Here is a 144,179-nt window from a genome sequence, read left to right on the forward strand (position 1 = left end):
TAGCAGAATATGGAATCGGTGGTTTCAGGAGGGTAATGCGGAACGCCGTGGTGGATCCCAACGGCCTTGAATCAGTAGCAGTCGAGATGACAGGATTCTTATCCGCATGGCTGTAACGGATCGTGGAGCCACGTCTCGATCCCTGAGTCAACAGATGGGGACGTTTGCGAGACAACAACCATCTGCACGAACAGTTCGAAGACGTTAGCAGCAGCATGGCCTATCAGTTCGGAGACCGTGACTGCGGTTACCCTCGACGCTGCATCACAGACAGGAACGCCTGCGATGGTGTACTCAACGACGAACCTGGGTGCACGAATGGCAAAACGTCATTCTTTCGGATGAATCCAGGTTCTGTTTACAGCATCATGATGGTCGTATCCGTGTTTGGAGACATCGCGGTGAACGCACATTCGAAGCGTGCATTCGTCATCGCCATACTGACGTATCACCCAGTGTGATGTTATGGGGTGCCATTATTTACGCGTCTCGGTCACCTCTTGTTCGCATTGTCGGCACTTGGAACAGTGGACGTTACATTTCAGATGTGTTACGACCCGTGGCTCTACCCTTCATTCGATCCCTGCGAAACCCTACATTTCAGCATGGTAATGCACGACCGCATGTTTCAGGTCCTGTACGAGCCTTTCTGGATACAGAAAATGTTCGACTGCTGCCCTGCCAGCACAATTTCCAGAACTCTCACCAATTGAAAACGTCTGGTCAATGGTGGCCGAGCAACTGGCTCGTGACAATACGCCAGTCACTACTCTTGATGAACTTGTAACGCCGGAAATGCATATCCTCCTATTTCCATCTATTGTACTATTATTTTTTTCCTTGTTTTGTTACCGCAAGACATGACATTTCTGTCTCTTTATATATTGTAATTGCTTTACTGTTTGGATATATATATATATTTATGCACTTATGTCGATGTATAATTGGTTTGTTTCGTAAATATTATTTGTATTTTTACGCTGGGTCTTGCCTAGGGAAAACTGCTATCGAACGATTACGTCGATAGGTCGTGTGAAGAATCAAAGTGTGTAGGATCTTTGGTAGTGTTAACTCTGCCGCGTGGAGCGGGGGCAGTGAGAGTCTGGCGGGAGTAGCGAGTGGAGCAGGTGTTGTGTGACGCTCCCGCGAGTTGCCGCGCTTTCGGGGTTTGGCAGCATGTAATTGCGCTCGACTCGCGATGATAGTTTCTGGCATGGTGTCGCGGACGGGAAGCATTAGCTGGCGCACATCAAGAGCCCGTTTCGCCTGGTGACCGTGTCGAGAAGAAGGCGCGCCAACATCCAGCTTCTGCAACAGCGACGGCCGACAATGAGTGACTGTCGCCACCTCCTCGACCGACGGCTTCAAACCTTCAATCAACCGACAAGGAAGACTGGACGCACGTAAAGTTTTAGAACTGTATGGCAGACCTCAGCTTTTAATCTTGTTCCATTTGCCTCGCAAAATTACAGCAACTTAGCATCAACCTTTGTTGCTCATTGTCCCAATTGCATTACCAAGCAGGGTCCCTTCCTTTTCCGAAATGAACCCGAGTGTCGTTGAAATTCAAACGCCAGCATTAAAGTAATATAGCTAACTCGTTTTCACTGCTTTAATTTCAAAGTTCAATTATGGCATTAATAGCTGGCTACAATATTCAGATTACACAAGCACGAATTAAGAGTGCGAGCTTTGTTACCGTATTTTAGCTTACCTGTGACTGCAGCTCAGCTTGGTACGTACTAAATTTTACTATTGTTAATTGTTCAGAATCATTTAATTCAAGTTCAAAGTTAAATCTCTTATTTCTAAATTGCGTAGATTCAAGTAGTTTTTGAAATGATTGTTGAGGTAGTCCAAGACTAACCGTATTTTACTGAATTTCGATGTGCTTCAGAAAGAAAGCTCACTATTAACTTCAGTCACTAAATTAACTTTCGATTTTCCGGTTATTAATTCTTTTGCTAAATTAAGTCAGGGTGTAGCGAAATTTATTACTTCTGACAAACTTTCAGTTTTCACACTACACGTGTCAACCTTCAGTTGCCACGCTTCTAGTGCTAATTATATGTGTAATAACCTTTCTTTTTCAGTTACTGTAGTAATTGTCCTTAGGACTGGCGACCGTGATTTCCCCCAAATCTCAAATACCTAATTACCGCTACTTAATTGTTAACGTAACGGCTGCACATTTACCTTCTTTATTAACTTTACCCCTTTTCAAAATTAATTTCCACCAGTTTCATTAACACATTTCCTTTCATTTAGATGTAACCCTTTCCTCCCTCTTTACCGACAGGTTAACTTCGGTGACGATTGCTTTTCCAAAACTCCCATTAGGTACACGCGGTTTCATTTTTCACTGTCATTAAGGTCGGTAAGTGAGGGGGAGGTTACACGTGGCGACCTGGTGACAGGACAATCTTCAAATTTGAGGTTGTTCTGGACACGAATTTTGCATTGTGCAAATCTCGTAACAAAGTACTGGTTACGTACAGGCCGTTACGTCAGCGAGAATAAGTAGTGGGAGTAATCCTAATTACATTTGAGATTTGTCATTTATATTGAAAATTATTAAAATGAGTGAAGGCAACAATTACCAAAATTTGGTAGACTTGGATACGGAACAATCGGTCGAACAGTGGGAAACGCGCACGGCGGTTCCCATTGTTCAGGGGCAGGCGGCTAGCATGAAAGACGCGACCGCCGAAACGCAACAAAGAGCAGAAATGGAATTCCAAACTTTAGAAAATGTTTCGGAATCGGAAGCGAAAATCAAATCTGTACCCCTTGATGATGAATACGGGGGAACATATATAGAGGAACCAGCTACGGAAGTAAAACCGGTAGTCTCTGGGAATTTAACTGATTTATTGAATGTTTTGATTAATGAAATCAAGAGTCAATCGGCAGAAATTATAGCTCTGTCTGCCAAGCAAGAAGCTCAGTCTGAAAAAATTGAACGAAAGCTAGACAATCAGAACAAAGCTATTAATGTTGTTAACAACAATGTTGGAGTTGTTAATACAAAAGTTGATAAAATCAAAGAAGATATTGTTGTAATTAATACCGAAATCGGTAATCTTAAACAGGAAATGATAGGCGTTCAGGCGGAAATTGCGAGCATAAATACTCGTTTTGATTCCGAAATTAGCAGAATCGAGAAAAGTGTAGGAGAAGCAGTTGCTCCGATCATTGAGAATAAGGTGACGGAACAAATTCAATTAGTGAAAAAAGAGGATCAACAGAAGGTGGAAACTTTAAAGGCTTTAGTGTCCGAAGTAGACACTAAAGTGAGGGAGCAGGCTAATACCTGCGAAGAGAAAAAGAGGGAAGTGGAAACGCTTGCGACAACCACTTGCCAAGTAATTACGAGAGTGTCGGAATTAGAAAAGAAACTTGACGAAAAACAGAGCTATGTGCCAATCTGTGCACATAGTTCGGAATTGTTGAAGAAAGAGGAGCGGTTCGACCCCTTGAAAAAAGGCGGTATACACCCGACGGATTTCATTAAAAATTGTGAAAGAGTTTTACCCAGATCATGGACTAATAAGAGAAAAATTAATGCGGTTATTGATGTGTTGGCTGGTGATGCCAAGCGTTGGGGCTTAAACCTCGACATTACGAACCTGACTTTTGACGAGTTTAAAAATTTGTTTCTGGCTGAATACTGGTCAGAGCAAAAACAGCAAAGTGTCTGGCGCGAATTTGTCGTATCGAGGCCTTTCGATGCGAATTCGCGCGGTTCGATGAAGGAGTTTTGTGAGGGCTGGATCCGCAAGTTGGAATATTTGCGTGACCGCCGCTCGGAATCCGAAATAGTCTGGGAACTCTACAAGAAGCTTCCAGATGATACAAAACGATACGTAGGAAGCAATTACAGGACAATCAATGATTTCCTGGAAAGAGTGGAGGACGAGGACAATTGGCGCAATAATCGCGACAGTGGCAGAGGCCGTGGTAACAACAACGGGTACCACAGCAACCACAACAACGATAACCACGGGAATAATGCATACCGCATCCATGGCAGCAATAACAATAATGGTTCGGACCGTAATAACAATCGGTACAATGCAAATAATAACAGGAATGACGGAAACCAGTATCATACTAACGTGATACGGGCTTCACAGAATAGTAATAACGCCAGAGGGTGTGATCAGCCGCCTCAGCAGCATCCGGGGACTGTATCTGCTGGGACGAGACAGGGAAACCATTAGCCGCGCCGGTGAGGGGCCGACCGGGCGTGGAGAAATTTTGGCGGCCCAATAACAGTAGAAAACTCAGGTGTCGTCGTTATGAAAATTCCGTATGGAATAATCAACGGCGGGAGAGTGTGCCAGTGTTAAGAGAAAGGAGTGCGCCCACAAGTAGTAGATCAGCTGTATACACGGCAGTAGAAGGTACATTCACTGTCTGTGAGAACAATTTAAGCAGTGTTCCGGAAATCGATCATAAAGTGGCAGCTGTAATACCCACAGCGGAACTGGAGATTGAGTTTAAGAATGATTCGCAATTGTTGAGAGAAGATCAGATGTCGGATAAAACGTCCGTCATTGAGCGAGGGGATGCAGAGAGGGATGAGGTCTGGTTAAGGCAGTTCGGTCGCTTATACGACGAACTAAGAGATTATAGGGGTCTGTATGGGAGAAGTGTTTATGGGGAGCGCGTGCAGTATTTGCCGCGTCTCGTCCCACAGGAAGATAGTATTTGTGAAATGATAGAAAGTTCTGGCCCTAACCGGCAGACTTTACCAGAAACAGTTGATGTTAATGGGGAGCACGATCAAGATGCGTCGTGTTTCGTCCCGCAGGAGTTGAATGTTGAAGTAGTAACGGAAAGTTCTGGCCCTAACCGGCAGACTTTACCGAAAGTTGTAGTGGTAGAAGTAGCCGACCCATCCGACGCGAACATCCAGTTTAAACATTGCGAGAGTATTAAGGAGAAAGATTATGAAAATTTTAGTGGTAGCCGGACACGATTGGTAGAGAAGCACGTAGATTACAGCGTGTATGAGGTTAGAGCTGACGTTATACGGTCAGACGGTAGCAGTGTGGGTTGCGCAGATCCAGAGGAAGTAATTTCAGATGCTACTGGGCACATTCTTCCAGGTAGATTGGCAGATGAGATCAATCTGACCAAAGAGGAATCAACGAAGGTGACAATTAGTGAAGTGATAGCAAAGCAGCACTCACTAGTTGACGAGTTACAGGAAAAGGTTTCGATATTGGAGGCGAAGCTACAGACTAAGCCTCAGGACAGACGTGTTGAAATTAAAACTGTATGTGAACAGAGGCTGAAAAAGCCGTCAGATAAACCGGATTTAGGATCAAAGCCGGATGGTTTTTTCTGGAATGACCTGGATATAGACGAGGATTTACTGTGGGAAAATAAAGAAACAGTCGAGGACAAGTGTAGACAGATAGTAGTGTCTGTTAATATGCACGACCTACAACTAAACGTGTTGATTGACACCGGTGCAGAATTGAGTGCTGTATCTGGGAAAATATTTGAGTTACTGAAAGACAGACCTGGCATCGTAGTTATGCCAGTAACAGGAGTGAAAATTATCGGTGCTACTGGGAAGGCCAGTAAACCGGTCATAAAACAGATTTTTGTCAACTTCGAGATATGTGGGGCACGATTTGAACAAGAGTTTGTCGTCGTGCCAGACTTAACTACGGAAGTAATTATCGGGTTAGATTGGCTATTAAAGTACCGTGCAGTGATTAACTGCGAAAGCAAAACGTTGACATGTACGTCCCAAGATAAAACAATAGTAGTTAGTTTTGACGAGGCAGGAGACGGTGTGCATAGGCAATACCAGCCTATACACATTGTTAACTGGCCGGATGGTATTGACGTAGGTATGAATCTGAACTACTGTAATGTGAAGAATCTCGGCATTGACAATAATGTAGAAAGTGAATTGAAAAGTATTGTAGAAGGTGTGTCAAACGTAACACACGAACAAAGACGAGGCCGACTTTCCCGTACCTACTGCCATCACAACCATAGGGCATAGGGCAAATATGAAGCAGAATTTAAGAGAATTATGAACACCTTGAGACATGAATCTACGGGATTTTCTCCAGAGGAAATCCTGTTGGATGACAGAAGTAAAAGTTTAGTGGAAGTGATAATCAAATTCCCTCCACGGATTGACATTAGTATTGGTGTGAAAAAAGATCGTTTGCGAGAAGTAACGAAGCTAAAAGCTGATGCTCGCATACGTCGTCATGACGCTAAAACGCGTTTTGCTAAGTTTGCAATCGGAGACTTAGTACTTGTAAAAGCTCATGAGAAATCGAGCGAGATAGACCATGAAATCTCTAAATTTAAGTTTGTTTATAATGGACCATATAAAGTCATTGGTATACCTCACACAAATGCTTACGGAATATTGTAGACTTGAAATTGTACCAACCAAGGATTGATTAGTACCACAGATAGGGTAATTTGCACAGTATGTAGATATAGAGTGTAAGATTTAAGGATGTGCCATGTGGCGATGCTTTTGCCTGACCTAGAGGTCATTAAAGAAGTTGTAATTAATAAGTAATTTATGTTGATTAAATGATTTAAGAGTTACTGAATATTAATCAATTTAAAAATCCAAGCTGCTAGTTTAAGTTTTCAGCTGAGTCACAGTAGATTAAGCAATGTAAATATGATTTTGTAACTAGCTGTAAGATTTCATGAATATGTGTTTTACTAGTCATTGCCGATGTACTTAGACGCTGTTTTAAGTTTCAGGCTAGTACATGCGTGTGATGATGGACAGTGTTGAGTTATCCACTGTGATAGTGTTAATGGACTCCTTGAGATTACTCGGGAGTGAGTTTTTCCCAAAGAATTCAGTGAAGCGGACGTTCTGGAAACGCCGTCACAAGGGCGAGTGAGATCAAGCGTGCCGCACACGCGGGCGCAACAATACTGGCGAGGCGAGCCGCTGTCGGCTCTTGTGCCGCTGTTGGCTCTTGGGCCGCTGTCGGCATTCTTTGTACTTGCGAGTACGGAAGGCGGAATTGTTTTTCTTCCTGGACAGCTGAAAGACTTCTACTGTCAATATTTGTTTTTTTCGATCTGATGTGTGTTATTTTCTTGTTTAGCGTTTAATGGACTCCCATGACGAGAATATTAATTATGAAAGGGTTGTGTAAAAATGTGTATTCTATGTAATTAATTATGAATTTGCGTATTTTGATCTACCTGTTTTTATGACCATGTACTCTGATTAATTTTGTAAATAGTATTCCATTTCTTGATACTGTTGGGAATTTTGACAATTTTAGAATAGCTAAACCATTTTCTATGTTTTCTATGAATTTTAATATGTTGTCAACCTGTTTTATTTTGTGCAAGATGACAGAGTGGAATAAGATTAGGAGTGTCTCCACTCAATTATTATGGTCTAAAAATTGATTTATGCTTAATTAGACGAATGCTAAAGTTTGTTGATGTTTTGAGCATATGCATTTCCGCTGTTTCTTTTTTGGGACATTTTCTGAGTCTCTTTACGTTACACGAACATCCTCAGACAATGTGGGGCACGTGTAACGCCGGAAATGCATATCCTCCTATTTCCATCTATTGTACTATTATTTTTTTCCTTGTTTTGTTACCGCAAGACATGACATTTCTGTCTCTTTATATATTGTAATTGCTTTACTGTTTGGATATATATATATATTTATGCACTTATGTCGATGTATAATTGGTTTGTTTCGTAAATATTATTTGTATTTTTACGCTGGGTCTTGCCTAGGGAAAACTGCTATCGAACGATTACGTCGATAGGTCGTGTGAAGAATCAAAGTGTGTAGGATCTTTGGTAGTGTTAACTCTGCCGCGTGGAGCGGGGGCAGTGAGAGTCTGGCGGGAGTAGCGAGTGGAGCAGGTGTTGTGTGACGCTCCCGCGAGTTGCCGCGCTTTCGGGGTTTGGCAGCATGTAATTGCGCTCGACTCGCGATGATAGTTTCTGGCATGGTGTCGCGGACGGGAAGCATTAGCTGGCGCACATCAAGAGCCCGTTTCGCCTGGTGACCGTGTCGAGAAGAAGGCGCGCCAACATCCAGCTTCTGCAACAGCGACGGCCGACAATGAGTGACTGTCGCCACCTCCTCGACCGACGGCTTCAAACCTTCAATCAACCGACAAGGAAGACTGGACGCACGTAAAGTTTTAGAACTGTATGGCAGACCTCAGCTTTTAATCTTGTTCCATTTGCCTCGCAAAATTACAGCAACTTAGCATCAACCTTTGTTGCTCATTGTCCCAATTGCATTACCAAGCAGGGTCCCTTCCTTTTCCGAAATGAACCCGAGTGTCGTTGAAATTCAAACGCCAGCATTAAAGTAATATAGCTAACTCGTTTTCACTGCTTTAATTTCAAAGTTCAATTATGGCATTAATAGCTGGCTACAATATTCAGATTACACAAGCACGAATTAAGAGTGCGAGCTTTGTTACCGTATTTTAGCTTACCTGTGACTGCAGCTCAGCTTGGTACGTACTAAATTTTACTATTGTTAATTGTTCAGAATCATTTAATTCAAGTTCAAAGTTAAATCTCTTATTTCTAAATTGCGTAGATTCAAGTAGTTTTTGAAATGATTGTTGAGGTAGTCCAAGACTAACCGTATTTTACTGAATTTCGATGTGCTTCAGAAAGAAAGCTCACTATTAACTTCAGTCACTAAATTAACTTTCGATTTTCCGGTTATTAATTCTTTTGCTAAATTAAGTCAGGGTGTAGCGAAATTTATTACTTCTGACAAACTTTCAGTTTTCACACTACACGTGTCAACCTTCAGTTGCCACGCTTCTAGTGCTAATTATATGTGTAATAACCTTTCTTTTTCAGTTACTGTAGTAATTGTCCTTAGGACTGGCGACCGTGATTTCCCCCAAATCTCAAATACCTAATTACCGCTACTTAATTGTTAACGTAACGGCTGCACATTTACCTTCTTTATTAACTTTACCCCTTTTCAAAATTAATTTCCACCAGTTTCATTAACACATTTCCTTTCATTTAGATGTAACCCTTTCCTCCCTCTTTACCGACAGGTTAACTTCGGTGACGATTGCTTTTCCAAAACTCCCATTAGGTACACGCGGTTTCATTTTTCACTGTCATTAAGGTCGGTAAGTGAGGGGGAGGTTACAAACTGTGGTATCGTGTTGAAGCTGCATGGGCAGGTGTACCAGCACATGCCATCCAAGTTCTGTTTTACTCAATGGCCAGGCGTATCAAGGCCGTTATTACGGCCAGAGGTGGTTGTTCTGGGTACTTATTTCTCAGGATCTATGCACCCAAACTGGGTGAAAATGTTATCACTTGTTGTCAGTTCTAGTATAATATATTTGTCCAATGAATACCCGTTTATCATCTGTATTTCTTCGTGGTGTAGCAATTTTAATTGCGAGTAGTGTATGTTTCAGGAACATTCTTGCTTGCAACATAAGATAGATCCTATTGAGTACGTATGGGACACCATCGAGTGTAGCCGCTCTGAAGTAAGACTCCGTGAACTGAGAGTGGCTGTTGTGCGATTGAATAACGGGGTCGCTCACTAAGGGACAGTTCTAACTTGAGAGCGGCAGTGCGGTATCCGGCAGCGACGTTCGTTCAGCGTGGTGACGTGGCGGCTCGCAGAATTAGCGTTCCCACCTGGAAGCGACAGATGATAGCGGTAGTCAATGATGTACCGCCAGCTACTGAAGCGCTCCGAGCAACTGATTAACTGTACCATGAATCTATACGAAAGAAAGACGAATTTGAGTGGAGATATACCAATATTTTATTTTATTTACGAAATATTCTTCAACATATTTCATTATTCTTGTTTAATTATTTCAGTTTCGATGAATTACCGTTCATATTTTTTCCGTATCCCATTACGTAGTCGATAAAATTTAGAAAATGCCCCAGAACAAAAACTTGCTGTGACTCTCATAACAGCTGTTAGTATAGCAATTTGCAGTACCTGAATGCAGTTCCCTAGAATAATAGTACATTACCTTTTAAGTTGTATGCGTTTATTTATAACTGAAGATGTATGACAGTTGATCCTCAGTATTTTCTATGTTCCGATCACGTATTTTAACAACTCTGTGTCAGTCAATTAAACTGTCACTGAAGCAGTATCACAATACCTTCATCTCTAAACTGCCATTAACACAGTCATAGTCAAGACTAGACATGAAGCTAACACACACACAACAGCGGTACAAGCTATCATGCCTACCAATACCACAGATACTGAACAGTTTGAAGGAGTGTACAATAAGAGAAAAGAAATTATTCAGTCAATTACGGGAGACAAAAATTTAAAATGTGGTGAGGGACAGGATTTCGGTAGCAGGGATAAGATGAGAAAATTGTAAGAGATCATGGTCTCAGGGGAAGGAATGGAAGATGAAGCCACATAATAGAATTTTGCACAGAGCATAATTTAATCATCGCTAACACTCAGCTAAATCTCAGTGACTCGAAGATCAGCCCTTAAGAATACGACTCCTTTTGTTCAACATTGCATATGTGAAAAAGAGTTCTCGAAACCATATTTTAAGCTGTAAGTCATTTCCAGCTGCAGAGGGACGGTGACAATTATTTATTGGTTACGAAATGCAGATTACAACTAAACAGATAGCAAAAGATAGCAACATAAGTAGATGAAACCTGATTAAGTTAAGACCCATAATTTGTCGATAATCTCAGAGGGATCATTAGGCAACGACTGACTGACACAGAGGAAAGAGTCCATTACAAGACGAATGGGCACCTTTGAGAGAAGAAGTTGCGAAGCTAGCAAAGGATGAAAATGGGGAAAAGGTAGAGTAGAGATTCTTGGATGACACACGATATACCAAATTCAATTGACGACATGGGAAAATATGAAAATTCATGAAAATCAAGCAGGCAATGGCGAACGCAGATGTCTAAAAAATGACGTTGACAGAAAGTCCTAAATCCAGAATGCCTGCGAGGACTATTCTAGGCTGTTTCAGTAGCTTTGAATTTTCCTAGAAGCCATTTTTGCTTTGCGATTTAGCACTTGGAAAAGATAGAGAGGCAACATATAGTTAAATTAAATTAAAAAATACTTTGGAGCAAAATGAAGCAACTATGCGAATATCGAGAGCTTAGATGGCAATCCAGAAATAAGCAAAGACGAGAAAGCTGGAAGGTGGATGGAATATGTTGAACGGCGATGGAGGAGGGGTGGGGGCAAGGCTATACAAACTAACTTGGGCACCACGTTAGATTCCTGTGAAAAATCTGAACACACGAAGCAGTACCGATCCTACCACTCATATTAGCAGATAGACTGAAGAAAGATTAACTTGTTTCTACAGCATCCGTTGCGTTAGATAAAGCGTTTCACAGTCTTGGCTGCAAAACAGTCTTTGAAGCTCTGGTAGTGTCAGGGATAAAGCACAGGGACACAAGATTACCTACAACATATACAGAAACCAGAATGCAGTTATAAGACTTCAAAGAGGTTATAAATTGTAGACTGGCAATAGCAAGAAAAATTTTACCGAAAAAGAAAAAATTATTGAGATCACACATACATTTAAATTCTGGTAAGTATTTTGTGAAGGTATTTGTGTGGACCGTAGCGTTGTATGTAAGTGAAACGTGGATGATAAACAATTCTGTCATGAAAACAATGAATGCTTACGAAATGTAGAGCTAAGGAAGAACGCTGAAAATTAGATATGTAGATCGTTTAACTAATGAAACGGTACTCCACCATACTGAGAGTAAAAGGAAATTATGACACAAGTTGTCCAAAAGAATGGATTGGTTGAAGGGACATATTCTGAGGCATCAAGGAATTGTCGGCTTGGTAATGGAGGCAAAATTTTAGAGGGAGACCAAAACTTACCAACGGCAATGAGATTCGAATAGATGTAGGATGCAGTAGTTACGTACAGATGAAGAGGCTTACTCAGGATAGGCCAGTGTGGAGAACTGTATCAGCCTAGTCGTCTGGCTGAAGACCACAAGAACAAATAGTGAACGGAAGTGTATTTCTTGTTACTGCAACCCAGCAGCGATTACCAACTCCTGTGATGGGCTAGATCACTTGCACATTTATTGCCAGATTATTTGTTTAATAAAATTTATAGTACATATCACTTGTGATATATTTGTCGATACATCTCTATTAATGACTGCAAATAGCCTTACAGTAGGAAACAGTTACAACTCCTAATGCAGTTTTCTTAAGGTGGCTGTCAGCAACTGGTAATGCTGAAATAGTATGTTGACCATTTTGCAATATACGGCATTTTCCATAAGACATCAATATCTTCATTCACCAACAACCAATGACTGGTTACATATTATCCATGACTTTCGAAGGCAGGGGCAGCTCTCAAACTTTGTGGGAGCCATCGATTGCAGATATATAGTAATACAGTTTTGCAACTGCTGCCGAACGTATTTGGAGCAGGTGAGACATTGCCGCCGACTTCACATATCATACTGAGATTTTCAGGCCTGTTAAAAGATGCGCTAACGACGTGTCAAATAATTTTTAGTCATCGCTTGCCACGGGGAAGCAGGTGAATCAAAAAAGAAAGGCACCCTTTTAACAATCAGATATCGTATCGGCCGTTTCATCATAATAGTTAAGGTAGTAACTGTGAAGCTAATTATTATGACTGGTCCTACGTAACTATTTACAAGACGGGGCTCAGTAAGAATGGACATCTACCACGATGTACTGTGCTTCAGAGTTTGTGGATACTGAAGAAAAAGCACTGAATAATGTACTAGTATTTTGTGTTTTATGCCGAGGTGTTTCGCAAGAATGTGACCAGGAATGTACAGTGTTTCGGTAGAAGAAATTGACTTTTCAGAGGCTATTTCTCCTGCCTGTGAAAACTATTCTAGCGATTCTGGAAAGAATGAATGATAAGGTGGTATTATTACATGTAGTCATAAGGTATTCTAAACGTTTCAAATAAACCATATGTCTTAAATCAAAATAAAATAATAAATGTTTGTAGTTGGCGATTACATCTTATGACAAACCAGCAAACTGGTTTCAGTTTAAGCTCTGTATGTCTATATATACAGGGTGACACTTACTGAAGTATATGGAAAAAAACCTAAATTAGTTACAAACTACGGCGTGCACACACTTTATTCAACGTGTAAACGTCACTACAGATATTCGGATTTATGATATGTTCGATATGCCTGCCATCAGTGGCGATGATGTGGCGCAGACGAATAGCGAAATTCTGCATGACCTGTTGAAGTATCGGGAAATCGATGCTCTCGATGGCTGCCTTCAACTCAGCAGTGGATTTGTTGCTGTAAACCTTGTATTTAGTATAGCCCCAGAAAAAGGAGTCGCATGTATCAAATCATGTTCCAAAACCTTCACGTAAACGTTCGGTAGTCACCGTGCCATCAATGAACATCGCACCGATTATTCCGTGACTTGAAATTGCACACCACACTGAGGTGAAGAGACTTCTCAATCGCGAAATGCGGATTCTCAGTCACACAAATGCACCAAGTTTGCTTACTGACGAACTCATTCAAATTGAAAGTGGGCCTCGTGGCACGTGTGCATACTGATTCCCATCATGTACCACGGCCAGCCGTGCAGTTTGAACGTCCTAACCCAAACTATTCAGAAGTTCTGACGATTTTATTTCATATAATTCAATAATTGTCATCCTTTAATATTTTGAATAAGATGTATTCCGTGCCACAGTGCTTCTCATCTGACGCGCTGTTAAACGCCGTCCAAAAAAAGTACCTCGAGCCATAAAAGCTGTACTTACTTCCATATCTCCATAGATAAAAAGGTTCACGTAATTATCATGTGGCTAAATACTTGACTATTTGTGACCGATCGTCTGTAAAAAATCACATTTCGATATCTTGAACCACTTACGAAATTTGACGACTGTGACGACCACATGATTGGCGACGAGCGGGAAGGAACTGGTCCCCTCACGAGTGATGCAAGCAGTCCCATCCACCGACATATAATTCAATATCTCGAGAACGGCAACAGAAAAGTTAGTCCTTTATAGCGAAGATATCTGTGTATAAGATGCAAAAAAATCATTTGTTTTCACGAAACAGTTTTCTTAAAATCGGGTAATCAGTATTTCACAGCAGCCGTCACTTCCGCGCCAGCATTCTATAGCTAACGCCACACTTAGCCCGTTCCTTAACTGGCGACGCAGACGTGCTACACGCTGCGTAGCAGCGGCAGCAGTTTGACAGGTACAAACGACGGCGCTCAGCCCGGTAGGCCACGACACTGAGGGCGTGTCCATGGCAACCAGTTTCTACCATGGGCTTTTGCCGTGCGGCAGTCCCTGATGAGAAAAGGGTCTAATGCTGTAAACGTTTCGTGCAGCCTATGCCACAATGCGTTGCCGCCACCATCGCCACGTCTGTCTCTAAATCTATGCTCCTTTCCGCAGCTTGATTAAGGTGTGTGGTGGTGGATACTTCGAGTATCGGTATTATATGCCTCCATCCTGTTCCAATCACAAACAGCACTCGGGAAGAACGACTGTCGGCAAAACCCCGTAAGACATTTAATTTCTCTGATTTTCTCATCTTGGCCATCAGCGTGTCGTACGTGGGAGGATTGGTTCAAATGGCTCTGAGCACTATGGGACTTAACATCTGTGGTCATCAGTCCCCTAGAACTTAGAACTACTTAAACCAAACTAACCTAAGGACATCACACACACCCATGCCCGAGGCAGGATTAGAACCTGCGACCGTAGCAGTACGTGGGAGGAAGGAACATCCTGCATGACTCTTCTTAAATGTCACTCTCAAAAATTCAACAGTAAACGTCTTCGTGATCCGCAAATCCTCTCTTATGGCGTCTACCTCAAGGAGCCTCCAACATCATATAGACCATATACATAAATTGTAAACATTCGTGACCCTACAAAACATTAAAAGTGAATTTATCTTGAATCCAAAGTAAAATTCTACGAGGGCGTGCTGAAAAGTAATGCCTCCAAGCTTTTTTATGTGAAAAGTCTTACAGATTTTTCATAAGACTAAAGTTGCTAACGTCCTACATCTATATTATTCATCATATTTGCAGCCCTCTCCCACTAGGGGGTTCCGAAATGTAACGTGAAACAGGGTGGCGTGTAACGTAGCAGTGTCCGCGCGTGAGGGAAATCATGCTGTAATCGAATTCCGAATATGAAGATTTCGTCCACTGAAGGAGCACCGTCTTCTTCAGTATGCGACGTCTGCCTTAATCCGATGCCTTTAGTTACTGTCGTCAATCACGCCTCCATACAGTCTCGACTTGCTCCCATCCAGTTTTCATCTATTTACAAAATTTCAAAAACACCTCTGAGGTCTTCACTTTGGTAGTGATGAAGCGGTGCAAGCAGAGTTGTGGTTGTGTCCCCGTCAACAAAGTGAAACTTTCCACAGCGACGGTATCGAGAAACTGATCTCTCGTTGTGAGAAATGTGTTCGTAACCAGGGTGACAAATTTGAGAAACAAATATGTGGATATGAAGAATAAAGATGAAGAATTTAATAACTTTTGTTTTATTTAAAAAGCCGTAAAAGTTGTCACATAAAATATTTGGAGTCATTATACTTCAGCACGCCTTCGTGATTTCAAAAGTCTGAGCAGTGTGAGGTCACTGTCCTGTGATGATGAATAATATGCAGTATTTTCAAATATTATGATAAATAATTTGAAAGGCGATTACAGAATGATGAATAACAGATGGAAAGGTTGTAAGGTGAACTTACTGCTTATTGGTTACCTTGAGTATAGCAGAAGTGATGAAGGAAGTGATATCACGGGAATACGGATAAATGTGCATAGTGAACAAGTACCATTGCAGTGGTTCACAGATACAATTGTGCTTTTGACCGAAAGCTAAAAATATTACGTACCCTTATAAACAAAGTATAATTGTAAGGCTGACTAATTTAAACGATTGTGCAGTGCCTGTGTTGTTTAGTATTACGATCCAATGTTCCTTCGGACATGCATGCATGGCAGAAGGAACAGTGCGTCGTAATTCTGAACAACATAGACACTGCAACATCGTACTACTCGCCGACACTGGGCAAGCGACATTCAATTAAAATGTCTATACTGTACGGAAATATACGTAATGGATGTACGAGTGCGATTTGCGGACACATAGTTGACGACTATTGGAAGTTTGGGTTTGGCCGTGAAGCGTGCTCGGGTAGCCTAAGCAAGTAAGGCATGGAGCACCTTGCGGGAAAGTTATTAGTTTATCCCCTCAACGCAATGTAGCGTGCACCTGGACAGGTTTTCCTTAGTCCTGTTTGTGTCATCGTGTGTGTCGCATCGTTGTTCAATCCATAGAGTTAGTTGTGTGTGTCCGTTAGCAGCGGAGCATTCCGCTCATAGTGTCCGCTATTGGTTCCAAGTATGTTCAAAGGAAGGGTACAGTCAGCTTTACTTTCGACAAATCCGCGCGTTCCGTGTCGCTCGGATACTTGGATATTCATGATTGGTTCGCTGATAAAATTCATGTAACATCAGATCAGGTTTATACTGTCTATTTTCATTCTTTTATCTATGCATTTATCGTAAAGTTTTTGGTTCCACTGCAAGTAGATAGCATGCTTTTGCGTCAGGTTTTCCAAGTTCCCTTTAAGCATCATGATGGTTCTGCAAATAATGTGCACCTTGCTAAATGGATTATATCAATTTCCGAGTGTTCAATCCCCCGCCGGAAGTTAACGACAGTTCACTTAAGAAGATGTTGGTCCGTTATGGTGATGTGAGGGGGATACGACGCGAACGCTGGGCTACTCAACACCTGTTGCAGTGTTGTAGTGGAACCCGTTCCCTGGAGATGGTAGCTATGCATAACATTTCCTTCCATCTATAGATGTGTGGTGATCGCGTTCGTACCACGTATAGTGGGCCAGTGGGGACATGCTTTCTTAGCTGTGAATGTGTCCACCTTAGATACAATTGCTCGAGGCTGGTATTTGTATCGAAGTTCCCATTTGAATAACGTACAAAACTGATATTATCTGATCTCGTTTGTACTGCCCACAAGGTTGGTGCCACGTCATCCCCCGGTGCAGTGGAACAACAGAGGAATACGCAGTTTCTGCTTCCGACTTTCCGCTTTACCGTCGCAGCACCGTCCTGAAATTTTTGTTGCCAAGCCAGCAGTGTCCGCAATGCAGCATGAAAGAAATCTTACGCAGGATGGTGTGGAGTCTGATACGTCTACCCCTCATTCATCCCTTCCTGAAATAACTTCGTCGGTTGATGTATCTTGCAGAGCTGAGTCCAGCATACCTGATGTGGTCGATAGTGGGATAAACTAAGGTCTCTAATGTTTCTCCTAGTATTCTTTCCTTAGTTGAGGTAACTCTTTCGGAAATACGTAAGGATGAGGAAATTGTTGAGCCATCTCATGTTCCAATAATTCAACAGCAGCAAATTTAGGCGTCCCTAAAATTGACTGTTCCCTTAGTGTCATCCATTCGGGTGACGTCTGAACGATCAACTGTTGCTACTCCAGTGGAGACGATTGGTAGCCATGAAATACTACGTGTCGACCCAGATGTTGTGATGCCTGATCCCGTCTTGTGTGTCAATCTTAATTGCAAAGACCCCATTCTACGGAGTGGTCCTCTGCGGTTCCTTGTCTGTCACTTACTTTGGTAAATGATCAAAAATCGCCTACGTTCCCGACTGCAGATGTTTTATCGCCTGGTAGTCGTTGTTAATAACGCGTACAACTTGAGCAGGCAGTGGCTCGTAAAAGAAGAAACACAAAGATTCCAGAAGCGGGGGTGGCAGCCCACCACCCTGTTGTTCGTCACTGGACTCGACAAGGGATCTTGACACTAATTGTGACGCAGTTACGTTGATCAGCACCTCGAATTTCGTCTTTTGTTGTTAAAGTATACAGGCTTAAACGTTTCTTTCTTTGAATGTTAACGCTTCGTTGCTTCAGTTTATTTCCGGTTCCCGTGCTGATGTTGTATTCCTACAAGAAGTGCAATTTACTCTTTTCTTTCCTTGGTTTTTGCACAGTGTTTAATGTGCCTCCCGAATGTTCTACGGGGATTGCCTAGTGTTTGAGAGAGGGCAATCCCATTGGAGGGTTTGAAGTTTCTGGTCTTGGTAGAAGAATAGGATGTACTATTCTTCATCTGTCCTTCGTTCTCCTTTACCCACCGTCCGGTACCGGGAACACTTCAGATCGTTCACGATTTTATGTGGTAGAGGTGGTTTATTTTTTACGGCGAAATCTGCCGAATATTTTCATAGGCGGTGATTTTAACTGTTTGTAGCGTCTCGTAGGTCAGTGTCCAACTTTTAATTACTGCCGGGAATAACAAGATTTAGTTCGCTCCTTGAAACCGCAAGATGTTCAGATCTGTAAATATCCGACTCTCGTCGAATATACCTATTTTGCTGCTACTTCTATCAGTAGGCTTGATATATTTTATTTGTCTGATAGGATGTGTGTTAGGAGTTTGGCTGTCGATGTCATCCCCGCCAACTTCACTGAATGTTGTATAACGACGTCACACGCGACAGTCGTTTAAATCATTTCGATATCCCTGAATGCTGGATGTGGCGCACTTGGTGGAACCCTCTCTCTATGAGGTAACCCTGGAAGTGTGGGACCGTTGTCTCTGTTCAACTGCGCAATACGCCTCCATTTTGGAATGAAGGGTTCAACTGGCAAATCCGAGGCTCAGCGAAACGTTGATGATATTCGGCGCGGATAGAGTGCAGGTATTTCAGAAACGCAAGAATCTCTCTTACGTGACCTTTCAGCACAGTGCGCATCAGGCTACGCTGCGGATCGCAGACGTCAGGCGTGTAAAGGCGGCATTGTTACGGTTGAAGGAGCGTCAAATAGAATGTTTAAGGATACGATCCAAACCACGTTCCGTGATAGCGGAAGAACTGTTTTATATGGTCATTCCACTTAGGTCGCTCTGGATAGTTACACCTAGATATTTTACGGCAGACGCTGTTCCAGCTGTTTGTCATCAATAGTGTAGCTGTACAGTGGTGGATTTCTTTTCCTATGTATGCGCAAAATGTTACATTTAATTACGTTCAGGATCAACTACCAGAGTCTGCAGTATTCACCAATTATCTGCAGGTCTGCAAATTCTTACTATCTTCTGGCGTTGCTACTTTGGTATAGACAACTGCATCATCTGCGAATAGCCTTAAAGAGCATCCGACATTTTCTACTAGATCATTTATATATATTGTAAACTGCAACAGTCCTATCACACTTCCCTGTGGTACTCAGGATAGTACCTTTACATCTGTCGATTTTGTTCCGTTAAGAGCTACGTGTTGAGTTCTGTCTGGAGGAAAGCCTTGAATCCAACCGCAGGTCTGCTCCCATACTCTGTAAGCTCGTATTTTTTTCATTAAACGGCAGTGCGGGACGGTGTCATATGCCTTATGAATTCAAGGAACACAGCATCAACCTGAGCGCCGTTGTCCACTGCGCTATGGATCTCATGGAGGAACAGAGCGAGATGAGTTTCTCAGAATCTCTGTTCGCGCAATCCACGTTGATTTTTGTAGAGGAGATTTTCATTTTCGCAGAAAGTCATAATTCTTTAGCATAAAACATGTTCCATAATTCTGCAATAGATTGACATCAACGATATAGGTCTATAATTGTGCGGATCTTTCTTACGGCCTTTCTTAAAAACGTTAATGACCTGCACGTTTTTCCAGTCGTTAGGTACCTTTCGTTGTTCAAGCGATCTCCGGTAAATTACTGCTGGAAAGGGAGCAAGTTCTTTCGCATAATCTTTATAGAATCTTATACGTATCTCATCTGCTCCTGAAACCTTTCCACAACCAAGCGAATGTAGCTGCTTTTCAGTTCCGCGATCTGTTATCTAAGTATCTACCATTTGGGCGTTCGTACGACCGCCTAAAGTTGGGGCAGTGTTACTATCTTCCGCGGTGAAACAACTTCGGAAGACTGAATTCAGCATTTAGTTGTCACTGTTTGTTCTATCACTTTAGTCCCTTCATCGAAGAATAGTTGCTCAGTTACAAGGATGGACAATCCTGGGCGAGACCATTTCAATGCGCGTATATGCGGATGACGTAATGTTGTTACTCCGATCTCCTGCTGAGTTTCCATTGTTCAAGGCTACGTTGGATATATTTAACTTATATCTGGTGCCCGCATTAACGAAGGCAAATGTCGATCGACGAAATTACAGGGTTTTGAAATGCTATTATTTCGTGGGCATCGTTTGTAGATAGACATAAATCTTTGGGAGTCATAAATGACTATCGACCACTCCAAATAGCTACACTTAATCCGACGTTGGTTACAGAGACGATTCAAGAAGCAATTCTGGAGCATGAATGGCGTTCCAGACCGAGCGAGGTAGCGCAATGGTTAGACACTGGACTCGCATTCGGGAGGACGACGGTTCAATCCCGCGTCCGGCCATCCTGATTTAGGTTTTCCGTGATTTCCCTAAATCGCTCCAGGCAGATTCCGGGATGGTTTCTTTCAAAGGGCACGGCCGACTTCCTTCCCCGTCCTTCCCTAATCCGATGAGACCGATGACCTCGCTGTCTGGTATCCTTCCCCAAAAAAACAACAACAACAACATGAATGGCGTTCCCTTAACCTGCTTCAGAAAGTTCTGATTCTGGAAACCTACGGTTTGTGCAAAGCATATTATATCACCCAGATCTTTCCCCTTCCCTTGGTGATGGATAGGAAATTAAAGCATTCGTCTTGTCGTTTTTTACGTAAGTACCACATTTTTCAGCCGGCCGCTGTGGCCGAGTGGTTCTAGGCACTTCAATCCGGAACCACACGGCTGCTATGGTCGCAGGTTCGCATTCTCCCTCGGGCATGGATGTGTGTGATGTACTTAGGTTGGTTAGGTTTAACTAGTTCAAAGTGCAGGGACTGATGACCTCAGATGTTAAGTCCCATAGTGCTCAAAGCCATTTGAACCATTCTGAACCGAGAGCAAAGTCAAATACCACTGCATGGTTGTTAGGTCGCTGTGTTCATTAAATGGTAGATGGAGGGGTCGATAGGGACCCACTCGCCTTCCACCAGTGTATGGCCACTCCATATTGGAAGTATTTTCGCCTGCTACGGAATTGCGACTTACTCGCCAATATGTTGGACCATGTATTTCATCGTCAAGTATCGGTTACGTTAACCTGTCCTTGTGGTATACTCATCATGATCCTGTTCAGGGGTATTGTTACAAAGTTTATTTCATTTTTGTGGTCCTGTTAGTCTTGTTTTTCTTCTCTAATTAATAAAAAATACAAACAAAAAATTGTTGCAGTCAACGACTGGAAAAAGATTCTTTTTTCCTTTTTAAGGGGCATAAGCCATGTGGGGTGAACTCCGATTCTGTTTTATTCTTTTCGTAGCAAGTTGTAAGGATTAAAAAATAAAATTATAGAAAAATGAACAATAAGACCAATACCATTTGAGTGACCAGAGCACTGTAATAGGAGGGGAGGGGGGGGGGGGAGGAGGGAGAGTAGAGGAGGCACCGTACCCAGGCCTCGGGAAATTGAAAATTTGTGATGAGGTCTTATCTGACCAAACTACTTAGGTCATCGGTCCCTAAGTTTACACACTACTTAATCTAACTTGAACTAACTTACGCTATGGACAACACACACACCCATGCCCGAGGGAAGACTCGAACCCCCGCCGGGAGGGGGGGACGCCTGTGCCCATCTTGTCTCCATCCATACTGGAGGTGAGTGTTGCATAAAATGAAGAAAAAACTGTTGTTAAGGCGACCGCTCGAGTAAAAGGAAAATGGTAAGTTCGGTGACAACTTGCGATAAGCAGGAAATCCTTTTTCGAGTTCCGGTTAGGAACAAATTTTAATTGTCGTCATACCATTACGCAGCTGATTGGTGTCCTTACTCGTAACTACGAATACATTTCATATAACTAATTTATAATTTAAATTAAGAGCAAACAAAACAAAGACGAAAGTGATGGGTACTAGTAGAAAAAAATCAGCCACATAATCTACAGGGTGTTTCAAAAGCACAGACAACCTTGGTGTACTTTTTACAATTACGTTTACGGTCAAAGTTTTCATTTTCCTTTCTCAAATGTTCTGTATGTCATGCACTGGACCTACGACAACCTTCCAAACGATAGTCTCAATCGTTGTATACTTTTACGAAGATGTTCAGAGTTAATACATTTACTGCTTTTGTAAGAAGAGTCACCGTTTACCCAAAGCTGTTGAAAGAGGAGACATATAGACGGAGTCCATCACATATACCCACAACAAATAACTGTATAAATAAAAATCTTTTTAATGTAACACGTTTTTGTTTAGAAGGGTTATTTTTAAAATGTGCTGACATGATTTTAAGGTTAAAATTTTTGCACATTTCAACAAGTCTTTGGCCGTTTTTGTTTGTACATTTATAACCAAGATTCACCAGCGGTTTTCTTTCGTCTTTACCTAATCGGGCGTTAAAATCACCCATTAAAATTTTGACATAGTTTGATGGAAATTTCGAGATGATGCTTTCTATTGTTTCCCAAGCTTAATTAACTTATTCAGGTTTTTCTTAGGCTTATCCTCCTTTACTGCCATTTACCTTTAATTAAAATGCATGCTTTTTTGTGCATTTAAGAGAAATTGTCATTAGTTTGTTATTAATGGATATTACCTCCTTTATTGAACTTCAAATATTTTTGGAGATTGCAAAAGCCACTCCCAGATGTGGTGTATTATTGAGTATTCTTTCATCAGTTTTACTTTTAGAAGACGACAGTTACCGAAAACCATGGTGTTATTGTCCGTCATTCGCGGTTCTTGATGTGCCAAAATTTGAATCTTAGGTTCTTTTAATCTATCTCCCAATGTATGACGTTTACTTCGTTGCAAAAGTGTTTGTATGTTAAGTGTTGTAAAAAAAGTGCTCTGGTTTTAAGTTGGCCAGAGGACTCCGACCTCCTCTGTTGAATCACATTGCATTTTAACCTGGTCGCCTCAGAATCCGGATGATCAGTTGCGGCGGTAATACTGGCGGTGGATTGACCATTTGGTGTAATATTGTGATTATAAAAATGTTCCATTATGATTGTACCTGGAACCAGATGGGATTGAGTAGACTCACTGAGTGGACTCAAGAGTGATAAGACTGGAAGGTTTATTTCCAGAATATAAACTTCAGCCTCACCACTGATGAACAGACGCTGACCACTTTGCCGCTTGCTACAACACAGATGAAAAGTGGATTTCTAGACAAAATACTTGGCAGCCACCAAATACGTTTACTGGGGAATTTCAGATCGACATGTAACAATTTCGTACATTAACTACAAAGAAATTTTCGATTTCCAACCTAGGAAAGGGACTCAAAAACTCCTCTAAACAAAAATTTTATCCCCAAATTTGACACTTCTAAAAGAACCCCATCTCTAACAAGCGAAGTTGACAAAAAAAATTCGAAAATTGTCAAAGCCTAAAAGAAAAGTTCATCAAAACAGCACAAAATTTAATTCCGCTTCGAAAGAAACAAAAACTTTCTTGGGGAACGCGGATTGTGAAACAGCAGCTGAGTCTATGCATGAGGTATTCAAAAACTGGAATAGTAACACAACTGAAAATATCTTTCTAAGTGCAAGAAAAGAAACGTCTAAATATCCGACAGACTAAAAGAAACTACGAAAATGCCTAGCATTTAGAAATCGAAAAAGACTTCCAAAAGAACAATACAACAAACATTCATAAAACATTCAGAACAAAACTAAGCGTTTATCAACCTCAAAGTCTTTGCTTCAAAAATGAAAATGGCAATTTTGCTCTTAACAACCAGGAAAATTGTAAGGCACTTGCTAATTGTTTTGAAAAACTATTAAACTGTCCAGAACCAGCGAATAAATTGCAACCACAGCAAACTAATAATACCAACCCTAACTCTAAAGGACCTTGACGAAATCGAAATAACTAAAAGCAATAAAACATCCGGAGAAGACGGTATAATTGCAGAACTACTAAAATCAGATGGCCGTAACACTATAAAGGAGATCACTCAACTAATAAGACATATCTGCCAAACTGAGAAAATACCTGAGGATTGGAAAGCTGCCGTATTTCACCAATTGCATAAAAAAGGGGATAGAACCGATGTTAATAATTACCGAGGAACCTCTCTTCTCGCGGTCACGTACAAAATTCTCTCGCAGTGTTTAGTTGCTCTAGCCCACGAACAGTTAGAACCTAAAACTGGTGAATACCAAACAGTCTTTAGACTAAACAGAAGCTGTCAGGAATAAATTTTTATTTTAAAACTAATCCTTAGGCACCGAAGGATTTCTTGTGACAATATTGTATGTACATATGTAGATTTTAAAAAGGCATACGACTCAGTTGATCGTGAATCTCTTTTCCAAATTTTTAAGGCACAGGGGCTACATGTAGAGCTCTAACACTGATTAAGGAAACGTTAATCGACACAAGCTTTATTAGTTACATTAATGGGAGAGATTCCTGAATCATTTGATATGAAGACTGGTGTTAGACATCGAGATGGGGTCTCCCCATTACTGTTTGACTGTGTTTTGGAAAAAGGTAATTACAGAATGGCGAGAGCAAAAGTCGAGTCAAAATGTAGATCAATCAAGTTAGGTAAAGTAATATTAGAGTAGACTGCCTTTCCTCTGCAGATGATCTGGCAATTTTAACTAGGAAGGTTACCACTGCTCAAAAGCAAATTCAAATTCTTAAAATGTTGCAGAAAAAGTAGGACTACAAATATGATCCGAAAAAACGGCATAAATGACATGCAATAAACAAGCACCAAAGTTTTTAAACACGAATTATGGAAAAATAAAAAGGGTTTCTCAGTTTAAATACTTTGGGAAAATCACACAAGAAAACGGTCTGGAAAAAACTGTAAACGAATTTCACTGAAAAAATGGCATCTGCATCCAGATTAACACAAAATATTTATAACAAAAATAACTTTGTGAATTCAGTAAACTTCGGCAATACAGCACTGTAGTCAAACCTAAATGCTTTTGTGGAGCCCACCTTTAATTTTAAATAGAAAAAGGGATACTGAAGAAATTTAAACGAAAGATTATTAGGAACACACAAGGCTCCAAAATTACTGATGGAGAAATGTATAAGCTGAAAAGTAATAAGCAAATGAAATAATACACAGACATACATGATGACATGAGAAAACAAAGAGTTAAATTTTATGGGCACATTAAAAGATAGGCATCCTCTAGGTTGACAAAACAAGTAGTTGAATTCAACTACCTCACAGAAGTAAGGCCAAAATTTAGCCAATTAAATGGATCGCTGCGATTAAGGAGGATCTTAAAGTAGCTCGTACAACTCAGGCGGAAGTTACAGATGGGAAAACATTCAGACGGATGATACTTGATTTTAAAGTTGGTCAGACGGAAATTAGAAAACGGACTGGAACACCGTGGTCTGATGAAAGAAAGAAACTTCATTCTGGAAGGATGAAACAAATATGGACACAAAAAAAGACCAACCTCGCGTGGTCCTATTTCACATATACGTGAATAATAATAATACTTTTGAACTCGGATTAAGATGTTTAAAATAATTTCTCCTAATCTTATATAGATTCCTAATCCCATACAGATAGTGCTGCAAATCTGTGGTTGTAAATTCTTAATAGCTGTGAAAACACTTTTAAAATTTAAAACGAGAGACATGGGCTTCATGCAATGAATGCGTGAATGGTTCACCAAAGTCACTAACTCTTTCACTGCACTGCAAATGAAAAGACTGATTTATTGATTTTTCCCAACGATAGCTACTCTCTACACACCTTACTTTTATGTACTGCATGCGCCCCACATTTTTCGTTTTAAATTTTACAGGTATTGTCGTAACTGCTAAAAATTCAGGAGCATAAATTTATCAGGACCATTTGTGTGGAGTTATTAATTTGTATGGGCCTGGTAGAAATCATTTTGTACTTCTTAGACCATTTTAACAACGTGTTATATTAAATAGTTTTTTCATTTAAACAGTTATTCTCTTCTTTTTATGGTTAGTATGTGTGAAATTTTTCAATCGATTTGAGACATTTTGATGAGATTACAACAGGAATATGTGTGGTAAATTTCAGGTTTATTTCATTTTCTCTTCAACTGGATCAACTAATTTATTGCTTTCATTTAGATATACCTCCCAAAATGGCCTTGAAGGTAAAAGTTAGAGATTTCGAGAGATTTGAGCTCACACGGAGCCTTACTAGCAGTCGTCCTTAACGTGAAACATTCGCGATCGGAACAGGAAATTTAGGAAATACGAGTGGTACACGAAGTACCCTCCACCACACACCAAACACGAAAGTGTATTGATATTGTACTGTCATCAAGTTCTGAGTCATTGTGAAAATTTCAAGTCTCTAGCTCATCTAGCTTTGATATCAAATGCAAAATTAGTACTGAACAGACAGACAGAAGAACTAAGTACCCTGCGCCACACACCAAACAAAGCAGCGAGTTAATATTGCATCGCCATCCAGTTCTGGGCTATGTTGAAAGTATAAAGTTTCCACTTCATCGGAAAGATAGTTTTAAGTCAGATCCAGAATTTGTACCGAACAAACAAACAGATGAGAAAGCGACGTAACAAAAGCACGTAAAAATCACAGACCGTGAGATCAGATAGCGTTGCAGGCTGATGCTGAAATGCGAGATTCGTACTCTTGCGGATGAACCATGACTGAGGCAGATTACTGTTAAGAATTCTTCTTACCTGCGGGAGCCAGCACGGTGCAGCTACATCCTGTTTCGAAACGAAATTTTCGGCGTGTTCTTGCAGCTGTGGAAAAATTCAAACCTCCATCATATCCAAAAAACCAGCTGCAGCAAAGAGATTGCTCATAACAACAGCATGAACTACCAACTTGACAAATGACTCCGAAGTAAACTTTTAGTTTGGTTACGCAAGTTAAAATGAAACACAAGAGGCCATCTTCATTTATGGAGAAAGCAGTCTTGCGAACCAGTTGAATCTTTCGGAAACATCCTGTATATTGGATGCTGCAAGTCACATCGCTGTATTTAAAACTGGACTGTTATACCGCGTGAGAAGTTTCTGTGGCGAATGTTCAGCTGGCTAGTTCTCACGCCCAATACCACTTTTTAAAAAAGTAGCACTACAGATTTCTCTCCTAGAATAAACTTTCACCTGAATTCGACACACGCAATGACAATGGAAAAAAGATAAATAAAAATTGCAGTTGAAGAGGGACGTACAAAGGTTCAAATGCGGGAAAAGGTGCAGTGAAGCTCGTATGTTTTTGAATGAAGATTGTTTCTTTATACTCCACGTGTACTGAGTACAGCGAAATCGACAATTTTTAACTGCGGATAAAAGTATGCCAGTTATTAGTGGGTTAGAGTGACGATACGTGAACTTAGTTAAAAATAATCACAAATTAATCAAGCAAAGAGTTGTGTAATGTGGTGCTTTCCGTTCCTTAGTTGTAGGCCATTAGTTCGCAAGTGTTTCTCATGCGTTTGTTTTGCGCAGAGCACATAACTAAGGCAACAGGCGAGAGAAAGAGCAAATAGGGAGACGCTAATTAGCTAGCAGGATGCCGGCTCGCCGTCTGTACCGATTAACCTTTCTCCCAGCAAGGCCGGTCGGAGCAGAGCCGGCAGCTGTGACGTAACGCCAGGTAGTAGCACACAAGATGTTCACCCGGTAGCTGAGGCAGCGCACTCATAAACCTTATAGTTTTCTTCTGCGCCGTTTAGCTCTAATGATAAATGTTTTCTTCAGCTTACTGAATAAGAAACCATGTGTTGTCCAACAATGATCGTAAGTTAAACAACAGACAGTTTCTGGTTGCGCTCTTGTGGTTAGGAGCTTTTTCTTGCTCCTAATCTTTTCGATTCGACAGGAAACAGAACATTATGTTCATTCAATAAAAAATAAAAATAAAAAGTAAAAAATAAAAAATAAAAATAAATATTCCGAAGAGGTGAACCATGGATGACTGATTCCTTAAAATAGGCATGTGTGTTTCCTGAGCCGTCCAATCACCTAAATTCATTTTAAAATCACGAGTGCTATCAGTTGACAAGTTTAGAGTTCTTATGCAATAACGAGCAAATAATGTTACACATGTTTCAAAGTCTTACACCGATAAGAGACAAATCATATACGCCCTGCATTGCAAGAACAAAATAAATAAATTTAGAATATAGTTGTAACTCGTAGGGTTACAAAATCTCTTTATTTTCTTAACGCATTAAAATACTGTGATGAAGTGTAACGTTAGTATTTAGATCTGTGCTTGCTACAATTCATAACGATGTTAATTTGAAAAACTGATGCTAGCTAAACAGTTTCCAGGACACGAGGCACTGGCGGAATTGAAGCTGTGAGGACGAGTCGTGAGTCGTGCTTGGATAGCTCAGATGGCAGAGCACTTGCGTGCGAAAGGCAAAGGTCCCGCATTCGAGTTTCGGTCCGGCAAACGGTTTTAATATGGCAGGAAGTTTCACCTAAGCAATTGTTAATGTCTGCTGCCTCTAAATTAAATTTCCTAGACATCTTACCTAAGATTTTTAGAAAAGTTTTGAGGGAGCCCACTTTATAGGTATCTAAAGATATTTGCAGTACTCACTAGCCCAACGTGGCAATCAATGCTGCACTGTGCGTTGCAGGCACGTGACGCTCTAAGAAAAGTACATAATCGCAGCAGATAAAAGTGAGGAAACATTCTAGCGACGGTGTTGTTGTTATTCTGGTTTTCGATCCGAAGACTATTTTGATATAGTTCTCCACGTTAGTCTACCTTAGGCCACTCTCTTCTTCTCCGGATTAATACTGCAACCTACATTCATTTGAACCTGCTTACAGCGTTCATCCCTTGGTCCCCTTCTATAATTTTTAACCCCACACTTCCTTCGATCACACAAACTGATGATCCTTTCATGCTTCATAGTGTGCCGTAACAAGCTGCACTGTTACACATAAACTGCCTGGCACAGCTCTCGGAACCCAAGGCAGCGTAAATGAAAAGAAACTTGTCCCAGTTTGAGGGTGAGGTAAATATTATTAGGTTGCCAGGATTCAGGCTTATTTCAGGTTCAGTACCAGACCATCGAAGGCATCGAATAAGTCCATACTCTATGGCGCTCTTTCATTTATAGTGATAGTGGGGAAGGTGGTAAGAAACAAGGTATATAAAAAAGAGTAAGAATCACAGCACTAACAATAAAAAGATTTAAAAATATAAAGCTGAAATGTATTCTGAAATTACAAAAGGACAAAATATTATGAAACCGAGGGCAGCCTACACTGACATTTGCGCAATCAAAAAACAACATAAAGGATAGGTATTTAACCACACATAACTCAGGACCCACCAAACAGAGAATGCGGAACCACGAGGACTAGATTTAGATAACAAAAGCTGGGGAATATTTCGATGAATCTTACCACATGGCTGGCACTACTGCTAGGCCGTTTTATCACGAAAAAATGCGACTGCCGAGTGAACGAATCGGTGACAGAAATCAATGAACAGTTAAAGTTTACCACAGAATGACAGTCAATGCCTTAAGAAAGACGCGGTCACGGGCAGCATAGTCTGCAGTTGTTAATCGTTTTAATAAGTTTTCACAGAATAGGAAAGAATAGGTGGCGGCCAAACCTTTCAAAGACCGACTACCGCCACACACCAATGTGCCTACAGTTTCAAAAAATAGGGCTGGTGCCAACCTATTGGGAGGGCAAGCGGCTAGTTATGGCCATCTGGGCCACATAAACTACCCACTTACATTTGACCCAGAGGTTTCTTGTCCTGGTGCCGTGCCAACCGTCACAGTGGCGGGCATTTCTGTATTCCTGAGCGTCTCACGCCCAAGAAGGCGCCCCAGTTAAACTAGAAGCATTTTACTGCTTGCCATCATACTGAATAAGTTACCAAATACTCTGCAAATGATGAAAGCTGAAATCTGTTTTAGATTTAGGTCCCTCTGTAAGTCGGGAATTATTATTATAAGGTTTCCTTCCTTTTTTAAATATCTTTAATGATTTAATTCACATACGAATTTTAAGGTATTTCAAAGTAAAGTTGATACGTAAAGTAGGAATATAGCAATACGTTGCTCATCATTAAAGAGCCCAAAGTTTTCATGGAACGTCCCCTTTGAACAATTATACAAGACTGTGCTTAAACTGACACACAATATTTTTTTTTAGCGCAATGCAATCTGACTTTCAATAATCCCTACAAAAGAATGGCCCTGACTAACATTAACCTATACCTTTCACAAATCACTTACCTCACACAAATCTTCGTTACTCGAACTACTGCAATACAGCGAGCGCCACTACTGCCAGCTAAATAAAAGATTCAAACTACGGAAGGCACTAACTACTGATAGGCATAGTTAGCAAATGAAAGATTTTAATAGAGAACAAACAATGTATTTACCTTAATAGTCATAATATATATAGCAGTTCATGACATCCAGTCTTACAAATTTCAAAACTCCGCCATCTCTCTCTCCCCACATTCACCACTGCTGGCGGCTCACCTCCACCTGCGCAACGCTACGCGCTGTTAATGTCCAGCTGCCGCTGCCCCACACTACAACGGCAGACAACAATGCAAGCTAGCCACAGACTGCACACAGCACAGCCAGTGACTTTCATACAGAGCGCTACGTACCGTTGCCAATAAGAAAACATAAACAGCCTACTTACAAAGAGCCCAAATTTTTCATCTCATTTATTACTTGTTCATTTCTAAACTATTCATGTTTTGTTTCCGGTCTTGTACGGCTGCCCACAAGCACGTCACGGCACGTGGCATTCTCGGAAGGGTTGTAACCCGTTGTGTTACAACCGAACCCCACTTTTTGTCAAGTTCTGCCATAGATTTCTTCTTTTCCGAATCCTGTTCGGTACCTCCTCATTAGTTACTCTATCTACCCATCTAATCTTCAGCACTGTTCTGTAGCACCTTATTTAACAAGGTTATATTCTCTCCATATCTAAACTGCTTGTCATTCGCGTTTCACCTCCCCACAAAGCTACAATCAAGACAAATACTCTTAGAAATGACCTCTTAATACTTAATTTTTATGTTAAAGAATTCGTCCTATCCAAAATTACTTTTCCTGCTGTAGCCAGTCTGCATTTTATATCCTCTCTACTCCACACAACGTCAGTTATCTTGCAGTGTCAAACACTGTGGGAGGCGTCTACGGCAGGGCCCCCTGTTCAACAATGTGCTCTGAACAGCTTGCTCCAAAACACCGGTACCTGTGTAACTTCCCCGCAGGAAATTTTGAATGATAAACAAGAAAATGGAGCCAAGTGTAACCTCTCCGCAATAATTTAATAAATGTTAATTTGAAATGGGGCCAAGTGTAACCTCTCAACAAAAATAATGTTTAATAATAATGCAAAATGGACCAAGCTTAAACTCCAGACAAAAATTAAGGAATGAAAATTGACCATAAACCAACAATAATGTTAATTAAATAATGAACGATGAACTAAATGTAACTTCCTAACAGAAATAATAATATCTGGTAAATTTTATAAGGACAGCAGCGCTGACCTTCGGCCCTGTATTCTGAATAAAAAAGAAAAAATTCTTACCTCAATAAAAACTGTATCTATATCTGCTCTTATTTATCGACACAGCTTCGTGCAATGCTGGCGTATATTTTTTTTGATTCTTGGAAGGAATGCATAGAAAATATTCTTTAAATTGAAATGAATGCTTTTTCTTCAAAAGAGTGGAAAAATTCTTTAAATTGAAATGAATACTTTTCTTTAAAAGAGTTACTTTATAAAAAAATTATTATTGGGGCATTTTTTCTGAACAAATTACAATTAACATACATTATTAAATATGCGCAATGCTGCTTCTTTACCTTCTACAACAATACTCATCCTCCAGAGTCCTGACCAGAGTCGCGACCAGAGCACACAGCCGACGCATGCCGACTCCCTACTACCGTATCCGACTGACTACTACTGCAGACTGCCTTCTACTGTCGACTCGCGGAGACTAGCGCAGACTGACTTCTACTGTCGACTCGTGCAGACTCGTGACAAGCAACAACTAACAATAAACTACTCTCTGGTCAGAGATTCTGTCATGCCTCGCCCATCGCCGGCGAAGCATACACCTTACATAACCCTCCACTGGGGGGTGGCAAAAATTTGGCAGCGATGGTGAGTCAATTGGACTTGCCATGAGCAACAAATTTTTCATAATTAATTAACTTTACAATCACAGAATATTTACAGATATTTAAGTGCAGAACATGAAATAAAATATAGTGCACACGCACTGAGTACAGACATATCAAGCAATGGCGAAATGTATACACAATGAGTACAAAACATATTAACACATGGCAAAAGTGCACACGCACTGTAGTAGTGAACATATCAGGAAATCACAAATGTATAGGCAACGAGTACAAATCGTATTGAGAAATGACAAAAGTGCACACGCACTGTAGTTCAGAACATATGTGGGAATCACAAAATATATACGTAATGAGTACAAATGATATTAACAAATGACATAAGTGCACACGCACTGTAGTTGAGAATATATCAGCAAATCACAAAATTTATAAGCAATGAATACAAATCATGTTAACAAAATGACGAAAGTGCGCACGCACTGTAATACAGAACGTATCTGGGAATCACAAAAAAAATGTATACGTAATGAGTACAAATGGCATAAAGTGCACACGCACTGTAAAACTCTCTAATATTTTTTTACAACAAATAAACATAATGAGTACAAATGACAAAAGTGCACACGCACTGAAGTTCAGAACATATCAGCAAATTACAAAATGTAGAAGCAATGAATACAAATCATGTTAACAAAATGACGAAAGTGCACACGCACTGAAGTTCAGAACATATCTGGGAATCACAAAATGTATACACAATGAGTACAAATCATATTAACAAATGGCAACAATGCACACGCACTGTAAAACTCTCTAATATTTTAAAACAAATAAACATATCAAGGAGTGAAATAAAGTGCACATGCACTATAGAAGTCTTTAGTATTTTTAGGACAACTGGTCTTGTTAACAAATGAAATGAAGTGCACACGCACTGTATATGTCTTTATCATTTTACAAGAATTAGGAAAGGACTGGGAAGGATTGCGTCATGGTTGTACTACTTTAGGTTGCACGCAGCTGCACTGAAAGTCCATATCTTTCTACAGAAGCACAACACCAAGTGAGACAATCTGAAGCTCTTTTCCTTGAAGTATTAATCAGTGTAGCCAAGACACTGAAATGTCGTAATAATATTCCATGCTATCATTTTGGTAGTACACTAGGTACACCAAACAGTGGGACCGTAATAACATCTCCATCGCTCAAGGTGGTGGACAGCATGTCGTGTCAACACCATGTTCTTGTAAAGTAGACCAACGTAGAATTAGTGCAAAAACTAAATATAGTGCTCCATGATCATGAGGATAGACAGGACAAATGGATATTGCAGTAATTTCTGCTAATTAGGTCAGAAGGTGAAGGACATTAAGTCACATAGTAGACTTCATTGAGAATTACACTAGACTAACAACTGATTTGAGTAACTGGTGGCACTCATCGCCCAGTTACTGAACATTTCTGTACCATGTATGTAGTATTACAGAATCATGTTCATAAATTATCTAAATATAATAATTATTGGCACTCATTGCCCAGTTACAAGCCATCAGAAGTCATCATTCAAAACAGAAGCTAATGAATGGCATAGTATTAACATAATTCACTTAATTATAGTAATCATTGGCGTCATAGGTAATCTTATTACAATAAACAGTGGCATTCATTGGCCAGCTACAAAGCATTTTTTTTATTATTCAGAAGTCATTACTCAAAACGAGTTAATTATTGGCATAGCATTTATACATAATTAGTCTAATTATAGCCATCATTGGCATCATGGGTAATCTCATTACAATAAACAGTGGCATTCATTGGCCAGTTACAAAGCTTTTTTTTGTATTATTCAGAAGTCATTATTGAAGTGACATATTATTCAGAGCTGATCAGTATTATTCAGAACTCTCTTAAACTAGTAGCATTATTTGGGACTGGTAATTATTTTCTTTGCTTTTGAGTTATTGCTGCAAATGAAGATGTGTAACGTCATTCGTCATGAGTCAGCTGTAGCAATGTTATGAAACAAAGGCAGTATATGTGATCACATTTATAAATGATAGACACAACTGGGTAAAAAAAATGCAAGTACTAGAACAGGTTTAATAAGTAACAGGTTTAGTAAGTATCATGAAAAGCTTCTCCTGGAAAAAAATACAAAATGGATTATTGAGCTGAAAGAAGAAACGCATATTATGCTGAAAAGTAATGAACTTCGAATTAACAGGTAGTGAAATGTGTATAAAAAATATATGTTCTCTAGCTGTTCTTTTCAAAACCATCAGTCATCATACCATACGATAAAAAACATACTGTCTAAACGAACTGCAACAAATACTTAAATAACTACATAGCATCTCTTAACTAACAGCAAATATATATACTTCATCATTATTTTCATCTGCAAAGAAAAACTTCATTATCCATATTACAATAACTCCATTATTATCATCACCTGTAAAGAAAAACTTCATTATCCATAGTAGCATATTCTTCATCATTATTCATCACCATTCATTATCATCTGCAAAAAAGTCACTTCATTATTCATTATACAATTATTCCTTATTTATAGCATATTTCATCACTAAAACTAAGATGTGTAGTTCTGTCTGACAGCCTGCATAAATCGCCTCGTATTCTGAAAGAAAAAATTAGTTAAGACTGCTATCTCAAGCTGTCCTTTCCAAAACCTTCAGTCATCATACCATACGATATAAGACATACTGTCAAAACGAACTGCAACAAATATTTAAATGACTACATAGCATCTCTTAACTAACAGTAAATATATAAACTTCATCATTATTTTCATCTGCAAAGAAAAAACTTCATTATCCATATCACCATAACTCCATTATTATCATCACCTGTAAAGAAAAACTTCATTATCCATAGTAGCATATTCTTCATCATTATTCATCACCATTCATTATCACCTGCAAAAGAGTCACTTCATTATTCATTATACAACTATTCCTTATTTCTATCATATTTCATCACTAAAACTAAGATGTGTAGTTCTGTCTGACAGCCTGCATCAATCGCCTCGTATTCTGAAAGAAAAAATTAGTTAAGACTGCCATTCTACGATGTGTATAGTATATTCTTGTTAATGCTTGTTAATTCTGATCCATTTACTCTTCATCACGAGGTATTGCATCCTCTTTCGTTCATTCCGAAGGTGAAATTCCATTTCTGTTTAATTTATTTCGTTTACACGTTATTTCTTTCTGAAAATGATGAACAAAGATTAATGTCTTGCATTTAATTCATATACCCATTAGATAAAAACTGGTTTATAGTAACATAATTGAGCATACAGCATAGCATGACAGAAAACGTAATATGTCAAAAACATCGACAGTGTTCAGAAGCAAAAGTGTACACAGTGTATCACAATGTAGCAGCAAAAAAAAAGTAAAGTAGTCACGATGTTTAGCTATCATAAGGCAAAATGTTAAAGTCAACTGGTGTTTGTTATATCTTAAATATTTCATAGTACATACAAACAAAACAGGAAAACAATAATACGTACATAAAAAATGGAAAATATGCACGGTCTACGGTGTATAACGACAAGAAATGTGATCTTCTCTGTGTACAGCTTGTATGTTGTGTAGTTAATAGAGGCAAGAATTGAAGACTTTAATGGAGAGAAAATTTGATAAAATTAATATATCACTAGATAGAATTGCATAATTATTCTTAAGATACGTAATTTTATCTGGAAAATGTGCACTGTCTAATGTGTAACGACAAGAAAAGCGACCTGCTAACCTTACCTTGCCGGGCACTTGCCAAGAAAAAATGCGATAATCATCAGTAAGTGTTCATGTGAATATAATTGCATAAGTGGTCATAAAAATTAGGAAATGGCATTACAGCGTGATAAATCATAAAGTATTTTCATTCAATAAAAGGTTTGATGTTGGATATGTGGTGGTTCCCTTTGGGTTTTGTGGTTCTCAAAGTTTCGACGTGTACTACATTGGGGTGAGGAATGCTGCGAATCCGATATGGACCTGCGTATAGAAGCTCAAATTTACTGCATCTACTCTTTCCTTTGTTGGATAGATAGTGTGTACGTACTAATATCTTCTGTCCAATGTGAAATTCACGGCGTGTACAAACCTGTTTTTGCTGTCTTCTCCGGCGCTCTGCGGCACGTTTGATGTTGTTCAGCACAATTTCAATTATTTCATGGTGTCGTAGTCGACGAGATGTAGGAAATGTTACTAATTCTTTAATTTGGTTAGGTGGTTCAACATTTTTCAGTATAACAGACGGAGATAGCATAGTGGATTCATTTGGTATGGAATTAATTACATTTTGGAATGAGAGTATGTGTGTGTCCCAATCAATATGTTTTTTTATGGCAGTAAATTCTACACAGTTTACCAATTTCTTTCATTAATCGTTCACAAGGGTTCGAAGAAGCGTGATACTTGGATATATACATCGGAGAAATGTTTCTAGCTCGTAACATTCGTGTCCATATAGCATATCTAAACTGTGATCCATTGTCGGAAATTACTTTCAATACATGCCCCACATGAAATAAAAAATGTTTTACAAATGCTTTCGAAACAGTTTTAGCAGTAGCTTTGCGTAACGGAGTGAAGGTAACAAATTTTGAAGTGAGTTCAACAGCGACAAAGATGTAGCAAAAACCTCTATTAGTTCTGGGAATCGGACCAAAAATGTCTACAGCGGCCATATGTCTTAATTTAACAGGTACAATGGGATGTAATGGAGGAATATGTGAAGTCGTATCTGATTTAGCTTTCTGGCAGATTTTACATGACGCTAAAACTCGTCGTATACGGTTCTCCATGTTGGTAAAATAACAGTTGTGTCTCAGTATAAGAAAACATTTTCTAGCTCCGTAATGTGCATAACTTAAATGAGTATACCAGATTAATTTGTTAACAAGTTCGTCAGGAATGCATAATAACCAATTGTTGCTGTCAGGATGAGAGCGGCGAAACAGAATGTCATTGCGTACAGTGTAATGGTTTCTAATAGTAACATTATTCCTATCTTGCCAAAGGTGTTTAATCTCTTTCCATACTTTGTCTTTATTCTGCTTTTGTGCTATGTCTTGTAATGACGACGAAATGAAATTTTCAAATGCAACTTGTTGAATGTACATGACGCTGAAATTTGCTTTGCAGAAGTTGGTTGCGATGTCTTGCTGATTGTTGCTGAGAGAACGGGATAGTGCATCTGCTACAATATTTTGTGTGCCGGGAATGTGAACAATTGTAAAATTAAATTCCTGTAGATAAAGTTTCCATCTACTTAATCTGTCGTGTGTAAATTTAGCGGAAAGTAAAAACAACATCGCTCTGCGATCTGTGTAAACCGTAGTGTGTCTTCCATAAAGAAAATGCCGAAATCTGGTAAAAGCCCATACAACACATAATGTTTCAAGTTCAGTAACAGAATAATTACGTTCAGCAGGTGACAGAATACTACACGCAAAGGCTATGTTTTTAATTACTGTACAACCATTCTCTTCAATTTCCTGAAAAATGTGTACGCCTAAAGCGGTGTTAGAACTGTCGGTGGCAATCGAAAAATTTCTGGTAAGATCTGGGTGCGAAAAAAGTGGTGCATTCAACAAAGCATGTTTCAAATAGCATTCTCATGAACAAGATTCAGCGTATCAAAAGTATTGCTTGCGTTACTGGAAGATGCAACCTGTACTGTATCTAGTCAAATTCCATCTGACGTGTCATTATTTTCAGGAGGATGCTGTGGCATTTCGACTATTTGTACAGTGATAAGATAGACTGTTATTAAATGTACGCTGAAAATTGTGCTCATTATTTTTACGTCTGTCGTGATAGTCATTTCTATACGGCGCATTGCGATAGGAATTGAAATACTGTATTTTCTTTACGTACTGATTCCCTTGTTGCTGTGCGTTACTATTTGTTGGAGCTGAGACTATACGTGTACGCGGCGAAACATTAAAGCTTGGTTGACCTTGTAGACTGCATTGTTGGTTAGGTATCCTAACTGGCTGGTTTTGTTGCTATTGCGGTGAAAAACCTCTATTGTTACCAAACTGTGTTCGCTATTGCTGATAATTTTACACATACTGATGATTAAAATTTTATCTGTTATTAAAGTTCTCGTGGTTATCATTTCTTGAGCGTCTAATAAAAAATTGTCACTTTCGGTAAAATTTGTCATATCGGGTTTTCTTTACACTTTTCTTAATCCTACGTAGAGCAATAGTCAAAGAGCTGTTTTGATAGATATAAAGGATAGTAGAAGAGAAGGCAGCAGTGCGGAAAACTAAAGATGAAACAGCACTACTACGGCTCGGGGCCCTGTGCACGCTACGGCACATATTCATTAAAGCGTAATGAATCCCCTGAGGTCTATTACGCGCTGCAAATAAATTTTAGCTTTTGCATTACAGGCAACGCGGGTGAAAATTCAAAAGCAAATCGCTGTATCGAGTCCAAAGCTAATTTCTGCATCACACGCAATGGCGGTGAAAGTACAAAAATAAATCGACGTATCCAGTTCAAAGCGTATACCTGTGCTCTGTCATTTTTAAATTCCTTAGATTTTCTTACGAATAAAAATTGCTCGTAATCAACGTTATCGTCTCGGAATGTGTGAACAGGTTCACGATTACATAAGAATCTGTTTGTCTGTATCTTTTCGGATTTTAAGTCGCGTAGCTCTTCGGATTTTAAGTCGCGTACTCTCTGTAAATTATCCAAATTACACTGGCTGTGTGAGTGTCACAAATGCTCGGAACGTGTCGTATGCTGTGACGTATTAGTGACTGACATATTTTTCATTTCTCTCACTTTAATACGTTCGTCAATTTGCTTGTTCTGTTGTTCACATTTCTTATCAACTTCCGTATCCACAATGTGTGAAAATTCTGGTGACTTTAAATTAAACTCGTCGTATAACTGTGTCGCATTTTCAGAACATTGTTCAGCGACTGCATTAATTTCATCTCTAACTGATTCTGTTGTCGCTAAGGCCAAAACATTTTTCATTTCTGTTACTTTAATACGTTCGTCAATGTGGCTGATCTGTTGTTCAAATTTCTTATCGACTTCCGTATTCAGAGTGCGTGAAACTTCTGGTAACTTTAAAGTAAACTCGTCGCAATAATTTAATAAATGCTAATTTGAAATGGTGCCAAGTGTAACCTCTCAACAAAAATAATGTTTAATAATAATGCAAAATGGACCAAGCTTAAACTCCTGACAAAAATTAAGGAATTAAAATTGACCATAAACCAACAATAATATTAATTAAATAATGAACGATGAACGAAATGTAACCACTTAACAGAAATGATAATGAAACTTCCAGGCAGATTAAAACTGTGTGCCCGACCGAGACTCGAAATCGGGACCTTTGCCTTTCGCGGGCAAGTGCTCTACCATCTGAGCTACCGAAGCACGACTCACGACCGGTCCTCACAGCTTTGCTTCTGCCGGTACCTCGTCTCCTACCTTCCAAACTTTACAGAAGCTCTCCTGTGAGGACCGGTCGTGAGTCGTGCTTCGGTAGCTCAGATGGTAGAGCACTTGCCCGCGAAAGGCAAAGGTACCGAGTTCGAGTCTCGGTCGGGCACACAGTTTTAATCTGCCAGGACGTTTCATATCAGCGCACACTCCGCTGCAGAGTGAATATCTCATTCTGGAAACATCCCCCAGGCTGTGGCTAAGCCATGTCTCCGCAGTATCCTTTCTTTCAGGAGTGCTAGTTCTGCATGGTTCGCAGGAGAGCTTCTGTAAAGTTTGGAAGGTAGGAGACGAGGTACTGGCAGAAGCAAAGCTGTGAGGACCGGTCGTGAGTCGTGCTTCGGTAGCTCAGATGGTAGAGCACTTGCCCGCGGAAGGCAAAGGTCCCGAGTTCGAGTCTCGGTCGGGCACACAGTTTTAATCTGCCAGGACGTTTCATATCAGCGCACACTCCGCTGCAGAGTGAAAATCTCATTCTGGAAATATCCCCCAGGCTGTGGCTAAGCCATGTCTCCGCAGTATCCTTTCTTTCAGGAGTGCTAGTTCTGCATGGTTCGCAGGAGAGCTTCTGTAAAGTTTGGAAGGTAGGATACGAGGGACTGGCAGAAATAAAGCTGTGAGGACCGGTCGTGAGTCGTGCTTCGGTAGCTCAGATGGTAGAGCACTTGCCCGCGAAAGGCAAAGGTCCCGAGTTCGAGTCTCGGTCGGGCACACAGTTTTAATCTGCCAGGACGTTTCATATCAGCGCACACTCCGCTGCAGAGCGAAAATCTCATTCTGGAAACATCCCCCAGGCTGTGGCTAAGCCATGTCTCCGCAGTATCCTTTCTTTCAGGAGTGCTAGTTCTGCATGGTTCGCAGGAGAGCTTCTGTAAAGTTTGGAAGGTAGGAGAAGAGGTACTGGCAGAAGCAAAGCTGTGAGGACTGGTCGTGAGTCGTGCTTCGGTAGCTCAGATGGTAGAGCACTTGCCCGCGTAAGGCAAAGGTCCCGAGTTCGAGTCTCGGTCGGGCACACAGTTTTAATCTGCCAGGACGTTTCATATCAGCGCACACTCCGCTGCAGAGTGAAAATCTCATTCTGGAAACATCCCCCAGGCTGTGGCTAAGCCATGTCTCCGCAGTATCCTTTCTTTCAGGAGTGCTAGTTCTGCATGGTTCGCAGGAGAGCTTCTGTAAAGTTTGGAAGGTAGGAGACGAGGTACTGGCAGAAGTTAAGCTGTGAGGACCGGTTGTGAGTCGTGCTTCGCTAGCTCAGTTGGTAGAGCACTTGCCCGCGAAAGGCGAAGGTCCCGAGTTCGAGTTTCGGTAGGGCACACAGTTTTAATCTGCCAGGAAGTTTCATATCAGCGCACACTCCGCTGCAGAGTGAAAATCTCATTGTAGAAATAATAATATCTGGTAAATTTTATAAGGACAGCAGCGCTGACCTTCGGCCCTGTATTCTGAATGAAAAAGCAAAAATTCTTACCTCAATAAAAACTGTACCTATATCTGCTCTTATTTATCGACACAGCTTCGTGCAATGCTGGCGTATATTTTTTTTTTTTTTTTTTTATTCGTGGAAGGAATGCATAGGAAATATTCTTTAAATTGAAATGAATGCTTTTTCTTCAAAAGAGTGGAAGAATTCTTTAAATTGAAATGAGTACGTTTCTTTAAAAGAGTTACTTTATAAAAAAATTATTATTGGGGCATTCTTTCTGAACAAATTACAATTAACATACATTATTAAATATGCGCAATGCTGCTTCTTTACCTTCTACAACAATACTAATCCTCCAGAGTCCTGACCAGAGTCGCGACCAGAGCACACAGCCGATGCTTTCCGACTCCCTACTACCGTATCCGACTGACTACTACTGCAGACTGACTTCTACTGTCGACTCGCGCAGACTCGCGACAAGCAACAACTAACAATAAACTACTCTCTGGTCAGAGATTCTGTCATGCCTCGCCCATCGCCGGCGAAACATACACCTTACACCTGCATCAGCACTGTACTGTGTCGTCAGCTCTGATACAGCTGCATGCGGCGCTGCGGGCCACGAATGGGGATGTCTACTGACATAAGCGACTTTCACAATGGGACGATTGTTGCACCTTATCATCTGAGAAACATAATCTCGGAAACGGTGAAGATGGTAGGCAGTTCCGTGCTACTCTGTCGTCAGCAACTGTTGATAGTGGATGAAGGATGGTGAAAACATGAGGCGATAGGATGTTGGACGTGGAAGTCGATGGTTTCCCTCTTTGAAGTACAAGACAGATGGGTATCTGTGACAGACCTGACGACACAGCACAATGCTGGTGCAAGCAGAAGTGCCTCGGAGCACACCGTTCAGCGCACATTGTTGAACACGGGGTTCCGCAGCAGACGAGATCTACGTGTTCCTATGTTGACCCAACGGCGTCGTCATTTACGACTGCAGTGTGTACTGGATCATCAGAATTCGATCAAGGATCAATAGAAATGTCTAACCTGATCGGATGAATCACGTTTCTTGTTACGTCAGGTCTATGGTTGCTTCCGGATACGCCGTTATCCCGGTGTGGCGTTATTGTGTTATGGGCGACATTTACTGACTTCTCGGACGGATGTGTGGTAATAATCGAAGGCACCATGACAGCAGTGGGCTACGTGAACATCATTGCGGGCTACTTGCATCGCTTCATGCTTGATGTCTTAGCAGACGGCGATAGCATCTTCCAGCTGGACAACTGTCCATGTCAGAATGCTACAACTGTACTGCAATAATTTCAGGAGCATGAAAGTGAACACGACTTTATATGCCTGTCACTAGATACACATGATCTGAACTCCACGGAACACATTTGAGACGTTATCACGTGTCAGCTCCGCGCCAACAAACCACCGATCCGTAATTTAGGAGAACTGCGTGATCTGTGTGTAGACGTCTAGGGCCACAAACCTCCGGAAACCTACCAAGGACTTGTCGAACCTATACCAGCAGCATCTCTGCTGTATTTCGTTTCTCGGATGATCCAGCATACTGTTAAGCAGGTGGTCATAATGTTTTAGCTCATCAGAATAATTCCTCAGCTAAGCAAGTTATGTTACTGCTATTTTCAAGCTGAAGCCATAATTCGGTAATCGTGTAGTTGTCGGTGAGACACTTTACTGTCTTTGGTGACTTCATGTGGCAGTGGACCATTTTGTTGTATTAAGGTCTCAAAGTCTAATGGTTTTACTGATGTCAGTCGAATGTTTCTGCTGCGAATAAAATATTGTAAGATACCATATTCAAGCTGTTTAATCTCAGTGTGATGGAATATACTAAATGAAGTTGCATCTTTTCATAGGACAAAATTTGTGTACGCTTTTTCCGGAGAAAAGGTTCGAAATTATTCTGCCACCACATATGTATAAGAACGTCACTGAGTATTTGCAAAACCTTATAGAAAGCTCTCTTCAGACCAGTGTGCTACACTGACACTGAAACAGATTGCCACAAATTTTTTTATAGTGATCCTCTGTCAAATCCTGGAGTGGACACCATGCTTAATTGCAACAATGCATCGAGATACAGATGTGTTCAAATGATATATTCCACAGCCTTTTCTCAGTTCAGTGTAGTGATATATTAATCGCATAAAGATGATGTCCCGGACCCATATTGAGTCTCAACTTTTTCTACCATAATGACGTAGGCCGAAGCAAGGCGAGACTCAGTATGTCTCAGGAACATCAACTGTTTATGACTAGTATATCACCTACACCTGAGGTACAGGCAGGATTAACCACATTTCGCTCATTGCTATGGTGCTATTCCAATACTGGAGAGTCTCGTCAGTAGCGATGCGAGTTTAGAGGGGAATAGCAATAGGCTGAGTCACGAGCTGGAATTTGTATCAGGAAGGGAGACGTACAGGGTATTCCTTGCAGCTGCTGAAGCCGCAGTGCCAGTATGGCGTAACGGCTCGTGCATTGCCTAGTAAGCAGGAGACCCGGGTTCGAATCCCGACGCTTGTACAAATTCAGATTCATTGCTTCGACCTATATCATCAGTGTAGTCAGTTCGGATGATATCACATTAAATTATAAAACTGAAGTTGTTACTTATCATGCTCCCAGGGACTTCTTAAGGAAACGCCCTATCTGTCCTGCAGGAGACGGAGGAAACCGAACGCTACTGAATCTACTTCTGAATCTGTGTTCTAAATCGCCTTGTGGATAAACTTGAAGCCAGAACTTTTTGCCACTCTATATTTGCTTCTTTCGCACAAGTTTACGGACCAAAATGTAAATAATCAATCATCCTACGCTTTCCAGGTTCCTCTTTTCTACCCGGTTCTTGTTCATTTGTGAGTTAGTTTTCACAAAATATTGTGCGGATTACTTTTTGTGAGTGTGTGTGTGTGTGTGTGTGTGTGTGTCCTTCGAATGTGTATGCCCTATGGCTGCCTTCCCGCTGAAACAGCTTCTTGTGCAGAACTCGAGAAATCCCGTAAATAAATACGATTTCGTGCGTACATGTGCAATGGTGTGGTGACAGATGTAGCGATTGTCCTAGAAAACGAGTGTCATTATTGGCTTAACCGTTGCTGTTAATGCCAACGAAGGAGCGCTTTCATTTTAGCGCCATACAAGTTTTATTATTTTACGAAATCTGCCTTCAGTTAAATCCTCTCCGGCTTCTTCGTGACACCACGCGAGAGAACAGCACCGCGGAAAATGAGAAACAGTCGCTGCAGGCAATTTGGTATGGAAGAAGCGCCAGCTGGAATTTGTAGCCCCCTGCTCACTTCAAAAGAACCGTACTTCCGCTGCGCCGTCTCTTTATACTCGGCACCGTCCTTTACGAGCGCCTTCTCTCTGCTCAAGTTCGCAGAATGCTCCTGCAACAACATACGGCATTCCCGAGAGAAGCGGCGTGCCTTCCTCTGAGCAGTGTGCTCTTCACGTGGCGTGGGTTGCGAAAACACAATTCTCTCTCGCAGGCGTTTGATCTCAATGTTATCACTAGCTGAAGGTAAATGTGTGTGATATTAACAGACTAGCCATATGTTACAAATAAATGTCATACGAGATATCCCTCGGGTTAGTGCCTTGGCATTCAAGATATTTAGGCTGAAACAGGTGTTAGAATTCTAGGTGTTCGTTTTGCTTGCAAGAAAAAGCAAATAATGAGCTATCGGTATTTACAGGGAGAGGCATCACTGAAGAGTTATGCGTAAACGGAGTCCAATGAGAACCTCTCCTAGCGACGAGGCATCTCAAGCTGGAGGGCGACAAGATTAATCTGAGAATACCTGTCACAATCTAGATTGCTAAAATACAACATATTCTGAGTTGGAATTTTCTACAGACCAAGAAGCTCATGTCCACGAATTAGCACGGTTTAAGAAAGCATCAGACGTGTGAATCTTTGCTTGCCCTTTTCTCACTTAATACACGGCGAACCATGGATGAAGAGCAAAAGGCAGATTCCATATTTCTAGATTTCTGAAATCCATTTGATACGGTATTCAAACTGCACACTGTTAACGAAGGTAGGAGCATACGGAATAGATTCTCAGATACATGAAACGAAGACTTGTTATCTAATAGGACCAAATACTTTGTCCTCGACGGCGGGTGTTCATCAGAGACAAGTGTATCATCAGGAGTGTCCCAGGGAAGTGTGACAGAACAGCTATATACACACACACATAAATGATCTGGCGGACGGGATGGTCAGCAATTGGCGGTTGTTTACTGATGATGCTGTAGCGTATGGGGAGGTGTCGAAGATTAGTGACTGTAGGATGTTACAAGAGGACTTGGACAATATTTCTATTTAGTGTGACGAATGACAAGTTGGTGTGAAGAATGGCAGCTGACTGCAAGTGTTGAAGAAAGTAAATTAATGTCGATGAATAGGAAAAATAAACCCGTAATGTTAGAACACAACATTATTAGTGACCTGTTTGGCACACTCACGTAATTTAAATATCTCTGCGTAACACAGGAAAGCGGTATGAAATGCAACGAGCATGAGGTGATTATGGTAGGGAAGGCGAAGGTCGACTTCTGTTTGTTGGGAGAATTTTAGGAAAGTATGGTTAATCTGTAAAGAAGACCATACATACGACGCTTGTGCGACCTGTTCTTGAGTAATGCTCAAATGTTTGTGATCCGCACCAGGTCAGAATAAAGGAAGACGTGAAAGCATTTCAGAGGCGGGCTGCTATATTTGTTCCCGGTACGTTCGAACAACATGCAAGTGTTACGGAACTGCTGTGGGAATACAAATGAGAATCCATAGAGGAAAGGCGACGTTCTTTTCAAGGAACACTATTGAGAAAATTTAGAGAACCGGCATTTGAAGCTGACTGCAGAACGATCCTACTGCTGCTAACATACATTTCGCGTAGGGACCACGAGGATAAGGTACGAGAATTACGGCTCATACGCATGCATATAGATAGGCATTTTTCCCTCGCTCTGTCTGTAAGTGGAACACGAAAGGAAACGACTAGTAGTGACAAAGGGTACCCTCCGCAGTGCACCGTACGATGGCTTGCGGAACATGTATGGGGGAACATGTATGTAGATGTAGATCTAAATGTAGATGTAGATGATCTAGAATGATTAACAACACTAATCCCTTTCAGTGATGATGGGGCACTCTTGTATTGATAGCCTTCGTACCTGCTTGCTAATAACAACGGAGTATACATTCATTCACCATTCTAAGAATGACACACTGACATTCCTGTTGTTCCGTAACGAGCCGACGCAAGTGCCACACACATCATTAGGTATAATTACATTTATAGGTAAAGGAAGCGGTCAAGGATAGCATGCCTCGAAGCTCAGCCCTCAGTGACACGACCCCTTTTGTTTACCACCATTAACATCTATTTAACAATATTTACACAGGTAAAATAAATCAGGTTTCAAAATATCAGAAGCACAAATATTTTCAGAAGAAGTGTTGGACAGTACTTTTGATCAAATATTTGAGCGGAACGTAAACAACTCTCTCTAGAAATTATACAACAGATTTAGGTCCGAATTTTCATACCCAAAAGAAGAGTGAGAAACAGATAAATGAGATGTCAAGTTCACCATGATGACATCGACTTCCACAAAGAAACAAACATCAGTTGCTTGAAAGTAAACAGGGTAATTAAGACAAACTTCATTAGTGATTTGAGGAAAAATGTCAGTACTTCACAAACAGCTGGTGCTAACTGCGCAAATGAAGCTTCAAAAGTTTCATTTCTTCAAGGCGTAGATATTTTTCGCATTAAAAGTTACATGTGTACGATAATTTTATGGTTCTTGCGCAAAACTTGAAGATAAAAAAAGATAAGAAGGTCAAATTTTTTGTGTAATGACATATCTAAAAGAAAGAAACAACATGCATTGCAGATAAAATCGACACACTTTTGGATAAGCTCGAGGTCACTCAACTGCTAACACGTTTTGCCGCTTGAATCCTCACAGTAATAATATCTCAAAGCCCTACAACAACAAACTGCACGGTTTACACAATCCACCACACAAATATCCTCTATCAATCTTTACATTTTTTCGGTGGCCGCCTCTTACACTGTACACGATTTCGAGCATCATTCTAAGGCTCGTCAGAAGTTTCTCTAATCTATTTTGTTTCTTACTTTTAGATGACTCATTTCTAAAACCATTTGACCCTTCTTTTCAGTTTTTTTATCATGCAGGTGTAACGGGTGTGAGTGCAGATATCTATAATAGCCACAACAAATCCTTCATTTTTAGGTTTAGTAGTACCTCCAAGTGCATGTGGAAAGAGCAAGGCGTTAATACTTATTTTCCCCTGGGCAGGAAGTCCGGTGTTGAAGTGTAGACCTGTGAGTGCAAAAGGGTCTGTCTATACTAACAGATGTTGAACACTTTGTGGTACAGTACGACAGAGCATAAAACATCAGTTTGTAAAGTTTGTGATCTGTTTATGGGAAGGTTGTTCGACGCACGGAAAAAGCAACCAATGCACAGATGTGTGTACATATTAAGGCACAACATATAAAAATATCTGTACTTGTACTCGCTATACTCTGTCTGTGCTTTCACAACAAAACCACTAATAAATCACGTATTCTTCACGTTTCGTGTTACTCTGTGAGCTAGTTAACATTATTACTTATACAGAGTCCAACATCACATGTCTAACACATACAGTTTGGGTTGTTAGCTGTTGGCATTTGGAGCAAAGAAAATCTGTTTAAGACATAATAAGCGAGTAGTAGACCAAGAAGCCTTTCCACACATGCATGAAGATTTCTTACAATGTATTTTTCTCTATTTCACGGGAATTTATTAGCTAAATGTAAAATGATCGATTTTTCTGTGTTGCACATAAATTAGTTTGATATGTAAGATGTTCTGCAAGTTCAGGAGTAAAATGGCGCTCTGAAAGTTCTGGTGGAATACTTAGATCTTTGGAATCATCAGGTCCTGTCTACACCAAAAATTTTTTAATTGTGTTGTGTCCGAGCTGTTGAACGGAGACGAATTAATTTTCATTGTTTGCCAATAGCAGTATTTCCTCCGCATCATCTTCGGCTGCAGTATCCTCTGAAATACTAGGTACTGCAGCCACATTTTTAAGTATAGTGACTTCCGTATTCTCAGTCTGACTTTCATTGTAGGTGTAGGAGATTACTGACGAACGATTACTTGGTAATTCACCCATTAAGTACAATAACATGTCACTGATTAGGTCAGAAAATTCTACTATTCCTTGACTGAGAAGAGCAAATGACATGATCCTTGTCAGCCAATGGTTACAGATTGAAAGTACACATGTTAGTCTTGTTAGAATGTAATCTGACACTTCGTAAAGACTTGCTAAATACAGTATGTATTAGTAATTCTGAAAACACATCAACACTTACCTTTCAGAAAAATCAAGTTCACTGAACTGTATGATCACAAACCATACATAACTTACCGACAGCGGAACACCTGCGAAAAATGAGCCACAGCCATAATCTCAAAGCTACTGAACACCTAGTACTTTAGAGGGCGCCTAGACGTCAGTAACGACCAGTAGACATCATTGTTCAGTTATCACTCCACTCGTAAGCTGAATAGTCTCTCTAAAACAGGTGGTTTTTCAGAGTAACCGCTGATAAAGAAAGCGTTAAGGACAGTCCTGCTCCAACTACGTGGAGCAGCTTGCACCCTCTGCAGTTTTGGAATCCCACTGTATTGCTGACTCCCAAACGATAATCGGTCCAAAAAAGTAATGAGCATGTGAGTGAAGTACAATATTATTTAGAGCCAGGAGCTTCACACTCACTCATACACACACACACACACACACACACACACACATGTACTGACATGATAAGAACATAATAAGTACAATATGATTTTGACCCAGGAGCTTCACACTCACACACACACACACACACACACACACACACACACACACATGTACTGATATAATAAGAACATTATCCTACAAATACGCTCATTCTCATAGTTTTGTAATAATGCAATGGTTCTTTGTACCTCTTTATTTCTACTGGTGAATTGAACTATAAATACTTCTTGCGAGGACCGTAGGTAGGTTAATTTTCCCATATTAAAGGTTTCATTCGTTTCACAAATGTACATCTGTATACCCTGTAGCTAGTAAAAGGGAAGTTACTCATTTTATACTCATTCGGCATTATTCTGTATTCGTTTTTAATGGACGTCTGAACGAACTCACAGAATTTTCACATTTAACTGCCGGACACATTCTGCAGGGCGAGAATCATCTTACCAGAAAACTCCTCATAATTAAACGACAAACTAAAATCTACTGTGCAAGACGCAAGCGAGGTGGAAACTCAGTGACCTTAACACCAATGTACACTACAAAGTATGACACTACTCTGGAAATACTATCTTAACGAATTTCATGCTGGATAAACTACTGTATATTAGCGTACTGGTGGAGCGGTCGCTGACTCAACAACCAATTCCTCTCATAATAGGCCAATTCAGACTCTTTTCGCAAAATGCTGCGCAGTCAGGCCTTGTAAATGTTTAATTCTCTGCAGATAACGTATTGTATGGCCTAAAGCCCACAAGTTTCTCTCTGTCTGACATCACCTCTGACTACGATTTTCACGGGAACTGTCTACCGCACGATGAGACCATATCTAACGGCTACCGCTGAGTGTAGCTGCTCTTCCAAACAGCACTCCATACTAGCAACCCAGATGCGTCTTTACCTGCGGTTACTCTTATTTTAGGTACTGGGGCTATGCACAGCACTGTACCTTGTAACTTACAGGCTCGAGCCAATCACGTCTCCTTTCATGCCACGCAGCAAATTCGTAGCAAATGATAACCTGTAACTTTGATCACGCAATCAAATGGTCTATGCATTGACTAGAATTGCCAGTTAATAAAATATTTAGAAATATGAAATAAAAGATAAATAAATAATTTAATAAAAAGGGTTCTTTTCTAAGATCTGCAATTGATGCACATAGCACATTCAGACATTTCGAAATATAAAGACCCCTCATAGGCTAAAATATGGTAACGGCCGTTCACTATCCAGATTAAATCACCTCTATGACCGAATCATGCACATTACCACAGGCAGGTCTGCCTTCTTCAAGAACTCGACATTAATGCCTGCAATCGCTCTCTTGAGCTCTTCACTCAAAAGGTCCCAGTCTCCATTTGACTCCTATACTGTTCCGCTACTATCTGCTTTTCCATCGGCTGAAGGCCATCCCCACCGAAATTACATCGTCCTTAAGCTCTACAGACATGGCATGATTCAAGTTGACCACTTCCCAGACTAAACTAATATATTACAACAAAATTTAAAAAAATGTTATAAGCGTTTTATCACATTCAGATAATTTACAGTTACTATCAGTAAAAACCGACTGTCATTATATACCATTCAAACAATAATATATACCTTCTTGACAGAGACGTCTTTTGGTTCTCTTTTCAATCGTGGTGTCCGCTAACACATGCGATTGATCACATTTAAACAGACTTTTGTTCTTAGGAGCACGCTGTGCAAAATATGTCTCTTAATAACATGATTATTACGAGTATAAACCACACTGCTCTTTAAACGACTTTGATTTTATAAATGATTCACGATGAACCTGTTTCGGCATACTGCCAACATCAGGTGACCTGTAAATACACAACTGACCGTTCGTCTCAATATAATGCACTGTAACTATGATCAGAAATGTTATAATACATCGTTAGATGCTTTTACCTCAGATGTAATATCGTTGCTGCCATATCCTATTTTTTTCTTTTTTTTTAGAATTACTGTTTTCTCCTTAGATGTACACTGGAAATGGTTATCCGATTTTAGTTGGCTTTTATGTACGTTATTTTTCTTGACAGCTTGGATGACAGTGAATCAGCGATATTACATGTTCTCATAGTTAACATTATAAATAAGTGATGTGTGAAAATTCGGTTTTTTATTATTTTTGTAGATTTCGTTCTCATGAATACTCTCTGCTGCGTAAAATGGAGGATTTCTAGTGCTTCGTTTATAGGTTTTGCTTCATGTATTTCTGTTTGCAGATGTTGAAAATATGTGGGTGCGTTCTTTCACTTCCTCTGGTATGCTCTCTGTATCTAATTTTGTAGTTTGTACCGGCTGCCACATGTAGAGTTTGTGGCATGTGTTATACGAAATTTTGTAAATACCGGGGCTGTTGTATATAGCAACTTTCGAGCTGTCAAGTAAAATATCGCACATAAAAACCAACTAAAGTCAGATACACATCTTCAGTTTACATCTAAGAAGCAAATAACAATTCTAAAGAAGGCATGTAATGGCAGCAACGATGTTAAATGAAATTTTAAAAAAACCTAACTACGTGTTATAACTTTTCTGATCATAGTTACAAACCATTATGTTAAAACCATCGCTTACTTACGCATTTACAGAGCATCTGATGACGGCGGTATGCCGAAATGGGCTCATCGAGAATAGTTCATAAAATAAAAACCATTTATAGAGCAGTGCAGCTGGCTGACATTCGTAATAATCATGTCATTAAAAGACATATAAATTACCGCAGTTTTTTTACGTCAGTGCAATCAACATTTAAATAACGTTACTGGAAGAGTAGTACACTGTTCGTTAAATAAAATAACAAGTATTGCAAAAGTGAGGTGTTAATGCTGTGTTTATTTCCTGTGTAAATGTGGAGAGTACTACGTTCTCACAAACATTTGTGTAGTAAAATAAATATAAAGGACTTAATAAGTCAAGAAATAAAACAGATACAAATACGTAGATTTCAAAGGTTATAGCAGTAGTGCAGTGCTGTCACGTGAGATGTCGTGTGTTGGAATCGCACGAAGCGGTTAACAGTTGTTAATTCAGAGGTTCATTGTATAAATGTTTTTTCCCTGTGAAATATTAATTTTTGTAGTTTTAAAAATATTGAAATACTGTTGTGTCATTGCATGCGCTTCATTTCTCTGGGCTCGTCTGTGTATTCTGATTTGCTTTAATACTTGATTGTAATTTATTATAGACCGTCAAAGAGCTGTAAACCTCGATCTTCCATCTTATCTTAGAGTCCGCCATTCACGGTCATTCCACATTCTGCTAAGCGGACAACAATTGGCCAGCTCCGCTCTGTTGGCATTTACCCACATCTGATCTTCGTTCAGGGCTGGCCTGGAGCGGAAGCGGTGGTCCGCCCTGAACCCTGGGCCTGGTAGCGTTCAGATGTACATTAGATACCGTGTAGCAACCTGGGCGGCCGATTAGCTCCCCTGAATATGGGCAATGTTACATATTAACTCATTAACGTAAGTATAATTAGCACCAAATTTGATATATTTACATAATACATACATAACATAATAAATGGAATACCTTACTTGCGTGTCAGAACCATAGCGTAAATAACTTCGTGGTGGTATATGAAACAGCATGTTCCTTTTAGGATATAATGTAACACAAATTATAAAAATTATTGCATATAATTAATGCCAAATTAAACAAAAAACATTAATTTCAATAAACTTTCGATTCAACTAGATCTCGTCCACACATTTTAGCGCTGTAGTGTTCACTTTATAGCACTTTTTGCTTTCAGCAGTTCTACGCAATCCTTCACCAACACAGACACAGCACATGATCGGTATTCTGACGTTGAAGTGTAGATTGTTCACAGTTCAGCCGCCTCTGCTGAAATTCAGGATCCCTGTGGCCACGTACTGCGCTGAAAAGTCACCGTCAGTGCTGAAGGACGATAGCTGTCGAAATAGGACTGTGATTTAGTTGCCATTCATCATATGACATCCCCAATCCCCATAAATCAGACACTGAACACCCTCCAAAGGTGAAATCGAAACAATCACAAACACGATAGTAAGAAAAAAGATCTATGGCATATGCAAAGTACTTGATTCAACTCGACATTTCAGACACACTGTCCATGATGCCACTAGAAAACACGTCTCTTGTATAATGAAATTTTTTCGACACCAGAAATCTGCTAACATTTTATGATTTCTCTGCAGTTACGCTGCGTATAATTACAGAGTTTAGAACTAATACATCCTTCGCAGAAATCGCCCATGTAACTTTCATTTTTACCTCAGCATATAAATCATTCATAAATTGAGCAAATGTTTTATTTGCACTAAAATACGATTTAGCCCCAGACATTATCTTTATAAACATATTACGAATTTATTTGCACAGTTTCACGTTCACAAATCTATTCAGAACCTTTCCAAAACAAAATACATTACACAATTAACCTGTGTTATGTACTCCCAGAAATTTAGCTAATACTCCCACAAGCGAATAAAATTTTAATGACGCGTGTGACCCCTACACACCAAGTTTTGTGCGAACAATAATTACAATTACACTGCACACATTATACAGGAGACACATACAAAATGCTAGAAGTAACACACTTAAATAACCTCTTGAAATTACCCCTCTAATCTTGAGTACAGTAGAATTTGTTTCTCTCTTTCGCAAATAAGGAAATAATTATGTTTTGTAGATCTCCTGGCGTCAAGAGTCATGTGGTCAAATGTCGACAGTCTTTTTGGACTAAGACATGCCTCTGTACAACATACATACATCTTAAATTCACCTATTCAATCCTTGCATAAACCAAAAATAGCCCCCTCCCCTCAAATTCTTAAAAACTACACATAAAATACACACACACACACACACACACACACACATATATATATATATATATATATATATATATATATATATACACATTTGTACATACCCCATTCTGCATCCAAAGGTGCATTTATGACACAGTTGTCTCTTATAGCATTTCCCTCGCCAGTGTGAGTATGTTCTGAATCTCACATTTGTCCGCTGTTTCATCTACTAAAATTCGAGTCCTTTTTCCTGGTTCACCAACGGAGTCTTACGTTCACATGCAGTATTTGTGGCAACCGCTGAAACACCACACTTATTTCGATATATGCACACTTACTTTCTTTCATCATTATCATCGATCAGATCACATACAGGCTGCACATTTTTAATTGCATCCCTCTCTATACACTGTGCCCTCAAAAGATCATTTCCAACGGCCTTTCCTTTCCTTCCACATTTATGGTACACGTTATAGTTTCAGGAGAACCCTTACTTTCATTGCACATTACTAGATTGTCCTGATCTGCCTCCAATTCATCTGTAGGATTTAAATTACCCTCAAAACCCGTCGTTTCATCATACTCGTAAGCATCAGATATACCGTTTGCTTTCCCTGAATTAATGATATCAGGAGCTGTAACATTCTCACAATTAACTATGGAACTTAAAACTTTGCCCCTTAAACAAATTCTCGCATACTTCTGTCAAATTACTACAGACTTTATCCCAATTAACTCCATGAACATCCACGCATAATTTATAAATTATGTAAGGTTTCCATTCAGTCCCTTGTTCATCAGTCTGATGTGGCAGCTGAAGATAGCAAAGCGAAAGCAGAATCTTTCAATTTCACATTCAGTCAGGAGAATCGTACAAACATACCGTCATTTGGCCATCTTACAGACACTGTGAAAAGTTTCGATGGAGTAGACAGACAACTGAAAGATTTGAAAGCATATAAATCTCCAGGTCCAGGTGGAGTCCCAATTCGGTTTTATAAAGAGTACTCCACCCCATCATGAGGGAAGTGTGACAGAACAGCTATTATCTTCTATACACATAAATGATCTGGCTGCCACATTGGGCAGCAATGGGCGGTTGTTTGTTGATGATGCTGTAGTGTATGGGAAGGTGTCCAAGATGACTGACAATAGGATGATACAAGATGATTTAGACAAAATTTCTATTTAGTGTGATGAATGACAATTGATGTGATGAATGGCAGCTGACTGTAAATATTGAAGAATGTAAATGAATGTGGGTGAATATGAAAAACAAATGTTTTTTTGCTGCGAAATATCAACTTCTGTAGGATAAAAGAAATTGAAATATTGTTGTGTCATTGCATGTGCTTCATTCCTCTGTTATCGCCAGTGTATTCTGATTTGCTTTAATACTTGATTGTAATTTAGTACAGAGCGTCAAAGAGACGTAAGACGCCATCTTTCGTCTTGTCTCAGAGCCCGCCATTGCTGCTCATTTCACATTCTGCTAAGCGAGCGACCAATGGCCAGCTCCACTCTGTTGGGATTTACCCACGTCCGGTCTTCATCCTGGGGTAGTCTGGAGCGGCCGCGGCGCTCCGCCCTGAGCCTTTGGCCCCGTAGTGTTCAGCCGCACATCAAATACACCTTACCTTGTAGCAATTGTGGGTGGTCGATTAGCTAGCAGCAGACTCTCCAGCCAATATTCATATTTTTGACTACTTGTCTAATTTTACTGACTTCCAGCCATAACACGATAACGATCTTGAGGTTAGCCTTGTGTCCTTAGCAGTAAACATCACTAGTTTGCGTAACCACTTATCCTTCTCTCAAAAGAACATACAGCTATGAATACAATATCTCTACTCACCTTATGATTGCATTGGGCGACTCCACCCATCCGTGTGTCATAAGCTAAAGGCACATTTCTATCGCTATGGCCACTCGAACATTTCTGCATGTCACGTGCCTCACATGTCGTTAGATCTTGAAATGCCCGCCGTTGCTGCAGGCCAGTGCATAAAGAAATAGATATGTGTCACCACCCTTGATCACATTCATGTCCTATACATTCATGACCTATGCACGGGTCACTAGATTTTCGATGCCGTGCAAAAAATGGCTTCTCCACATGCCACTGTCTTATCTTGATTATCTTGAGTGCCTCGAGTCGGATAAAATCGTCATAGTCAGAGACAACAGCAGTGGCAAACCATTTTTTAACGACAGCAGTAGCCGTAAACTATCCAAGATTGCATGAGGTTCAAATGGTTCAAATGGCTCTGAGCACCATGGGACTTAACATCTATGGTCATCAGTCCCCTAGAACTTAGAACTACTTAAACCTAACTAACCTAATGACGTCACACAACACCCAGTCATCACGAGGCAGAGAAAATTCCTGACCCCGCCGGGAATCGAACCCGGGAACCCGGGCGTGGGAAGCGAGAATGCGACCGCACGACCACGAGATGCGGACGATTGCATGAGGATGTACTGGGTTGCATTGCAGCAAACCAGTTGCCAATTAAATTCTTGAACACAACACAGCCATCGAGCATGTAATCCGACAAGAACAACCTGCTCGCTACTGAGCAGAGAATAGCCACGCACATACCTCTGTTCATCGCTCAGCGATCAGCTTAGATACAAGCGCGGTGCTATTAGACCAGGACATCAGAGCGAATCTAAACTATCTTCATATTCACTGTGGCATTACAGATCAGTTACTTAAATCTGCAAATCAGCGCGAATTGAGTAATGGGAGCTTTTTCCTTTTCCTATTCAGTTACATAACGAAATCCTGATCTTTTCCCCGAGATGACTGTCACTCTGTCTGCAGACACATAAACTAATAACTTCCATTACACGCCTGAAGTGGACATAAACGATCAGCAGCAGCTACTAAGCATTCTTTTGTTAAATAACAATACGTAAACGGGTCGCGAGGACTAAAAGTAGTTCAGTTAGGTTGCTCATCTGAACGGGAAACTCATCTGATTTCTCTTCCTCTTGAGAGAGAATCCGCTTAAGTTTTAAAACCTCTTGCACACGCTCAGGTCCTTCACACTCCCGTTTCCGTAACCTTTGACGTGGTAAGACATGTCATATCTGTGTAAATTGAACTTACTGCAAATATTTAGCGTCTCCGACATCCCAAACATTTTTCGAACCAAATTTTTCGTGCAGAGTAATATTTCCCGCTCAGTGGATTAGACTGCAAAGACATTGTCAATGTTAAACAAGGGTGACTCGCTATTGCTTCTACTAGATGGCACCGCTGTCAAGACTGACGTTCCCCTGTTTCATAGTATCCCGTGTCCCGTTTTGTCGCGACCACATATTGCGCGCATTACTCGCACCTCCGCCCCCCCCCCTCCTCCCATTATCTCTCAAAAGCTCTGCTCGCAAGGAAAAGTATGAGCAGAAGTGCATGCTCTGGCTCAAAATCAGCGAGTTGTTAGATCTGTGTCAGATACTGAAAGCAAATCGCCTCGGCTGAAGTGCAGGGTCAGTTAACGAATATGAATATATGATACATCGAGACAGTGTATAATTGAAGAGCTAAGAGGAAAGAGCAGACAACACAAATGATCTCAGAGGGAAGAAATCTTAGTATAAAAGTTATATAGAAAAACTGTAGAAATAAAATGAACAGGAGGAAACTGCTAAGGCATAAATATCACAATGAAATATAGGAAGCTCAGATTAAAGGTAGGGAAAACGATCTTCATAGAAGTCAAGTAGGATAAGCACATCTACATTGCTCAAATAAACTAGGGAAACAAGAAAAAAATTTGGAGATTTGTGGTAAGATCTTATGGGACCAATCTGCTGAAGCCATCGGTCCCTAAGCTTACACACCACTTAATTTAACTTAAACTAACTTACGCTAAGGACATCACACACAACCATGCCCGAGTGACGACTCGAACCTCGGACGGAGGGGAGCCGTGCGAACCGTGGCAGGACGCCTGAGACCATGCGGCTACCCTGTGCGAAAAAAATGGTTCAAATGGCTCTGAGCACTATGGGACTTAACTTCTAAGGTCATCAGTCCCCTAGAACTTAGAACTACTTAAACCTAACTAACCTAAGGACATCACACACATCCATGCCCGAGGCAGGATTCGAACCTGCTACCGCTACCCTGTGCGGCTTGGGAAACGAGACTTAGGACGTCTGCAAACTCCAATGAGCAATAATTGAGGACTGGATATATTAGCAAATTATACGTTTATCTTCCACCAATTAAGTACACAAAGAACATCTCTACACCCTCGTTCATTTACATAATAATAACTGAAATGTCCAACAGGAATCGAAAACTAAGTGTTACCACAGCCTAACACCTACGTGGCATACTTCGTTTATGTCTACGGTGGTCTCCCTGTGGCACCCGTTCCCGTTCTTCAATGAGAGCCCTTGAGAATTCTCGGAGTCTCTGGTGGAACAGGACGACCGCGAAAAGGTCTGTCAACCATGACCCAAAGACGGCCGATGGGGTTTGGGCCGGGACTCACAGCTGGCCATTCCACTGCTTCAATGTCCAGGCTTCGAAAGACGTCTCTGATGACGCAACACCACATGGGCCCCGGCATTATCGTGGATTAATAGGAAATCAGGGCCACCACCCTATGCGTCAGCCACCACATGGTACAACAGAATTTGTTCGATATACTGCCTGGCGGTGAGACGAGCACGGACAACGACAGGATCCGTGTGGCTGTCAACATTGCCGCCTCCACGCATCATAACAGAACATTCGTCGAATCTGTCGATTTCCTAGACGAAGTTTGGCAGGTAACACTCACCAAGGCGTCTGCACACACGAAAACAGCTATCACATTCTGTCAGAGGAAATCTGGACTTGTTTGTGAATAACACGTTTCGCCAGTGACTAAGCTGCCAGTTGACATGGGAACGGCAGAACTGAAGGCCAACTGCGAGATTTTGTGTCTAGGATGTGATGTCTGGGTCGTAAGATGCTTTCTCGTAACCTGCTCGATGCAGTCTGATAGGACAGAGGCCCCAGTGGCCTTTCTGAGACCGTCTTGCGGTGCTCTGGCGGTAACCGTATGACGTCGAAATGCAAAGATCGCCAAGTATTGCTCTTCACTTGCGTTGCAATGCGTCGGCGACCATGTGCACTTCGCCTTGTGTTCGGACCTGTCTCCCTTCAGTTTGCTCACAACCTATGCATGACAGGTGCAGAGACGTTGGCATCTGCAGCAACACGACGTAAAGTCTATTCTTCATAGATCAAACAGACTGCACTTGCAACTTGCACTATATTATTGCGCATTGCGAGGGCTGGGTTCAATACAACGTTCACAAATACTGTTGTCTGAGTACCCAGCTAGACAACACTGGGACACCGGTACTTAGCTCCTTCTGAGGGTTCACTTATTACTATAAAGCATAACAGAGCTGAGAGATGACGAATAACTTTAGTTCTTGCGTACATTAACGTTGTAGATCTCATGCTAGGCAATAAGAGCTCACGTCCCGCCTGTATCAAAACAGATACGACATACAGGACGTTGATAAACGCAACCCTCAAAATTTTTTGAGTAGCATATGTTCTAATGGAATGGCAAGGAGAGTCATCCTTATGACGCGGTAGCCTTCACTGGAAGGGCCTCTGGCGGCTCCCTTCTCTAATAAACTGAAACTGAATAAGGGTTGCAACTAAAGGTCTAAGTTCAAAGTTTTTTACGGTTAAACTCGGGTTGCCCACCGCTATTAGCGGTCTAGAATAAGAATCCTCTGGAAATATTAATCGTACAACATAATATCTCGTAATCAAATATAAAATTAAAAAATTATAAGAACTTCCCATAAAATTTTTTAGAATTTTCAAATAATTTCTATATATTGTCTCAACTGCATTTAAAATTAAAATCTTTTTTACCAAATGATGACCGATTTTGGTAGCTTAACTACGACTTCAGATCACATGTAGTATTATAAATGCACCAGCGGAATACAACATCGTTGCATCGACCATAACATAGTATTGCTGTAACTATGAGTGCGTGGGGTCTGTCACCCAGTGTACATGTATCTATACTGTTTGGACAAGTTACCCAGTATCACGATGTTGGAGATGTATTTTATGTTTTACATTTAACTTCATGTGCAGCTTAAGAAACAAGCCTCTGTTGACGGTTACTGACTTTAACGAAAATAATTACATGGACGTTTCAATGTATAAATTATTTACAACGCTGTACAGACTTTTTGCTTAAATTGCTGTCACAGGCAGCGTGGATGTACATAGCATATTTACCTGAAGAATGTTATGGACCATCAACTGTGTTGTTCACTGCTAGTGCATTTATAAAACTACATGTGACCTGAAGATGGTAGTTAAGCTTCGTAACGGGTCATCGGTTTGTAAAAAATTTTTAATGTGAAATGTGATTGAGAAATACATTGAAAATTTTGAAGTTTTATAAAATTTTTTATAATTTTACATTAGATACTCTGCTTACGATTTCTTTCATCTATTTTAACAATGTCACAGATATTCAACAAAAATCATGAAATGGACCATAGAATATATATCTGACTATGATAATAATGTTCCGCCACCACGAGATAGGCTGAACTCTAAAGAATACTTACTGATAAAACTAAGAATAACCAACTGTCTCGATTCTAAGCAGCAGCTAATAAAAAATGCAGCTAAATGAAAATAAAATAACCTGACTTTCACGTCGTGTAATTTGTAAAGACCTACGAAGGAAGATTAGTGTTTAATATCTGGTTGACAACGAGGTCATTAGAGACGGCACACAACCTCGGACTTTTTTTCCGTTTTTTCTTTTACTCCAGAATGCGAATACAGTGTGCTAACCACTGCGCCACCTCAGTCGGTATGAACTACTCGGAACACTAAATAACACTTCTTCTATGCTGGGCCCGTAGCATATATGCGGTCATAAGATGACATTTTTATACACTCCTGGAAATGGAAAAAAGAACACATTGACACCGGTGTGTCAGACCCACCATACTTGCTCCGGACACTTCGAGAGGGCTGTACAAGCAATGATCACACGCACGGCACAGCGGACACACCAGGAACCGCGGTGTTGGCCGTCGAATGGCGCTAGCTGCGCAGCATTTGTGCACCGCCGCCGTCAGTGTCAGCCAGTTTGCCGTGGCATACGGAGCTCCACCGCAGTCTTTAACACTGGTAGCATGCCGCGACAGCGTGGACGTGAACCGTATGTGCAGTTGACGGACTTTGAGCGAGGGCGTAGAGTGGGCATGCGGGAGGCCGGGTGGACGTACCGCCGAATTGCTCAACACGTGGGGCGTGAGGTCTCCACAGTACATCGATGTTGTCGCCAGTGGTCGGCGGAAGGTGCACGTGCCCGTCGACCTGGGACCGGACCGCAGCGACGCACGGATGCACGCCGAGACCGTAGGATCCTACGCAGTGGCTTAGGGGACCGCACCGCCACTTCCCAGCAAATTAGGGACACTGTTGCTCCTGGGGTATCGGCGAGGACCATTCGCAACCGTCTCCATGAAGCTGGGCTACGGTCCCGCACACCGTTAGGCCGTCTTCCGCTCACGCCCCAACATCGTGCAGCCCGCCCCCAGTGGTGTCGCGACAGGCGTGAATGGAGGGACGAATGGAGACGTGTCGTCTTCAGCGATGAGAGTCGCTTCTGCCTTGGTGCCAATGATGGTCGTATGCGTGTTTGGCGCCGTGCAGGTGAGCGCCACAATCAGGACTGCATACGACTGAGGCACACAGGGCCAACACCCGGCATCATGGTGTGGGGAGCGATCTCCTACACTGGCCGTACACCACTGGTGATCGTCGAGGGGACACTGAATAGTGCACGGTACATCCAAACCGTCATCAAACCCATCGTTCTACCATTCCTAGACCGGCAAGGGAACTTGCTGTTCCAACAAGACAATGCACGTCCGCATGTATCCCGTGCCACCCAACGTGCTCTAGAAGGTGTAAGTCAACTACCCTGGCCAGCAAGATCTCCGGATCTGTCCCCCATTGAGCATGTTTGGGACTGGATGAAGCGTCGTCTCACGCGGTCTGCACGTCCAGCACGAACGCTGGTCCAACTGAGGCGCCAGATGGAAATGGCATGGCAAGCCGTTCCACAGGACTACATCCAGCATCTCTACGATCGTCTCCATGGGAGAATAGCAGCCTGCATTGCTGCGAAAGGTGGATATACACTGTACTAGTGCCGACATTGTGCATGCTCTGTTGCCTGTGTCTATGTGCCTGTGGTTCTGTCAGTGTGATCATATGATGTATCTGACCCCAGGAATGTGTCAATAAAGTTTCCCCTTCCTGGGACAATGAATTCACGGTGTTCTTATTTCAATTTCCAGGAGTGTATAATTTGATTCCCGGTTAGCAGCAGAGTATTTTATTTAGGCTGTGTTGGCCGTATTTCTTCGCTACAAGCTCGTTTCAGCTAGCCTACTATGCACATGTGAAGTGTACCAGTTGATGTTAGAACAAACAGAGCTTACTTAGATCTGTGTCTTTTTTTTGTATAAAGTTGTTTTGGAATTATTTTAATTACTTCTAGCCGGAGTGACGTTCGTAATGCATCTTGGAACGAATGGTTGTCTGTTGACAAGTTTTATGAATCACGTAATTTCTTCTGTACAGATAATTATTTTTGACACAAAATGACAGGTCTCGCTCCTATGATTTAATGTTTACCGGTTAAAAGTCAGAGATAGTGGCTGTGTTTAATAGATATTAAAATTTGTTGTTAACTGAAGTAAAAGTTTGTATATTGTTTTTGGGTGTCATATGGCTTCGTTTTCTTTTTATAAAATTTCAGAAAAGTTTTCTCAATGATTTTTATGTTTACAAGCAGTTTGTTCGTTAAGAATGGTTGGGTTGTTTGGGGAAGGAGACCAGACAGCGAGGTCATCGGTCTCATCGGATTGGGGAAGAACCGGAAAGGAAGTCGGCCGTGCCCTTTCAAAGGAATCATCCCGGCATTTGCCTGGATCGATTTAGGGAAATCACGGAAAACCTAAGTCAGGATGGCCGGACGCGAGATTGAACCGTCGTCCTCCCGTTGAGAGTGTTGTAGGGATATTTATTCCTATGTGTGTAAATTTACAGTTCCTCCACAATGTTTAGAGTAGGTCCTTCAGGTATTATATGTAGAATTTTAAAATGATTTTAGACCTGTGGTACTGCCATATACATTCTTCGCACAGTCGAGCGTATACGACACCAGACATTCCACTGAATCATCTTGTAGAAACGCTAATATTTCATCTGCTACTTCTTTCTCACACTGCGAAGTTCATTAGGTTCCTTTCTGACGAAACATCAACTTTGGCAACTGTTGTTGTAGAATTAGTGCCATGTTTGCTTGGTTTATCGTTGCCACTGCTCTGCTTTGCATCAACACCACTAGCAGCACTAGCTCTGTAGCACTGTTGTGAGTTACTCGTTGACTAAACAGTTCAACTACGCCCTGTAGCCTCATGCTGTGCTCACCACTGCATACCTCCTCCTGTTGCCATTCGCAGCCAATAATGTGGTTGCTTGATATACAATATGTGTCTACCATGGCACCACATTAATGCCATAAACATCATTGGCCTTTTGGGACGTCGCTCTGAAGGGATTCCTTGTCGTGCAGTCGTTACATGAAATTTTGTAGGCGCCTGGGTTTCTGATCTTAGTTTTGTTCTTAAATTAAAAAGCGACGTTGCGTTTAACGGCCTGTCCATTGCTCTTAAATTATTGTCAGTTCAAAATGCTAGTTTTATTTCGTTGTCTTTAACATATCGAACGAAGTAAACAAACTGTTGAAGAAGAGAACGGACATAAAGCTAGCATTTCACATAAACAGTAATCGAAGAACAAAACTAAGGTCAGGAAAGAGAAACACCCACATGTACTCCAACCCAGGTGCCGACAAGGTTTCATATAATGACTGCACTAAGTTTTATATTGGGCAAATGGCAAGAAGCTTTTCATTTCGATTTAGAGAAAATAAAAATAAACTACATATACCTTAAGGACAATTACAGACACTTCATCTCGTGGTAATAACTTTTAACGCTTCTACATCAATGTTAATAATATAATTACTAGCTCTTGCCTGGCACAACCATAAATACTCCAGTCCGCAACGTATACAAAACTGTCTGTTAAGCGACTGTTCTTATTTGGGCAGTGCAGCAGCAAGGTGGCGTCAGCTTGCTGTTTGGTCCATCGTTACGTTCCTCCTCCACAAGTTCATCAGTCTCCCGGAACTCAAAGCTTGGAGCCGAGTCGGATGTTCTTGGTCGACAACTTGAAACAAATTTTTTTCCAAAAACATTAATAAAAAGATTTTTCCTCAGTTAATGTTCTCATCTCATCACTGAGCAACAACTTCAGATTAATCCTTTATATTTGAAATTAATAGTGATATGGCTGTGCCCTCTTGTAATGTTTCGTGGTTCCTGGCTGAATGAGGAGAGATGGTATGCTAGGTGGGTGGCCGGTTTCCTTTCTCTACAACACCAAATGCACACGTGGTTAAGATACTCTTAATTACAGTAACCAACTGAGTGTCTAACTACAATGGTATCAGATCTGAAGTTCTGTGATTAGCAGTCATCGCTAACATGTACTAATTGTTGAATCTTGTCCGTGTCCATACCGCAACTCTATACAATAACGAACGTTCGCTAACAGCTAGCTAACGTGCGAGGCGACGACTATCACTGGGGAAGACTAGAGCACAGTGCTACGTAGTGAGATGCAATGCGAATTGAGTTGCGATGAGACGTACTGAGGTACTGAGAGAGATTGTAAAACAGATCGATTAAGACAGTTCGGTCGGTGGTGGCGACCAATACGCAGCTGCCCTGGGGATGTTATCGTCGCGTAGACATTGGGCGTGTCTTGGTCTTCTTTTGTCATAGCCGCACTTAGTTGAGCTCCTGCTATACGATGTTCCCTAGTGCCAACTGGTGTGCTGACGAAGGTGTACGCCAGCACAAATAGTTTACTAGGGAATAAAAGTCGGTGTATAACTGCACAGTAATTGGATTCTAGATGGACGCTTTGCTGAGCGACCTAACACAACCCACATCGTAATTTACTGGGAAGTCACGCAACACTTCGCTTGAGCGCAGCGCCTAGCAATAACCGCCAGAGAGAGCTGCTAGACGCCTGCCCCCATGCAGCTCTGACCACAGCCACAGTTCCTGCACGTCCGAGAATATTCACGAACTCCCAGTGTCAAGCACTGAAGTACACCAGTGACAGTCCGTCTCGAAATACTCCTTTTATCTCACAGCAATAACTAAGCCCTAGGTATCGGAAGGGCTGCAGCGCCCATGTATCATTGTAATCGACATTGTTTTTGGCAGTTCACATAAATTCCTTGACTTCTTCATGAAGCCACTATGTCGTGTGACTGCCGACTATTAAATACAGTATCAGTTATGATAGTCAGATTTTGACGATGACGACGGAGAAAATCGTGCATCACTTCATGGCTCACTGAAACCTAATGCGGTTAGAAAACTGAGACAACATCGCTTAGGGCTTTCTAAAACTTTTATGAGAGTCATAAATGAACGTCTGTTTGTGTGTCGAGACACTACATTAGGTCTGCCAGTGTACCAAATAGTTTCATGCAATGGAGACCGAAACCCACATCTCTCAGTAAGAGATGTGGCTTGGCAGTTACCGGATTTCTTTTTTGACACAATATCTATAGTAAAAAGGATCTGGTGGCTGAATTATTTTCGCTTGACTGTCAGTAACACAGCGTTACACACCATCAGTCCAAAAAGTTCAAAGCCTGATTTTATACCTTACGTACAAGTGATGTTGGAGCATTAACTACAGTTGCAGCTTTACCTAACAACTGTGAACAACAAATGTGTATTCGACGAGTCTGTTGTAAGCAGGCAGTGTTAAGTGGTGAACGAGCGGCCGTAATGGATCAGCATTCTGCTGTTACAAATGAAAAATACATAAATAACAACGTATGGACACCTGTGGCGTGATTTGAGTTCCTGAAATTAAGTGTACGTGTACTGCTATCAATACTGAATGTGCAGCACCCTCAACAGTGTGAACGCTGCGGCGTGTTTTGAGGTCGTGAAGTTAAATGTATGTGTGCCAGTAGCAGGCTGGTTGCTTCTGTAATGCAAAAATACCACCACGCAGTCATACTTATTGTGGAACCTAATCTGTTAGGAGTTGGTCTGAGCAATTCCTCTTCACGTCAGTGTGGTTGGTATAGATGGGTATAGTGTGTATATGAAACCTTAGCCTGTAGAGCTAAGGGTGATGGTGTGGGTAAGCACAATCGTTTATCATGTGACAGTGACACACAGTCACTGCTCTTTGACTATTTAAGTGTGGCTTCCCTCCTGAATGGTTCACAGGAATGTAAGTGTAGATATTTATGTGTTATGTATAATTTTTTTAAAAAACTACTGCAGAGAACACATACAAAATGCTTTTTTAGCTGATCTGAATTCTCTTATTTGGGGTTTTGCTGCAGAATGATGCCTTCGAATTTTTCGTTTTGTTCACAATATCGGTTGAGGTATTAACATCATGCATATTAACCATTAGACTTTCCCACTTTTCTGATGCAAGTTGCCACCCTCTGTCACTAGGGGGTTCCTAATTCTAGCGTTTAACATGGCAATGTGTAACAAAACAATGTCTGTACATGAGAGAATCTTCAGAAACTGAAAGCACGAATTTGAAGAGTTCGTCCACATACGGAACACCCTCTCCTCTAACATGATCATGGTAGACCACAGCCAGCCCTGCGACATCTGCAACAGTCCGACACCTTGGGTTCACTGTCACCGATCGCCCTCCATACAATGCCAACTTGGCTCCATCAATTTTTCATCTGTTTCCAAAACTTAAAGAACACCTCTGAGGACTTCACTTTCATAGTGGGAAAGCGGTGCAAGCAGGGATGAGTTTGTGTCTCTGTCAACAAAGGAACTCTATAGTGACAGTATCAACATACTGTACTTTAATTGGGAAAAAATTGTTCATTTTACAGGGACTACGTTGAGAAATAAATTTGTAAACATGAAGGATAAAGATGGAGAATACTGATAAATTCTCATTCATTTAAAAAGCTCTACGAGTTTTCACATAAAAAATCCTGAGGCATTACTTTTCAGCATGCCTTCGTATACATGTGGGAACAGTGCAGTAGCAGAGCATCACTAAATCTTAACGATGAAGTTATGACTTTCCTAATGCGTGATTTCCAGGACAGTGAATCTAAGTATTTACAGCGTGCCAATTATTGAACTATATGAGATAAACTTCTGAAAAGTTTGCGTTAGGACGTTCAAATTGCACTATTGGCCGCGGGGCATGATGAGAATTAGTATCCGCATGCGCACGCGTCTTGTTGTTGTCGTCCATTTGCACGTGGAAATGTCACGGTACAGTGTTCCCGATCATATAGTGATGAGGAAGGAATACTATTCAAGCAATAACAGCCCAACTACAGCTCAAAGGAAGTTAGCGACCGAATTCAAGCGCAGAAAAAACGTCCAAATGTGCTAAAAATAAAGAATTTGATCCGCAACTTGAGAGAACGGGTAATGTTCGTGATGACAGTGTTGGCAATGTGGGTCCTCCAAAAATGGTGAAAACGTCTGAAAACGTCGAAAAGACACGCACTGTGTTTCAAACCACCCACAGGTAATAGATCATGCGAGCTGCACAACAAGTGGGAATCAACTGCGAGACACTGCAACAAATTGTTGTTGAAGAACTGAATCTCCTCCGATACAAAATTCAAACCCATCAGTCATTCAGCCCGAGGACTACGGAACAGCGGTTGTGTTTCGCCAACACTAATGTCTACAGAATTGACGAACAGGACTTTGATGTAAATATGGTTTGGTTTAGCGACTAAGCCCACTTTCATTTGGATGTGTTCTTCAATAAGCAAAATTAGTGCATTTGGGGAACTGAGAATCCGCATTTCGCGACGGAGAAGTCTTTTCACCCTCAACGGGTCACTGTGTAGTGTGTAATGTCCAGTCATGGAAGAGGCGGCGCGATATTCCTTGATTGCACAGTGACTACCGAAAGGTATGTGAAGGTTTTGGAAGATCATTTCATCCCCATTATCCAAAGTAACTCTGATTTCGACAAGATGGAGTTCATGCAAGACGGAGATGGACACCATCGAAGAAGGAGAGTGTTTGATGTCCTGGACGAGCACATTGGGGACTGTATTCTGGCTCTGGGGTACACAGAGGCCACCGGCATGGGTCTCGATTGACCGCCATATTCTCCTGATCTGAACACATATTACTCCTTCTTGTGGGGCTATATTAAAGACAAGGTGTACAGAAAAAACCCTAAAGCCACTACTCAGCTGAAAACAGACATTCAGGACGTAATCGGCATCATCGATATTCCGACACTATAGCGGGTCATACAGAATTTCGCTATTCGTCTGCACTACATTATCGCCAATGATGGCAGGCATATCGAACGTGTCATAACCTAAATCCGGATATCTGTAGTGATGTTTATATGCTGAATAAAGTGTAGTTTGTAGCTAATTTATGTTTTTTTCGTATAGTTCAATAATTGTCACCCTGTATATTGATGTGTGTGTGTCTTGGCTTCCTTTCACGCTACCGTGCAGTGCAGTGCTTGGGACTTACCACACTCCAAGAGGCAGAACCATAATTATTTAATTCAGTTTACAGACTGGATGTAGAAAATAAAAAAAGGAAGCCAGGAGATGTGAAGCATGAACTAGTTGAAGAATTTTTAACATCGTCCAGCCGCATCAACAAGTGTGATAATTAAACATATAACACGTCAGCCTCAGTTGCAAATAGAAACCAATGCAGTCGTATGTGTGGATTGCGTTTGTGTGAGTGTGTGTGCATAAGCATATGTGTCTACTGTTCACAAAGGCCTTCATGGCCGAAATCTATAATTGTGAGAGTATTTTTGTTGTGTCTATCTGAGGCTCAGCATCTCCGCTATACGGTGAGTAGCAACTTTACTTCTCATAATATTGATATCATGATTTCTATTTGAAATTAAGGCTGACGTGGTATATGTTTAAACTACTTCAACCCCCACTTTTACAAAGTAGACCATCATCATCCCAAACACCTAGACGTAATGCTGTTCTCTGAGAGTGCGAAGCACCACTATGCCTGGATCATGAACATGGCGTGCCTCCTATCCTCTCAGCTAAGTAAACATGGGTACAACCGGAATTTTTTCCACAGGTGCCTCAACTCTTTTGGCTCAACTCTTTTACTAAGCACAGTTCCTTAGAAAGATACCTACCTGGTTATTCGAGCCAGGAACTGGCACATGTGGAAATGCCAACTGAGAATAAAAAGTTCTTGAAGTGTAAGAACACTCACCAGCAGGAACGCTGTTCCTTCGTTATATACACTGACTCCGAGTGCTTACTAGTCTCTGTGGCGCATTGTGATTGTGATTCCACAGCCTTACACACCCATTTCACATAACAGCACTCTGGATACCACCTCCTACTACACCAATGTTAAAAAGGACACATCAGTATCGAACTGTTGATGAACATTGATACGCTGCTTTCTTCCTGTCATGGGAGTCGTGGGGGAGTTTGCCAGTGTGTGTACAGGTACCGCAAGGACAACAACCAGCAAATGAGTAAAGAGGAGTGCAGGCCATCTGATAGTTTGAGTTACTTCCTTTAATTGGGTGGAAACAATCTCTAAGGACATGCCATATAACAATCCCTGCCATTTGGGGAGTTCTGACGGCTGTCCATGGATCATATCGTCAGACTAACAGATGAAATCCAAGCTGTGGCAACAGATGTTGATGTTGGATATTTTCTGAAGTCAGACCTGGAATATCAAACTAATTTACGTGACACACACAGTGACTCGCCGTTGTGTCTTAAGCGCCTAATACTGTGATATGGTTCTGTCCCCAAGCCGATGACAAAGCTGGGCAATAAGTGGTGATACATTTTGCAATACAGAAACCCCGAGCAATGTCTGAGGTTGGGGATGCGACTTCTTAGAAGCACCTGTGGCAGTACACTGATGTTAACACCAAAAAGACGGATCCAGCAACGTGTGGTTATTGAAAAAGAGTTTTACAGTTTTATGAATAATTAAGTTTTCGACAAAACCGTGACGAATATTACAAACCAACTTGAAATTCATTTACTTTACTATTGTTATGGGCATAATGGCACTAGAGAGTGTATCGCCAGATCAAATGTTAAGTGGACCTCTATCTTCACTGAAGGACTGTCCACAGCGGAGATGGCTAACGTATCGGTGGAGTTTACGAATCCTGTCTATGTTGGTATAAGTATTCTTGATGTCTCCAAACGTCACATCTACCGAATCCACCAGTAATTTGGAAAAACAAAATTTCATTATCCCAAGTTACTTTATGTGGGCACAAACAGTTTTCACGACTGGGTAAAAGGCTGTAATTCAAATGAATTAATAGTAATTAGATTGGCACTCATGCTGTGGAATTTGTATGGCTCAGATCAAAATTTAAGCATAGTGTATGGATGCAAGTGACACCCAAAGACGGCCTAGACATATCCATTGTGCGGTCTGACTGACTCGTACAATAGAAGACTACAAGCAGTGCGTGCACAGTGGCGATGAATCTCCACAAATGATGCACCAAGCAATCCTTTGGTCACGAGGCCATGAGGTGCATACTACCATATTGCACTGCAACTGAAGGTCGGTCTGTTGCACCTTGATGACAAATTCTTCATCTGTCCAGATGGGTTTGGAAACCTCCCATTCTCACACTACTTACCCGAATGACTGAATGTGTATGTGTATGTTTGTGTGTTTGTATGTGGAATATATAGATGAAACGTTTGTCATATTTATGTATGTGTGTTTCAATGAGTGACTGCACATTACGTGTTCCTGCAAGTTGCATATTTTATCGTTTTGTTTACTATGACACATTTTTCCACACTATGTGTCCTTGTATATATGTGTGTGACTGCATCTGTGTTGTAGTTCTTTCATCTTCACTTTTGGTTGCTAGTTCTTTAATCCACAGTAGCAGTGTTAGTGTGATGTTTCCCAGCAGGCATCTACTATTACTCACGTTAAAATTGTACAAATCAATTAATTATATTATTGTGATGTATCTGTGTTCATAAGAAATCAGACACTGCTAGTTATGTATAATACAATAACCTGTATTAGTGTGTATTTTTTAAAAGATATTGTAACTAATTTAGAAAAATGAATTGTTATTGGTAATAAACCGTAAGTCAATTTGTTGTATCAGAGTTGTTACTTATAAAAGAACCTAATCCTTTCAATATGAAAGTTATTGTAGGGTTGAAACCAACAAGAGTTTTTATTGTAGACTATTTTTTAATTACACACAAACATGTATATAGAAAAGTACTATATATATATATATATATATATCCACTATGATCTGAATCGTATTCAGACTGTTAGGTGCAATTACATACATGGGCACTCATTTGGTAACTTCAACCTCCACAGATTTTATGCTTTTATGGTTTTCAGATGCGCATTTTGGTGTTGCATGAACGCAGGCATTTATACACCGCTCTAATTTATTTGTATTTACGTTTCAGAGATGCAAATAGTAAAGTCACAGTATGACGTAGCTCTAATACAAGGAGGCCAGCAGCTCAATCTCTCTTCTTCAATCATTACAGTGTTGGACAGGTTGTTTAATCTCACCACAGTTCAGTGTTTCATGTACATGACAGCCTCTTCACAGATACCGACAACTGCCACATACCCTTTCATATGGTTCTGTTAATAGATGAATGCGGTTGGATGTATTTAGCCATTGTCTTTCTCTCTATGTACTCTATCACAATACACATGTAGTTCCGTTCACATCATGTATGCTGCACTCTAGTAGCAAGACATCACCACATCAAACTCACTGCAGGGGGCTACACCTACATTCAGAATGTTAGAGTTACTTGCACTGAAATTGTACATAATGCCCAATAGCAGTATTCTGCTAGTACACAGCTGAGACTTAAGTTCCGGTATGTCCTGTTGCTGTGCTACAGCACAGTCGAACGTCACCAGGTCCGAAAGGTCAGGAAGACACCCTGTGGTCAGTGAGCAAGTAGCTGCTGCTATGGTGGTGTTTCAGGCAATACCACATCACAGAACATCTGAGTGTTCTCACCAGCATCGAATCTTACTTCGCAACAACAAAACCTAAGTGTAGCGAAACACACACATAATAATGATGATTAGAGATGGATGGATGGACAAACGGTACTTACTAATAATTTTCGTCTTCCCAGCTAATCGCTGCTGCTTCTGCTGATGGCGATTGTTACTTGAAAAATTACAGACAGCTCACGCAATCGAACTATAAAAATTAAAATTATTCAAGGGTTTGGGGGGTGGGGCCAGGGACTCTCACGAGTGCGTGGTATGGAGGAGGGCAGGTAGTGGATGTGGGGTGTGGGATTCTTTCAAATGGTCGTGATAAGAAGATTTCATGGCCTTGGTGAAATTGTCCGGTTGCGATGATGCGAGACTTACAAGAATGTTGAAGATGATGTCATCGATTCCGAGAATACTAATGCTGATTCCAGAATGAGATTTTCACTCTGCAGCGGAGTTTCACTAATGCTGATGTCAGCACCTTTTGGACCCAGTCCTCAGTGACCCTCTGTCACATTTATGTGCGCGGTTCTTATAAAACTTTCATACAGAAATAATAATCACCGATTCTACTACACGCATCAGCCCACATGTGAATATATTAATGTCCGTGGAACGTTTTCAGACACAACACTGTAAAAATTATCCGGTTTTCTTACCAACTGTAATTAAGTTAAAGTTCTTGAAAATTGTCAGTCGACTACAAATTGTTTTGCACGCTACAACTTCTTGTTCTACGAACTAACGGGGAGCACGAGATGTAACCACATCATCATTATTCGTTGCTGATGCTTTCCGCTTCATTTAATCGACTTTAATACGTTAGACTGTATTTGCATTCGTCAGCAATCGTTCCCGTTTTAACAGCGTTCAGACGATATTTTCAGTGCTTTGTCAGTAGTATGAAGGTATACAACATAACTACGGTACAGTACATTGACGAGACACTATACTGATAAACCTCCTAAAACCAAAAGTGCTCTTTCAGTGAGTGTGAAAGTATGCAGAGCTTTCACGCCTCGCCTTTGATCCACCACACGTTTTACGCTTTGGTGTAGTTTGTTGTTAATGAACATGGTGACATCAGTGAAATACTTAAATCAGATGTAGCGTTCCTACATTAAATTGTATATAAAATTCTGAATACGTGATCAGCAAAAATTAATAGGATGAGAATACAACAGGTGAAAGTAGACATTATATATGCCGAGCATAGGAAAACGAAGTCTGAGAGCGAATTGTTCTCTCGGCATCTAGCGGGAACCAGAGCACGGGCATCACAATGGTCGATCTCCTTTAAAAATTTCAGAACGTCCTGCGCGAACTCGTCAGACACAGATATCCTCTCGATACTGTACCAATATGAATTTAACTAAACGTTTTTCCATTACGGAAACTTGATTCCTCATTGGTTTTCGCAACATGATATTGCCTTTAGCAAGTGGCACAGTGAATACAAAACCGGTTGCACAAATTGTGTCATGCAGAGAAGTCGAAAATCTGAGGTAGCCTTTGCCATAGTTAGAGCATTTTTTTTTTCTTTTTACGCTGAGTTCAAAACGGCATGAACATATCTGAAGATTCTTTGAAGATTCGTCTGCAACATAAATTGTGAGATTTCGTAAAGGACCAGCCAGACAGTAAGCTAAAAAAAGATGCAAAATATGAATACCTCCTTCGCTTGCATTTTTCTCACACACACATACTGCAAATTTTCTGAAAATGACAGAGTAGCTACGCAACTCTTAAAATGTAGACATAGACAATTAACTTTGCTGCAAGTTCCCGTCACTTCGTACTGGCATTTCATTCACTAATAATTTCGACGATGACTTTCACACAATATACCTTTCTTAACGCAGACTGAGAATCAGCCTCAAGAATCAAACTTCCCGTAAAAGTAAAGTGGGTTACGTCAGTGAAATTATGTTAATTTCAAAGACGCAGTTCTATAGTAAAAATTAAGCTTCACAACCTTAATTTAGCTATAGACGTACAGAACATAGCCCCATAAGCGTATTTTTTACATTGATATGTGATCTCCTGTTCGTAACAAGCAACTACATTTCTGCTCTTTGTGTTATCAATTCTTTCCAGTTTCACTTGTCTAAGTAGCTGAGGTCAATAGCGGAAAGTATCAGAAAACAATTTGATGCTAATGATGATGTATCCCCCCCCCCCCCCCCAATTAACCATGGACCTTGCCATTGGTGTGAAGGCTTGCGTGCCTCTTGAAAGGCTAGACAAACGTGAGGTTCCTGAAGAGCGGCAGCAGTCTTTTCAGTAGCTGCAGGGGCAACTGTGTGGATAATTAACTGATCTGGCCTTGTAACACTAACCAAAACGGCTTTGCTGTGCTGGTACTGCGAACGACTGAAAGTAAAGGGAAACTACAGCCGTAATTTTTCCCGAGGGCATCCAGCTTTACTGTATGGTTAAATGATGATGGCGTCCTCTTGGGTAAAATATTCCGGAGGTAAAATAGTCCCCCATTCGGATCTCCGGGCGGTGACTATCTAGGAGGACGTTGTTATCAGGAGAAAGAAAACTGGCGTTCTACGGGTCCGAGCGTGGAATGTCAGATCCCTTAATCGGGCCGGTAGGTTAGAAAATTTAAAAATGGAAATGGATAGGTTAAAGTTAGATATAGTGGGAATTAGTGAAGTTAGGTGGCAGGAGGAACAAGGCTTTTGGTCAGGTGACTACAGGGTAATAAATACAAAATAAAATAGAGGTAATGAAGTAGTCGGTTTAATAATGAATAGAAAAATAGGCGTGCGGGTAAGCTACTACAAACAGCATAGTGAACGCATTATTGTGACCAAGATAGACAGGAAGCCCCCGCCTGCTCTGCAGATGATGAAGAAATTAATGAAATGTATGATGAGATAAAAGAAATTATTCAGGTAGTGAAGGGAGACGAAAATTTAATAGTCATGGATGACTGGAATTCGAGAGTAGGAAAAGGAAGAGAAGGAAACATAGTAGGTGAGTATGGAATGGGATTAAGGAATGAAAGAGGAACACGCCTGGTAGAATTTTGCACAGAGCATAAATTAATCATAGCTAACACTTGGTTCAAGCATCATGAAAGAAGGTTGTACTCATGGAAGCACCCTGGAGATACTAAAAGGTATCAGATAGATAATATAATGGTAAGACAGAGATTTAGGAACCAGGTTTTTAATTGTAAGACATTTCCAGGGGCAGATGTGGACTCTGACCACAATCTATTGGTTATGAACTGTAGATTAGAACTGAAGAAACTGCAAAAAGGTGGGAATTTAAGGAGATGAGACCTTGATAAACTGACTAAACCAGAGGTTGTACAGATTTTCAGGGAGTGAATAAGGGAACAATTGACAGGAATGGGGAAAAGAAATACAGTAGAAGACGAATGGGTAGCTCTGAGGGATGAAATAGTGAAGGCAAGAGACGATCAAGTAGGTAAAAAGACGAGGGCTGGTAGAAATCCTTGGGTAACAGCAGAAATATTGAATTTTATAGATGAAAGGAGAAAATATAAAAATGCCGTAAATGGAGCAGCCAAAAAGGAATACAAACGTCTCAAAAATGAGATCGACAGGAAGTGCAAAACTGCTAAGCAGGAATGGCTAGAGGACAAATGTAAGGATGTAGAGGCTTATCTCACTAGGGGCAAGATAGATACTGCCTACACGAAAATTAAAGAGATCTTTGGAGAAAAGAGAACCATACGTATGAATATCAAGAGCTCAAATGGGAACCCAGTTCTAAGCAAAGAAGGGAAAGCAGAAAGGTGGAAGGTGTATGTAGAGGGTCTATACAAGTGCGATGTACTTGAGGACAATATTATGGAAATGGAAGAGGAAATAGATGAAGATGAAGTGGGAGATACGATACTGCGTGAAGAGTTTGACAGAGCACTGAAAGACCTGAGTCGAAACAAGGCCCCAGGAGTAGACAACAATCCAATAGAACTACTGACGGCCTTGGGAGAGCCTGTCCTGATAAAACTCTACCATCTGGTGAGTAAGATGTATGATATAGGCGAAATACCCTAAGACTTCAAGAAGAATATAATAATTCCAATCCCAAAGAAAGCAGGTGTTGACAGATTTGAAAATTATCGAACTATCAGTTTAATAAGTCACAGCTGCAACATACTAACGCGAATACAGAGGAATGGAAAAACTGGTAGAAGTCGACCTCGGGGAAGATCAGTTTGGATTCCGTAGAAATGTTGGAACACGTAAGGCAATACTGACCTTACGCCTTACCTTAGAAGAAAGATTAAGGAAAGGCAAACCTACGTTTCCTGCATCTGTAGACTTTGGAAAAGCTTTTGACAATGGTGACTGGAATACTCCCTTGCAAATTCTAAACGTGTAGGGGTAAAATACAGGGAGCGAAAGGCTATTTACAATTTGTACAGAAACCAGATGGCAGTTATAAGCGTCGAGGGGCATGAAAGAGAAGCAGTGGTTGGGGAGGGAGTGAGAAAGGGTTGTAGCCGGTTCCCGATGTTATTCAATCTGTATATTGAGCAAGCAGTAAAGGAAACATAAGAAATATTCGGAGTAGGTATTAAAATTCATGGAGAAGAAATAAAAACTTTTTGGTTCGCCGATGACATTGTAATTCTGTCAGAGACAGCAAAGGACTTGTAAGAGCAGTTGAACAGAATGGACAGTGTCTTGAAAGGAGGATATAAGATGAACATCAACAAAAGCAAAACGAGGATAATGGAATGTAGTCGAATTATGTCGGGCGATGCTGAGGGAATTAGATTAGGAAATGAGACACTTAAAGTGGTAAAGGAGTTTTGCTATTTGGGGAGCAAAATAAATGATGATGGTCGCAGTAGAGAGGATAGAAAATTTAGACTGGCAATGGCAAGGAAAGATTTTCTGAAGAAGAGGAATTTGTTAACATCGAGTATAGATTTAAGTGTCAGGAAGTCGTTTCTGAAACTATTTGTATGGAGTGTAGCCATGTATGGAAGTGAAACATGGACGATTAATAGTTTGGACAAGAAGAGAATACGAAGTGGCCGTGCGGTTAAAGGCGCTGCAGTCTGGAACCGCAAGACCGCTACGGTCGCAGGTTCGAATCCTGCCTCGGGCATGGATGTTTGTGATGTCCTTAGGTTAGTTAGGTTTAACTAGTTCTAAGTTCTAGGGGACTAAAGACCTCAGCAGTTGAGTCCCATAGTGCTCAGAGCCATTTGAGCCAAGAAGAGAATAGAAGCTTTCGAAATGTGGTGCTACAGAAGAATGCTGAAGATTAGATGGGTCGATTACGTAACTAATGAGGAGGTATTGAATAGAATAGGGGAGAAGAGGAGTTTGTGGCATAACTTGACAAGAAGAAGGGATCGGTTGGTAGGACACGTTCTGAGGCATCAAGGGATCACAAATTTAACATCGGAGGGCAGCGTGGAGGGTTAAGATTGTAGAGGGAGACCAAGAGATGAATACACTAAGCAGATTCAGCAGGATATAGGTTGCAGTAAGTACTGGGAGATGAAGAAGCTTTCACAGGATAGAGTAGCATTAAGAGCTGCATCAAACCAGTCTCAGGACTGAAGACCACAACAACAACAACACGGAAAGAAAGAGCCAGAACCATCATACAAACCAAGAGAAGATACCTAAATGAACAACTGGAACAACTGGAGAGTGACTTTCGGAATTACAGTATAAGACATTTCTACAGGACATTTGCAAATACGATACGAGGATACACACCACGAAATCTATGCTTTAAGAAACAAAATGGAAAATTAGCACTCACTAATGAAGAAAAATACAAAGAATTCGCAGTTTACTTCACCAGTTTACGAAATTGTCCAGAACCCACAAAAAGATTCCCACTTATTGGACCCGCACACACCAACCAAGACTGGATACCATCCTCAAAAGAAGGAATCCTCAAGCACACCCATCATCTCAAAAACAACAAAGCAGCTGGTGAAGACAACATAGTGGCAGAACTACTGAAAAATTTAGGCCCTAAATCACTTGAGGAGCTCACGGAAATCATTAAAGAAATTTGAACAACAGAAGAATTACCTGACGATTGAAAGTGTGCACTTATCCATCACCTGCACAAAAAGGAGACAGAACGGATGTCAACAATTACCGAGGCATTTCACTTCTACCAGTCACCTACAAGGTCTTCTCTTCATGCCTATTGCAGAGAGCACAGGAACAAATTCAACACAAGATTGGGGAGTATCAAGCCGGTTTCCGACCCGGACGTTCCTGCCCTGAACAAATTTTTAATCTAAAAACAACGTTGAAATACAGGGCTATTAGACATAAACCCACCATATGTACATTTGTCGACTTCAAGAAGGCGTATGACTCAGTCGACCGTAAATCCCTTGTCAACACTCTAATAGAACTCGGACTTGACCAGAAAACACGTAAGTTCATTGAGCACACACTCTCCAACACAACCTCTAAAGTAAAATTCATGGGGGAAATCTTGGAATGTTATGAGATCACGACTGGAGTAATACAAAGAGACAGACTATCTCCAATTCTATTCATTATCGTTTTGGACAAAGTCATAAGGGAATGGGAGAGTGAGCTTAGGAAACGTGGCCTATTGAAACCAATGAAGATTGGAAGGAAAATTGAAGTCACCGGTCTAGCCTTTGCCGATGACCTTGCAATTTCAACAGACAGTGAACAAAGTGCAATACATCAAACAGAAATACTCAAGGAATGCGCCGAGAAGGTTGACTTGCAAATTTCTTTTGAGAAAACGGAATTCATGCGTACAGTCTTAAACATACAGAATCTCACCACAAAAATGGACGGATAAACAAAGTTCCACATCTTAAATACCTGGGGGAAATGTTGGAACCCACAGGAGTAGAAAAAAAATCGCAACAAACTCGAGTACAGAAACTAAAGAGAACCTACGGTCGAACACACCAACTTTACAACAAAAAGTGCATGTCCACGCATGCAAAACTCAGGCACTACAGCACTGTCATTAAACCCGAGGTGCTCTACGAAACAGAAACCTTGTAACTCCATAAAAAGATGCTACTACAAAATCTAGAAAAAGAAGAACGAAAGATCATTAGGAAAATCCTTGGACTAAGAAAAACTGAAGCTGGATATAGACTGCAAACCAACAAAACTACAGAGAAAATTTCAAATATTGCTGCTGACATTAGAAAAGACGCCTAAAATGTTACGGACACACACACAGACTCCCCAAGTATAGACTCACACGCCAGATACTCACAGCCACTGAAAACCTTAAAGGTATGACATGGGCCGAACAAGTACGAAGAGACCTTACTGATGCTCAACTCACCATTCAGGACACTGCAGACCGTAACATCTACAGAAGCAAAATAGACAAGTGGGAAGTTCTGCCAGAGACAAGAGCCCAAAAGACCGGTACAAAGTGGACGGATGAAAGAAAGAAAGCCATGAGCGAGAAAATGAAGGTCTCATGGAAAAACGGCAGGAGGAACTATAAAAGCTTCACCTGATCCACAGAGGATCTACTACGTATATACAGGGTGTTTCAAAAATGACCGGTATATTTGAAACGGCAATAAAACCTAAACGAGCAGCGATAGAAATACACCGTTTATTGCAATATGCTTGGGACAACCGTACATTTTCAGGCGGACAAACTTTCGAAATTGCAGTAGTTACAATTTTCAACAACAGATGGCGCTGCAAGTGATGTGAAAGATATAGAAGACAACGCAGTCTGTGGGTGCGCCATTCTGTATGTCGTCTTTCTGCTGTAAGCGTGTGATGTTCACAATGTGCAAGTGTGCTGTAGACAACATGGTTTATTCCTTAGAACAGAGGATTTTTCTGGTGTTGGAATTCCACCGCCGAGAACACAGTGTTGTTGCAACAAGACGAAGTTTTCAACGGAGGTTTAATGTAACCAAAGGACCGAAAAGCGATACAATAAAGGATCTGTTTGAAAAATTTCAACGGACTGGGAACGTGACGGATGAACGTGCTGGAAAGGTAGGGCGACCGCGTACGGCAACCACAGAGGGCAACGCGCAGCTAGTGCAGCAGGTGATCCAACAGCGGCCTCGAGTTTCCGTTCGCCATGTTGCAGCTGCGGGTCAAATGACGCAAACGTCCACGTATCGTCTCATGCGCCAGAGTTTACACCTCTATCCATACAAAATTCAAACGCGGCAACCCCTCAGCGCCGCTACCATTGCTGCACGAGAGACATTCGCTAACGATATAGTGCACAGGATTGATGACGGCGATATGCATGTGGGCAGCATTTGGTTTACTGACGAAGCTTATTTTTACCTGGACGGCTTCGTCAATAAACAGAACTGGCGCATATGGGGAACCGAAAAGCCCCATGTTGCAGTCGCATCGTCCCTGCATCCTCAAAAAGTACTGGTCTGGGCCGCCATTTCTTCCAAAGGAATCATTGTCCCATTTTTCAGATTCGAAACGATTACTGCATCACTCTATCTGGACATTCTTCGTGAATTTGTGGCGGTACAAACTGCCTTAGACGACACTGCGAACACCTCGTGGTTTATGCAAGATGGTGCCCGGCCGCATCGCACGGCCGACGTCTTTAATTTCATGAATGAATATTTCGATGATCGTGTGATTGCTTTGGGCTATCCGAAACATACAGGAGGCGGCGTGGATTGGCCTCCCTATTCGCCAGACATGAACCCCTGTGACTTCTTTCTGTGGGGACACTTGAAAGACCAGGTGTACCGCCAGAATCCAAAATCAATTGAACAGCTGAAGCAGTACATCTCATCTGCATGTGAAGCCATTCCGCCAGACACGTTGTCAAAGGTTTCGGGTAATTTCATTCAGAGACTACGCCATATTATTGCTGCGCATGGTGGATATGTGGAAAATATCGTACTAAAAAGTTTCCCAGACCGCAGCGCCATCTGTTGTTGAAAATTGTAACTACTGTAATTTCGAAAGTTTGTCTGCCTGAAAATGTACTGTTGTCCCAAGCATATTGCAACAAACGGTGTATTTCTATCGCTGCTCGTTTAGTTTTTATTGCCGTTTCAAATATACCGGTCATTTTTTAAACACCCTGTATTTCGAAACATGCATCACGATCGTAAGGCTACCACCTGTTTCCTTTTAGCAACCTCCTACATTCGACGAAGAAACAACAGTATCTCTAGCGGCTGCAGTGTTTAATCGTGGCATTACAATGTTGCCTTCTGTAAAGACAGTGAGGAGAAGGGTAACCCAACAGTTCACTATACAAAAGCTGATCTACAACGCAGAGCAACATACACTGACTTACAGCGCAACGTATCAATGTAAACGATAAACGACTTTGAACAAGTTTTCCTAATATGACACTACCAAGTAGATACATGCCAAGGCAATCACTGAATCTTGTTTTCCGCACACCTTTCAGGCCACCTTTCGAGAAATAAAAGCTAATTTCTTATTTTCAAAATTTTTATTGCGCTCTCACAAAACGTATGATAAATTAAACTGGGTTTATGTGAACTTACACTGTTCCTAAATTGGGATAATTGTCCTGTAGTGCACTTAGAATCGAAGGCTGCTGTGTAAGTAGTTAATTGCATGTGATTGCGAAAGTTAGAGAATGTTCATCTGGGTGACGAATTGAATTTACCAGGTAATGAGGTTCGCAACAATCCCTCACCAGCTGCTTGGAGTTTCGGAAACAAGAGTCCCTGCCCAGGTGATTATTCCGTGGGATACGTTTGTACTGTTTGCCTCTCATTACTGCAGATAAGCACTGTGGGCAAAAAGTTATTCACCCCTAGGCAACAGTACGATAACATTTCTTATAATAGCCTCAGCTCAGTTAAGAACAGAGTCCACACCTTTCTTCAATTATGCCACGTCCCACAGAAGCTGTTCACTCATTGATGGTTAGATCCTGTAGTGGTATCAGACTGCGAGTACATTGACCAAATAGTTCCAGACATTTTCTATGACGTTAAAATCAGGTGTCCTCGTGGGTCAGTTGAGATGCGATGAGGAGCCTGAATGTTCGTCATACCAGGATCGGACGCATGCAGCAATGTGTACATGGCAGTGGTCATCTTAATAGACGAAAGTGTCCACACCATACATAATATGAAGGTGTAGAATAGAGAGCCATTCTTGGTCATCGTGGATGTTAAAATAAATAACATCTATACCAATATCTACATCTGCATCTGTACTCCCAAAGCCACAATACGTTGTGAGGAGGTGGTTCCTTTACTCATTAGTGTCTCCTCCTACTTTCTTGTCCCAGCCACGAATGATGTGCGGGAACAATTATTTTTCAAAATTTCTCAGTTTAGCAGCCACGAATATTTTTATTTGTTGACTGCTTTCAGAATGCGTGAAGAAGTCCGTGTGTCAAAACTGCAGCCAATAATATTTTAACAATCTAAAGGGACTGACTTCATTCAGCAACTACACAAAGGTTGTGGACCAAGTCTCCACCAAAATTCTGGGAGAATTATTGTTGGTAAGCCTTCATGTGAGCTCGGATCACTAGCGTTATGTTCCTGCTATTTTTTCGAGATGTGCGTAGGAAGAAGCACTACATCGATCTACTGTTCTAGAGACATGCGCTTTCTTAACTTTAACCGTAAACAAAGCTATTATGCAGATCGCTTCTCTTGCAGTGTTTGCCGCTGGAACTGGCTGAGTTTCTCCGTGACATTATCGTGCTTGATAAATGAACCTGTAATGAAACACAATGCCCGTCTTTGGATCTTTTATGTTTTCTCTATCAACCATATCTGATACGAATTCCATAGTGACGAGCCATATTGAAATATTGCGATCAAATGGTATAGTCAGTTTTGTATTTTAGTGACCTATAATTATAAACGTTGAAGTCTTCTTATACGAACACTTTAGTTGCCGAGATCACAATTGCTTGCACAGAGATGAGCAGTTTCCGCAAATCTGAATTGCCAGTTTCAAATCACATTACACTGAGGTGATGCATCCTAATATCGTGTCGGACCTCCTTTTGCCCAGCGTAGTGCAGCAAGTGGATGCGGCATGGACTCAACAAGTTGCTGCATGTCCCCTGCAGAAATATTGAGCCACACACCCTCAACAGCCATCCATTTTTGCAAAAGTGTTGTTGGTGCGGTATTTTGTGCACGAACTGATGCCTCTATAGGAATTCATGTCGTGCGATGGGGATGGCCAAATCATTCGCTATAATTGTCCAGAATGTCCTTCAAGCCAAACGCGAACGACTGTGGCCAGGTGACATGGCGCATTGTCATCCGTAATAATTACATCATCGTTTGGCACCATGAAGTCCGAACATACTCATTTCCAGTCAAATATGGATTCAGTTGGACCAGAGGACCCAGTCCATTCTATGTAAGCCGGCCTCAGTGGCAGAGCGGTTCTAGTCGCTTCATTCTAGAACCGCGCGACCGCTACGGTCCCTGGTTCGAATCCTGCCTCGAGCATGGATGTGTGTGATGTCCTTAGGTTGGTTAGGTTTAAGTAGTTCTACGTTCTAGGGGACTGATGACCTCAGATGTTAAGTCCCATAGTGCTCAGAGCCATTTGAACCATTCTATGTAAACACAGCCAGCGTCATTAGGGAGCCAACAACATCTTGCACAATGCCTTGTTGACAAAATGGGTCCATAGTTTTGTGGCCACACTCGAACCCTACCATCAGCTCTTACACAACGGAAATCGGGACTCATCTGGCCAGGCCACGGTTATCCGATCATCTACTGTCCAAGCGACATGGTAACGAGCCCAGGAGAGGCGTGCTGTTACCAAACACACTCGCTTCGGTCGTCTGCTGCCACAGCCCATTAACGCCAGATTTCGTTGCACTGTCCTAATGGATATTTTTGTCGTACGTCCAACATTGCTTTCCGCTGTTATTTCAAGCAGCGTTGCTTGTCTGTTAGCACTGACAACTCTACGCAAACGCCACTCCTTCCGGTCGTTAACTGAAGGCTATCGGCAACAGCGTTACCCGTGGTGAGAGGTAATGCCTGATATTTGGTATTCTCGGCAGATTCTTGACGCTGTGGAACTTGTAATACTGAGTTCCCTAACTACTTACGAAATGGAATGTCCCATGCTTCCAGTAAAAGTGCCATTTTGCGTTCAAAGTCCGTTACTTCGCAAAGTGCGACCATAATCCTGTCGGAAATCCTTTCATATGGATCACCTGAGTACAAATGACAGCTCCACCAAAGCACTGTCCTTATATACTTCGTTTACGCGATACTACCTCAATATGTACTGTGCATATCGCTATCCAGTGACTTCTGTCACCTCAGTGTATTACAAACAGTAGCGTTTACAACATCGTTATAGACATAAAAAAAAGTTTTGCATCACCTCGGTTCCGAGAGTTCCGGAACATGTACGGAAAATAGGGATAGAGATTAACATAAACATCATTTCCGCCCTTTTTAATGATTATGAAAACCACACATTGCATGTTGTACCACCATACAGCGAAATCTTCAGAGGTTGTGATACAGATTGCTGTACAATCCGGCACTTCTAATACAATATAGCACGTCCTCTTGCATTGATGCATCCCTGTATTAGTCGCGACATACTAGCCACAAGTTCATCAAGGCACTGCTGGACCAGATTGTCCCACTCCTCAACAGCGACTCGGCGTAGATCCCTCAGAGTGGTTGGTAGGTTACGTCGTCCATAAACAGCACTTTTCTACCTATCCCAGGCATGTTCGATAGGGTTCATGTCGGGAGAACATGCTGGCCACTCTAGTCGAGCGATGTCGTTATTCTGAAAGAAGTCATTCACAAGATGTGGACTATGGGGGTTTGAACTGTCGTCCATGAACACGAATGTCTCGTCAATATGCTGCCGATATGGTTGCATTATAGGTACGAGGATGGTATTCACGTATCGTACAGCCGCTACGGCGCTTTCCATAACCATCAGCGGCGTACGTCTGCCCCGCATAATGCCACCCCAAACCTTAGGGAACCTCCACCTTGCTAAAATCGCTGGACAGTTTCCGTGGTGGAAGCACCAGCCTGCCACCCGTCGGAAGTACAACCGTCTTCGCATACAGCAGGCTCTGTACCTATGGACGTTGAACAGCAGCTGGGCAAGCACCACTCTTCCACCGCCGACGTGACAACGCCTTCGGACTCGACAGGCACTCCATTCGACGCACACCATCCACGCACCTTTACGTGCTATGACGATGTAGACGACGAAACACCCACCGTTGTGACAGCAACGATTGCTGCTGCTCCAACCAACGACAGGAAATCGACAGGGTCATTGGATGGGAAAGTGCAGCCGGTTCCTGTTCGCTGCTGACCTTCGTGCATCCATGAGCGTCCCAGTAGTCACAATTCCGCGACAAGTTTACAGGACTGGCTCCACCAATGTCAAAACCATTGGCTCCCCTATCAAACTACAATTGCTCCGCGAAATGTTGAGGGCGTTATTGCCCTTCTACAGGAAATTCGCCTAGTGAGGGTTATGTTTCTTACCTCACGCCGTGTGCTGACAGTGGCAATGGGACGGCTATCCTTTTAAAGGAAGGCATTGAGGTAGACGACATTGTTTACCTACCATCGGCTAGGGGTCTTGCTGTGACTTTCCACAGTCTCTGAATCATCAATGTTGACGCTCCCTCGGGCACTGCCAAGCGACGGGAACGGTCGTGATTCTATTCAGAAGAGGTCGCTCCTTTATTTGTGGACCGCTACGACCATATCATTCTTGTGTGCTATCCGGGAAGGACCAACATCCACATTTCACCACCTGCCAGGAAATCAAGCTGATCGTGCATGAACTAAGCCTCACCGACTTGGGACCGCGTGCTCCATGATCGATCTGGATGTACGTACGTCACCAGCCATTCAGCAAATCGTCTTGACCATGTCTACATTTCCCAAGGAATCGTAACTGCCACGCTTGACGCTGAATTATGGCCAACCGCCTTCTCCAACCATATCGCCTACATTTTCACTACTTCGCTCCAGAGACAGAAGGAGTGGCGCAGCCGAGGCCTGTGGAAGCTGAATGTCACCCATCTCCAAGGATCCAGAAAGCAGGCAGGTCGTAGAGATGCTGTGGAACAAACAATTCACTTTGAACACTCAGACCATGTTCCCCTCCCCTAGGTTCAACGACAGGTTGAAATTCAACGGATTAAGGCGAAGATAATTTCGCCTATGCGTCATCGCTTTGAAGGCACAATACTACGCGCAAGATGTCACGATTGGGTACTAGGAGAGCCTCCGTCCATGCATTATATTATTCAGGAGAAGCGGCAGTTTCGGAGAAAGCTAGTCAACGCCCTCGACATGGCGTCCCAGAATGATATCGCAGACGCCTTTGTGGATCACTACGAACAGTTCTATGTAACAGAGCAGAGGACCAGAACATCGCGGTAATGACTGATATCCTCCGTTCGTTGACAAGAACCCTTGACGGGATGCTACGGAGATTCTCACAGCGTCGACTACGGCTGATGGCGTAGCTGATGCTCTTCATAATGGTGCGGCGAACAAAGCTCCAGGTCCCGACGGCTGTCCGCTGGAGTTCTACCGCACGTTCCACGACATCATGGCTTCACGCCGGACTGCGTATGAAGAACTGATGAACCCTGACGTTCCCCTTCCACCAGAATTCGTAAAAGGCTTGCTTATCCCGGTCCCCAAATCGTCTAGAGGTCGGGGAGTTGGACATTATCGGCTGCTGACCATGTTAAATTGTGAATTCAAGAATTTTACCCGGATTTTTGAGGCTCGCTTTCGGCGCGTCATCCCTCAAGTCATCTCTATGGATCAAACGTGTTTTCGTGGTGACTAACATTCAGACGGCGTCAGTGATAGCCGTGACACTATAGCTCTGGCTACGATCTGCCGCAGTCGCGGTGCCTTAGAGACAGTGGACCTCGACCACGCCTTTGACAGAGTGAGTCATGGCTTTCTAGAAAAAGTACTCCGACGGATGGCCTTCTCCCACACGTTTATAAACATCGTCTTCCGACTCCACCGAGATGACACGTCGCGAGTGCTGGTCAATGGCCATGTGGCGGGCTCTATTACTATCATGCGGTCTGTCCGCCATGGATGTCTGCTGCCGATGCTCCTTTTCGGCACCGCCCTTGAGCCACTGTAACACGGTTTGAAGAGTCGGTTGACTGGAATAACAATGAGGGAGCATGCTTTCATCTGCAGTGCGTATGCAGACGACGTGGTGTTCTTGGTTCTATCGGAGGATGAAGAGCGAGGATCACTGGAATGGGTCAACCAGTACGGGACTGCTGCGGGAAGCCGAGTGAACCTTACGAAATCCATTGCTATGTTCGTCGGTAGAGGTCTTCCAGCAGGGAGTGTGAATCCATTGGCATTAGTGGACTAGCTCAAATGCTTGGAGATCACCTTCAGGCGTGATATACAGCGCACGATATCATTTAACTATAAACGCGTGCTTCAAGTTATCCACACGAGCGTTCGTGGCAACCTCCTAAGAGCACTGGACACGTTACAACGGGTAGATTTCGTTAACACTCATCTGGCCTCGCGACTACCCCACTTAGCGCAGATTTTACCGATGCCAAAGGTAATGGCAGACAGACTGCACACGGCTTTCGGTTACTTTGTAAGTGCGGGTCTTATCTTCAAAGTGTATAAAATGCCCCTCGGTCTCTTATTTATTCCCTGAAGGCGATAAGAGTGTTTTTGATTTTGGGGCGTTCCTGCAAGTTCGCTTTATTTTTCTCATGCACCATCCGCAACACCGTCAGTACTATGCCAACTTACGGGGTAGTGCCTCCTTCGATTTCCCCCCTCCCTGCAGCTGCGCTGTCCCAGGTATGAGAATTTGATTTCAATGTGACGGTATAATATCAGCACTCGATCCCCTATACCGCAAAATGAAATATTCTTCGCGAAGACGTGCCTGGAACACGCCTGACAGCCTTGCGATTCTGAGTGCGTCTACTCACATGTTGGGGGGCGCGGATGCCATTTTATTTGTTTGTTTGTTGTTTTTAAATTCCGTTTATGTTTTGTTTGTTATTGATGCTAATTGTACATTATTATTTTTCGCCTTGAGGGCGTCCTATGTGACCTAAACCAATAAAAAAAACAAGCTGGTGTGATACATGCTCTAAGAAAGTGATACTGAAAAACTATCGTATTTACGTCTTCAAGAAATATTTTTTATTTTGTGAAGAACACAGTAATTTAATTTTGAACGACAGAGATTTTTATTTTCTTCGTCATTACCTAAGACATTTTACTCATGTACTAGGCATTCAGTTTTTGTTCTAAAACAAAAAAGAAAAAAGAAAATGAAAAAAAAGTACGAATGACGAGCTTGTGTGAGGCGATGGTCAGACTTACTGAGACTATAGACGTATAGTTTTCCCGAGAAGAGCATTCCGATGACAAGAGAATATATCGGTTCTAAGTGTTGAAGAGGCGGGGATGAGCTCTTCACGACAGGAACACCCCAGCTCTGGTGTGGGTTAAGGAAGAGACTGCAAAGGAAATTAGAGAAAACTGTATTTTGGATTGGGGACAACTATACAGTGGCATTCGTTAAGAAACTGCCAAAAATCAGGGTTAATTTTCTCGCCATTAGCTCCGGAAAGAGCAGTTGAGTAGGTATCTGATGAAGAGTCGTACTAGTAATTATGGACAACATCCGTCACACCAATAACCAGACATTAAATCTTCAAATAACTTACGGATTTGGTCTCACAGATAATTGCAAATAATGACGACCATCACCTGTAGAATGGAATGACGGCAATGAAAATTTGTGCCGGACTAGGACTCGAACCCGGTTTTCCCGCGTATCGAATAACCAGACACCTTTTGCCCATCTGCACATCAAGCGATGCTCGTCTATGTCCCAAACATCACAGGCGACACACAACGGGGTGACTGCGAGGTGGATTTCGTGAAGGCGTGACCGGCATACTTGCTTTCCATTGATAGTAAGGTACCATGCACACTGGGTGTCAGCGTCAAGATAAGGAGTGCAAACAGATCGCCAAACAGCACGCCAGTCGACGTGGGTGTGCTTCTCATCAACCAAATTCGGTGACCTGCACTGCTGAAGAAAGCAATAGATTGCCTTTGTGGATGTCTAGTGCGCTGGCATTATCGCAGTACGGACGTAGCTCAGGTCGAGGCATAAGTGGCGGAAGTAAAAGAAGGGCGGTGGGGCATCCGAAAGCGGGATAGGTGCTGAAGATGATGTTTTGTTTGTATAGCGTCAACTGCGCGGTCATCGGCGTCCATACGAAGTCCCAATTTGTACACAGTCCTATTTTTTAAACAATCCAATCTAGCTACTGTCACGAATGAGGATGGTGAGGATGACACTATGAGGACAACACAAACACCCAGTCCCCAGGCAGAGAAAGTCCCCAACCCGGCAGGGAATCGAACCCGGAACCCCATGATTCAAAGGCATCAACGCTAGCCAGTAGACCAGGAGCTGCGGACGGGGATAGGTGCTGAGAGACTGTGTGGTGCTAGGGCCTCCATAAATAGGCTGGTAAGGCACGAAAGACAACGGCGCCACAATGCCATGCGAGACTCAATGAGAAGGGCTATCGTTCCGTGAGGCACATGATACAGACCTAAACACACCCTGCACGGCGGGAGGGTGATCTAAGAGCCCATCTCGTAGTTGGGAAATTAGGTGCCGGCAGTTGATGGAAATCTTTCGCCGCAGATCATTTGCGAAATCGAGTCCAACACATCGGATAGTATCCGCTGCACGCGAAGAAGCACGCTGCCCGCTTGGAGCCCAGCACCTATTGCAATGGCGCTCGATTTGCGGACGTTAAAGCAGCTACCAGAAGCTTCGCAGTACGTGGTAACCCACGCCAGTGACTCCCTGACCCCAGCACCGCTACTAATAACGATGCATAAGCAGTGCAGGTGAATACATTGCCACCGAGAGACATCCCAGAGAGGCGTTGACGGAGGCCGCAAAGCAACGATTCCATAGCGAAAGTATACAAGAGTGCAGAGAGTGGGAAACTTTGACGCACTGATCGATGGATCCTGATGGTAGGAGTGAGACGGCCATTGTATAGTACACGAGACGTATCTCCACGAAGAAGATTAAGCCGTCGACAATAGTATCAGGTTATTCCACATTGTGGAGCACCCTTTCTAGGTAGTTATGATCGATCAGATCGAACGCCTGGCTGAAGTCAAGAGCTGTCGAAAGTCCAGGCAAATGAAGAGCGTGAGCAACAGCAATTATGTCCCGACAGCGACAGAGGGCAGTATTACTGGCACCTCCCAAAGAAGTTTGATCGGCGGAAACCACGTACTGAGCCGTCCGTTTAAGCCTCTTAGCCAACAGCCGGGTATAGATCTTTGTGTCGCTGTTGAGTAACGTCAAGGGGCGGTAATTGCATTTCAATGAGGTACCCTAAGGCTTGTGGTTGGGAATTTGGAAACCATCGAGGAAGCCATTTGGAATCGGTACGTAAGGTGACGTGAGGTCCCGACAAATCTCCGTCCACACTGCCGCCAGAAGGAGACGAAATATCCGATAAAACTATAGTGGGAGGCCGTCAGGGCCAGGCGACCTGTTCATAGAACCCGCCTGGATAGCATCCAGATAGCTAGCAAGCAGATCCATGGTCGCATTCATGGGAACCGAGCCAAAGGAGAGTCTGGAGACCGTTTGATGTTGGCAGGGTGGTGACGTTGTTGCGAGTAGAGCAGAACATTACGTCCGTGGAGGGAAGACCCTATATCCAGTTGGGTATGAAAACGTCACCCGTCATCAGTCGTAAGAAAATTAATCAAAGTCCTCCGACTGTGGCATCATTCCGCTTTGACGTGAAACATAAATGGACGCTCCTGCACTAATCTGTCGTGAGTGCGCACCCTGAACATAGCTCCTTCAAGGTGGCAGCGAGAGATGGACGTGAGTTGTACCTCGGCACGATTCACCATTGCCTGGATCTCTGGAGAATACGACATCATAGTACATTTCCGGAGAATGGTGAAACATAATTCCTGAGATCGCTGCAGCCACGCTGCAACCTCTCTTCCATAACCAATCAAGGCTTTTGTGAATGGCACGCTTTGAACAGAGCACCCACAAAGACAGGGAAGACTGATAGGCATTACGGCGTCGATGACAATCTGTCCACGTGGTCTCGATGAGCTGTCGGCAGTCGGATGAAGTAAGGTGGATCGTCTTCAGTTCCCATTCTCCACGGCCGAACCACACCCTTTCGCGGCAGATATTGGTGGCGCAGATATATGTGTCACGCTCAGAGAACGCAACGAGCCTGACTTCAGCAGCCTGCACCCTACTGACAATATCGCGGGAGATGCAGACACGATCGAGGCAGCTGGAGGAATGGCTAGCAAAATGCGTAAACCCCAGACGATCTCCATGAACATGCTCCACCGAATCCATAAGGCTGAGCTGCTTGAGAATTGTCGCTAACGCTGCGCACGGAAAGTGATGTCGTAGATGGTCTTTGGGTGTGTGGGTGCAGTTGAAACCGCCTCCCATGAGGAATGCATCCTGCCTACCCAGGAAAAGAGGCGTGACTGTCTTTGACAAGAAGTTGGAACGTTCACGGAGGCGACCCGAACCATATGGTGCGCAGACACTGTCGATCCTGAGGCCACTAAACGTGAGAGCCATACCTCTGCGATCAGGGCGACAGGCAACTGCATCAGCGAGGATACCGTCACGTAAGAGGATCGCCACCCCTCTACTAGTAAGGGAATCATGAGAGACGTGAGCTGTAAAACCATGGGGAGCACAAAAAGGTGCGACGTGCTCCCCTAGAAGGTGAGCAACGGCAACTTCTGCAGCATACAGCATGTGATGGAGTACAGCCAGTTTGTGGTGTACGCGAATGGCATTGACATTGACCGTGGCTGTGCGATAAGCCTGGAAAGCTGCCGTCGACAAGAGGACGGGTAATTCAAACAAGGGGAAGGCTAGGTAACTGGATGCTATGCCCCCATGGACGTGATGGGGAAGGAGCTGACCCAACCAATTGGGGTCAATCGCTCTGTACACCTCCAGCATATACGTCCTCAGCATCGACGTCGTCCTCCCAGGAGACAGGCGCCTCAATAGGCCGGTGTAGTGGAACACTATCAGAAGTGCACCTACAGGTAGCATCAGACGCAGAGAGGCAGGAACCACATCAGACGCAGGTGGAGGAAGGTCGGTGTCAGGAGGTGGACGCTGACGAGATGGTGGCGGGGAAGGACGTCGAGTCGTCAGGTGTCAGGGTGTCAGAAGACAGCGCACCATGAGCAGTATGGTCGTCATCCTTTGCACACATCTGATGGAGGTAGTGGTCAGAAGGGGTATGGTGTTGTCCCTTCGGTTTCCTCGGCGACCATTGCTTCCTAACATGCTGTTCTGTATCTGATGGCAGTCAGCTATCTTCAGATACGTGGTCAGATAGCAGAAAATGGGAGGTCGCTACATCTCCATGATCAACAACAATGGGGTGGGGAGAGACATCTTGTGCGAACTGACGGTCATCGTTCATTTGTATTGTCTCCGGCAGGAGCGTAGGAAGACCGGCAAAACGTCCATCGAGTCGTCGAGAGGAGTCAACCCCAGTATCGACTGATTCAGAGGGGGCGCAGCAGGCACGACTGCCGCAGACGCGTAGGACAGAGGTAACCCAGTGGGTGCCGCAGGAGGGTGACATCTCCAATCAGAATCTGAATCAGTGTATGTTGGAGACATTCAGAACGGTCATTACCATCCCGACCACAAACTGGACAGGTGCATGACTGACCATCGTACATGACCACAGACCTGAAGCCGGCAGTAACCAAATAGGAAGGCACGTGTTTCCATAGAGCAGTTTTTATCTGACGGACACCATTGAGGACACAGTATCTTTCTAACGTCTTCCACGATTAAGCAACGTGACTGACGACGTTGCCGTGTTTAAAGGCGGCCACAACAACGTCCAACGGTACCTCAAACGGGAGTTCGAAAACCCGCGGCGTTCAGAGTCAAAACCAATGTGATCAGCCACGACAGTCCCTGTATATCCGCCAGAGTGTCGGAACTTGAGAGCAGCGTTAGCGTGGTGCCATACAACGTCGGCGCACAGCTCGTCAGTCGCCAGCTTTACGTACACATTACTACTGAGATTCGAAAAATGAATTCCGACAACATCTTGTGGCAGTAGACGCATTTCATCCCGTATAAAACGTTCTATTTCATACGCCTTCGGTGGTTCGTGATCCAAAGGAAAAGTTAATTTAATTGTGGCTTGGTGGAGGCTGTGTGGCGTGGACTGGGCAGTTTTTTAGGTTAGAAGGCCTCGGGAAAGTACTGGGTGGGCTGCAATCTCAAAGGGTGCATGGCAAATACAGGACGAGCTTGGATCAAGGAACAGTCGGAATTGTAGTTGTAAATTGTTGTAGTTGTGCTGGGAAAGTCCCTTAACTTCAAGCGCTAATAGAAAGCACAGAAGCTGAAATAGTTATAGGTACAGAAAGCTGGCTAAAGCCTGGAATAAGTTCTGCAGAAATTTTTACGAAGTCTCAGACGGTGTTCAGGAAAGACAGATTAAGCAGAATTGGCGGTGGAGTGTTTGTGTCCGTCAGAAGTGGTTTATCTTATAGTGAAGTCGAAGTAGATACTCCGTGCGAATTGGTATGGGTGGAGGTTATACTTAACAGCCGAACTAAGTTAATAATTGGCTCCTTCTACCGACCCCCAGACTCCGATGATATAGTTGCTGAACAGTTCAAAGAAAATTTGAGTCTCGTAACAAATAAATACCCCACTCATACGGTTATAGTTGGTGGGGACTTCAAGCTTCCCTCGATACGTTGGCAAAAATACTTGTACAAAACCGGTGGTAGGCAGAAAACATCTTCCGAGATTGTTCTAAATGCTTTCTCCGAAAATTATTTCGAGCAGTTAGTCCACGAACCCACGCGAATTGTAAATGGTTGCGAAAACACACTTGACCTCTTAGCCACAAACAATCCAGAGCTAATAGAGAGCATCATGACTGATACAGGGATTAGTGATCACAAGGTCATTGCAGCTAGGCTCAATACCGTTTCTCCCAAATCCACCAGAAACAAACGCAAAATAATTTTATTTAAAATAGCGGATAAAGTGACACTAGAAGCCTTCCTAAGAGACAATCTCCATTCCTTCCGAACTGACTATGCAAATGTAGACGAGATGTGGCTCAAATTCCAAGATATAGTAGCAAAAGCAATTGAGAGATTCATACCTCATAAATTGGTAATATATGGAACTGATCCCCCATGGTACACAAAACAGGTCCGAGCGCTGTCGCAGAGGCAACGGAAAAAGCATGCGAAGTTCAGAAGAACGCGAAATCCCGAAGATTGGCTAAAATTTACAGACGCGCGAAATTTGGCTCTGACTGGCTCTGAGCACTAAAGGACTTAACATCTGTGGTCATCAGTCGCGAAATTTGGCACGGACTTCATTGCGAGAAACATTGTCTCGAAACTTGGTAGAAAATCCCAAGAAATTCTGGTCGTAAGTAAAGTACACAAGCGGCAAGCCGCAGTCAATACCTTCGCTGCGCAGTGCCGATGGTACTGTTACCGACGACTGTGCCGCTAAAGCGGAGTTATTGAACGCAGTTTTCCGAAATTCCTTCACCAGGGAAGACGAATGGAATATTCCAGAATTTAAAACACGAACAGCTGCTAGCATGAGTTTCTTAGAAGCAGATACCTTAGAGGTTGCGAAGCAACTCAAATCACTTGATACGGGCAAGTCTTCAGATCCAGATTGTATACCGATTAGGTTCCTTTCTGATTACGCTGATACAACAGCTCCCTACTTAGCAATCATATACAACCGTTCGCTCACCGATAGATCTTTACCTACAGATTGGAAAATTGCACAGGTCGCACCAGTGTTTAAGAAGGGTAGTAGGAGTAATCCATCGAACTACAGACCCATATCATTGACGTCGGTTTGCAGTAGGGTTTTGGAGCATATACTGTACTCAAACATTATGAATCACCTCGAAGGGAACGATCTATTGATACGTAATCAGCATGGTTTCAGAAAACATCGTTCTTGTGCAACGCAGCTAGCTCTTTATTCGCACGAAGTAATGGCCGCTATCGACAGGGGATCTCAAGTTGATTCCGTATTTCTAGATTTCCGGAAAGCTTTTGACACCGTTCCTCACAAGCGACTTCCAATCAAGCTGCGGGCCTATGGGGTATCGTCTCAGTTGTGCGACTGGGTTCATGATTTCCTGTCAGGAAGGTCGCAGTTCGTAGTAATAGACGGCAAATCATCGAGTAAAATTGAAGTGGTATCAGGTGTTCCCCAGGGAAGCGTCCTGGGACCTCTGCTGTTCCTGATCTACACTCCTGGAAATGGAAAAAAGAACAGATTGACACCGGTGTGTCAGACCCACCATACTTGCTCCGGACACTGCGAGAGGGCTGTACAAGCAATGATCACACGCACGGCACAGCGGACACACCAGGAACCGCGGTGTTGGCCGTCGAATGGCGCTAGCTGCGCAGCATTTGTGCACCGCCGCCGTCAGTGTCAGCCAGTTTGCCGTGGCATACGGAGCTCCATCGCAGTCTTTAACACTGGTAGCATGCCGCGACAGCGTGGACGTGAACCGTATGTGCAGTTGACGGACTTTGAGCGAGGGCCTATAGTGGGCATGCGGGAGGCCGGGTGGACGTACCGCCGAATTGCTCAACACGTGGGGCGTGAGGTCTCCACAGTACATCGATATTGTCGCCAGTGGTCGGCGGAAGGTGCACGTGCCCGTCGACCTGGGATCGGACCGCAGCGACGCACGGATGCACGCCAAGACCGTAGGATCCTACGCAGTGCCGTAGGGGACCGCACCGCCACTTCCCAGCAAATTAGGGACACTGTTGCTCCTGGGGTATCGGCGAGGACCATTCGCAACCGTATCCATGAAGCTGGGCTACGGTCTCGCACACCGTTAGGCCGTCTTCCGCTCACGCCCCAACATCGTGCAGCCCGCCTCCAGTGGTGTCGCGACAGGCGTGAATGGAGGGACGAATGGAGACGTGTCGTCTTCAGCGATGAGAGTCGCTTCTGCCTTGGTGCCAATGTTGGTCGTATGCGTGTTTGGCGCCGTGCAGGTGAGCGCCACAATCAGGACTGCATACGACCGAGGCACACAGGGCCAACACCCGGCATCATGGTGTGGGGAGCGATCTCCTACACTGGCCGTACACCACTGGTGATCGTCGAGCGGACACTGAATAGTGCACGGTACATCCAAACCGTCATCGAACCCATCGTTCTACCATTCCTAGACCGGCAAGGGAACTTGCTGTTCCAACAAGACAATGCACGTCCGCATGTATCCCGTGCCACCCAACGTGCTCTAGAAGGTGTAAGTCAACTACCCTGGCCAGCAAGATCTCCGGATCTGTCCCTCATTGAGCATGTTTGGGACTGGATGAAGCGTCGTCTCACGCGGTCTGCACATCCAGCACGAACGCTGGTCCAACTGAGGCGCCAGGTGGAAATGGCATGGCAAGCCGTTCCACAGGACTACATCCAGCATCTCTACGATCGTCTCCATGGGAGAATAGCAGCCTGCATTGCTGCGAAAGGTGGATATACACTGTACTAGTGCCGACATTGTGCATGCTCTGTTGCCTGTGTCTATGTGCCTGTGGTTCTGTCAGTGTGATCATGTGATGTATCTGACCCCAGGAATGTGTCAATAAAGTTTCCCCTTCCTGGGACAATGAATTCTCGATGTTCTTATTTCAATTTCCAGGAGTGTATGTAAATGACCTGGGTGACGATCTGAACAGTTTTCTTAGGTTGTTCGCAGATGATGCTGTAATTTACCGTCTAGTAAGGTCATCCGAAGACCAATATCAGTTGGAAAGCGATTTAGAGAAGATTGCTATATGGTGTGGCAGGTGGAAGTTGACGCTAAATAACGAAAAGTGTGAGGTGAACCACATGAGTTCCAAACGAAATCCGTTGGAATTCGATTACTCGATAAATAGTACAATTCTCAAGGCTGTCAATTCAACTAAGTACCTGGGTGTTATAATTGCGAACAACTTCAGTTGGAAAGACCACATAGATTATAGTGTGGGGAAGGCGAGACAAAGATTGCGTTTCATTGGTAGGACACTTAGAAGATGCAACAAGTCCACTAAAGAGACAGCTTACACTACACTCGTTCGTCCTCTGTTAGAATATTCCTGCGCGGTGTGGGGTCCTTACCAGGTGGGATTGACGGAGGACATCGAAAGGGCGCAAAAAAGGGCAGCTCGTTTTGTATTATAACGTAATAGGGGAGAGAGTGTGGCAGATACGATACGCGAGTTGGGATGGAAGACATTAAATCAAAGACGTTTTTCGTCGCGGCGAGATCTATTTATGAAATTTCAGTCACCAACTTTCCCTTCCGAATGCGAAAATATTTTGTTGAGCTCAACATACATAGGTAGGAATGATCATCAAAATAAAATAACAGAAATCAGAGCTCGAACAGAAAGGTTTAGGTGTTCGTTTTTCCCGCGCGCTGTTCGGGAGTGGAATGGTAGAGAGATAGTATCATTGTGGTTCGATGAAACCTCTGCCAAGCACTTAAATGTGAATTACAGAGTAAACGTGTAGTTGTAGATGTAGATGGTGGTAAGAAAACACCATGATGGTCGATGAAGTCGGATTCCGAGACAAGCCGCAACGCGGACCTAAACAAGCGCGCGCTGGCTCGTAAGCAGCACCACAGGCGAAACGAAAACTAGGCGTGCGCACCTACCACTGCCGAAGGCAGTCTGCAGGCTGCCACTTGAATACCACGAACTGTAGCGTGTGATAACTACGCACAGATACATAACAGACACGTGAAACGTCTATTGGGTTTTCCTCGGAATTGCCAGAGTGATGCACCTTACTACTTGCACTTTATGTTGTTTTAATGGCCTACTAAAGGTGTACAAAGTTTAAAGTTAATGTGTGATGACAACGTCGTGGCCGCCGCTTGATATTTTGACGTCATAATAAGATTTGGTAACGGTAGGTAAATAAAAGTCGTGTGACTAGGGCCTCCCGTAGAGTAGACCGTACGCCTGGTGCAACTCTTTCGATCTGACGCCACTTCGGCTACTTGCTCTTCGATGGGGCTGAAACGGTGATGTTTAGGATAACACAACACCCAGTCCCTGAGCGGATAAAATCTCCGACCCATCCGGGAATCGAACCTGGGCCCTTAGGACTGACATTCTGTCACGCTGACCACTCAGCTTGCGGGGGCGGACAACAGTAAGCGATAATACCGTAAAAAGCATAGGATAAAATTTTTGTTTCTTAGCGGCTAATACGATCTGAAAAGAAGAAATAGAACTTCCACGTATCAGTGACAAATATTTTAAGTGAAACTTCACAACTTTATCTTGAACTGTACATGTGGGCACCGAATAGCGACTCTCCTAAGAGCTCAGGCCCAAGCTGCCAACGTTTTAGTTTGCGATTTTCTCTTTTTATCGCCGTGTTCAACCGGCCACAGTCTAAAATTTTCCTTCCCCTAATGTTTCTTACTCCACTTACAAAATAATCGAAGTTCAAATGAAAGTAATATTTGAATTTTAAGATGTTTTTCCTGATGTCTTCGAAGGCAGCCGTTTTCTTTTCACAAATAAATTTTTATGGATAGTAGTGGGGCTTTGGTGGGTGAATATTCCTATTCTGTAAGGTGGCGAAAGGGAGCTAAAATGAAATACTTGCTCACGGTATCACTACCTTCATCCTCTTCAGCTTACAACCTCTTCAGCTTGCCTCTGAGGCAGGAGAGAAGCATCTCTCGCTCCAAGGCTTACCTCTCAGCGATACATACAATGAAGAATGGTTTTCTGCAGCACTGGAATTGAAATTGAAAATTAAAATAAAATGAATCGATATGGCCAGAGACGACACAGTTTCCTCACTTACTTCTCACACATTGCTGGATCAGAGATTCCGCCTCGACTATGGAGAATTCTTTCTTCGAGGAAGCCATCCTCGCTAGAATAAAGCTTCTGTCAGGCACTTCGTTTCTTAAATATAGGAATTTTCTTGACCATTCTTCGTCTGGGAACTTCAACATGACGGTCGCATGTAGTAATAGTAACAGCAAAGACGCACGTATACGTGTAATTTATTAATTATGTGTTTCAGTACACTTTCAAAATCAAGATAATTCTCTAAATCTAGAGCTGGTTCATAGCTGGTGAGATTAAGCGTTTTAAAACGTGAATTCTGACATACATTTTATATGTGGTATGATGATAGTGTCCGTGGCAGGGTATTTCCTTCTGACTGCTGGTTGATTCTCGGGTTTCATTCTTTCCTGCACTTCAAATGCCTGTAAGCGACACTCTGCTGTTGATTAGAAACATTCCCTTATCACAGCTATTGTGTCCGTAGCTGTAGGAGGTGGATGTAAGGTAGACCATTTTAACCACAAAAACAGAAACACAGAGTTGCATGGGTGAAGTTTACACTTTTTTATTTACATTTATACAAGTAGCCAAGCTGGCAAAAGGAATAAAATAAAGTACTTATCTTTCTTAGTTCTACTTTTAAGTGTTTATCTAACCAAATAACTCCTTGGTTAATTGATTCGAAAAAATTTGAAATTTGTGGTAAGGTCTTATGGGACCAAAACTGCTAAGATCATCGGTCCATAAGCCTATACACTACTTATATTCGCGGGAAGAACGACTGTCTGAAAGCCTTCGTGCGTGCTCGAATCTCTCTAATTTTACATTCGTGATCTTCTCGGGGGGTATAAGTAGGGGGAAGCAATATATTCGATACCTCAACCAGAAACGCACCCTCTCGAAACCTGGCCAGCAAGCTACACCGCGATGCAGAGCGCCCCTCTTGCAGAGTCTGCCACTTGAGTTTGCTAAACATTTCCGTAACGCTATCACGGTTACCAGATAACCCTCTGACGAAATGCTCCGCTCTTCTTTGGATGTTCTCTATCTCCTCCGTCAACCCTATCAGGTACGGATCCCGCACTGATGAGCAATACTAAAGTATAGGTCGAACGAGTGTTTTGTAAGCCACCTCCTTTGTTGATGGACTACATTTTCTAAGGACTCTCCCAAAGAATCTCAACCTGGTACGTGCCTTACCAACAATCAATTTTATATGATCATTCCACTTCAAATCGTTCCGCACGCGTACTCCCAGATATTTTACAGAAGTAACTGCTACCAGTGTTTGTTCCGCTACCATATAATCATACAATAAAGGATCCTTCTTTCTATTTGTACGCAATACATTACATTTGTCCATCCTCGAAAAGCCGCATAGAACTTCCGACACTATCTGCTAGGTCATTTAAATATATTGTGAAAAGCAATGGTCCCATAACATTCCCCTCTGGCACGCCAGAGGTTACTTTAACGTCTGTAGACGTCTCTCCATTGAGAACAACATGCTGTGTTCCATTTGCTAAAAACTCTTCAATCCAGCCACACAGCTGGTCTGACATTCCGTAGGCTTTTACTTTGTTTATCAGGCGACAGTGCGGAACTGTATCGAACGCCTTCCGGAAGTCAAGGAAAATAGCATCTACCTGGGAGCCTGTAAATAATATTTTCTGGGTCTCATGAACAAATAAAGCGATTTGGGTCTCACACGATCGCTGTTTCCGGAATCCATGTTGATTCCTACAGAGTAGATTCTGCGTTTACAAAAACGACATGATACTCGAGCAAAAAACATGTTCTAAATTTCTACAACAGATCTACGTCAGAGATATAGGTCTATAGTTTTGCGCACCTGCTCGACGAACCTTCTTGAAGGCTGGGACTACCTGTGCTCTTTTCCAACTTGCGGTACACGGCTGTTAGAAGGGGGGCAATTTCTTTCGCATACTCTGTGTAGAATCGAATTGGTATCCCGTCAGGTCCAGTGGACTTTCCTCTGTTGAGTGATTCTAATTGCTTTTCTATTCCTTGGACACTTATTTCGATGTCAGCTATTTTTTCATTTGTGCGAGGATTTAGAGAAGGAACTGCAGTGCGGTCTTCCTCTGTGAAACAGCTTTGTAAAAAATGTGTTTAGTATTTCAGCTTTACGCGTGTCATCCTCTGTTTCAATGCCATCATCATCCCGGAGTGCCTTCGTATGCTGTTTCGAGCCACTTACTGATTTAACGTAAGACCAGAACTTCCTAGGATTTTCTGTCAAGTCGGTTCATATAATTTTACTTTCGAATTCACTGATCGCTTCACGCATAGCGCTCCTTACGCTAACTTTGACGTCGTTTAGGTTCTGTTTGTCTGAGAGGTTTTGGCTGCGCTTAAACTTGGAGTGAAGCTCTCTTTGCTTTCGCAATAGTTTCCTAACTTTGTTGTTGTACCACGGTGGGTTTTTCCCGTCCCTCACAGTTTTACTCGGCACGTACCTGTCTAAAACGCATTTTACAATTGCCTTGAACTTTTTCCATAAACACTCAACATTGTCAGTGTCGGAACAGAAATTTTCGTTTTGATCTGTTAGGTAGTCTGAAATCTGCCTTCTATTACTCTTGCTAAACAGATAAACCTTCCTCTTTTTTTTTATATTCCTATTTACATGCATATTCAGGGATGCTGCAACGGCCTTATGATCACTGATTCCCTGTTCTGCACTTTCAGAGTCGAAAAGTTCGGGTCTGTTTGTTATCAGTAGGTCCAAGATGTTATCTCCACGAGTCGGTTCTTTGTTTAATTGCTCGAGGTAATTTTCGGGTGGTGCACTCAGTATAATGTCACTCGATGCTCTGTCCCTACCACCCGTCCTAAACATCTGAGTGTCCCAGTCTATATCTGGTAAATTGAAATCTCCACCTAAGACTATAACATGCTGAGGTAATTTATGTGAAATGTATTCCAAATTTTCTCTCAGTTATTCTGCCACTAATGCTGCTGAAACGGGAGGTCGGTAAAAGGAGCCAATTATTAACCTAGCTCGGTTGTTGAGTGTAACCTCCACCCATAATATTTCACAGGAACTATCAGCTTCTACTTCACTACAGGATAAACTACTACTAACAGCGACAAACACGCCACCACCGGTTGCATGCAATCTATCCTTTCTAAACACCGCATTTGCCTTTGTAAAAATTTCGGCTGAATTTATCTCTGGCTTCAGCCAGCTTTCTGTACCTATAACGATTTCAGCTTCGGTGCTTTCTATCAGCGCTTGAAGTTCCGGTACTTTACCAATGCAGCATCGACAGTTTACAATTACAATACCGATTGCTGCTTGGTCCCCGCATGTCCTGACTTTGCCCCGCACCCTTTGAGGCTGTTGCCTTTTCTTTACTTGCCCGAGGCCATCGAACCTAAAAAACCGCCCAGTCCACGCCACACAACCCCTGCTACTTGTGTAGTCGCTTGCTGCGTGTACTGGACTCCTGACCTATCCAGCGGAGCCTGAAACGCCACCACCCTATGGCGCAAGTCGAGGAATCTGCAGCCCACAAGGTCGCAGAACCGTCTCAGCCTGTGTTTCAGAACCTCCACTCGGCTCTGTACCAAAGGTCCGCAGTCAGTCCTGTCGACGATGCTGCAGATGGTGAGCTCTGCTTTCATCCCACTAGCGAGACTGGGAGTCTTCACCAAATCAGATAGCCGCCGGAAGCCAGAGAGGATTTCCTCTGATCCATAGCGACACACATCATTGGTGCCGACATGAGCGACCACCAGCAGATGGTTGCACCCTGTACCCATTATGGCATCCGGAAGGACCCTTTCCACATCTGGAATGACTCCTCCCGGTATGTACACGGAGTGCACATTGGTTTTCTTCCCATCTCTTGCTTCCATATCCATAAGGGGCCCCATTATGCGCCTGACGTTGGAGCTCCCAACTACCAGTAAGCCCACCCTCTGCGACTGCCCGGATCTTGCAGACTGAGGGGCAACCTCTGGAACAGGACAAGCAGCCATCTCCGGCCGAAGATAAGTATCAGCCAGAGACAGAGCCCGAAACCGGTTCGTCAGACAAACTGGAGAGGCCTTCCGTTCAGCTCTCCGGAATGTCTTTCGCCCCCTGCCACACCTCGAGACGATCCCCCACTCTACCACAGGTGAGGGATCAGTCTCAATGTGGGCAGTATCCCAGGCAGCCACAGTCGTAGTCCGATCGGGGGATGCGTGGGACGAGCTGGCCATCCGCGAAAAACCCCCATCTGGACTCCCACAGTGATGCACATTGGCAACAGCCTCAAGCTGTGTGACCGAAGCCGACACTGCCTGAAGCTGGGAGCGAAGGGATGCCAACTCAGCCTGCATCCGAACACAGCAGTTGCAGTCCCTATCCATGCTAAAAACTGATGTACTAAGAACGTCTGAATTACTCTACACGCCGGCCGCGGTGGCCGTGCGGTTCTAGCGCTGCAGTCCGGAACCGCGGGACTGCTACGGACGCAGGTTGGAATCCTGCCTCGGGCATGGGTGTGTGTGATGTCCTTAGGTTAGTTAGGTTTAAGTAGTTCTAAGTTCTAGGGCACTTATGACCTAAGATGTTGAGTCCCATAGTGCTCAGAGCCATTTGAACCATTTTTTGAATTAATCTACAGAGAGCACAAACCAATCGACACAAAATTTAAACAGTTATTAAAATACAAGATTGCCTAGGAAATGCAGTAATGCTGCTACTTGCGCACTGCTGACACACTGCTTGGCGGCGGAAGGAGACTACGTGATTTTACGCTATTCAGGTACTAAAACGCGATGCTACAACTCTCAAATACTATAATACGCCCGAAATTTATGAATTAAACAATGCAAGTACCAAAAACACGCAAAGAAATTAAGAATTAAATTATGTAACAAATGAGTGAGCTAGGAGTATACGACTTTCTGCTGGCAGCTGCTTATCCAACGGCGGCAGGGAGCACACTGGTTGTGACCAACCGACACTGGCCGTTCAAAACAAAAACAGAAGACAGACGACTACGCGAATCTACACTATTGAGGTACTAAAACGCGATGCTGCAACTCTCAAATACTATAATACGCCAGAAATTTATGAATTAAACAACGCAAGTACCAAAAACACGCAACGAAATTAAGAATTGAACTATGTAACAAATGAGTGAGCTAGGAGTATACGACTTTCCGCTGGCAGCTGCTTATCCAACGGTGGCAGGGAGCACACCCATGCCCGAGAGAGGACTCGAACTTCCGACGGGGGGAGCCGCGCGGACCGTGACAAAACGCCTCGGACCGTGACATGACGCCCTGGCCTAGACCGCTCGGCTACCCCGAGCGGCATTGATTCGAAGCTTCTTGTATATTGGTGATTGTGACGCAGGTACGCACTCTCTATTTTGGTGAGACTTTGATGGCAGCCTTCCAGTGTTTGTCGCTTCTTCTCCGTCAGGCTGTCCACGTACGCCGGCTTTCATGGAGGCGTAGACGAATACTATTAGTTACGACGAGGGCGTGAGTATTAGCGGTGACCTCCATTCGCGTACGTTGTGGCACCTGTCAATTTTTCGTGAGTGACGGAGATAGAGGGAGCGAAGTGACCACTGGTGGCCAGTCTGCAGTCGCCATACTCGACTGACTTGTCATTTTGATCGACGTAAACACTGCCGCTGAGGAAGACAATGACAAACCACCTCCGCTAGGACCTTGCCTAGTCGGCGGTGTGGGTCTCCCGCATCGTTCCCTACGCTCCTCGGAGTATGGGACCTTATCATCACTAAAAACTGCCGATCACGCAAAATATAAGACTCTATTATTCGGTCACAAAAATGATTCTGTTTTCTGAGCGCACAAGATATCATTCACACACTCCTGGAAATTGAAATAAGAACACCGTGAATTCATTGTCCCAGGAAGGGGAAACTTTATTGACACATTCCTGGGGTCAGATACATCACATGATCACACTGACAGAACCACAGGCACATAGACACAGGCAACAGAGCATGCACAATGTCGGCACTAGTACAGTGTATATCCACCTTTCGCAGCAATGCAGGCTGCTATTCTCCCATGGAGACGATCGTAGAGATGCTGGATGTAGTCCTGTGGAACGGCTTGCCATGCCATTTCCACCTGGCGCCTCAGTTGGACCAGCGTTCGTGCTGGATGTGCAGACCGCGTGAGACGACGCTTCATCCAGTCCCAAACATGCCCAATGGGGGACAGATCCGGAGCTCATGCTGGCCAGGGTAGTTGACTTACACCTTCTAGAGCACGTTGGGTGGCACGGGATACATGCAGATGTGCATTGTCCTGTTGGAACAGCAAGTTCCCTTGCCGGTCTAGGAATGGTAGAACGATGGGTTCGATGACGGTTTGGATGTACCGTGCACTATTCAGTGTCCCCTCGACGATCACCAGTGGTGTGCGGCCAGTGTAGGAGATCGCTCCCCACACCATGATGCCGGGTGTTGGCCCTGTGTGCCTCGGTCGTATGCAGTCCTGATTGTGGCGCTCACCTGCACGGCGCCAAACACGCATACGACCATCATTGGCACCAAGGCAGAAGCGACTCTCATCGCTGAAGACGACACGTCTCCATTCGTCCCTCCATTCACGCCTGTCGTGACACCACTGGAGGCGGGCTGCACGATGTTGGGGCGTGAGCGGAAGACAGCCTAACGGTGTGCGGGACCGTAGCCCAGCTTCATGGAGACGATTGCGAATGGTCCTCGCCGATACCCCAGGAGCAACAGTGTTCTTAATTTGCAGGGAAGTGGCGGTGCGGTCCCCTACGGCACTGCGTAGGATCCTACGGTCTTGGCGTGCATCCGTGCGTCGCTGCGGTCCGGTCCCAGGTCGACGGGCACGTGCACCTTCCGCCGACCACTGGCGACAACATCGATGTACTGTGGAGACTTCACGCCCCACGTGTTGAGCAATTCGGCGGTACGTCACCCGGCCTCCCGCATGCCCACTATAGGCCCTCGCTCAAAGTCCGTCAACTGCACATACGGTTCACGTCCACGCTGTCGCGGCATGCTACCAGTGTTAAAGACTTTTTTTTTTTTTCACTTGCTGCTCTTTATTTATTGACCCACCTTCTAATTGCTTATGGTGGGTCCTATTAAGCCTCTTAGCCACTGTGACTGGGCTCGGGCCCAGGAGTGGTTATGTGAGTTACCTCCCCTGTTCCCGATCCCACTCACACTGTTGCCCAAGTCTTACCACGTGGAGGCGGGCTTTTACGTTATTTGTTCGTTTTTGTTCGTTGTGCAGCTTTTGGATACATTACAAATAATATAAATAATACGGAAATGGAAAACAATTTCATTTTGAATTTAAGAAGGAGTAAACAGAAAGATAGGAAAGAAAAGGATAGAGAAATTACCACCACCTATGTGTGGGTTGCGGTCAGGGTCTTGGAATGACCTTCAAGACGCTGGCCGCCACTCACAGTTAACATATGTACTTGTATACTTCATTAGCTTATTACTACTTACATAGTGCAAAATTAAATATTAACTAGACTAAATGTGATGGAGTGATTTTATTGAATTTGTTTAGGTCTGTGTTTGTGTCATTATGTGTGGTTGTGGGTGTGTATGTGTGCTTGTCAGACAAGTTCTCGCTTGATGAATGATTGGCACCTTCCGGCTATATGGCAACTCAGCCTGGACGGTGGTTTTCCCCGATCTACATTGTGTATCTGTCGGGTTGGGCCCAGCTAAGGGGAACCACAATTAAGATCCTTCCATCCAGGCCCAGTGTTGCCTCTCGTCGGGAGGCGTAGGTTCGTATGGTAGGTGCCTATCTTGGAGTTAACCCTTGTTTACAGGTGTCATGTCACCTTTGTCTGCATATCCTCTTGTGTGTGTTCTAGTATATATGTGCTATGTGCGTGTGTGTGTATGTGTGTACATGTGCATGTAAGACCAGTTCCCGCCTCCTGGTTACGCGGCAACTCAGCCTGGACGGTGGTTTTCCCCGATCTACGTTAAGTATCCGTCGGGTTGGGCCCAGCTAAGGGGAACCACAGTTAAGATCCTTCTATCCAGGCTGGGTGTTGCTTCTCGCCAGGATGCGTAGGTCCCTGGGGTAAGTGCCTGGCTTTTGACTATTACTCATTTGTGATTTTGTGTGCATGTGTGTGTTCTTTAGTGTTGGATGTTGTTCAGGTACCTAGACTACTCATACGCAGGTTGCCACAATGGGTCGTCGACATGGCTTATCTCAACATCTGTGTCTTCGCCCGAGGTGTTTGTACTGCTATCCATCTCATGGGCACTCTGTGGTCTGCGTCCCCGGCCTTGCCTTCTGAATGGTCTATTGTTTAGATATTCGGTATACAGAGACCTGGATATTTCGTCAGTTAGTGTATTAAGTTTGTCACATAGGTCTGGGTCTCGTAGAATGGTGTATATTTCATCTTGGGTATTCTGCCGGGTAATGTGTAGTGTGTGTCTAATGTTTGTGCGTTGCCCGCAGAATAGGACAGTGTGTTCTGGGGAGCCTTCTTCCCCACATGTGCATCTGGTAGTCTGCTGCAGACTCATGCGGCTCAGGTGCGTGGGATAAGGGCCGTGGCCTGTCAGAAAATGTACCATACCGCGGCTAGGATCGATATGCTTCAGTCTTAATCGTTCTTTGATGTCAGGGAAAAAGCTATAGACTCGTCGGCCCTTATCGCTGTTAGCCCACTCGCTCTGCCAGGTATCCACTCGCCATGCTTTGAGTTGACGTGATGTAGCATATGGTACACCAGTGATCTGCCGAACCTGGTCTAGTTTCCCCATCTTTAGCCAGTACCTTGCCGCACGGTATCTTATGGTTACGTCTATTGGGAAGATTCTCATCACGACGCAAAGTGCGTCGACTGAGGTTGTGTTGAAGGCCCCTGTTAGTCGAAGCAGAATGCTTCTTTGCCCCCGCCGTACGGCGGTTCTGTTAGTGGATAGGCTGAGTCTATGGGCCCACGTGCTGGCAGCAAAACATAGTACCGACTCGAAGAGAGCGCAATGATATGTTCGTATGACTGACAGTGGTAGTCTGTATTGTTTCGAGTTTAGCCTTGCCAGTTTGAGCAGTATTTTTTCTGCTTTGTCCGTGGATATTCGTATGTGTTCGTGGAAGTTCAACCGTTCGTCTATGTAGACTCCAAGGTAGCGTGTTACTTTTGATCTTATAATGTTTGTGTCCCCGATTTTGACTGCTAGGTTCCCATGCAGGATGCCCTTTAGTAGTGTGTAAGTTGTTTTATTTTCTGCTACCTTGAGCTTGTTGTCTGTGCACCATTGTGTAATTGTTTTGAGTGTATCATTGGCTCTGTCTTCTAGCTGGGCACGGTTGTTTGCTGACACAGCCACAAGCAGGTCGTCAGCGTAAGCGACAACTCCATCTGTCGCATTGTGCTCCTCAAGTAATTCTAGGAGCGGTTCTAACATTATGTCCCAGAAGATGGGGCCGCAGATCGATCCTTGTGGACAACCTTTGGTAATGCGTTTGATTACTTTCTTGTCGTCCATGTGCCAAGCGACTGTTCTGTCCCTGCAGTAGTCTACAAGACTGTTGTACAGGGATTCCGGTACCTGCAGGTGTCTGAGCCTCTTGAAGAGGGTCGGCCACCATAGATTGTCAAATGCACCCGAGATGTCAATCATAATGGCTAGTGTGTACTTTGTAGGTGTGTTGTGTACAATTTGAAGTGCTTTGTTGATTGCATCGTCAATAGACTTTCCTTCCCGAAAGCCATATTGGTGTGGTGTCAGTCCCCGAAGTGTGCGATGTGTTTGTAATCTTTTGCAAAGGAGTTTTTCTTGTGTTTTAGCGAGTGTATTGATGAGGCATATGGGTCTGTATGATTTGGGTTCTGAGGGGTCTTTGTCTGGTGCTTTTTTGATGATGACCGCCCTAGAGGCTTTCCACACTGCAGGCACACGGCCTAGCCTTAATGCGTCGTTCAGCAGTGTTGTGAGGTATGGGGTGATCTGCGGTGCTATCTGTTTTAGTACCTCAGAGTGGATACCATCTGGTCCAGGCGCTTTCTTATTTTTAAGTTCTGAGATCGCTATCGCCACCTCTTCCTGCGCAAACGGACAGGTGACGGTTGGTGTGGTGTAGGCTGTGGTAAGTTCTCGTCTCAATGCTGCTTGTTCAGGTGTGTCTGTGGTGGCGATGTCGTCTGGAAGGAGTTTGCCTAGCAGGTACTCCGCTGTGCCTCTCCATCCTTTAGTCATCACCCCGTCATCCTGTCGTAGCGTTCCCAGAACCAGTGGGCTCTTGATTTTTTCGGTCACGATCTTGTAAGGTTCCCCCCATATGTTAAGTTGTGTTTGTCTTGCTACGTAGTCATTCCATTGGTCTTTTCTAGTCTTATTTAGTTCTTGTTTGTATCTGTCCTTGGCAAGCCGGTATTCATGTAGTCTTACTTGTCTTTCTCTGTCTGAGATAGCCCTTTGGTAGAGTCTGCGTCTACGTCTGGTGTCCTGCTTGAGTTGTGTTAGGTGTGCTGTCCAAGGGCTGGTCTGCTGTTTTGTTTTGCGTGATGTGGGGATGCAGGTGTTTTGTATGTGTGTAATGATTTCTGTTAACTTGTGTGCTCTGTAGTCAACACTGCCTCTGATGTTCTGCAGTGATTGTTCCTGTATCTTGTGTCTTACTGTGTCCCAGTATGTCCTATGAAAAAGCAGTCTTCTTGGTTGTGTTGCAGTGTTGTTGTTTGCTGTCTTCTGTAGAGTTAGTGTGATAACATTGTGGTCACTCGTGGTAATGTGGTCATGTACCGTCCAGTCTAGTATGTAGGTAGTCGCGGCGTTATTTGCAAGGGTGATGTCTATGTTGGATGAGGAGCCGTCATGCCCTGTGAATGTAGGATGGTGTCCTTCCTCGTTGATGACGTTCAGTCCATTTTCATGTATTACGTCATTGATTATTCGTCCTCTGTCATCTGTTCTGTTGGAGTGCCATAGAGTGGATTTTGCATTAATATCTGCACAGATTAATAATTTTTTATTGCCTGCGTATTGTGCAATTTTTCTGATAGCATTTGCATAGGGATTAATGCAATGGCTGTATTGAGCATAAATCGATGCAACGACCCATGTATCGCCCCTGTACGTAATCTCCACTGTAGCAACGTGTTCTGTGCATAATTCCGTTATTTTAACTGGGTGAATGTCTGTGTTGAGGATTATGACTGACGCCTTGCAGTCTGCCTTACCCGATATTGATATCGCGTGGGTGGGGATATTGATGATATGGCCTTGTTTCGTATATGGCTCCTGTATGCACAGGATATCGCAGTTTAGCTCATTCAGGACCTGTGGAAGTTCCAGACTGACGTGTGTGCTTCTCATGGCGTTCAGTTGAGCAACCCTCCGATCGGATGCTTCACGTGAACGTAGCACTTACTTCCTGTTTGACTGAAATCGAAGTAGGTCCTTCCATAGGCCCTAACGTGATCTTTGTATAATTTTTCGAGATCAAATTTTTCTTCTCTGCGAGCGCAAACCTGCAGGAGTAGGTCTAGCAGACTATCTGAGTCCGTGGGATGTTCTCTGTTTTCAGGATTATTCTGTCCGTCTGCTCCGTTGTACGAAAGCAGACTGAGTTGCCATGGGGGTGGTATAGCCTAATGATCATTCTTTGCGCTGTTTCGAAGAGCTCCCTTTTTTCTAATCTACTTAATTTTAAGTTTAAATCTATGTTGTTATAATTAAAATCGCTGGTGGTGGCAGCGGGTGTCGGCGTCTGCGCCGTCTTGGGGTGTCGTGGCTGAGTGGCAGCTGCACGCTGCCCCTCTGCGATGGGTGCTTTGTTGATGCTGCTGTTGGTGTGCGCAGGAGGAGCAGCTGGTGGTGCTGGTGTTCCTCTTGCAGACACGGACTTGGGTGATGAGAGGGGGCCGGGGTCGCCTGTAGAAGGAACTTTTGTGGCACTGGGTGGAGGCGCCCGCGGTTGTCGGAAATTATCGTCACACGCAACTACTTTCCCCTCGCGTTTCGGTTGTTTAGGCTCCTTGGATGTTTCTGTCACACGTGTGCTGTTGGCTCTTTCGGGTGTCGCTTCAGGTTGCCCAGGGGTGGTCTTGTTACTTTGATGATTGTGTACGCTGCACTCATTGGCGTAAGGGCAGCAGTATATGTCATCGTCGTCTTCTGTGGGTATGTCAGTGTGCCATATCTTTCGTTTGTTTTGCAGATGATGAGTGGTGTTGTCAGTGTGTTGGTCTTTCGTCAGTATGCCAGTCTTGTTGATGTGGATGTCTAGTACGTCTGTTTCTTTGGGGTTTAGGGTCTCACCTTGTACAAATCTGACAGGCTTTATGCGCCCCTCGCATTTTTTGGTGTCGTAGGTACGGGGGCGCACTGGAATAGAAGTGTAGTCTTGGTTCTTCGGCGTCGTGCTTTTGTGATGTTGCTGCGGTTGGTTATATGTGTCATGGTTGTCTTGGTTGTGTGAGGATGTAATGCTTGTTACTATTAATTCGTCTTCTAGTTCGTCAATTCTGTTCATTAGCGTCGCATGGAAAGTTATCCAATGCAGGATTTGTCTCTTGATTAGTTTGGCTGCGTCTGATGGTATCTGTCCAGTTAACGTGAGGTCATCTATGAATTCGATGGTTGCATAGTGGCTGTCTTCCAAGTTCGTGTTGTGTGACAGTCCTGGGATGTAGCCGTCATTTGGGTAGTCGTCAGGGAGAAGTTTCTGCCTCTTACGCCAAGTTATGGCACGCTGATGATTGCGATTTATTGTCGAGGGTGCTTTGTATGGGCGCGTCTGTGCTTGGGTAGGTTTATGTCTCCCACCGGTTGGACTTGAGGGATTGCTAGTTTCCATAGTCTGTGCTGTCAATTAGGCGGTCTAGGAGTTGTTTGTACGTTTGACAAGCACCTCCCTTGCTTTTGTTGCACCTTCGATTCCTGTTGTGACAAGGGATGCAGTCGATGGCCTCCTTGGCTCGGCACTCGGCACGTTTATGGCCCTTCTTACCGCACCTTGAGCAGATAGCGGCTTGTTTGGTGCACCCTTTCGTTGTGTGCCCAATGTCACAGCAGTTGTAACACTGGCTAACGGCTGTGAAATCCCTGACAGTTAGTGATTGATAATCTATGTACACTTTGCCCTTTTTTGTTAGGTACCAGTATTATTTCGGTGGGACTTCAAGGACCTGATGGTTGTAACCCCTGCCCTTGGGTCCTGTTCGAAATCTTATTTTGACCTCGCTGTCAAAGTCGTCTTTCGAGAAGTCGTCACTTAGGTTTTGGTCATAGAGGCACTCTAAGAAGTCTTTGTCAGTAATTGTGTCGGACACCCGATAGATCGCGACTAGGGGTTTTCTCTTTCTGGGCCCTTCACAGGTAATGTTGTCGATGTCCTTTGCTTTTTCGATTATTTTTCGGCAATCTTCCCGTGTGGCTGCCTCGACTATGACCGCTGTTTTTGTATTCCTTATCGACTTGATGTGTAAATTGTCCTGCCTTGGATTAATGTGTTGGGTCAGTGTTTGTCTCACCGCTTTGGAGTCTTGGTTGGATGTTGACTTAATGAAGAGGGTGGTTGCCTGTTTCGCCTTGGCCGCCTCAATTCGTTTATGTTATTTTGGGCGGTGGACAGGGCCGCAGCGTACGTTAGAGTTTTGGCCTGCTGTTGAGCCTGTTCCGTGACTTTTTCTGTTAGCTCCCTGACCTGCCCTCTAAGTTCGTGATTAATCTCTGTGAACCTGGAGTTTTCCTCCTCGAGTTTATTGACCTGCTCGCTAAGTGTCTCAATACGGAGCTCCTTGACTGGGTCTGCCGAACATTGTAGTTCACGTAGAAGGTCTTTGTTTTGCTCTTTTAAGAGATCTACCTTTGCTTCCGCGGATATTAACTGGAATGCAAGGGGGAATATCTTGTTTCTGACTGTTTGTAGGACACTTGACGACACGTGTTTGGCTTTGAGTTCAGCTCCAATCTCGTTTAGTATATCGTCGATGGCGGCGATTTTTTGGCTTGGGGACATTACCACGTAGTCATGAACACCCGACGCCATGCCAACCGGCGACGCTTTACTGCTAGTATTGCCTCTTCCAGAAGGGCCTCTGGTTGACGTTGGTGTGGTGCACGCACCACCAAGTTGCCGCACACGATCCAGGGTTGTTAAGTTTTAGTGAGAGTTGTTCAGTTATCGTAGGGGCGATGCGCCATCACGTAGCCGGCAGGGATAGAAATGCGTTCGAAGCGAACCGCGGTGTTAAAGACTGCGATGGAGCTCCGTATGCCACGGCAAACTGGCTGACACTGACGTCGGCGGTGCACAAATGCTGCGCAGCTAGCGCCATTCGACGGCCAACACCGCGGTTCCTGGTGTGTCCGCTGTGCCGTGCGTGTGATCATTGCTTGTACAGCCCTCTCGCAGTGTCCGGAGCAAGTATGGTGGGTCTGACACACCGGTGTCAATGTGTTCTTTTTTCCATTTCCAGGAGTGTATTTTAGTATGGGCTGTAGTGCTTGTTTAACCTGCATACGTAATTTTCGGCACGGCACGGCCTAATCCGATGGGACGGATGACCTCGCTGTTTGGTCCCCTCCTCCAGATCAACCAACCAACCAATAATTTTCGGGTGTATTTCATCGTCGCTAGTATAACCAGTGTAACTGTTTTGAAGGTCTGTTTGGCTTATTTATTGGAAAGTGCTTTCTTTTTGTGGTATATTTGATTGGTATCAGTATTTTTATGTGTGAAGTGTTCCAGTGTAGGAAATATGGATGCAGTCTCGATTTGTAGCAGGTTTCCCAGAACTATTTCCTTAAGTTACGTCATGTTCAGACTGATTAAGTCACAGATAATGTTGACCATCCTCTGTTTAGACGGTATAAAAGAAAAGTAATTCTGAACTTAATTAACAGATGATATCTGCGTATATAGCTGGCAACCCATGGTTCATTGATGTCACGTGCGATCTTGGTAGTAAATGTGATTTAATATGATAATTATCAGTGAACTGTGGCGAACAACTGCCAAGGAAATGCACTGCTTTCGTCGAAGAATGTAGCCAGTACTTCTTCGTTCCTTTACGTTAATATCTCATCGATACTGATACACATGGCGTAGAAATTACTGACAATTACAAGGGCTTCTAGAAAGCTTCTATAATCACCAAACCCTGCCTGCATTTCCTACCTGCGTGGAATGTATTGTGCCACTGTAAATAGAGCACTCATTTATGCTGTCTGCATTCTTGTAAATACGGTCTGAAAGAGTTAAAATTTTAGCAAGAACATGGACTCTGAAAAATAACTGTGCTGGTCAAAGGGGAGCATTGCATGGAGGATTTTTTGTGGCTCTGAGCACTATGGGACTTAACTTCTAAGGTCATCAGTCCCCTAGAACTTAGAACTACTTAAACCTAACTAACCTAAGGACATCACACACATCCATGCCCGAGGCAGGATTCGAACCTGCGACCGTAGTGGTCGCACGGTTCCAGACTGTAGCGCCTAGAACCGCTCGGCCACCCCGGCCGGCCCGGCTTCTTTGTGTTGTAAAAGGATGAAGAGAGACAGACATTTACTAGATGCCTTATTAGTATGGGAATTCACGAACTTCAAGCATTGTGAAATTCTTAATTGAGATATTTTAATAAAAGTTGATGTTGTATCACAAAGAAAGAGAAGTAAGAGATCCAAAAATACTATTGAGAATGTCCATCGGAATGCGAGGAGAATCAGAAACTACGAATCCATCCTTAGTATGAAAAGCTTAGTAAACTACGGCCTCTTCTAAGAATACCTTTAGAGAACTGCAAGGTGAAGCTGAACGTTGATTCAAAGTATTTTCTGATCGCAGATACCCCATTTATAGGCCTGAACGAGAAGAAATTATACGTCCGCCTTTTGGCGAGAGTATGATATTCTTCGAAGACCAAACAAGTATGAAGCGGTGCTATCATCCTGTAAAGTATCCGAATGACCTGAACTGCATTTCGTCTGGTTTGTATGCAACCCACAAAAAGGAACTGTCTTGCAGATCCTCTGCTCTCTTTACGGTATAGCCGTTTGACTATAAAAAAAGGTTACTACATCTACATCTACATCTATTTTTCGCAAGCCACCAAACGGTGTGTGGCGGAGGGCACTTTACGTGCCACTGTCATTACCTCTCTTTCCTGTTCCAGTCGCGTATGGTTCGCGAGAAGAACGACTGCCGGAAAGCCCCCGTGTGAGCTCGAATCTCTCTAATTTTACATTCGTGATCTCCTCGGGAGGTATAAGTAAGGGGAAGCAATATATTCGATACCTCATCCAGAAACGCACCCGCTCGAAACCTGGACAGCAAGCTACACCGCGATACTGAGCGCCTCTCTTGCAGAGTCTGCCATTTGAGTTTGCTAAACATCTCCGTAACGCTATCACGGTTACCAAATAACCCTCTGACGAAACGTGCCGCTCTTCCTTGGATCTTCTCTATCTCCTCTGTCAACCCAATATGGTACGGATCCCACACTGTTGAGCAATACTCAAGTATAGGTCGAACGAGTGTTTTGTAAGCCACCTCCTTTGTTGACGGACTTCATTTTCTAAGGACTCTCCCAATGAATCTCAACCTGGTACGCGCCTTACCAACAATCAATTGTATATGATCATTCCACTTCAAATCGTTCCGCACGCATACTCCCAGATATTTTACAGAAGTAACTGCTACCAGTGTTTGTTCCGCTACCATTTAATCATACAATAAAGGATCCTTCTTTCTATTTGTACGCAATACATTACATTTGTCTATGTTAAGGGTCAGTTGCCACTCCCTGCACGAAGTGCCTATCCGCTGCAGATCTTCCTGCATTTCGCTGCAATTTTCTAATGCTGCAACTTCTCTGTATACGACAGAATCATCCTCGAAAAGCCGCATAGAACTTCCGACACTATCTGCTAGGTCATTTAAATATATTGTGAAAAGCAATGGTCCCATAACATTCCCCTCTGGCACGCCAGAGGTTACTTTAGCGTCTGTAGACGTCTCTCCATTGAGAACAACATGCTGTGTTCCATTTGCTAAAAACTCTTCAATCCAGCCACACAGCTGGTCTGACATTCCGCAGGCTTTTACTTTGTTTATCAGGCGACAGTGCGGAACTGTATCGAACGCCTTCCGGAAGTCAAGGAAAATAGCATCTACCTGGGAGCCTGTAAATAATATTTTCTGGGTCTCATGAACAAATAAAGCGAGTTGGGTCTCATACGATCGCTGTTTCCGGAATCCATGTTGATTCCTACAGAGTAGATTCTGGGTTTCCAGAAATGACATGATACGCGAGCAAAAAACATGTTCTAAAATTCTACAACAGATCGGTGTCAGAGATATAGGTCTATAGTTTTGCGCATCTGCTCGACGACTCTTCTTGGAGACTGGGAGTACCTGTGCTCTTTTCCAATCATTTCGAACCTTCGGTTCCTCTAGAGACTAGCGGTACAAAGCTGTTAGAAGGGGGCAAGTTCTTTCGCATACTCTGTGTAGAATCGAATTGGTATACCGTCAGGTCCAGTGGACTTTCCTCTGTTGAGTGATTTCAGTTGCTTTTCTATTCCTTGGACACTTATTTCGATGTCAGCCATGTTTTCATTTGTGCGAGGATTTAGAGAAGGTACCGCAGTGCGGTCTTCCTCTGTGAAACAGCTTTGGAAAAAGTGTGTTTAGTATTTCAGTTTTACGCGTATCATCCCCTGTTTCAACGCCATCATCATCCCAGAGTGTCTGGATATGCTGTTTCGAGCCACTTACTGATTTAACGTAGGACCAGAACTTCCTAGGATTTTCTGTCAAGTCCGTTCATATAATTTTACTTTCGAATTCACTGATCGCTTCACGCATAGCCCTCCTTACGCTAACTTTGACATCGTTTAGGTTCTGTTTGTCTGAGAGGTTTTGGCTGCGCTTAAACTTGGAGTGAAGATCTCTTTGCTTTCGCAGTAGTTTCCTAACTTTGTTGTTGTACCACGGTGGGTTTTTCCCGTCCCTCACAGTTTTACTCGGCACGTACCTGTCTAAAACGCATTTTACAATTGCCTTAAACTTTTTCCATAAACACTCAACATTGTCAGTGTCGGAACAGAAATTTTCGTTTTGATCTGTTAGGTAGTCTGAAATCTGCCTTCTATTACTCTTGCTAAACAGATAAACCTTCCTCCCTTTTTTTATATTCCTATTTACGTGCATATTCAGGGATGCCGCAACGGCCTTATGATCACGGATTCCCCGTTCTGCGCTTACAAAGTCAAAAAGTTTGGGTCTGTTTGTTATCAGTAGGTCCAAGATGTTATCTCCACTAGTCGGTTCTCTGTTTAATTGCTCGAGGTAATTTTCGGATAGTGCACTCAGTATAATGTCACTCGATGCTCTGTCCCTACCACCCGTCCTAAACATCTGAGTGTCCCGTTCTATATCTGGTAAATTGAAGTCTCCACCTAAGACTATAACATGCTGAGAAAATTTATGTGAAATGTATTCCAGATTTTCGCTCAGTTGTTCTGCCACTAATGCTGCTGAGTAGGGAGGTCGGTAGAAGGAGCCAATTAATAACCTAGCTCGGTTGTTGAGTGTAACCTCCACCCATAATAATTCACAGGAACTGTTCACTTCTACTTCACTACAGGATAAACTACTACTAACAGCGACAAACATGCCACAAGAAATATCTGCTCTGTATGACTTTCAGTCCAGCTGCCAATTAATAATACTACAATGATGCAAACATCAGAAAATAGCTTATTATTGTGACACAGCCATTGCGCTTGTAAACTCAAACTAATTATAATAAATGACATTTTAAAAAGCAAGTTTCAATATTAAATAATACGACAATATCTGGAACCCCAATCTATCAAGCACTGTACCTGTTAACTAACCACGGAAGATCTTAAATATACACAAAGAGTTCTTTTTATGAGACAGTCCATTTTGAAAAATGAAGGAACCGCAGGACAGCTGCTTAATCCACAGTCTTTTGCGTACGTTTCCGGTTTCGGAACACTTAAGTGTTCTATCATCTGGTTTAAATTGTAATAAAAAAAATATTGTGTTACACCCGAATGAGGGCAGATCCTCAAGTCGGAAATATCAGATATGGAACAATGCGGCTAAAATTTCGATATTAAAGCAAATTAAAAATAGAACAGAAAGTAATTTGCAAATCAAATTACTTAATCGTCTGAGAGCGTCCGCACTCCAGTGTTGTCATGGAACCAAAGGTTCCGAGTTAAAAGAGTAAAAAGGTCTAAAACATAAAAAAAAAAACGGACATCACGATCTCACATCAAAACTTATCAATGTAATGAGACACGTAAAATGAAATCAAAATGGGGAGGGGGCGAAAAATCACATATTGTGTGGAATTACAAAAATTCCATAACAACTGTTCCCGTGTGCAGCGCGGACGGGAACACTATGGAAAAACGATATAATAGTAGATACTAGCCTTGAGTACTGAAGCTGCACACGATCCAAGTGCAGACATGGTACGAAACAGATATGAGTTTGCTGAATTGTTTATAGTGGAAAGAAATTGATGTCAACCAACATAGCTCCGGCATTTTTCATACCGAAAGATTTGGGCAGTACATTAATGAACTGTGAAATCTTCAAAAAGTTTCCTTTTTCCTATCACGGAGTGTATTGTATTGAGTGCGATAAAAGCCAATTGTGTAATAGTAGATACATTGGCCGGAGAGACAGGAATTTTTTCCGAGAGTCAAAGAACATAAAGATGTGGCCAATTCCAGGTCAGTTCTAATAATGCATTTGACTGATAATCAGCGTCAGCTGCAGCAGGCTAGCGATAACGTAACTGTCCTACACGCTGTACAGAAAGGTTGGGTACTCAATGTTCTGAAAGAAATTGACATCTTAAAAAGTCTTCATTCCAGTTTCTCGATACAATTAATGAACGAGCATACCTGTATCAAAAAAAATTTTAACTATGACATTATCGAGGCGGATTAAGGTGTCAATGTAACGTAACTTTTCTGGTTTTTCAATGTGAAAGTCCTCTTCCCTCTTAATGTTGTGATGGTTCCGGTACCTTTCTGCTGTTCCGCTTTAAACAATTCACCAATCTTACGTTTGTTTCAAACGGCACCTGCGCTTGGCTCGTGTGCGACTACAGTACCCTTGGCTAATATTTACTGTTACATAGTTTTCCTGTCGCAGAACGGTGTAACGGAGATAGGAAATTTTTATAAGTGATTCCACGCAATACGTGATTTCCCTCCCCCCTTTTTACTACATTTTACAAGTTTCATTATTTTGGTATTTTCTGGTGTCCATTCATGATGTCGGCTTTTTTCTTCTAATTTTTTAGGCCTTTTCACCTTTTTGACACGGAACCTTTGGTTCCAAGACAACATTGAGGTAATGATGACCTCAGATGTTTAAGTGATTTTATTTTTAAGAAACGCCCTGCTTTCTGTTTTAGTTTCTTTAGTCTAGAAATTTTAGCCGCATTGTTCCTTACCTGATATTTCCGACTTGAGGATCCCGTCCATTCATGTTTAACAGAATACTTTTATTATTACAGTTTACACCAGATGATGGAGCTTTAAGTGTTGCGAAACCGGTTGTGTACACAATAAAAGATTGTATGAAGCAACTGCCTTAAAGTTTCTTCATTTTTTCTAAATCTTATATATGGTATCAAACACGACTGAGAAAGTGTGTGCACGTTTTAACTTGAAATAACATGGTATGAATTATTTTACTGGACGGAGATTCGAATCCCACACCTAACCGGATTGTTACCTAAGCACAATCAAATCTTAGAAATCTTAGTTTTTCACCAGTAGCGAGATGACAAAACGGAGGTGAGGAAATAAAATGGTTCAAATGGCTCTGAGCACCATGGGACTTAACATCTGAAGTCATCAGTCCCCTAGAACTTAGAACTACTTAAACCTAACTAACCTAAGGACATCACACACATCCATGCCCTAGGCAGGATTCGAACGCGCGACCGTAGCGGTCGCGCGGTTCCAGACTGAAGCGCCTAGAACCGCCACACCAGCCGGCAACTGAAGTGAGGACACGAAAAACTTTTCCTTACCGAGATTCGAACCCAGTACTTATCATAGTTGATTTCTAGTCACGTTCAGACATTAAATACATGTTTTTTTCACCAGTAACGGTGTGTATACGTGTCTGAACTGGTAATAACATGATGAAAACTTCTGTGCTGACTGAGACTCGAACCTACGATTTCATCTTTGTTGACTACATAAAAACAGATACTGAATATCGAATTCTTTTTCACCAGTAGTTAGGAATAACACGTTAGAACCTGAAATGATATAACGGGAAGTTCAGCCTTGACTGAGAGTCGAAAAACGCCACCAATCGATATTGATGAAAACGCATGATATGCGTAAAAAACATCAATTATTTGTTAACTGTATTTCGATGTGCGTGAGCTACAGCTTAAAGCGACACGATTGAAAGTTTTTTGCCAGTCTAGGCTTCGAAGCAGACAAGTGACTTGCGTGGAGACCTTGAGGTCTTCGGACTCTTGAGGAAACAATGAAGCTGAGGAAACGCATCATCTCAGAGGTTCAAACCTGGTGAAAAGCAAGATCCGAGTTTGTATCCCAGTCCAGCACCAATATTTTCGACATCTCAAGCTCATACCATAAGACATACGTACTCTGTGACCTTACCTGACAATTGGCTCACTAACATACAAAAAATTCTCGTGTAAGAAAGCTTACTGGTGACATAGTTTCAACCTGGCGTCCTTCCGCCTATGTCAGGCCCAATCTACGCCGACTCACCTCTAACAGGTAGCGAAGGGACGTCATGTTTAGTGTGGACAGGTAACCACAGTATAACCCTATATTTTTCCACAGGCATAACCAGACGTGTAGAGGAGCTGTTTGTGCTTATTGAAAATGGTTGACTGTTGTTAGCATATGTCCGCCCCGATAGCTGAGTGGTCAGCGTGGCAGTCTTTCACGCCAAGGGGCCCGGGTTCGATTTCCGACTGGGTCAGAGATTTTCTCCGCTCAAGAACTGTGTGTTGTGTGGTCCTCATTATCATTTCATCATCATCAGTGGAAGGCAACGGAAAACCACCACTGGAATCACTTCCCTAGAAGCTCATGCGATGGACCTCTCTGACGAGTCTTCCCCCACGACAAGACCTGCCGTAAGGCAGAACACAAAGTTAAAAGTTAGAATAGGACCCAGGCCTTAAGCATATATAGCTACAATCTTTCTAACAAACCATCAACCTACAAAGAACATTTGTTCATGGTTCGGTCGTAAAAAGGATGCTCCAAACTCAAAGAAAATTCTGATTTCCTGGAAGTTTCTTGCATCCTGTTCCAAACATTCATTTCCTTGTTCGTCCACATCGATATTCGCTAACTGTTTTAGTTGCCTAGTGTGTGCTTTTTATTTTACAGTCACTGAAATAAAATCACATATCAGCCAACTCAACGAACTGGTAACGTGGCAGGATGCGGAAATTTCTGCAGAAGTATTGCTTTCCATTTGCGATTCTGTTCCAATGTCTATAGTTATGGTCTACTCATAAATATGACGCATTGCGGTATTCTTCATTAATAGAGAGAATTAGAAACGTTAATATGAGATTAGTTGTGGATTCTGTGTGGAATAACCTTTATGGAATGAAATAATATATTTGTCATCGTTGTGTTACACCTTAAGTGAGAATCAATCAGTTTATTGATCGGAAATGCCAAGGAAATATCAAATGAATTTAACAGGTCAATGCTAAACCACAACAGGATGTACATCGACGATCAAATGATTGTCAAACATATTCTGAAGCCTTACCAATTCTCCGTTACACTAGTGACAGGAAGAATACGTTGGCTCGGCTGAAGTGCTGAGCTGGCTAGGATTTTAGAATCTCTCTTTTCGAAGATGCGGCGAAACTGTTTGCTACCGAGTGTGCTAACAGGTGAAGTATCTGAGCCGTAGCTCAGAGCTTTCTTTAATTTCTGTGAGTGTAATTTTAATCTAAAACATAGTTACAAATAATAACCAGGCTCACAGATTGTAAATCAAATATCAGAAATAAAGATTGGGGGGGGGGGGGGATATTTGGATGGCCCTACTCTTCAGTAGGTGCCGTAATTATTTCTTTCCGTCAAATACTTTTATTAGCATATACGAAAAGGTACGATCAACGTAAGGTTTCAAATCAAGAAAGGGAACTGGGCTCACAAGCTGACAAAGAAATGGACCCGGTGAGTGTGTGCAGATAAAATTCGTTTCGTGCCTCTGCCAACATGAAGGGAGAAGCAGTTGTCATCAGCACATGTAAAAACGAACACAAAACACTGACAGTATTATTTCTATTGTCCGACATACACATTCTTTAAGGGAAGCTGCCATCCAGTTTTCAATAATCAAAATAACGAACAGTATCATCTATAATTGCTGATATAGCTTTGTCAGTGAAACCGCAATGTTTCTGACGAATGGCCTACTGTACACTTCCGACAGAGGGACACCAATATATCAGTAACAGGTCGATCAAGATGAGCGTGAGGTTAAGTTCCTTACGAGCGCTTCGCATTGACGATGTTTCCTCTACAATTAGTTCCTGATTCTTTCATACTAGGGTAACCTCAAGGCTATCCGAAACTTCAAATGAGAATGAATATATTCTAGTTTCAAAAACAAACTAATCCATTAAACAGTACTCTATTTGTCGCTGGATGTGACTCAATCGGTAACCATAATTTTATTTTAATTTCGTCTGCTGATAACATGCAGTATGAGACCGCACTGATCTGAAAATAATGTTGCCGGCCTTGTAAAAGCTCAAAAACAGTGTTGTATCGGCTGACAATCAAAGCTGGTAGCAAACATGCGCAAAAACTCTTCATTGTTGTACAAGATTATCTCTTCTTAACAGCTTGTTGCTCACTACCCTAATTCGTTGGTTGCTGCAGTTATTGTGCCAATTCTCAAGGCCGATTCTAGAATACTTTTCGGCACAAGCGTCTATTCATTTGCCCCCTTTTCCGACACCCATTCTCAATCACATAAATTTTCGCTACCGAAGGCAACATGCATAGTATACAAATCTTGCATTTGGGCGCCAGGGGCACCGCATACGGCAGCTGCTGATCGTAACGCGTCCTGCGTACAGACATTTTACAGTTGTGGCGCCCTTGGCACACTTCTCAGCTTGGCGCCGCAAGGGGCGGATTATGCCAAATGGCTCTGAGCACTATGGGACTTACCATCTGAGGTCATCAGTTCCCTACAACTTAGAACTACTTAAACCTAACTAACCTAAGGACATCACACACATCCATGCCCGATGCACGATTCGAACCTGCGACCGTAGCGGTCTCGCGGTTCCAAACCGTAGCGCGTAGAACCGCACGGCCACTCCGGCCGGAACGGATTATGTCGCTTGGGCCTAAAATCATCTCTGGTAATTCATAGATAATTTGAAAAACTGATCTTACCGTCTAGCACACAGGTGAAATGGAGGTCACTCCAAATGTTTTTTGTTACAATTTGATAAATCATTAGTTCACTGTCCGCCCCCGGTAGCTGAGTGGTAAGTTGGCCATTGGCAGTGCTGCGGTGAGGAAGCGCTGTCTGTGTTCCTGCCGCGGTGCGAGTGCTCGTGTTGTTTACATCGTACTCGGCCGATTCGCGTGTGCCGTACTCAGCATATAGATCACTATGGTGCACCAATACAGAAAATCGACGCTTGCTGTCCAGGTTTCGAGAGGGTGCGTTTCTGGGTTCAAATGGCTCTGAGAACTATGAGACTTAACAGCTATGGTCATTAGTCCCCTAGAACTTAGAACTACTTAAACCTAACTAACCTAAGGACAGCACACAACACCCAGTCATCACGAGGCAGAGAAAATCCCTGACCCCGCCGGGAATCTAACCCGGGAACCCGGGCGTGGGAAGGGAGAACGCTACCGCACGACCACGAGCTGCGGACGGGTGCGTTTCTGGATGAGGTATGGAATATATTGCTTCCCCCTTCTTATACCTCCCGAGGAGATCACGAATGTAAAATTAGAGAGATTCTAGTGGGCACGGAGGCTTTCCGGCAGTCGTTCTTCCCGCGAACCATACGCGACTGGAACAGGAAAGGGAGGTAATGACAGTGGCACGTAAAGTGCCCTCCGCTACACACCGTTGGGTGGCTTGCGGAGTATAAATGTAGATGTAGATGTGGATGTAGAAATTTACGTTCTGCAACGAATTTGCACGACCTAAAGCACTTGAACTTGAACGATTCCTACGAGAAGACGCAAAAATCCCAGTGACCGACATTCTTGACATTCACTTTCCCCTTGTGAGTAGCATCGTATATGTCAAGATCATCAACGACACAATATGTGAACGGATCCTTCGGGAGACGAAACAGGGCCTCCGTTTCTGCCACGCTGATGGCAATGTGGGGACTGTGCACGTCGATTATACTGGCATGGGACTCCGCACGATCAGACTTTTCGAACTTACATTCGAACTATCGGCGGAGGACGTCGTGACAGCGCTGCGCCCCTACGGCACGGAGCATAATCATATTGCGGAAAAATTGACGCAATTCCAGACATACCCTGTACTGAACGGAGTCCGCCAGGTTCGAATAGAACTTAGAAGACATGTACGTTCAAATCTGAATATCGGTAGTTGCCGTGCCATCGTCATCTACGACGGGCAACCGAAGACCTGCTCTGGTTGTGGGAAGGAGGGAGACCTCAGATCCGAATGTATCCCACGTCGAATCACTCAAGTGCCGCCGGCTGACACGGACCCGCCATCACAATCGTCGCTGGTTCCTGTGACTTATGTAGCAACCTTCAAGACCGCTACCACTTCAATACGAGGGCGGATATCCACTGTTGCGTCGCCGCTCCGTCCTCCAATACAGGGCAATGACGACGCATCCGTTCTATAAGTTACGGATTCAGCTCCGACGGCGCCGCCCCCATCGACGGATGACGATAGCATATCAGTAGACTCGCTTATTGTGACAATGACGGCCTTTGTGCCGCAACGTCGTGAGTCGTTGCCATCGTCTGACACAGAAGAATACACCAGGACGCAACGCTCTCCGAAGCGACGGAAGCGGAGGCGTAGAGCAACTTCCGAACAGGATGCTACACAGTCTCCAGAGAACGACGACTCCACCTTCAATGTCGGCGTTGCCACAGAGGCAGCCGCCATTTGCTGCAGTGTGACACCGCCGAACGGAACTGAGGACAAATCACACATGTCCACAATGGCGCAATCGGATGCCGATATGCAGGATAGATGCTGCCCACCACATTCTGGAGTGTCCTGAGAAAGCTAGGGAAGCCGATCTGGCTCTGAGTTCCCCGGCGTGGGCGGATTACCACGACGACGACGGTCCCATGCAAGTTACGCCAATACGGCCCACGCCATTGGCGCCGGCTCTCTAGGAACGACTGCAGGTGATGTTTGGAGGGATGCGGAGGTGCCGATACAGTCGTAAGCTCCATAGACAATTCCAATCTCAACGGATAACTTAGAACCTGCAGTTCGACAACAAACGTATCGTACCGCTACGATTAACCTCAATACCCGATAATAACGGCAGTGAAGATCCAATTGCTGCGTGAGATGCTTCGTTCTTCGGGTGTTGACATTGCTCTGTTGCAAGAAGTTTATATAGCGGCCCTCCACGTCTTCTACATTTATGTGACATATGTGTCACCGGGGGACCGAAATGGCAGCGGTACGGCAATACTAGTGCACGACGAAATTGCCATCGAAGAAGTGACTTACCTTCCGTCAGGCAGGGGGCTGGCAATAACAGCGCTGGGCCCGCGCATCATTAACATTTACGTTCCATCGGGAACTGACCAACACCGCGAGCGATCGCAGTTCCACTCGGAGGATATCGTCCCCCTCTTTATTAGTCGCTTCGATCAATATATATTCGGTTTCGACTTTAACTGTGTGCTCCACCCCAAAGACCAAGACCCACATTTCTCGACTTGTCAAGAACTTCGGCTAATGGTTCGAGATCTGCTTCTCACCGACATTTTTGAGAAAATGCGTGGTGACCGTCCAGGACCCACATATATTACTAGTCGGTCAGCCAGTCGCCTAGACCGCATTTATGTCTCACGAGCTCTAGCGCCGGGAGTGTTGGACGCCGATCGTTGGCCGCTTGCCTTATCCGATCATAGCACTTTCATATGCACGGTCACTTTACAACAGCAACGGATATGGCACAGCCGTGGACCCTGGAAGCTTAATGTGGCACACCTTCAAGACCCGGAATGCCGTCAGATTATCGCCAGCACATGGATGGATTGCGAACGTCATCTTCTCCGATATCCTTCGACTCTATCACGGTGGATGGCATGCGCAAAACCAGCGTTTCGGCGTGTGCTAACACGATATGGAAAAGACATCGCAGCTTAACATCGTCATACATTGGACTTTTATTACACAATACTCCGCGAACTCGCCATCCAACCACCGTCACCAGATCGACAAACGGAAAGCTGCCGAATTAAAGGTAAAATATTGTCTCTTACGAGGCAACGTTTGGAGGGGGTCGTCGTGCGGTCGCGACGTCAAGACCGAGCGGGAGGAGAAAAGTCGTCTATGCATCACATCGTGCTCGACAGCCGCCGACGCCGACAGCAGCTGATCACTGACCTCATTTTACCCGATGGTTGTGTCTTAATGAATCAGCGGGGCTTGCAGAAGCCTTAGCGGATCACTATCGCCGGTTTTACGAAGATGTGTGTAGGGTGGAAGCGGAAGATCACGACATACTGCAGCACGTGTCGCACACCATCAACAATTCAGCAGTTGCGTCGCTTTTAGCTGGACTTACACGGGACGACATCGAGGACGCGCTTAACAAGGGAGCATTCAACAAGTCGCCCGGGCCAGACGGACTGCCGCTCGAGTTTTATCGGACTTTCCGCGATCTAATGATGCCCCGATGGATAACCATGTACCAAGAACTGATGACCCCCGGTTTCCACGTGCCACCTGGATTCGTGGAAGGTCTCCTCATACCGATACACAAGCCTTCCAGAGGTCGGACTGTCGAGGACTACAGGACTATAAAATCTTCACCCGACTACTCGCCGACCGCATAAAGAAGGTTCTGCCACTACTCCCATCCATGGAGCAAACGACACAGGACGGAGTGACCAACATGCAAACGGCAACCAGCGAATGCAGGGATTAATAGCCATCGCCACATCCTGTCGCCTTCGAGCTGCTCTGATCTCCATTGATTTCGACCACGCCTTCGACAGAGTTCACCACAAGTTCCTTCTGTCAGTTATGGCCCGCATGGGCTTCCCGCCTGACTTTCTCGACATCTTTAAGCGCCTTTTCCGCGGATCTGCATCCCGTGTACTGGTGAATCGATGGATTTCGGGTCTTTGCCGATCTGACGGTCATTTCACCAAGGATGCCCACTCTCTATGCTCCTTCACGCGATCGCACTGGAACCACTTGTCGGAGGGTTGAAAAACAGGCTCTCGGGCATGTCATTGAGGGATCACACCTTTCACTGCAGGATGTTTGCTGATAACCTTCTATTACGTGTCCGATCTGGTGAGGAGGTACGCTCGGTGATACAATGGATCAATCGATACGGATTGGCAGCGGGCAGCCTCATGAATGTGGCCAAGAAGGTAGCGATGACTATTGGGAGAGGTCTACAGGAGGGCGCTTTAGCCCCACTCCCACTAGCCAACAAGATCCGGTTCTTGGACATAATATTTACACAGGATGTGCGCCGCACAACTGCCGTGAACTATAAACGATTACTACAGGCGATACGCACAGAAATTCGCCGTAACATACTTCGACGGATGGACCTCCTACAGCGTATGGAATACCTCAGCCTTCACGTGGCGACTAAGGTGATCCACATGGCTCAGGTTCTACCAACATTGACAGCGATGGCACACAGACTGTAAGTAGCGTTTCGATATTACCTTGCCCCTGGATTCCTGTTCAAAGTCTGCTACGAAACACTGACCCTCTATCCGCGTGAAGGCGGACTGGGACTTATAGTCACACGACATTTACATTTTTTAGTTCACTTCCACCTATCTTTCAATGTTCAGAATTTTACCAACGCATTTTCGTAGACTCATTCCTGTCTACACCTCACTTTCGATGCACTACCTCGACTTCACATGTTAGCGCCACTTTAAGAAAGTTCTAAACAACTGCCGAAAGCTGAGGTACTGACTGCTCTTCAATGTTTCATCAAACTAGCCAAGAGCCTAATGTATTCTAACAATTGGAATGGTTCATTCTAAAACTCTACACAGGAACACCTGCCTTTGGCTGTTTTTGTGACACAGCTATACTTTCATTTGAAACCAGGGAAAGAAGGTCGATTCAAGTGTGGTTCTACGTACGAACGAAGAGATTTAAGTGTCTGAAAGGAAATTAGGAGTTTCACTACATAAAAGTGGAAAATATTAATTACAACAGGGTGACAAAACATGTATTAAGACAGTAGGAGAAAACATCCATGGAACTACAGAGAACCGTAGAGGGTAAAAGCTGTAGGGAAAGACAGATATTGAAATAGTTGCATCATATAACTGAAAACGTTTAGAGGAGAGACTGCCTCAGGAGAGGAAGTCGTGACGAGCTGCATCAAATCATTTAGAGGACGATGGGGTAAACTTCCTTCGGCCGCTTGCGACTGTGGTGCTGAGAGACAGACGGTCAAACACATCGTGCAGGAATGCCCACTAAGGGCATACGAGGGTGACCCACAGGATTTCCTAATGGCGACCCAAGAGGCAATCGACTATTTACTATCTAAGCTGGACGTCTGCTTGTGATTGCTCTTCTGTGAGTGTAAATTTACAATTGGCGGTGTCCTTACATACAAACTGTTATTTATTGCTCTGTTTATACATATGTGATGTTTTTTTAAATCGTGTTGTTTCTGTAATTTTTACTGTGATGTTATGAGCCATACGCTAAATAAATAAATAATTTAGAGGACCAGAGGAAAAAAGAAAACACCGCATTACTGAATTATATTTATTTTGTTTCTGTTGTTATAGTTGTAATCTTTAGTTCGAAGACTGGTTTGATGCAGTTCTCCATGCCAATCCAGCATCTGCATTATCTCTACATAATTACAGCAACCTGCATCCACTTGGGCGTTCCTTCCATATTCAAACCTTGGTCTTCCTCAACTGTTCCTACCCCCTCCCCCACTCTCGACCGGCCCCGCCTACATACACACCGCTAGATGTTACCAAATCACGACAGCTTGATGCCTCACGATGTGTCCTACCAACATTCTTCTGCGCCCCACATTTCAAAAGCTTCTGTTTTCTTCTTGTCTGATTTGTTTATAGCTCAAAATTCAATTTCATTCAAGGTTACACTCCAGGCAAATAACTTCCGAAAAGACTTACCAACATTTATAGTTTAGTGGATGTAAATTAGTTTCCCATTTTCAATAATGTTTTTCTTGCTATTGCACGTATATTTTCTGTCAGCTTTACATCGACCATCTTCACTTATTTTGCTGCCGAAATGACAAAACTCATATACTACTTTTAGGATTCCCTTGCCTAGTCGAATTCACTCAGCATCACCTAGTTTAATTCCACAACAATTCATTATCCTTGTTCTACGTTTGTTGATGTTTATCATATTGTAACTTTTCATGACACTATCCATTCCGTTCAACTGCTCCTCTAAGTATTTTGCTGTTACCATCAGAATTGCAATGTCATCGGAAAAACTAAAAGTTTTAATTTTTTTCTCTGAACTTTAATTTCCTTTCTAATTTTTTTTCCTGATATCGCTGACAGGTTGCTGAATGCACAGACTGAATAACACTCTCTCACTGCCTTCTCAACAACTGCTACCCTTCATGACCTTCAATCACAATCTGTCTTTTTTTTGTTCAAGCTGCAAATAATCTATCGCTCCCTGTATTTTATTTCCGCTATCTTCAGAATCCCACTGTGTCTTTCAGTCAACACTGTCAAGTGCTTTCTCAAAATCGATTAATCTTAGAAACTTAAACTTGCCATTCTTCAACCTATTTTCTAAGATAGGGTCAGTATGGCCTCACGTGTTCCTGAGTTCCTTCGAAATCCAAGCCGACCATCCCTGAGCCCGGCTTCCATAAGTATTTTTTGTCGACACTTCTGTAAATAATTCGTCTCAGTATTTCGCACCCACGTCTTATTAGACCAATAGTTCGTTAACACGTCTCTAGTGTCAGCAAGTGCCGCCTTTGGTACGGGAATTATTACGTTCTTCTTGAAGACTGAGGGTATTTTTCCTGTGTCATATATTTAGCATACCCGGTGGAATAGGTTATCAAGGTACTTTGAATAAAGGATTTGAGTAATTTTGAGGGAACATCTTCTATCCTAAATGCCTTGTTTCGATGTATGTGATTCAATACTCTGTCAATTCAGTATCTCATTTCTTTTCCAAGGTATTTGTTTATCTATCAACATGGCTGCTGTCAGTATTAAGCCTTGCAGCAATAATTCATAACCAAAGGGATTTAGTTCCAACAAGAATTTACATTCAGATAAACTAATAATATACAGTGTAAATAATTTATTTACCAACCATGATGCGACGACGAAGTAGTGTGTGGGATCATGTGGTGCTGATGCAATTAACATAACAGTTGAATAACTTTTCCCGTATCAGAGATTAAGCATGGGTTATAATGACGCAACAAACAGCTGCTGTTGAATTGTGTCCACAAAGGAACTTTTCACTTTGCATCACGCATAAGGCAGAAAAAAATAATTACCACAGGTAATGAAGACTTGGGCTACCCAAATGATTCCCACAAATCTAAATTTATGGCGTTTAGTACTCCGTCGGCGAATCCGAAAACTAGTCATAACTACGATACAGCTTCGACCCCTAGTTACGGAAAGGCAAATAAAACTCATGCCTGTTCTGTATCTTTCTAAAACAAGTAGGAGACGCTCAAGATACAGCTAAGTTGTGGAAAAATTTTTCTTGTCACTAGCTACAGACATGACAATACCCCAGAATATATTTGGCAACACTTTGACTTTCGACTTACTTCCTGGATAAGCAGAGAACTATCTTGCTATATTCACATAATATTTTCCTGTTATTTTGATTAAATATTCTGAATGGTTCTCAAGTAAGAGATGGCATAGAGTTAAAACACTGATGAATTTGAACCCATTTTGACTATTTTTCGACAGTAACTGTCTCAAGAAATACGTAAAGTTTTTTTTAAATTACTGCTAACAGTCACTGGTAGCGGTAATTTTTAAAAAAATGACATAGAACATTGGTGTTTATGAGTCCAGGACGGTGGTTCCAAGCTGAAACTACACCCACTCTCGTCTTTTACATTGCAACACATCCATCTAGGCCATCACTGAGGCAAAGACAGAGCTCTGTCCGACCTTTGTCTACCAGATGAAGGGTACTCGGCCCTTGGTGGACGTGGCGAGTGAAAGTAGCCGTGTTTACGTCTCCGCTGCTGGTGGCGGTGCGCTGTTGGTGGTGAGTTTAACGCCGTAGAGCGTCAGTAACTTATTATCACACATCAGATTGGATATCTAATGGCAGAATCTGTGAGGAAAGACGCTCTGAAATTTATGTTTGACGATAACTGTGTATGACCTAAATCGTTTGAGGTAGTGGACTATATGGAAGAAGTAGTTAACAGCTAAGGATATAATTGGAGTTTATCTGTCGATCAGTATTGTACCGTCTATCTTAAATTAAAGAATCCCGAAAAATGTGAGTAAATTGTAGGATTATATGGAAGCAACTTAAAGGTCAAACCATCTGATGGCAGTTTCGGCGATGCTAAAATTACTCATGCAGGACTTGGAACCAGAAGCATTAGAGTTCTTGAACTACCGTTTGAAATAATCTCGGAACAAATTAATGCAGTGTTGAAGCCTTATGGCAACATTCGAAGTAAATTCCCAGTCTTAAGTGGTGCGAGGCAGGTAAAAATTGACGTGATAAAGTACGAGGTGCATTCAAGTTCTAGGGCCTCCGATTTTTTTTCCAAATAACTACTCACCCGAAATCGATGAAACTGGCTTTACTTCTCGACGTAATCGCCCTGCAGACGTACACATTTTTCACAACGCTGACCCCATGATTCCATGGCAGCGGCGAAGGCTTCTTTAGGAGTCTGTTTTTACCACTGGAAAATCGCTGCGGCAAATAGCAGCACGGCTGGTGAATGTGCGGCCACGGAGAGTGTCTTTCATTGTTGGAAAAAGCCAAAACTCAATAGGAGCCAGGTCAGGTGAGTAGGGAGCATGAGGAATCACTTCAAAGTTGTTATCACGAAGAAACTGTTGCGTAACGTTAGCTCGATGTGCGGGTGCGCTGTCTTGGTGAAACAGCACACGCGCAGCCCTTCCCGGACGTTTTTGTTGCAGTGCAGGAAGGAATTTGTTCTTCAAAACATTTTCGTAGATTGCACCTGTTACCGTGGTGCCCTTTGGAACGCAATGGGTAAGGATTACGCCCTCGCTGTCCCAGAACGTGGACACCATCATATTTTCAGCACTGGCGATTACCCTAAACTTTTTTGGTGGCGGTGAATCTGTGTGCTTCCATTGAGCTGACTGGCGCTTTGTTTCTGGATTGAAAAATGGCATCCACGTCTCATCCATTGTCACAACCGACGAAAAGAAAGTCCCATTCACGCTGTCGTTGCGCGTCAACATTGCTTGGCAACATGCCACACGGGCAGCCATGTGGTCGTCCGTCAGCATTTGTGTCACCCACCTGGATGACACTTTTCGCATTTTCAGGTCGTCAGGCAGGATTGTGTGCACAGAACCCACAGATATGCCAACTCTGGAGGCGATCTGTTCAACAGTCATTCGGCGATCCCCCAAAACAATTCTCTCCACTTTCTCGATCATGTCGTCAGACCGGCTTGTGCGAGCCCGAGGTCATTTTGGTTTGTTGTCACACGATGTTCTGCCTTCATTAAACTGTCGCACCCATGAATGCACTTTCGACACATCCATAACTCCATCACCACATGTCTCCTTCAACTGTCGATGAATTTCAATTGTTTGCACATCACGCAAATTCAGAAAAAGAATGACTGCACGCTGTTCAAGTAAGGAAAACGTGCAATTTTAAGTATTTAAAACAGTTCTCATTCTCGCCGCTGGCGGTAAAATTCCATCTGCCGTACAGTGCTGCCATCTCTGGGACGTATTGACAATGAACGCGGCCTCATTTTAAAACAATGCGCATGTTTCTTTCTCTTTCCAGTCTGGAGAAAAAAAAATCGGAGGCCTTAGAACTTGAATGCACCTCTTAATTCCCCTGATATATCAACATCTATCGATATAAGGCTATAGTTACTTATGAGGAGCAGCGCAGAATGTGCACGGGATGTGGTTCCACATGAAAAGTATGCACTCAGTGTCTGCAGCACCGAGTGACGCAACTACTAACGGAGGAAGCAGCTTCCCACCCACATGTTACAGGTACCGATAATGTACGCCACAGCAGTTCCTGGAACCCCACCTACGACATCAGAGACAGTTATTGATGACATTACGCGCCACGTCGAAGAGGACGCAAGCATGCAAAAGACCAATGCAGAAGAAACTACAAAATACAGTTTCAGCCAATCCCCGTGACACTGAATGAGGCAGCGACGCAGAGATTGTGCACAACATCGCTAACGACGATGGCATGATCGTAGCTCCAAACAATGAACAGCAGCCCGCGCATGAGATTGAATAACAGATGACAAACAATGAATCAACAGAAAACTCCACAGACGAAAACAAAAAACGAGGATTGCCCAACACGGAGCTGATAAAAGTGCGCCCACCTTCAGAGAAAAAGTGAAGCAGGTACGACAGAAACTACATCACACGCCATCTGAGAGTGAGGAAGAACATCAACAAATGTCGAAGAAATTACAGACTATAGAACAGTCGGGCCGTGGAATAGGAACATTAGAGCAATCCACAAACACCAAAATGATTCAAAAAAGTGCAGAAAACACAAACAATCAATCTACGGAATCACCGAAGGTTAAAAAAGGAACACAAAAAGCTAACCATCTGCAGGCATGAGAAGAGGATAAGGAAGAAGGTTTTCAAACCCAAGCAATGTCGGTAACACCAGAAGACAAAGCACGAAGACTCGGATGAAAAGGATTCCATTAAACACGAGATCCCGCATCGCAAGAAGCGTACATTAAATCTACTGTCTCTGGAGAAAAGATTCGTAACAAACCCCAAAGCAACGAACCCTCTTATGTTGGGGTAGAGCGCAGTGATACCCGCCCTGAGAGGGCCTAAAAGCATGGAGGTGTCTGCAACACTACACAACACACCTTGGAATGAAGTATTGGATGAGTGTAGTGCGCCAGCAACACACAGTGGCGGACGCAATACACTGAAGCTCGGTGGGATTGAGGCAGACATGGAGGACAACTTCTATTAACACACAGCTGTGAATCGAAACCTGGGCGAAATGAGTACTAGCACTAATTTATAATCATTTAGCATATCTACAGTTAATATTAACAGAATCACTAGACTGACTAAAGTTGAATGCCTACGAGATACGCATTCGATATAGACACTGTCATACTGCAAGAAGTGTGTACAGACAGTGTGAAACATATCGCGTCATACAATGCTATCCCCAACAGAGGAACTGAAAGCAGCACTGCCACGTTATTCAGGGATAGAATTATACATAGAGATGTTAAAAAGTTAGCAAGTGGACGTGGAATTTCTGTCGGAACATAGACAGCTCAGCACACTAATACCCACTCTCCATTCGGTTTGCAAGCCAGACTGGATAGAACTACCTTCTATAGAGAATGCATAATTGCGATAATCAATCACGCGAAAGAGAACACCAACCTTTCTGGTGATTTCACTGTGTTCTTTCCGCCACTGGCCGAACGCCCATTCCTAACATATGCCTGGAACCGGGAGATTTAGTGAAAGAATTGCACCTAGTCGACATCTGGCACACTCAGCCAAGAAGAAGTCCAAGGTTTACCTATGTTACTAGCCTTGCAATGAGTAGGATTTACCAAATCCACGCCTCTAGAAGCCTGAAAAATACGGTTCTCAGCGCCGAAATTTGTCCGGTCAGTTTTTCTGGCCATTTGGCAGTCGTGGTTCTAACATTCTGCGTGGTGTCTCTTTGTTCTAAGTCGTGTCTCCCTACCACTTTCGCGCAACGATGCTCTGAGAGTGTTTTTTAGGGAATTGACTAGTTTGAACCTGGGACATGTGGCTGGTAAGGAGATGCCAGACCACACATGACATGTAGAGTTCAGAAGAGTTCAGTGAGACTAGCGATGATATAACCAAATACACTCCTGGAAATTGAAATAAGAACACCGTGAATTCATTGTCCCAGGAAGGGGAAAATTTATTGACACATTCCTGGGGTCAGATACATCACATGATCACACTGACAGAACCACAGGCACATAGACACAGGCAACAGAGCATGCACAATGTCGGCAATAGTACAGTTTATATCCACATTTCGCAGCAATGCAGGCTGCTATTCTCCCATGGAGACGTTCGTAGAGATGCTGGATGTAGTCCTGTGGAACGGCTTGCCATGCCATTTCCACCTGGCGCCTCAGTTGGACCAGCGTTCGTGCTGGACGTGCAGACCGCGTGAGACGACGCTTCATCCAGTCCCAAACATGCTCAATGGGGGACAGATCCGGAGATCTTGCTGGCCTGGGTAGTTGACTTACACCTTCTAGAGCACGTTGGGTGGCACGGGATACATGCGGACGTGCATTGTCCTGTTGGAACAGCAAGTTCCCTTGCCGGTCTAGGAATGGTAGAACGATGGGTTCGATGACGGTTTGGATGTACCGTGCACTATTCAGTGTCCCCTCGACAATCACCAGTGGTGTACGGCCAGTGTAGGAGATCGCTCCCCACACCATGATGCCGGGTGTTGGCCCTGTGTGCCTCGGTCGTATGCAGTCCTGATTGTGGCGCTCACCTGCACGGCGCCAAACACGCATATGACCATCATTGGCACCAAGGCAGAAGCGACTCTCATCGCTGAAGACGACACGTCTCCATTCGTCCCTCAATTCACGCCTGTCGCGACACCACTGGAGGCGGGCTGCACGATGTTGGGGCGTGAGCGGAAGACGGCCTAACGGTGTGCGGGACCGTAGCCCAGCTTCATGGAGACGGTTGCGAATGGTACTCGCCGATACCCCAGGAGCAACAGTGTCCCTAATTTGCTGGGAAGTGGCGGTGCGGTCCCCTACGGCACTGCGTAGGATTATTTTTAGGGTTTGATAGGTCTCTCAGATGTGCCATAGTGTTTGCGTGTGTTTATTTTTTAACGTTATCGTTTATCCTTGGTGAGGAAAGCTAGACCTTGTATGCAACGTTTTCTATGAGAGACTGATGTATGTGTTCACGAACGCCTCAGCGAATTCTCAGATGAAGACTTGATGACAGTGAGGGTCTTGGCGTGCATCCGTGCGTCGCTGTGGTCCGGTCCCAGGTCGACGGGCACGTGCACCTTCCGCCGACCACTGGCGACAACATCGATGTACTGTGGAGACCTCACGCCCCACGTGTTGAGCAATTTGGCGGTACGTCCACCCGGCCTCCCGCATGCCCACTATACGCCTCGCTCAAAGTCCGTCAACTGCACATACGGTTCACGTCCACGCTGTCGCGGCATGCTACCAGTGTTAAAGACTGCAATGGAGCTCCGTATGCCACGGCAAACTGGCTGACACTGACGGCGGCGGTGCACAAATGCTGCGCAGCTAGCGCCATTCGACGGCCAACACCGCGGTTCCTGGTGTGTCCGCTGTGCCGTGCGTGTGATCATTGCTTGTACAGCCCTCTCGCAGTGTCCGGAGCAAGTATGGTGGGTCTGACACACCGGTGTCAATGTGTTCTTTTTTCCATTTCCAGGAGTGTACTTAATGATCTCAGCATCAGCTCCACTGCACTCCCTGTAAAAGAATCTTAATGCTAACTAAATTTAGTGGAAGCGGTTCAAGGCTTTCCTATTTTTAGTTAGCTGGTAAAATAACGTCGAAAAAGCAGTTAAGTTTACCATTGGAAATTTTATTCCACTCACAAAACATTATTTATAAATTGCACTATTGATAAAAGGAAATGTTTTAATACAGGATGATAAAAACCAACTGCGTTCAACAAAAATGTGAACGAATATTCCCTGAATGGGTTTCCAAGTTCTACAATGGATCGAAGGATAACCTATGCCACATCACATCTATAATCTAGATTTAAGTTAAGTTTCATAAAAGAGAAAACTATAAAAATGGTCTGCAGTGACCCTCAATTATCTTTAATTACTTTTTTAACTTGTCGTAAAGTACAGTGGCTGATGTGGCTTCTCAATAATTATATAACAGAAAAATCATCGCGTTTCAGATTCTTACTTCACGTAGCAAATGTGAATACCAGGAGCTTTAATTGACGATCGACACTAGTATTACGTAAAACGGGATGTAACAGATGAGACTTCTGCAGTTCTGAGTGAAGACTTATGCGCTCAAAAATTCGGCATCGCGTGCATTCATTACCTTGTCGTTGGTTATGCAGCGTCAGAGGGCAACGGGCGACGCAGCTCCATACAGCTCGCCGTCTCGGAAGCAACTCCCTCCTAACTTCTCCTTACTACAATTTACCGAAGTTGGTTTAAATAAACTATCTGGCTGTGTTTTCATCTGACCGATCAGGGTGTCAGTGTTAACCTTAAGCTCCGCCTACAAAAATTCTGTCCATCCGATGAGAAACGTTATACTTTTCGTGGTGGGGCAATGTTTTTAAAGTTTGCAACGTAACAGAGACGCGAAAAAGTGTGACGCTAAAACTTGCAGCTGGTGTGGCCCTTTTAGTGTTATCGTAAGATCTTTACTATTCTTCTGGAGGGCTCTATCTTTTAACATGGGCTGGGGGGTGGTCCTGGCGCTTACTTTTCGTGGTGGGGCAATGTTTTTAACATTTGCAACGTAACAGAGACGCGAAAAAGTCTCACGCTAAAACTTGCGGCTGGTGTGGCCCATTTAGTGTCATCGTAAGATCTATACTGTACTTCTGGAGGGCTCTAGCTTTTAACATGGGTTGGGGGGTGGTCCTGGTGGTTAGCCGGCGACGTGGGTGTCTGTCCCTTATCGTAGGGCCTTGTAGCTTAACACGGTTCTGCTCTTGGCTGCTGTTCTTGTTTTCTCCCCTCGGAACTGCGTCTGTCTAACGGTGGGAAGGTATGACATGCATTTAGGCATTCCTGTGTTAGTCTGTGGTATTCCATTTGCTCACTCGTTACTCGTATTACTTTGGTTAATTTAATGTCACGATTTATTCGGAGCTATGTCACATACTACTGGATTTGCTTATCATGTCAGGGTTTTCATGGAAGGTGTTGGATTTGCCTGACAACTTACATATCAAAACCCTTTGAACTAAGTCAGTCAAAAATTATTCCTTTATCTAAATTTTGTTGCCTACTGTTCAGCCACATTATTCTGGTTCTATGCTAGTTAGTATTACTAATTTATATTTTTATATTCTTCCACATTATTCTCAAAAATATGTTTATATTTACAAAAGAAGAATATTTGTATGCTATTATTATTTTTAATTTTTAATTATTTTCTTTCTTTATTTAAGTGTGAAGTTTGTTTTTTAAGAAGTTTGTTATCGAAAGTGAGGAGTCTTTCACATCGATTTTCCTAGAAATATTTTTTTTTATAAATGTAGTAATTAAGTAAAATCTATTCCCAACACATTTTCTAAATATCATGTACAAATAAAATGTTTTTGTTTCTCGATACTCATTTCAACATTGTTACACTAACAAATAAGAATTACTTCCAAGAATTGCTTTGACAAATAAATATACATACACAAGTATTGAGATATTATCCTAACAAATTGGTACAAATGTTTAAAAAAAGGGAAAACATCCAACAAGATAATTTTTTATTCTTTGTTTTTATAAGGAGAAAATAAGTAAAATATAGGTATTCTTTTATTTTTATGAGGAGAAAATAAGTGGCATATAGTTTTAGTGTTTATTATGCCTTACTTTTGTTCTTTATATACTGTCCATTTCAGAACTAATGACTTATTTTTATCGATAGTCTATTTTTTAATTAAGTCCATAGTCAATGACTGTTATTTTGTAGTTTATTAGCTGTCTGGTGTGCTTAACTTATTTAGTTTTTCACACGTTTCTTTTGCACAATTCCTACATCACATAATTTGATTTCACAGATTCACACAATCCTATGAATGTTTAAGCATGAGGTTGGCGAATGTTTTTGCACGAAGGTGATGGACTTGAGCGAGATGGATGTGGGCAAGTATTTGATGTACAGCTTTGTTCGTCGTTCCTTGTTGGCTTTGCAAGTGTGTGTTGCTGTTGTGGAGGTTCCATAATGGAATGGAGTTGTGAGTGCAGAATCTCGTGGTTTATTGGCTTTGTATGCGTGAAAGTCATCGTTATGTGTCGCTGAAAGCGGTCGTTTTTCTTTGTAATACTTCGCAGACGACTAGTTTACAATAGAATAGGCATTTGGGCAGGTATGTCGTCTATTCTTCACCCATCTTCTTTCTTGGTCTCAATCTTGCAAATCTTCAACTTCTGTTCTTCCTGCTTTTTCTCTGCTTCTTACGTGCTTCTTGGTTCTTCTCTGGTCAGGATATGGAAATATTTATTGATAACTAGTCGCTTTGAAGTTCTCCTCTTAGTAACAGTTTGATAAATTGTTTGGGCGTGTCATTTTTACTTTTTGGAAGTTTTCTTCAGTTCCGTGCATCAGCGTGCTGTTTAATAGCAGTAGTGTGACTTTTACACATTTTTATTTTTATTTATTTATTTATTTCTTTATTTTTTTTTTTGCCAGTGGTGGCTAGCCCAAGCAGTCTTCTCATTGGGCCGTTTTTTGCTTGCTCCTCTGAGTTGGGGCGTTCCAAGACCCTCTTGGCCTTCCATGTTCTGCCACTCTGGGGTTCCATGTTCTGTCCCAGTAGGGTTCTGCCACCCTGTGGTTCAGCAGATTTACTGCCCACTTCAGCTACAAGAGCCCTCTGTTGGTCTCGCTGTCCTTTCCCTTCTCTCAATGCTTCTGCCTTGTAGGAATCATGTGTTGCTAATTACGTCCTTTTCTTTCTTGATACTTTTTGTGTTGCAACTTGAGGGTCATTGCATCTGGTCTTTGCTGGAGTTTTTACAATGGTTCTTACAAAAAGTTTTACTTATAATCATCTAACAAATGTCTAGTACCTACATTGTTTTATGCCTTTTTAAAAAGTTTTATAAATTTCGGCGCCCTTTCCATGTAACAATCCTAAGATATTTTGAGTCTTAACTTCTACAAGAATCCTCAAATTCGTTTTTTATTTTTTAGTAGTGTTGTGGTGTATAGCATTTTAGTATTTCATGCTGTTAGACTATCTACCCTTTATCCCTTCACCTTACTCTATGCTTCTATTGGTGTTATTTTTGTTTTTGATTTTATTGAAACTACTTTCTTTTTCCTACCTTCCTCTTTCTTCATTCTTCTTTCTCCTGACTATCTTATCTGCAACATAAACTTGAAATATTGTGCTAATTATTTACCAGTAATAAAATTAATCTTCAAACTTTTTGATATGGCTCACATGGTGAAGTCCTAAGGTTTTGCCAGTTTTTGGGTTCATTAGTTCCACAGCATTATCATGAGCAATTTGGCTAATTATGACAGTTCCTTTGTATGCAGCATAAAACTTATGTATTTTGTATTTCTGTTTGCTGGAGAGATGGTGTGTTTTTACAAATACTTTCTGGCCTACTGAGAATGTTCTTTTAATTGCTGTTCTATCTCCTCTTTCTTTTCTTTTAATGGCTGCCTTTCTGATGTTGTAGAGTGCTGTTGCTATGACTTGTTTGTGCTGTCTACATGGTACAATAGGAAATCTAACGTTTTCTCTGGTTATGTTTGGGGGTTCAATATTTTTAAGTACAGTGACTGGAGGTAGTAGTGTAGTGCTATATGGCATTTCATTTATTATTTCTTGAAAATCTTTAAGGTATATATCCCAAGTGTTGTGTCTTTTGCCTGCATATAATTGGCATAAAGTGCCTATGTCCTTCATAGATCATTCTGCTGGATTTACGCTAGGTTTGTACTTAGATATGTAGATGGGTTTAATTTTGTGTTGTTGTAATGTGTTCTGCCATTGCACTGATTTTTATTGTGGGCCATTATCCGAAATTATTCGTTCCACTCAACCTACTTGTCTGAGAAAATCTTGTCTAAATGCTTTACTTATAGTAAGACCTGTTGCCCATTTTAATGGTGTCAAGGTAACATATTTAGAAGTAAGTTCCAAAACAACAAATATGAAAATATATCCATTTTTTGTGCGTGGGAGGGGCCCGATCAAATCTGTTACAGCTATTTGTTTTAATTTTTTTAGGGATTATTGGAAACATAGGTGGTTTGGTTTGGAAAGTGACGTGTTTAGGCCTCATACATTTTTTGCATTTGACTAATACTGTTCTAATTCGTCTTTCCATATTAGGAAAATGGCTTGTTTGTTTTATTTTAAAAAGCAATTTTTGTCCAAATTGGCCTTTACTTAAATGTATATACCATATGTACTTATTAATTAGTTCATCTGGGTTATAAATTAACCATTCATTCGTTGCAACATTTCGTCTAAAAAATAAAACATTGTTTTTTTACGAGATAGTGCTGTCGAATGTCTGGAAAATCCTTACTTCTCCACTTGTGTTTGATTCCTAGTATTTCGGGATCCTTGTCCTGTTCTTTGCCTATGTTTTTCAATGCTGTCGTAATGTAGTTTTCGAAAGGTACTTGTTTCATATAGTACATTGTAAACTGGTCTTCTGCTGCTTCCAAACATATGTTATTGGATGCACCCTGTGGACATCGTGATAAAGCATCTGCTAATACATTCGCTGGTCTTGGTATGTGTGTAATAGTGAAGTCAAATTCTTGTAGTATTAACATCCATGTGGCTAACCTCCCATGAGTTAGTTTGGCAGGTAACAGGAACTCTAATCCTTTGTGGTCGGTGTATACTTTGTTTTTCTTCCGAATAGGAAGTATCGAAAACGTTGGAAGCCCCATAAAATGGCCAATGCTTCCAGTTCCGTGACTGAATAGTTTTTCTCGCTTTTTGTGAGTACCAGACTGTCAAACGCAAATGTTCTATATGATCTTAGCCCTGCCTGTTCGTATTCTTGGAATAAAACAACTCCTAAACCTATTTTGGCGCTATCAGTGGCCACACAAAAATTTTGTGTTAGATCAGAATGTGCTAAAATCGGTGCTGTTGTTAGTTCGTTTTTCACTTTTAAAAATTCTTCATTGGCTTGTTGATCCCATACCCATGGCATGTTTTTTCCAGTCAGTGCACATAGGCGTGTTGTTGCGAGAGAGTCGATCCAAATAAATTTTTTATAGAACCCAGTGAGACCTAGAAATCCTCTGAGAGTTTTATTATTATATGGAGTACAGAATTGTTTGATTGCCGTTAGTTTTTCTGGGTCGGGCATTACCCCCTTTCTTTGAAATTATGTGTCCTACAAATCTGACCTCTCGTGTTCCAAATTTGGATTTTGTTATATTTACTGTGACCCCATGCTCTTTCATGATCTGTAAAAACTGATTTAATGTGTCGTTGTGATGTTCCCAAGAGGGTTCTGCTATAATCGTATCATCAACATAACAAGTAATTTTTTGTAAAATTTCAAGACTGAGTATAGTATTAAATCCCCTAATAAACGCTGCTGATGATATGTTTAAACCAAATGGTAATCGTTTAAACTGGTAACATCTACCGAATACGATAAATGCTGTAAATTTTCCACACTCTGGGGCCAATTCTATTTGCCAGAAACTACTCCATAAATCAATTGATGAAAATATCTTAGCACCGTGGAAGTTTTGTATCAATTCCTCTAATTTTTCTGGGCGATCTGTCTCAGTGATTATGATTGTGTTGATTTGTGTGGAATCAAGCACTAACCTGATGCTCCCCTCTCGTTTTTGTACAATATGGAGCGGGCTGTTATATGTGGAGGTAGCTAGTTCAATAATATCATCATCTATCATTTTAGATATCTCCTGGAATAGTATATTCCTGTAGCTTAATGGGATTGTATAGGGTGGCACTCTAAATGGTTTGTGCTGTTTTACTTCAAACTTGTACTGAATGTGTTTAATACTGCCAGTCTTAGGTAAAAATACCTCTGCTTTATCTCGTAAAATACCCTCTAATTCTCTTTTACTGTGTTCCGAAATACCTTGAACTTCTTGCAGTTTTTCGTGGATTTCTTTATGAACTTCTAACATGAGTTGAGGCGATTCCCCCTTTTGTGCATACCATTCTAATTCTTCATCCTCTTCATCTCGCATCATTCTTAATTGTTTATTTATAACTGGTATTTCTTCTAATTTTAGCTTTTGTTCAAAGAGAAGTGTGACATTCCTGAATGTTACGCTACCTTTCCCCACATCTATTATCGCTCGTCTCTCATTTAAAAAATCTGCACCTATAATCAAATCTACAGTCAGTTTAGGTATAATCACGAAGTTGGCTTCGATCTTTTGACCTTGGCACGTAAGGGTTAACCTTGTTTGTCTCGTAACTTCCGCAGCATTGTTTCTAATAGGACCTCCTACTTTAATCTTACGTGTTTTCAGAGCTGGCAATTCCTCATTGGCATTACACTACATGAATAAATTTTCTGAGATCGCAGTCACTTCACTTCCGCTATAAATTACAATATTGACTGGGATATGCCTTACCATAGCCTTCACAATTGGTTGAATTTGAAAGGGTTGGTTCTGTTCTTCTTCTTCTTGTATCAACGAATCCTCCACTGAATCATACATGAGTCTTTTCAGGAATTTCTCTTGTGATTTCGAACATTCTGTAGGATGAGCTTCGACTGCTACTTCTCTCTCTTTTATTTCCTCTTCTGTATTTCTTCCTTCATTTACGCTTTCTTCAACATCCTCTACTTTTTCCTCATCCTCGTCTATCTTCTCCTTCTTCGTCGCTACTTCCACATAATCGCATCTAAATGTTCTAACTATCGCTTCATA

This window comes from Schistocerca serialis, chromosome 3, assembly GCF_023864345.2.
Source record: "Schistocerca serialis cubense isolate TAMUIC-IGC-003099 chromosome 3, iqSchSeri2.2, whole genome shotgun sequence".
In the NCBI taxonomy this organism is placed as follows: Eukaryota; Metazoa; Arthropoda; class Insecta; order Orthoptera; family Acrididae; genus Schistocerca; species Schistocerca serialis.